Below are 144,179 nucleotides of genomic sequence, written 5' to 3'. Positions count from 1 at the left end.
TGCAGAGTGTTGCCAGCTTTTTCTGCGGCACATATCTCAGGTGTCTGTGAGTCAAGTGAGGTGACAAGCAACACAGATGTTTATGGTGACAGTAGCACGCAGTATTGTATATCCTGCTGATCTCACAGTTGCGAATTAATGGAAGCAATAGCTGAGTTGGTGCTGGCATGGCATCAGAGAACAATGGCAAACTGGAGCTTCTGACTGGAATTGCTGGGGGGAAAAGCACAAGCAACATGAGGGCTTAGCATGTCTTTTTCTGCAAGAAAAAAACTTATCAACAACTTTAGAAAGCAATTTAACATGTGGAATCCTTGCTGATCTGGCAATTAATTGTATGAAGCAGGGGAAAAGTTTAACAAACAAATCTACTGTCAAATTTCTTTAAAGGGACTATATCTCAGTTGTTCTATTTTGTAAAGTGCAAACAGTGACCTATATTTACAGTTTTACTAACCAAGCTAGCCAGAACATTAGACTGGAAATGCTGAAAGTCAATTAAAGGTTAAGGCATAGATAACAGAACTAGAGATTATAATTCAAACTCCCTGCTTGAAGAAAGCTGCCCTATCTAGACTGATAATGAAAAGGAAGATTTACTTTGCTCTGTCCAAGGCAGTTTAGTTATTTATATTAATGTATTTTATTATTTTTCCTAGAACACCTTGCCCAGAGTTTTTTATGTTTAAAGTAATGAATGTAAAGCCTAGTACCATCCATGGCTTGCTCAGAAACAAGCCTCAGTGACATTAATGACATGTCTTCCAAGATTGCACAGAATTATGATCTTAATATCCTTTCATGATGTTGTTGCATCACACCAGCTTTCTTGTGTGTGTGTTATATAAGATGTACACTACTGATCAAGTCGAGGTGCCACAAATCTTTGAAGGGTTTTACTGAACTCATTAGCTGACAATTGTGATCTATGTACAGTACCATTTTTTTAAATTCAAGGCTACCTCTTCACACAGAACACACTAATGCTCACTGCAGTCACTATTTTACACCATGTTTTTTATCACATTTATATGCTAGGGATAATATAATCTATGAGAGCAATGGCATTATGTCTTGGATTGGTCTCACACACTATACAAAAGAGGCACTATGTAACTCAATATTGTCAACTCTGATAGTGAATTGCATCCAATGCAGAAATGCAGAATCCACTTGATGCATAAAGGGGAAACTACTGCACTTAATTCCGTTCCCTATACAGCCCAAAAACTTTGTCAGAAGAACTAGGAAACCCTCCGGAGTGATTTTTCCCCTGGCTGCTATGAGAGAAAGGGGGAAGGGAAACAGTTTCTCTCCAGCTGGTGCTGCAGCATCATATTGGATTTAGGCCAGTCACTTTCCAAGAGCCAAGCCAGGAATCTTTTCCAGCAATACTCTCCTCTTCTTCTTCTTCTTCTTAAGTTAGCAAGAATTAAGCATAGATTCTGCACTACTGACATATGGTATTACAGTGGACCCTTGTTATACACTGGGGTTTGGTTCCAAGATTCCCCATGGATAACAAAATCCATGGATGCTCAAGTCCCATTAAATATAATGACATAGCAAAATGGTGTCCCCTATAAAAAATGGAAAATCAAGGTTTGATGTTTGAAATTTATACTTTTTTTTTTAACATTTTCAAACCATGGATGCTTGAATCCGTGTATAAAAAACTATGTATAAGAAGGGCCGACTGTACAATGATTAGATGTGCCTGATTCCGTCCGAGTTTCATTAACTGCATTTTCCTAATGAATTGTATTATAACACTTATCATGTACTATAAACTTCATTTCTTTTTCCTCATGCACTAAGATTTTCTAGGCCATCTCTGCTCCAGTCCTTGTTTCCATATAGTCCAACATTTCCCAGAAACATACTACCTCTTCTCAATAAGCTTTATAGACTAGTGCCTTTTTAAATTGTTAAGAAATCCTTTTACTGGCAACATCTACCCATTCCTCTCCCTGCATAAAAACAGCCAACATGTTAGACAAATCTACTCAATGTTCTTTTTGGGGGAAATGGCAACATCCAGCTACTAGTTTTAATTTGTTTTCAATCAGCTCTAGTGCTGAACTGTTCATCTAGCAAATGTATATTATGATTTTTTTAAAGACACACAGAAGGTGTATTCAGTAGTCCTATTTTAATTTTTTGCACTATATTAGACATGTGAGGCATTTTACTATTGAACATAACAGAGGCAATTTGCTTCCTTACAAAATATTCAGGCTATATCCTACTACAGGGGTAGGCAACCTTTTTGAGCCGGGGGCCGGGTTGCTGTCCCTCAGACAACTGGGGGGGCCGAAGCCAAAAAATAATTAATTAATTAATTAATTAATTAATATATAAATAAACCAGGACAAATGTAGGACAAAATTTTCAAATGGAAGACACTTTTTTTAAAAAAATGGAGGACATGCGAAAAATTTGCTGATTTTTAAAAAAATGTTAATATAAATGCATGTTTCTGAGGCTTCTATAGACAATTGCCCTCCAAAGGCCCCAGCAGCAATCGGCGGCAGGACTGGGCTGGGGCCGGTCCCAAGGCCTCGCCGGGCCGCATTCGGCCCGCGGGCCGCAGGTTGCCTACCCCTGTCCTACTACCACCAGCTATGTATTTCTAGCCTTAATATCAATGCCTGGAAGAAGGAATTCAGCCTGGTTCAGACCAAGCATCAACAGCTGTCCAGACTTAGCATCCCCCTACTTCTTTAGCCACTCTGACTTCATCCCGATTTTCTTTGCCCACCAGTTGCTTTTCACATTAAGGAGCAGATGCCCTATGGCTAACTGCCAAGAGAAGTCTTTCTGAAGGCCAAGAGCTTAAAGATGTCTTGTTCACTGTGGCCAATAGCCCCTACAGGTGAGCATGTAAGTCATACACAACGAGGAGAATACTCATATTAGACCATGAAGTTCCTCCTCTAACAAGCATACATTTTCTTACTGGTAATGCTGGTCAACGTTCATGATCACTTACTAAAGGCATTAAAAGAGTATCTCATTTAGCTAGCAAAGCAGACTCACTAAAATAAACCATGCAAATGAAGATCCAGTAAGCATCTGTAGATTTGCCTGAATATTTATTTAGGAGAGTCACCTACATGTTTGTATACTGTTTACTATAAACTATTTCAAACTGATTAGTAAAACAACTGAGAATGCTCTACATTTTTAAGAAAACATCTTTATGGACTAAAGAGAGACTACAGGACAGTTAATCTGTTCTGTTTTAAACATAGATACAATCTTCCAATAGAAATTTCTGAAACCTGATTTAGGAGAACTATTGTGCATATTACAGATTTTTATAGTACTATTCATACTATTTTTGTTTTTTTAAGAAAAATCCACACCATTACTACATTACAGTAATGTATCCTAAATGCTAAGAACATTTGTAACGAAGTACACAGACCATTAGCTCATTTGTACAACATAACATCCTGAACAAATTTGATTTAACTTATTCTAGAAAGAACACAACTATATTTATGTCTTTGTTGTCCTTTAAATCTGAAGCCCACCTTGATAAAATTCAAATTCCAGCCAAGCCTGTTAATGCAGATTATGAATTAAGAAGATAGGAGGTCACACATTCATAAGTAGCACATTTACTATGTCATTATATAAGTAACATTTACTTGGTACACACCCTCATTAACCCACTGCCCACCCCTAAATTTCTATTTCTCATAAAATAGGAGTACAAAAGGTACATACCAATCCTCCTGGGCCCAGGACACACACACATTCTCCTGTCACAACAAGAAGCCGCCAACATCCACAAAGCAGTAGCCCAGGAAAAGCAAGGCAGAGAGTTTATTAAAAGAGGAGGAAGAGGTCTCCAACATTGAAGGGGGACAGAAAAAGAGACAGAAAGAGAAGCAGTTTGTTTGTAGTGACAAGCATTTAGGAAGCAGCAACTACAGCACAGCCATCTCTCAGAAGCGTTGTTTAATACTACTGCAACCCTGACTCACTACTTTCCATCCCTCTTGCTGCACAATAAAACACCTAGATCATGCAAGATTCATTTACTGACAGCCAGACTTGAACAACAACAAGAACACCTTTTTAAAGGAGGGCTGGAGTGATAGAGCCTTGCTGCCTTTAAAACAGTGAGTGAGTGAGTGTGTGTGTGTGTCTGCTTTGTGCCTTCAAGCCATTTCCGACTTATGGCGACCCTAAAGCAAACATATCATGGGGTTTTCTGAGCAAGATTTGTTCAGAGGAGGTTTGCCACTGCCTTCCCCTGAGGCTGAGAGCATGTGAGTTCCTCAAGGTCACCCACTGGGTTTCATGGCCAGCAGGAATCAAACCCTGGCCTCCAGAGTCATGGTCCAATGCTCAAACCACTATGCCACAATGGCTCTCTGGACATACATGCATGAGTGATATCTAGAAACTACAATAACACCCTCAATACATTTCTATCATTAAGAGAGAGATGATGGAACATCCTAAATCAACAGCACTTCACTACTAATCTTCCCCTCTGCAAACTGGGCTCCTTGGGAATGTCTTGCTTCTCATGTTACTCCAACCAATTTATTTTTTATGGAGCAAGTACAAAATATTTTTGTCACAGTACCTTTGGTATTCAAACCATGCATCACACAATACAGAAGTAATCCAGTTTGAGACCGCTTTAACTGTCCTGGCTCAGTGTTAGGGAACCATAGGAATTGTAGTTTATTGTGGCACCAGAGCTCTCTGACAGAGGCGGCTAAATGTCTCACAAAACTACAGTTCCCAGAATTCACCAGCACTGAGCCAGGGCAGTTATGGCAGTCTCAAATTGGATTATTTCTGCAGTGTGTTTTGGACCTGTGATTCCTGAAGTTCTCACACAGAGAGAGAGCCAGTACAATTATGAGAAGTGTATTCCACCCTGCTCCAAGTGCCTATGCTGGTCCACTAACAGTTCAAGAGGCAGATGAAGACAAGTACATTCCCATCAACTATTCAACCTGCAAGAATGGCTTTCTTCTTTCAGCACATGAGTTACCCTGAGAAGGAACTAAAAGTCTTTTCCCAGAGCCACTAGCTATGCTTTCAACCATGTACTACAATGCAGAAGCTCGCCATCATTTAGGTCCTTTGTGGCCCAGTTCTCATATCTCTCTTTAGGCAGAAAAAGAACTTAACCATGCTATGATTAGGACCACAATGATTTAATGCAAAAATGGTTTGATCAAAGGTTGCTGGATGGCCCTAGTGGTCTCTTCCAACTCTACGATTCTATGATTCTATGAAACTGCTAGTATACTAACTGACAGTGGAAAAGCTTTTGATTTTTTTTTTATCCTAGACATTTTCCTTAGAACTGAAAAATCAAGAAGTATTTGAAGAGACATTCACTCAAAAAGGGAAAAAAATGCCTCTTAGGATTGTGCCAGTTATCACCAAAATCCAAATACAAAAGGCCTGCAAATATGCTACTGCAAGGTCTGTTGCATCTGTGGGCATGCATTTTTAAAGTCAATCTAAAAAAAATAATCAATTGTTTTTTGCTTGTGCAAACCACAGTACAAGATGTTCTGCAATGCAACCAATTAGACTTGCCTCTGTGCAGTACTGCCTGTTGAACAGATTCAGAGCAACTCCACTTGCACAAAAATATAATTGTAGAGTTGAAAGGACACCAAACTTCATCTAGTCCACCACCCTCTCAATGAAAGAAATCTATAGCTAAAGCATCCCTAGCAGATGGCCATCCAAACTGTTTAAAAACCTTCAAAAATGTAGAGTGCATACCACTGTGAAAGCTCTTTGCTGTTGTTGGTTTGTGCCTTCAAGTAGTCTCTAACTTATGGTGACCCAAATGAATGAATGAATGAAATTTTATTTCTAGACCGCTATTCCTTGCAGATCACAGCGGTTTACAAAAACACCATCAAAACCAATACATAGCCCAACAATACAAAAACCCACCCATACCATTTAAAAACAAAGGCAAACCTGTCCCAGAGTTTTGTTGACAAGGTTTGTTCAGAGGTGATTTGCCACTGCCTTTCTCTGAGGCTGAGAGAGGGTGACTTGCTCAAGGTTATGCAGTGGCCTCCCAGGGCTGTGAGTCCTAGTTCAACACTCAAACCACTACATCATGCTGGCTCCTTGAAGCAGGTTTTATTGTCAATAAATTCTTCTTAATATTTACTCAAAACCTTTTCTTGTAATTTGAATCCACTGTTTTACGCCCTGGAACATTTGAAAACAATCCTGCTCTATCTTTCACATGAAAACCTTGCCAATTTTTAAAGAGGATAATCCTATCACCTTATATCACCTCTCTTCTCCAGATGAACTAACTCCCTCACCCATTTGTCAAGGGCTTGGTTTTCAGATCTTCCACCATCTTGGCTGCCCTCCTCTGAATACATTCCAGTTTGTCAAAATCCTTCTTAAACTGTGGTTTAATACGTGGACATAAGACATGAGGTCTGGCCATCACAGGTCTGTTACTGCAACTTAGTACTGCATGTGTATGTGTTCGCTATTACAGTCACCCCTCCATTTTTGGAGGGGATCTGTTCCGGACCCCACCCACATCGCGAAAATGGAAAATCGCTGAATCAAGCTCCATTGGCTTGAATGGCAGCACACAGCCCATTTTGCCCTCCTCCGTTTGCTGCCCACAAATGGGCAAGGGATGCAGATTTTAAGTCCACAAAAACAGAAGGGCAACTGTACATCACACTGTTGATTCAGATCAAGAGAATCACAGAATAATAGAGTTGGAAGGGACCACAAGGGCCATGCAGTCCAACCCCCTTTCATGAAGGAAGTCTCAATCAAAGCACCCTCAATAGATGTCCATCAAGCCATTGGGATGCCTCGTGTTTCAAAAGAAACAATGAAAAAGGACCTAGTTTTTTGTGGGATTTTCGGGAGATGTGGCCATGTTCTAGCAGAGTTTCTTTCTGACGTTTCGCCAGCATCTGAAGAAACTGCTAGAACATGGACACATAGCTCAAAAAACCCACAAAAAACTATGGATGCTGGCCATGAAAGCCTTCGACTTTACAAAAAAGGACCTCTGGTTTCCAAATGATAATTCTTTAAGCTATTAATTATACAGTTGGCCCCCCATATTGATGGATTTTTTTATTGACGGATTCAAGCATCCATGGCTTCAAAATATTCAAAAATAGTATAAATTCCTAATAACAAACCTTGATTTTTCCATTTTATATAAGGGACACCATTTTGCTATGCCACTGTATTTAATGGGACTTAAGCATTCACAGATTCTGGTATTCACGGGGGGGGGGGGGGTCGTCCAAGAACCAAACCCCAGCGGAGATACCAAGGACCCACTGTATTCATACATCTACAAAAAAAGTTAGACTGCTGGTTCAGCTGGTACTGCATATACTGAAAGGCAGCAACTCTGTGGCTGCACCCACACTGCAAAAATAATCCAAGTTGACACCACTTTAACTGCCAGGGCTCAATGCTATGAAATTCTAGGAACTATGGTTTTGTGAGATTTTGAGCCTTCTCTGTCAGAGAGCTCTGTTGCCACAACCAACTACAATTCCCAGAATTCCACAGCACTGAGTCATGGCAGTTAAAATTGTGTCAACTAGATTATTTCTGCAGTGCAGATGCAGCCAGTGTCTGTTTCCCATCCTAACTTTAAGATGGCAAAGTGTGCACCTGGGAATTTCTGTGTGTGTGTGTGGCTTGGTACTTTAACACAGAATCCTTCCTCCTGTTCCCTCTGCATCCCACAAATGCTGCTCCCACCTCTTTCAGGGCTTTCTGGGTCCTGAAATGCAGACATACCCCTTATTGCCCCCTCGGCTCATTAAAGACCCTAAACTCACTAACTGATGGGCAAAAATAGGGCCTGGATTATGCACCCACAGGAGGTAAGACAAAAGGAGCCAGCATGGGGTAGTGGTTTGAGCACTGGACTAGGACTGGAAACCAAGGTTCGAATCTGGCTGAGCCATGGAAACCCTCTGGGTGACCATGGGCAAGTCACTCTCTCTCAGCCATGGCAAATTCACTCTGAAAATACTTGCCAAGAAAATCCTGTAATAGGGTTGCCTTAGGGTCGCCAGAAGTCAGAAATGACTTGCAAGCACACAAGAAGGAGCTGAGATGAAGAGGAGCCAGCGTGGGGTAGGGTTCTGATGTTGGACTAAGACTCTGGAGGCCAGGCTTCGAATCTTAGGGTCACCATAAGTCAGAAATGACTTGATAGCACACAACAACAACAAGCCCACGCCTAATTTATTTATTCATTACCTTTTCATCCTAAATTTCTCCAAAGAGCTCCCTCATTTTATCCTCACAGCCAACCTAAGGCGAACCTGTTTGCCTTAGGGTCGCCATAAGTCAGAAATGATTTGAAGGCATGCAACACCAACAAGGAGCTGAAATGAAGAGGATGGGCATGGGGCAGGGGTTTGAAGACTCTAGAGACCAAGGTTCAAATCCTGGCTCTGCAATGGAAAACCCACTGGGCAAGTTACACACTCTTAACTGCTTTGTCACACCAAGGGGCAAACAGGATTTAAATGAGAGTTAAACAGGAAATGTTGTGTGATAAACCTCAGGCATTTCCTGTTTAACTCTCCTTTAACTCTTGTTTAAATCCTGTTTGCCCCCAGTGTGATAAAGCGGTTAGCCTCAGAGCGAGACATTACCAAATCCCTTCTGAACAAATCTTGCCATAGAAAAGCCTGTGACAAGCTTGCCTTAGGGTCACCATTAGTCAGAAATGACTTGAAAGCACACAACAAGAAGCTGATATAAAGAGGAGCCAGCATGGGGCAAGGGTTTGAGAGTTGGCCTAGCACTCTGGAGACCAAGGTTCAAATCGCAGTTCTGCCGTAAGAACCCACTGGGTTAGCTTGGGCAAGTCACACTCTCTCATCCTCAGAGGATGGAGCCGCTGCAGGGGTTTGAGCACTGGCCAGGACTCAAATCGTAGCTCTGCCATGAGAGCCCAGTAGGTGACAGCAACACACTCCTTCCGAAGCCCTTAAACAGAGGCTGGATGGCCATCTCTCCGGGCGCTTTGATTCTGTCTTCCTGCATGGACGGCCCCCGGGGTCTCTCCCCACTCTTCATCTCGCTCAGGGCGAGGGGAGGAGGAGGAGGAGAAGCAGCAGCAGCAGCAGAAGCAGCATTCCCCCGAGAAGCCTCGCCACCCGCTCAGCGGCCGGTCGTAACCTCAGCCCTGAAGGACAAGCCAGAGCGGAGGAGACATTCCCCAGCCTTTTTCACCGGGCGTCCTCCTTTTCCAGGACCCATCCTACATCTCCCACCCATTTTGAGCAGGACTCAGGGAGACCAGACTTGTCCTCCTTTTCCAGGACGCGTCCTACATTCCTACCTTCAGCCCGGGAGGAATTACAAAGCCTCCTCCATTTTGAGCAGGACAAAGAACGACGGGCTGACATTCCTAGGAGTGGGGTCTTTCGGAGAGGCCTTTATTTGGCCACCCTCCCTTTCCTCTGCCATGCTGACTGACACCGATCGCACAAAGCCATGCCCCTCCAAGACACGGACGCCGCCGCCGCCGCCTCGGCCCTCGCTAACACCAACCTGGTCAGAATTGGATGACTGTTTCCCCGCGTGGACGGCGGGCTTGCCTCCCTTGCCCTTCCCTCTCAGAGCCCGCCGTCGGTGGGAGGCGAAGAAAAAGGGCCCTTCATCCGCTTCCCCGGCCCGGCCCCGCCCCTTCCCGCCCGCTACCCCGCCGCCGCCGCCGCCGCCGCCGCCGCCGCCGCGCCTGCTTCCTTGCTTGTCCCTATTCCCCTGACGACTAGCAGGACCGCTGCCCTGTGGCGCTGTGGGCGGTTTCTGTGACGCGCCCTGACTTATAAAGTCTCCGCCCGGCCCCCATTGGCTGAGAGCAAAGAGGGAGAGGCACGTGACATACAGCACTACTTAATTCATCTCCACCTCCGCGCCGTCTTTTCTTCACCCCCCTCCAACGGTTTTCAGCGGAAGGATCCGACTTTATTGTCCTCCGCCCCTCTCTATTATAAGAGAGAGAGAGAGAGAGAGAGTGCGCATGCGCACACCTCTATATTATATTATATTGAGGGACAAGTGTATATTGTTCCTGTATATTCGCTAGGGTTAGGGCACGAGTCCAAGTAGACCACAAGTTGAACATGAGTCAACAGTGCAATGCGGCAGCTAACAAGGCCAATGCGATTCTAGGCTACATCAATAGAAATATAGTGTCTAGATCAAGGGAAGTAATAGTGCCACTCTATTCTGCTCTGGTCAAGCCCCACCTGGAATATTGTGTCCAGTTCTGGGAGCCACAATCCAAAAAGGACATTGAGAAACTGGAGCGTGTCCAGAGGAGGGTGACTAAAATGGTGAAAGGTCTGGAAACCATGCCCTATGAGGAATGACTCAGGGAGCTGGGGATGTTTAGCCTGGAGAAAAGAAGGTTAAGAGGTGATATGATAGCCCTGTTTAAATACTTGAAGGGATGTCATATTGAGAAGGGAGCAAGCTTGTTTTCTGCTGCTCCAGAGACTAGGACCCAGAGCAATGGATGCAAGCTGCAGGAAAAGAGATTCCACCTCAACATTAGGAGGAACTTCCTGACAGTAAGGGCTGTTCAACAGTGGAACAAACTCCCTGGGAGCGTAGTGGAGTCTCCCTCCTTGGAGGTCTTCAAGCAGAGGCTAGATTGCCATATGCTGGGGATGCTTTGATTCAGATTTCCTGCATGGCAGGTGGTTGGACTGGATGGCCCTTGCGGTCTCTTCCAACTCTATGATGCTATGAATATGAAAAACCTGCTGCAAATAACAAAAACACCATGTTTTTACCTGAAAGGACACCTCTCTAGGAATTTCTAGGTCCTCCACTGCAACTCTGTGCTTGACGTCCGACAGACACTGACCATAGAGTTGCACTGGAAGAGCTACAAGTGCCTAGTGGAGTGTTCTCTCTAGGAATCTCTAGGTCCTTTCAGTGCAACTTCTAGTTAAAGTTGACCATAGAGTTGCACTGGAGGACCTAGATATTCCTAGAGAGGACATATTAAATGTGTGAATAATCAAATCCGCAAATATCAAAGCTGCAAATATAGAGGGATGAGTATCACTTACTCTGTCATCGCCTCAGTAATAATCCAGTTTGATGCCCCTTTTAACCAACCTGGCTTAGTTGGTAGGGAATCCTGGGAACTGTAGTTTATCGTGGTCCAATAAGTACTGCAGAAATAATCCAGTTTGGGACTGCTTTAACTGCCCTGGCTCAATGCTAGGGAATTCTGGGAACTGTAACAAATGTGTATTTAAAAAATAAATAAATAAATAAATACCTGCCATTTGTCCATGTGTGAGCTATAAAATACATGTGCATGAGTAGCTGAAGAAGTGAAATCTTCTGGCCACAGAACAATAGATGGATAATGTTTATATTTCAGGTTTCTTGGCAAGGGTAAGAGTATGAGGGAAACCAACTGGCTGCTGATTGGATTGCCTCAAATTTCAGCAGCTACAAATGCGACCAAGAAAATCTTATCTGAATAGTTTTTTGTGGGTTTTTCAACGTCAGGAAGAAAATCTTCTAGAACATGGCTTCATAGCCCGAAAAACCCACAAAAAACTATGGATGCCGGCCATGAGACTTATCTGAATAGTTAGCCCTGCAAAATGCCAAGCTGCAAAAGTCATGGAGGGTACTATTTTTAAAAAATCTGACCCATGCTGGTTGCTAGCCAGGTCAGAATAGATGAGGCTGGAAAAAGACAGTGAGTTTTAAGTTTCAGCTTGGTTGGCACAGCCTGAGCAATTCACACACTGACCTACACCAAGTAGTATCTCTTGTATTTAAATGATGTGGGTGCTTTACACTGAAGTTGCAAAATACAGGTTGAAGGATATTATCAGTGAAGTAATATGTTTGTGAAATCAGAAGCAAGTTTCACTGAGTTGAATGGAATTTATTGCCAACTAGGGATGCTTGAAGAATCTGATGATCCTTACAACCCAGTATGAACTGACTCTGTTCTGTATCTCTTCAGCAAACCAGATAATAAATACACTTTGATTTTGCACCTTATCAAATGTTGCAATAAGGTTTTTAGCTCTATGGAGTTCTGAGCTATATGGAGGAAAGGCAGGATACCAGTATCTTCAAAAAGAATGTAAGCTGCTTACGTAGAAATTCTTCAAGCTATATTCTGAATCTACAGGGGGAAAGGGCCCTATCTTTTGGATGTCATAAGTAGCAAGTAGCATAATTTTGCTGAAGCTATGCTTAAATTCCAATTTCTATGTATTTCCAGTTTCCATGTATGGTTGTGAAAGCTGGACAGTGAAGAAAGCTGAAAGGAAAAAAGTCAACTAATTTGAAATATACAGGAGAAGAGTTCTAAGGATACCATGGACTGATAAAAAGACATATATATCTTTAAATTAGATAGAATCATAGAGTTGGAAGAGACCACAAAGGCCACCCAGTCCAACCCCCTGCCATGCAGGAACTCACAATTAAAGCACCCCCAAGAGATGGCCATCCATTCTCTGTTTAATAACCTCCAAGGAAGGAGACTCCACCATTTTCCAAGGGAGTGTGTTCCACTGTTGAACAGCTCTTACTGTCAGGAAATTCCTTCTGATGTTTGGATGGAATCTCTTTTCCTGTAGTTTGAATCCATTGCTCCCTGTCCTATTCTATGGAGCAGCAGAAAATTAGGTTGCTCCATTCTCAACATGACATCCCTTCAAATATTTAAACAAGCTATCATATCACCTCTTAGAGAAAACCAGGAACAGATAGCACACCAATAGAGCTGCTTCACACTACATAGACAGAATCTACTCTAGTTCTAACTAAAATCTGTCAAATATGGAAAGCAAAACAATGACCCACAGATTGTAAACACTTGATATACATTCCAATCCCCAGGAAAGGAGACACCAGGGATTGCAATAACCACAGGTCTATTGCATTAATTTCCCATTCAAGCAAAGAGATGCTCACAATTCTTCAACAAAGACTTCTACTTTATATGGAGCAGGAAATGTCAGATGTCCAAGCTTGGTTCAGGAAAGGAAGAATTACTAAGGAATCATATTGCAGTCATGTATTGGATAATGGAACATACTCAAATATTTCAAAGAACGTCAGCCTATGCTTTATAGATGATAGCAAAGCCTTTGATTGTGTAGATCATTAAAAACTATGGCTCACTTTTACAGAAATGGGAGTTCCACAATATTTGAATGTCCTGATGTGTAACCTGTACACAGGACAAGTGGCTACCAACAGGACAGAATATGGAGGAACAGAATGGTTTCCAATTGGCAAGGGGTTAGGCAAAGTTGTATTTTATCATCCTTTCATTGTAACTTGTGCACTGAACAGATCATACATAAAGCAGGATTAGACTTGGAGGTTTTGAGGCATGAAAATTGGAGGAAGGGACACCACCAATTTAAGATATGCAAATAATACCATACTACTAGAAGAAAATAGCAAGGGCCTGGACTGATTACTGAAGAAAGTCAAAGAAGAAATTGCAAAGGCAGGCTTACAGCTGAACAGTAAAAAAAATGACTACAGATAATTTAGTGTACTTAAATAGTTCAAGATTTTTTCATACCTTGCTCAGTTATTAAGTCAGAATGGAGACTGCAGTCAAGAAGTCAGAAGAAGACTAGGACTTGGAAGGTTAGCTATGAAAGAACTAGAGAAGATTCTGAAGTGTAATGATTTATTTGAATATTAAAATTAGGATTGTCCATGCCATCGTATTTTCAGTTTCTATGTATGGTTGTGAAAGCTGGCCAATGAAGAAAGCTGATAGGAAGAAAATCAACTCATTTGAACTGCTGGAGAACAGTTGTAAGGAGACTATGTACTGCTAAAAAGAAAAATAAATGGATACTGGAACAAACCAGGAATCAGGAACAGGTGGCAAACATGAATTTTCCCTAGAAGCCAAGATGACTAAACTGAGGCTGTTATATTTTGGCCATATCATAAGAAGAAATGGCTTACTAGAAAAGATGCTAATGCTTGGTAAAGTAGAAGGCAAGATCCAGTGTGGAACTAGGACTTTGGAGATTGGGGGTTGATGCCCTGCTCAAAACCTGATAGGGTGATCTTGGGAGAGTCACACACTCCTAGCCCCAGAAAATCCCATGCTAGGTTCACCTTAGCATCACCAGACGTTAGAAAAAACTTGAAAGCACACAACAACAAAAAGCAGAGGCAGGGGCGTCATTGGGGGAGGCAGGGATGTGGCCTGCATCAGATGACACTTTAAGGGGCGTGACACCACTGTTCCCTAAATGTCTGCCTTTTGGCAGAAATAGACTAAAGTGTTCAGCAACATCCCTTTAAACTCTGGATCACAGTGGAAGAGTAAGAGTGGAGCGAGGCTCAGTGGGCAAAGAAAGCAGAGGCCTCAGAGTTTTAATCTGATTTTAATCTTTTAGTGAAAAAAAATCTTACCAAATTTTAACTTTAATCACATGAAACTATGCAAATATAAACACGTTTAGGCTGGGCTTATAGTATTGTAATGTAAAGGTATATTTTGATTTTGCTAGTTGTTTATGTCACAACTACTGCCATTACATTCAGTGTTATATGGAAATTATGATTTATGAGTAATATTTGTACAAAAATCATTACTAAGGATTCTGTATGGTGTGATATCAGAGAAAGTCAATGGAGGGGTGACGCCATGAGTTACTACACTGGATGACACCAACCCTAGTGATGCCACTGCCTGACATGGAGGGGTGAAAACAATCTTGGCCTTTTAGCCACTGAATGGGCATGAAGAATTCATTTCTCTTGTTCCTTTCTTTCTAGTAGTATACACTCAGGAAGCTGAAATTCTCACTGTCAGATCCTCTTGTAGAAGCAAATGAAATCTGCATATTTTCTAAAATCCAAAATTCCATTCTAGTATATATCACCAAGCATTACCACTTAAATGCCTCAGCAGTTCGCCATATAAGATTGTAAAATTAGGAGCTCTCAATTGTTTTTTTAAGATGATGGGAATAGACAGCCAAACCTGTTGTATTTGAAGATGTAAATCATTTGGCATGTGATCTGATCTTGAACTATTAAAGATCATTTCATTGTGCAGTGGATTCCTGGCCCAGATCAAGAGGAAAGTGCATTGTGGTTATTTGTAATGCTGCACTTCCTCACAAGCAGAATTCATATTGAATCAGCACATTTTACAGAAGCTGAATCACATTGCTGAAGGAGAACTATATAAAATACCAGATTGCAGCCCAAACCACTTTAATCAAAAGATTAATGTGAACCTCCTTTTCTAGTTTCTGTTTCTGTGAATGGAAGAAATTCAGCAGATTAAACACTGCATCAGGATACAAATTTTCCTGATGAGTTTATGTTGCAATGCAACATTTAATGGTGCAGCAGTCATGGAGGGGACCAGACTGCTGGAGCAAAAACATCTGAAGGCTGAAATCTAAAACATAACTTAACTCTCATTAACATAAATGCATTTTCTTTCCAAGCAAACAAATGTAAGTCTTATCTATCTTCTTAGGATTTCACAATGTTCAAATAAGAATAGAATGAGATTCCCTACTGAGGTCTGGTTGCCTGGAGAAATGGAACATAAGTACAAAAGTACTTAGCTTTTCCTTTTGCCTAGAGGTGAGCCCACAGAAATTGGAAAAGTTTATCTCCTATGTCTCATACCTGGAGATGGCCCATGAAAAGTGAAGAGTCTGGCAACCAATACAGTGGGCCCTTGGTATCTGCTGGCATTTGGTTCCAGGACCACCGATGGATACCAAAATCTATGGATACTTAAGTCTCATTAAACACAATGGCAGAGTAAGGTAGTGTCCCTTGTATAAAATGACGAAATCAAGTTTTGCTTTTTGGCATTTATATATATTTTAAAATGTTTTCAAAGAGAGAATGCTTGAATCGATGAATAAAAAAATCCATGGATAAAAAAACCATGGCTATGGAAAACTGAGTGTATTTGGTTCACACATTGGCTAATCAGTTGCTAATAGAAAAGCAACCAGCAACTAGTAGGATGTTAATGCAGTTGCACCGTCCCTCTTGTGCTTATTTGTTATGAGTTATGTTCAGTAAATACGAAGAAGGCACGCTGGATGGTAGGCAAGAGAGCCTGGATCCCTGTCTATCTTGGAGAAGTCAAGCCTTGTATCCTGCCCATCTTACTGATAAGGAAATAGTCTAATTTATTGTTCAGAAAAGCAGTTAGTGCTTAACTGTCTTATTTACCTCCACTAAATGGAGACCCTGGCAAACTGTCTCAGACTGGTAACCCCTGCCCCCATTGTAGGTATTGTGCAGTTTCCAGAAATGTTGGCCAATCCTATCAGGAATTGAAAGAGGGGTAAGTGTCTATGCTTAATTGGATTTGTCTCATGCATGCAACTCCATTGTTTTCAACTCTCCAGACCATCTAAGAGTAACTATCAGTGTCTGGAGGGCACATTCACATCTGCCTTCCACACATAAGGCATAAGCTTTGCACTCATCAGTTTAAGCACATGGTTTTGTTTCTGAACCCTCCATAGAACAACACTGAGGTCATGCATTGCTCTACCAAGAGGTATTCCCTTCACTCTAGGTGACAGCCCCCAAGTTCGGAAAACGTTAAATATAGGGAAAGGGGCAAAGCCACATATACAGATAAGGAGAAAGACGGTTTCCAGAGAGTTTTCTTCTTTTGGAATCCTTTGCACAGCCTCCTTCACCTTGCTGCTGCTCTGATCTCCAGCCATCCAGCTTACCTAGACTCTTCTTCACATTGGAAGATGAGAAAATCTAGGTAGTCCTGTGGTATTCAAACTTTTTACCCTTGGGTTCTCCATTTACATGGGGGTATTGCACACACACACCTCGACATAGTGTGTGTGTGTGTGTGTGTGTGTGTGTGTGTGTATAATTTTGCTTATTTAGTATATGTATTTTCATTCTCACATTCATGTATATTAATATATTAATATTTTATAAGGAAATAATTAAAATTAGAAGTTTTATTTAAGTAAATTCAATATTTAACTCAATGCACGTGTAAACTTTACACATAAAAAAGTTTGAGAGGAGGAAGGGGGATCAGGCCCTCCCTAAGTCTTATCCCCACTGTAAGCAACTCTTAGGTTCCCCTGGGGGTCCCATTCTACACTTTGAGAATCACTGGTGTAGTCCCTTAAGCTTAGCTACACCCCTTTAGCTCCTTTACATTGGTCAGGAGTAGTGTTTAGCACCCATGGTATTCCCCCCCCCCCTTTTAACTTTGAGAAATACCTTGCATTGAATATAGCTTGTTCTGCTATCTTTTAAATAAATGTTTTTGCTGCAAAATCAGCTTGTCCTCAGCATGATTTCTTGTCTTCTAACTCATTCTCACTTGGAGTCACTCTGTTTGTGTTTTTTAAAACCTCTAGCTTTTATGGTCCTGCAGCGAGTAGTGCCTGGAGGAGCTTTTCACCAGTAAATCCAGTGCACTGCTCTTAACATCCTAACAAATGATAGATAGAGGCACACTGGTGAGATCCTGAGTAATATCCATTAATCTACTATGAATTTGTCCAATTCATTTTAAAAGTTATTTAAGTTTCATCTTGTGCTAGAGAATTTCACACTGTTACTGTGTGAGGTGTGAAATTGTACTTCCTTTTATTTTTCCTGATTTTCCCACCATTTTGCTTCAGTGGATGATCCCAAGTTCTATTATTATGAGAGAATGGAAAAGCTTCTCTTACCTGCTTTTTTCACATCTTGTAATTCCTTTGTTGTTTTCCTAGATTTCAAATTAAGCCAAGGAAGGCGGAAATGCACTCTACTTCCCTCCAACTCCATTCTTCCCTGTTTTTGCAGCTCAACTACAAACACAAGCTCTTTTTGTATTTGTCAACCATGACCCACTTAGCTGTTCAAAATTTTAAATGCACTCAATAAACGTGTACTGTCTCGCTCCAAAAAATAAGGCAGAGAGAAGGGGGTCAGAGACAAGACGAGGCAAGTTTGCCTTCTTCAGTTATCACTCTCCATCCCCTGTTTGTGTTTCCTTACTCCTGTCTAAATAAAAGGAATCCTGTATGCGAAAATCGAGTCCCCAGCATAAATAATATGCTCATTCTGGAACTTCCAACTCAAATAAGCTGTGGTGAATGTAGAGGGGAGCCCCAGTGCAGATGGCATCTATCCATACTGCATTTCTTTGTATTGTATTATTTATAACTTGCCTTTTTACAGAGCTGGGATTCGAAGTAGTTTATAAGATAAAAAGAATACAAATAAAAACATACACAAACATAGAAAAAGTTGAAGTGTGATTTAAAAAAAACAAAATCCCTGTAAGCAGCCCCCGTTAACAATCTGGCTGCAGATGTGTGGACTCATTAGTTTTGGAAACAAGTCTCATTTACAATGTGTTACAGAATGGGTTGTAATTAAGGCATGTGTCACCATGGACATATCAAACATGTAGGAATGAATGCACTCGGCACACTTAGTTTTTATTGTGCAAATGCACTACTGGCTCCTGCTGAAACGTGGGCATCCAGGACACCTTTAACTTTACACAATCCTGTGGTTTGCAGTTTAGGGAGGGGTATTTAAAATTCTCTTACAGACAGCTATGGTGCCTCATCTAAATACAAACTGTAAGACTACATGGCATGCATCCATTGTGGTTAAAGTGTATGATACAGCTACAATTACATAGCTTGAAAGGACCCTAGGGTCAGGGCTGAATCCAGGAGTACACCAAATTTGCAATTCTTGGGGAGTGTAACTTTCAGGATTCACAGGTGGTTATGACTCCAACTGAATCTCTCACTGAAACTTAGCTGGAATTGTGTTCACACTGGCTTTAAGGTCAGTGATTGCAGCCCCTCTACTTGAAGCATCATCAGTCTTAAGTAGCTCTCCTATATCAAGGAAACAGGGCTTAGGGCACTTTTTTCCAATTCACTGTCCTTGAGGACTGTTAGGCTTCTAGTACTATTGATCCCAATCAGCATGGCCAATCTTGTCTGAAAATGGCAACAGTCAGAGTTCAATACATCTGGAGGGCAATATTGTGGACAATGCTACCTGCCATTTTGGATCCTATGCTAGGAGAAAGGTGGGATATTACACACACACACACACACACAGAGAGAGAGAGAGAGAGAGAGAGAGAGAGAGAGAGAGAGAGAGAGAGAGAGAGAGAGAGAGAGAGATGATCCTTGGAACTTGCGGGAGATCCATTCTGGGCCCCCCATGAGTTCCAAATACCGTGCATATTTAAACCCCATAGGCTTGAATGGGGCTTGTGCCCTGTTGCCATTAATGATGGTCGTCCCTCTGTGGATTTCTAAGTCCACAGATCTCAAGTCCACAGACTTGGAGGGGCGACTGAGGGTGGGCACCCCTGAGGAATGTGGGGAAATTATTTTTATTCTCCTCTCTCACACACAAACTGGCAGGGGACAATGGTTGCACATTCACATTGCCCTTGTGCTACAGCAGAGACCAGCATACTGGTACAAATGGGGAAGCAACTCTGAATTTAAAAGGGTGAGGATTTGGGTCTGGGTGTCCTTATGAAAGTCAGCATGATATAGTGGTTCAGTGTTGAAGTAACACCTGGGAGACTAAGGCTCAAATCCCTATTCAACCATGGAAACTCACTGGGTGATCTTGAGCAAGTTACACACTTTCAGCCTCAGAGGAAGGCAACAGAAAACCCTCGCTAAACAAATCTTGTCAAGAAAACCCTGATAGGTTCCCTTTAGGGTTGTCATACAATGTGTCCTTAGATATTCTCATTTTAAAGGTTCTGGATGAGAGGACATACGTCAAGGAGTGGACAATCTATGGTCTTGGAGATATTGAATTGCAACTCCCATTGACCTTACCTTGCATAGATAATGAGGAATTATGGGAGCTGCAACCAACATTATGAGGGCACAAGTTACTCAACTTTGGGTTACATAGCATTCTCTGTAGAATGGCCTCCTCTCCAAATGGCAGCCTCTTGTTTTGTAGAACTTTGATCAAACATTTTAGTGGTCTGGTGTTCTATCAACCTTTTCATATTTGACAATAACCCTTCACATGGGAGAAGTAACACTTAACATTCCAGATGCTTTGTGTCTGGAAATAACTGCCCAAGCCTATTTCCCATTATCTTATTTATATTTCTCTGTCCAGACAAAACATATTTGGTCTGGCAGGATATTACAAGCAGCACCTGAGATAACAGATATAAGTAAACCTTAAGTAAATAAGTAAATATTATGAAATATATTCTTGGCTCAAAGGAAGAAATTTTAGATGAAAGGAAAAGTAAGAAGATCTGTAAAAAATGGGTCACTGTGACTTTACTCTGAATGTAAAACAGATAGTGAAGCAACTCATTTATGGATGGAGGGATGGGTATGAAACCTTTTATTATAATCAAGGCTCATTGTATGCTCCCCCTTTTTGACTAGCAGAATATGCTGGATCACTTTCCGTAAACACAAACACATATTTTCAGTATCTTTATTTAAACAAATACAGAAAATGTACAGCAACTTACAAAAGAGCATTTACAGTATTGAAAACCCTAATCTCAAATTATACTTTTTCCTTCTAAATTCAACTAATGATGACCATTTATTCCAAAATGTCTCTAGAATGTTGTCTGCCCAGTAAAGATTGTAATTAAAGAAATTCTGTAAATTTAAGATATTCCTGGTTTTTGATGCTTTATTCAAATTATCCTTTTAAGGGAGGAGCGATAAGGTCATTTCTTTCTTTTTTGCACTCAGCATATTATTATTATTATTATTATTATTATTATTATTATTATTATTATTATTATTATTATATTTATTTATTTATTTATTTATTTATTTATAAAGTGCTGTAAATTTACACAGTGCTGTACATACAATCTTTTTAATAAGAAGGTTCCCTGCCCTCAGGCTTACAATCTAAAAGACATGACACAAAAGGAGAAGGGAGTGGTGGTGGGAAAGGGGATGAGGTCCAGCAGTTCTTCTCTACCTCCAAGGCCTGGACCAAGGCAGATGGACTAGAGGGAGGACTTGGCTTCTTGGACCTAGCCTGCCTCTCTCTCCCTTAAGATGGTGGATGCAGGGAGGGCTTTTCTTCTTCCAGGCAAGCCTGGTGGAGCTGTCCCTATTTTGGATGAAAGCAGTGAATGATGTTGTTTGCAGATCATGGAAAATTTGGCTAGATAAAGTGGAAGTTGTAGTCCAAATGCAACATTTCCAAGTCCTATGCTTTTGCATTAAGGACATCCATAGCTGGACAAGAATCAGGCACAGTTGATTTTGCAAAAAGATGCTGGTAAGCATACTTTATACCGATTAAATTCCACTCTTAACTCAGCAGCAATTAGTTTAAATAAGCATGGTTAGTACTGATTTGCACAAAGTGATTTTCTTAGTAGAAGTGTCTTACAGCTATCTTTTATTACCTTTCATTTTACGGCAATATTTGACATCTAGCGGGAATTTCTCATCTCCTGTGTTGACACCTTTCCCGCTAACATGAAACAGAATTATTTCTTTATCCTATCAGTATTCAGCTGTCAACCATTCTGATGAGATTTTTGTGAAGTCCCTGGGAGGAAATTAGCTCGTTTCCTTTTTATTTTCATCAGATGGTAGCCTGCATTCTCATTTTAAGCTTGTGGATATAGATAACTGGATGAGGGTGAAGAGGCTTGCAAGCTAATCAGTCCTATGTTATATGAGATACACATGCAATTCATTTTCACAATAAGTTTTGCTTATTCCACAGTTGCAGTGTATATGAATCTAGACAGCATGAGCATAGGGACTGGTGATCCTTGGAATCCACAGTAATAAAATACATCTCTGATACATCTCCTACAGCCAGCTAGTTTTAGAAATGAGGTATTTTGTAAGATCCAGTCTCACACTTCTGTCAGGTAATGATGGGAATTCAGAATGCCTTTTATGAGCTGCAGCCCCCTTGTAACTACCATCCTCTCATAACTACAGATTATTGCAGTGTGCTTTACAGGGAGTGCTTGGAATGTTGGCTGGTGCTGAATTTGGAAACCTACCTTCTGACTGGCATGGGCTGCAAAAATCACACAAGGCTTATTTTTAAACAACTACATCATGCATCTTCTATGTGCACTTCAAAGTGTTGGTTCTGACCTTTAATGTTCAGATACACATACTGTAAAGTTCAATGAACTTTCCTGGGGCAACCTAGGATTTGAAAGGCAAGTACTGAATCAAATCTACAAGAGTTATAACTTTACCATTTAGAGATGATAGTTTGTCAGAAGCAGTTAATGAGAAATTTAGTGACTTAATCTGAATGACTTTATTATTTTATTGTGGTGTAGCCCTCCTCTCTTGGTTGCATTTTTAATTTTATCATGTGGATTTTTTTTAAATACAGGAGAGAGAAGAAGAAGAAGAAGAAAAGGAAACAATATATTTGATACTTGCCAGAATATTTATAGGACTTTGACAGTCTGAAGTCGAAGGCTTTCATGGCTGGCATCCATAGTTTTTTGTGGGTTTTTCTGGCTAGAACATGGCCACATAGCCCGAAAAACCCACAAAAAACTTTGACAGTCCTTTGATGATCCTATATATTTCACTCATACCTATTTTTAAATAACAAAAGATAATTATAGAAGACATACAACATATTGGTTAAGAACAGCTTACGTCAAGCCTTCAGCATTTATTAATGTGATAGTATTTGCCAGACATATGCCATTGCTCCAGAATCTAGGGCCAGAAGTCATGGAATTCTGCATTTAATGATCTTGATGACTTGCACAGTGGAATGCCCAAGAACTCTGCTGCAGCGGGAGAACTCATTTTCTCAATTAGTCATACATAAATGTGAATACATAAAGTGAATGCGACGGTCAAGAACACCTGTCATCAGCTTCGGCTGATTCGCCAGCTGCGCCCATACCTGGCCCAGAGGGACCTAGAAACGGTTGTACATGCTCTGGTAACTTCGAGATTGGATTTCTGCAATGTACTCTACATGGGGCAACCCTTATACCAAACTCGGAAGCTGCAAATGGTGCAGAACATGGCAGCCCGGCTGGTCATTGGTGCTCCCAGGACCAGCCATATAACACCGGTTTTAAAAGATCTCCATTGGCTGCCCATTCGCTTCCGAGCTCAATATAAGGTGTTGGTAATTACCTATAAAGCCCTAAATGGCTTGGGCCCAGGATACCTAAAGGACCGCCTCTCCTCGTACATTCCGCCTCGCACCCTCAGAACGTCTGGGCAGCAGCTGCTGAAGGTGCCTGGGGCTAGGTTGGCCTCCACCACTCGGAGGACGTTCTCCATAGCTGCCCCAGCCCTTTGGAATGCGCTGCCCACAGAGCTCCGCTCGTCTACTACCCTGGCCCAATTTAGGAAGGATCTTAAAACCTTCCTATTCCAACAGGCATTCCCCGAATAAATATCCTGTGGGCCTCCCTCCTCTTCCGTGGCCAAGAGGTTGGGCTATGGGCTTTTTTTTTTTTGCTTGTTGCTTGATTTTAATTATGTATTGTGTATTTTTGTATATTTTAAATTGTTGTAAGCCGCCCTGATCGTAGGAAGGGCGGCATATAAATAAAATTTTTATTATTATTTTATTATTATAAAATATATTTGAAGCCCAGCCTAGTCAACATGTCAGGAATGTGACAACATTATACTGAACACAGAGAAAAACAAGCCTCAGTTCTAACAACAACAATAATTTTTTTAAAAAACAGCTCACACATGTATGATGTGGCTCTTGCTTGAAATGCAATAGATTGGTGATTTCTTGTGTGAAGTAGCTGCTAGATAGCACAAATCAACCTGAAATAATTTTATTTTAAAATCCATATTATGGTAATATTTCTATTAAACAACCTCCAAAATCAAAAGATAGTGTGCAAGCTATGAGTTCTTCAGGAGTATTCATCAGGTGTAAAGCAAAAGGGGATGGGGAAGAGAAATCACCTTATAATCAGGGAGTCCTGGTTATATGTAAAACTATCACAGTTTTATGCAAAACGATCACAGCATTTGGTAGAGCCTAAATGGAATGTTTGCAGCCTGCCTGCATGTATCACCTTATGCCAACATATAACTCCATTATTTCAACATCAGATTTCTTTCTCTGCACTCCCGTTTTGCTTTGTTTACTACCTAGCCTGATGATGAGTTCTGGAGAATTTGAAAGCCTACACACTGCTTTATGAACTGTGGGGTTCCTTAAAAAAGGTTTTACTCTAATATGGATTTTAGAATATTTCCAGTGCAGTGGTCAACATTACTACTTTGTTTTCAGCGTAATGTTATTTTGTTTCATATAAAGTTTGTGGAATTCAGAGCGGTCTATACATGGTCCCCCTCAAGAAAAAAAGTAGGCTAAATTTTGCCCCAAATAAACCCTGTTCTGTCATCAGGACAGATAGTGCTAATTGTACATAAATCTGCTTTTTGTTCAAGGAAGTCTGAAATATCTGGAAAATTGAAACGTGGACTGTTACACAGATTTTTGCCTTAGCACAGAAATCCTAAACCCAGTACTCCTTAAATCTAGGTGGAATCTTTACTTTTAGCAGTCTTCCAGTGATGCTCTAGATCAGAGATTGGGGACAGGTAGGTCTCCAGATGTTGTTGCACTTCAGCCCTTATCACCCTCATTCACTATGTGGCTTCGAAATATTGGTAGGTACAGCAATTAAAGCTGGAGGGCTTGTGCTGTCCTCTCCTCCTCCATATAATGGGTTTACTTCCCATATTATGAACACCCATAAAGGTTAATAAAGCAGGGAGGGGCCAATATAAGCTAAACTGATTTATGGGTAATTTCAGTTGATTACATTTAAAAAAGGTCTCCCTGAGCCAGAGTACACTGGGGACCTTTTCACGTGGAAGATGTTTTCTACACAGAAACAGTCATGGGTCAGCAGATTCTAGCAAACTAAATTTGTTTTGTGAATGTTTCAACATGACCAGGATTACAAGTTGTAGCATTTGGATAAATCTTTGGAAAGCAAACTGAAACTGGATTGTGGAAGCTCATGTGCAGTGAAGCATTAGGCTCTATGGTATAAGACAAAACCTGTCTAGCTCATAATCTAGCATTTTGGATTACAAGATGCTTCCTCTGCTGTTTTTCCCTGTTGTTAATGTGTGCCTTCAAGCAATTTCTGACTTATGGCAACCCTAAGGTGAACTTACCATGTATTGTTTTACTTTTTACAAGATTGTTCAGAGGGGATTTGCCCTTGTCTTCCTATGATGGTGAGAGAGTGTAACTTGCTCAAGTCCATCCAGTGGGTTTCTATAGCAGAGCAGGGATTCTAGTCTAGAACTCAAACCACTACATCACACTGGCTCTTATGTTTGTCCCTAGCACTAGTTCTTATGTTTGGATATAAGTTGGTTCGGTATATAAGGGCAAGGCTAATGGCAGAGTCAGCATCACTGAACATTTACCAAGGCTGACACCATAACAGGACAGACCCAGCAACATCAGGGACTGCCAGAAGGAAGAGACCCCTCCCTCTTTAACTGTCATCTTGGCCTCAGAGGGAGCAATCAGGCAGACCCAGCAACATCAGGGACTGCCTGAAGGAAGAGGCTCCTCCCTCCTCAACTGTCATCTTGGCCTCAGAGGGAGCGATCAGGCAGACCCAGCAACATCAGGGACTGCCTGAAGGAAGAGGCCCCTCCCTCCCCAACTGTCATCTTGGCCTCAGAGGGAGCGATCAGGCAGACCCAGCAACATCAGGGACTGCCTGAAGGAAGAGGCCCCTCCCTCCCCAACTGTCATCTTGGCCTCAGAGGGAGCGATCAGGCAGACCCAGCAACATCAGGGACTGCCTGAAGGAAGAGGCTCCTCCCTCCCCAACTGTCATCTTGGCCTCAGAGGGAGCGATCAGGCAGACCCAGCAACATCAGGGACTGCCTGAAGGAAGAGGCCCCTCCCTCCCCAACTGTCATCTTGGCCTCAGAGGGAGCGATCAGGCAGACCCAGCAACATCAGGGTCTGCCTGGAGGAGGACGCCCCTCCCTCTTTAACAGGACGCCGCCCGCCCACCTACCACCTGGGCAGGAGCGGCCCAGAGGACTCTGCCTTGCCGCCGGAGCGGCGTTTTTCCAAGGGGAGGGGCCGGTGAGAGCGGCCTCTATAAATCCGGCTCGCCGGCTCCCCTGCAGAGGATGCCACCCACCCACCTACCATCTGGGCATGAGCGGCCAGAGAACTCTGTCTTGCCGCCGGAGTAGCGTTTTTCGAAGGGGAGGGGCCGGTGGGAGCGGCTTTTTTTTAACCCGGCTCGCCGGTTTCCCTGCAGAGGACGCCACTCACGTCCCTATACCATCAGGGAGGAGTGCCAAGGACAGTTGTCTGGTGCCGCCGTTGCGGATTCTCAGGAGGGAGGGAGACTGAGGAAAGGGTGTGTAGCTAGTATTGTCAGGAGATTGTTGTCCTGATTGTTTTTTCTCCTGTGTATTGTGTATCGTATTTTTAGACTGTTTTATTGATTTTGATTGGATTTAACGACGGATTTTAGTGATGTATAATAGTGTATGGTTTTATATGAGGGATTTTTTTGCTGTTAATTCTTATTTATAATCTGTAACTTGTCCTGTAATGTATTTCTACTATTGTTTTGTAAACCGCCGTGATCGCAGGAATGGCGGTATATAAATAAAATTTCAATCAATCAAACTCCAGAGCTCTCTGGCCTTCTTGATTTACTCCTGTGGCATACGGAACACCTGACTGACCAATCAAACGGCAGCTAGAGACCAGTCAATAGAATGCGGGCTGGGATTTTTAAACATTCCATGTTTCCGTTGATGTTGGCAGTTGGAATGTTGACAGTTGGAAGGGTGACAGTTAAAAACTTCAGATAGGGTTCTGTTGAGTCCAGGGAGTGGACACAGTTCTAGGAGTTCCAGAGGGGGACTGAGGTTTGAGTCTAGAGTGAGAGGCTTATAACCTGACCTATTTTGATAAGTCCAGAAAGGGACTATAGCTAGAAAGAGTCTAAAGGTAAGAGACTCGGAGTTAACCAAGCTCTAGGAAAGGGGTTTGGGGTTCTTATGATCCTAAGGGATTGCATAGCCTGAGTGGTTTGCTTTGAGTTAATAGTGAGAGGAAGTTATAGGGAAAAATCTGTAACCACTTTGCCAAGTAAAGATACCATAACACCTGTACATAAAAGATATTTAATATACTTCTGTTATTTCAATAAACTTATCTTTGTTTTAAAACCTGCTTGGCCTGAGTGAATAACACAAACACATGCTACTATAGGAGAAAGACCACCATAAGAAAGGGTTGTGTCACATAGTTTTGGTGGCAGCCCCAATAGGAAAGCATTGTGATTGTTACAGCCCCTTTGTTGTTGCTGTCCATTTACTTGTCTTTGAGTATGCAAGCACCAACAAATGAGAAAAGGAGCAGCATTCTCTGCTTGCCTTGCACTCTCCCTCTGGTTGTGTATATGTGAAGAAGGCAAGCAAATAGACATTGCTGTTGGAACAAGGAGGTCAACAGTCAATCTGCGATCTTGAAGGAAATTACAGATCTGCAGAAGAGTAACATGGGCTCTAGGACAAAGTCATCCGAAGTTATGCTGCAAACTACAATGAAAGATAATAAGGATATAATCGCAGAGCTGCTAACTGCGATCTTGAAGGAAATTAATAATAATAATAATAATAATAATAATAAATTTTATTTATATTGTCCCTCCTCTCCCGATGGATCGAGGCGGGATTACAACAGAATTATAAAAACACAATGATACTAATAACAGTTATTTAAAATCACAATATAAAACATATCTCATCTAAAAACAATTGGTACAATATAAAAATTTATCACAGCCTGAGGTAGACTCCTAATCAGGAGGTAGCGAATTTGTTGAATCTATAAAAGATCAGGAGGGTATGCTTGCTGGAAGAGGTATGTTTTCAGCGCCTTTTTGAAGGCGTCCAAGGTGGGAATGAGTCGAAGCTCTTCCGGAAGATTGTTCCAAATCGTTGGGGCCCTAGCCAAGAATGCTCTCTGGTGAGTAGATGTTAATCTTGTCAGGGATGATGGGAGTTGTAGCTCTTCACCTCTGGCTCTAACTCACCACCTTGTTATGCAGCGGAGCTGACCAGCTTTGGTCAGTGGTTAGTGCTTTCCTTCCAAAGCAGCAGAGTTTCAGAGAATAGGCTGAAGACCCTGACAAACTCTCCAAGCCTTCTCACTCTTCTTCCTCAGAAGTCTTCAAACTTCTCCAGGATCCTGCTGGCTCTTGTATCTTCACTCAAGACACCAGACAACTCAGTAGTCTTATATAAAAGATCTACTTTATTCTACTATATACAAAATACTATATGCCCTACAAATCACAATCTCTACAATCTCCAAAACACTCCAACTACCCACAAAATACATTGGCAAACATAGCAATTATTATAGCCATTGTCAAACACCACCCACTAGTCAGTTTCCACCCAGTGGGCGTGTACATTCATTTTGATTGGCTCTCATAGTTCCACCCAAACTTAAGGATTTCATCATTTCACCTTGTACACTTAATGAGTCTCAGGTGCTTCCAATTGATCACTCTACAATTCTGTCCTTGACATTCAGGACTTCTAAATTACATTAGCATTTTCACCTGTGTGGCTTCTTAATTGCTTTTGCTTAGTCACTGTGACTTTCACATACATGTTTTATTTCTTCTACTGTATGTCCCATGTTGCATTTTCCTTAACAAATCTCACCTTGGGGTGTTCAAGCAGGTTCTTCCCAGATGTTCTGAGAGTGTGGGGCGGATTATGTCGGGAGAGGCGTTCCCTTAAGTAACTCGGGCCCAAGCCATATAGGGCTTTAAAGGTGATCACCAACACTTTGTATTGCTCCCGGAAGCTAATTGGCAGCCAGTGTAAGGATTTTAGTACAGGTGTTATGTGGTCTGACCTTGAGGTAGCAGTGACCAATCTGGCTGCGGCATTTTGGACTAGCTGAAGCTTCCGAACTTGATACAAAGGTAGCCCCATGTAGAGCGCATTACAGTAATCTAAACGAGAGGTTACCAGTGCGTGTACTACAGTTTCAAGGTCCTTTCGGTCCAGACAGGGGCGCACTTGGCGTATCAGCTGAAGCTGGTACCAAGCACTCCTGGCCATCGCATCTACTTGAGATGATAACTGTAGGGATGAGTCCAGGAGTCTTCCCAAACTGTAAACTTTGTCCTTTAGGGGAAGTGTGACCCCGTCCAGGACTGGGTGGCAAATTTCCCTGTCTGGACTTGGGGTGCCTATCACAAGTACCTCCGTTTTTTCTGGATTCAGCTTGAGTTTGTTTCTCCTCATCCAGCCCATTACAGACTCAAGGCAGGCATTCAGAGGAGAGATGCCATCCCTAGTCACTGCAGCAGTCGGAGACATAGAGAAGTGAATTTGGGTGTCATCGGCATATTGATAACACCGCACCCCATATCTCCGGATGATCTCTCCCAGCAGCTTCATGTAAATGTTAAAAAGCATGGGGGACAGAATAGCGCCCTGAGGGACACCAGATGTCAGTTCCCTTTTGCGAGAACAACTGTCCCCCAGCATCACCATTTGGAATCTGCCCAAGAGATAGGAACGGAACCACTGGAGCACAGTGCCCCCAATACCTAGCTCCCTCAGGCGCTCCAGAGGGATACCATGGTCAATGGTATCGAATGCTGCTGAGATGTCTAAGAGCACCAACAGGACCACACTTCCCCTGTTGATGTCCAGACGGAGATCATCGACTAGGGCGACCATGGCAGTTTCATCTCCATATCCCGCCCTAAAGCCAGTTTGAAATGAGTCCAGATAATCGGCTTCATCCAAGACAGCCTGGAGTTGGAAGGCGACTGCCCTCTCAATCACTTTGCCCAAAAATGGTAGTAAAGAGACCGGCCTATAGTTGTTCCTTATCAGGGGATCTAGAGAGGGTTTCTTTAAAAGTGGCTTAACCACTGCATGCTTAAGTGCTGATGGAAATTTCCCCTCTCTAAGGGATGCATTTATTATAGTCTAAAGCAGTGATATTACAGCATCTCCTCCCTGAACGGTCAGCCAAGATGGTAAGGGATCGAGGGGGCAAGTTGTCCTCCTTACACATCCAAGGAGCTTGTCCACTTCATCGGTACTCACAAGCTCAAAACGATCCAGTCTAACGCAGTCCGTGGAGTCACTGGATACCTTTCTCATAGTCTCTGTTTTAATGCTGCCATCCAGATCGACCCTTATCTGAGAGATCTTATCGGCAAAGAAGTCATTGAATGCATCACAGCAGGCCGTTGTTGGTTCTAGTAATACATTCGGGGTGGGAGACAGTTGGATTAGCTCTCTGACCACTCTGAATAGCTCTGCTGGACGAGACTCTGCAGATGCAATACGTGCAGCATAGAACAAGTTCTTTGCTGCATCGATTGCTACTCTGTAGGAAACTAAAAGGTTTCCTAGGAGCGTCTTGTCAGATAAGCGTCGGTGTTTCTGCCAGCGGCGCTCTAGTCGTCGCACGGCTTGCTTCATTTTCCGAAGATCTTGAGTGTACCATGGTTTTTTATTTGAAGCAAGCTGGAGAGGATGCTCGGGAGCGATGCTGTCTATAGCCCTCGTTAGGTCTTTATTCCAGGTATCAACCAGGGTGTCGACAGAATCGCCGTAATTTCCAACCATAAAACCCTCTAGGGCTTCCTGGAACCTTTTGGGTTCCATCAGCCTTCAAGGGCGGATCAGTTTTATGGATCCTACACCCCCGAGGGGGGTGTGGGTAGTGGCTTTTAGGCCAACCTTGACCAGGAAATGGTCTGTCCATGACAGTGCAGTGGTGTTGATAACTTCTGCCCATGGGCTTTCCTGTTCCGTACAGAAGACCACATCCAGTGTGTTACCCGCACAATGTGTTGGACCTGAGACTAACTGGGACAGGCCCATGGCTGTTACAGATTTTTTTTTTTTTTACAGATCTGCAGAAGAGTAACATGGGCTCTGGGACAAAGTCATCCGAAGTTATGCTGCAAACTACAATGAAATATCATAAGGATATAATCGCAGAGCTGCTAACTGCGATCTTGAAGGAAATTACAGATCTGCAGAAGAGTAACGTGGGCTCTGGGACAAAGTCATCCGAAGTTATGCTGCAAACTATAATGAAAGATCATAAGGATATAATCGCAGAGCTGCTAACTGCGATCTTGAAGGAAATTTTTCCTTCTTTTCTGGATCTATTGCGTCTGCAAACTCTCGTCCGGCAGAGCTTTTCAAGGTGGTTAAGAAGTTAACTCAGACTCCTTTCACCTTGAATCCGTTACTCCAACCTACAGAGGCCTGCTGTGATCTTTCAATGACTTTTTTGCAGATAAAATCTCTCGGATAAGGGCTGACTTAGACACCAGCCTTAATACAGAAACGACAAGAGGTATCTAGCGACTCCGTTAAGGAGGTTCATTTGGATCAATTTCAGTCTCTGAATACCGATGATGTAGACAAGCTGCTTGGAAAGGTTAAAAAGACTACTTGCCCTCTCGACTCCTGCCCTTCATGGCTAGCCATTCAGGGAGGGGAGGCAACTAGGATTCTTTTAAGAGCTATAATCAATGCTTCCCTCAGAGAAGGCTGTTTTCCAGCCAGTTTGAAACTGGCTGTTGTTAAACCAATTCTTAAAAAGACTTCCCTCGATCCCCTAGAGAGACCCAATTATCGGCCGGTATATGTGATGTTTTCTAAGTCTTACTTTATTTGGCTATAAAGATACAACATGTTGGTCTGTGGGATAGTTATTATTTCAGATACGTAATTGATATTTGATAACTGGCTGTTGTTTTGTTGCCAGGGGAGAGTTGGGGATGGTTGTTACATTATTATGCCATGCTATGTTACGTTTTTACTATTATTATGCCATGTTATGCATTTCTTTTTGTACTTTATATTCTTCATGATGTAGTCTGTATTTTTTTTTGTGTGTGTTATTATTCTATTGTTATATTAGTGTGCTGTAATTGGGGGTATATTTTTGTAGTTTTCCTGTTGCCTTTACTTATAATCCGCCTTGATTCCATAAGGAAAAGGCGGAATATAAATAAATATTATCATTATCATTATCATTATTATTATTTTACTACACCCAAGTACTCCTAGGATATGTCTACAAGCATTTTCATTTTAGGCGTTTAGGTCAGTTTGTACAGATAGTGCTTGTTACTGACCTTGACTTATGTGATGGAGGCTTGTTTGTCTCCCAGGCTATATCTGCCTTGTTTAATTAGATCAGCACATTTTTACAGCTGTCAGCATTTTTATTTCTCTGGAAGGCTAAACCCCCTTACTCTTTTACCTAACAAATCAGCAAAATTGTCAGCTACAATACCCAAATTCCAGAATCCTTTTGTTGATGAAACATGAAACAGAGTAGCTAAACAAATGACATGCTTGTTTATAGCCTGTAGGCGATGGTAGCTAGCTTGACATGTATATCTAAAATGTATTTTCCCCCACTGAAAAACTGCTTTTAAATAGTCTTTTGGTATGTGGTCATTTAGGCACTACAATCAAATATGGTGCTAGGAGATGCACTACATATAATGAATGTCCTATTTGGAAAGTGGCTAATATCTGAAATGTTATGGAAGTCCTTCATTTTTCATTTCAGCGTCAGATTAGGGACGTTTTCTCAGACTCTATGAAATCACATCTACCTGTTAAACTTTCCACATCTTCAATGGCTCTTGCCCTCAGAATAGAAAACTCGTTAGATGTAACTACCTGCTTTCTGCACTTGGATAATTTTCTCCCTAATATATCCAACTCTATATATGCAACTCTTACACTCCTACATTGTTCCAAATTCACAATCCACAAAATTCTAAAACCAAATACAAATATGCTTAGCATAATAATGACTGAGACACACTAGGCATATAATATATCCCAAATAAATGCATGGTTTTAGTTTTGTAACATTCAAAGTGACACTTTGCTGTAACTTAATATCCCTTTAAGGCATGTGATTAATCAGATATTATAAATACAAAAGTACCAAAGTCATCCAAAATATTGGTTTTGTAGCATACAAAATGAAAGAATAATACTATACATTAATATTTACATAGTACTACAAATGAATTTGTCTTTTGTGCAAACATTTCATGGCCCAATTGGTTCCTAGCTAGATTTTTTTCCCCTTTTCATTTATATAAGAAATCGTTCATCCACTAGAGTTTTGGATGCCAAATTCTTCTGTCCAACTGAATTCCGAATGAATCTAAAAATCTGAACAAAAAAAACCACAATTTCAAATGTTATGGCACAAATTGTACAAAATATTGTCTGAGTAACAGGAAATGCTTAAACGACAGGCTGTTAGATAAAGATGCTTTTAACAACAACAACAACAACAACAACAACAACAACTTATATCCCATCTTTCTCTTGATAATAGATCTCAAGGTAGTTAAGAATATATTACAACAATACAAAAGCATTAATACAAGTATAAATACAATATTTAAAATTTCATACATTGGAACTTACTACTAGTATCAGAATCTTTTCCACTGCCTTCTCTAAACATCCTTCATATTGGAATACCTTTATTATGACTGTCCAGTTAACATTTCAACAGAGGTGTGCGAGAGAAAAGGGGGCAAATGTATGTGTGGATACTTACATTGATAAATTACTCTGGAAATTTGGAAGAGATTTCAAAAGCAAAATTCTAGCTTAAGAATTTAACCCTATAAGCTACTGGACAATATACAGTGCTCCAATGTCAAAAGGAATCAGTCATATTGTAATCTGACTATAATCTCATCATAGGCATAGAACCAGAAGCCACAAGCCACCACTGACGTGCCTTGACAGCAAATATTCTGGTTCCCTTGAGATTGCATGTAGCTACTATGCAAGGGCTTTCCAAAGCTGGAATAGGGTCTAATACCAACAGTACTCTTGTACTAAAACTGGGTTTTACAATCTTATGAACTGTTATCCCTAGATTAGATTACAGGGCTGATCTTATCCTCTTTTAATCTGAGAGACTAAGGGGCAAAACAGACTGCCCCGATAGTGGCTCCATGCCGCCCCTGGGAGTACCAGATCAGGCCCGCAACAACCACATGCTATGGCCCCAATCCAGTGCTTTGCCAGCCCAAAAATAGCCGGCCAAATGCCGCCCTTGTTGCCGCTGCAGTTTTTAGGAGTTTCTTTGGCACAGTGCATCTACAAGCTGCACCAAAGACACGCCCTTTCACTGTCTGCCGTGTGGTCAGGTTGATAGCATGATGTAAAACATTAAACACCATTCTGTTTAGCCCCTTAGCCTTCTTGAAAACTGTAGTAGCAATGCGGTGAAGCATCCTAAGAGTTAATTACTATTGCAGTCAAATTGCCTCTATTCTTTGATTAAGGCAGTTTTTATTGGGGCATAGGGCAGTATCAGGTAGTTCTGTACTCTTTGCTGAACAAAGAATGCTGTTTGCAAGAGCCAAACTGAACTCATACAGTCAACTTGCCCACTGTCTGAGTAAAATAATGAAAGTACAAGTTTCTATAACTATCCCTCCCTTTGGAAGATAAGCCAGTTTGGGCACAAATACTACTTTAATATTTTGATAGGCATAAATACTACATTAATATTTGGAAGAGAAACTCCAACAGATTCTGAAATAATTATTTTCCTTTCCAATGTATTTTTCTGCAGTAACCACCTGTTATTCTATAGGATCTAGCAATTTTAGGGAATTACAGCAATGAAGTTGTTTTCTCTCTGTACTAATAAATCTTGTGGCTAAATAAGAATACACGTAGGCTTCAAACACAGAAACACAAAAAGTACTTTTGGTGCCATTCCACTAAGGATATTTACCTCTTGTTGTAAATATGTAAGAATAGCAGCCAAAACGAAACTTTGGGTAGACATATCCACAATCGTGAAAAACAGCATATCAAAGATGAGAAGTGTAGATTCATTGCCATAAAAAAGAACATCACTGAAAGAATGTCCTTCATCTGCAAGAAAGAAAACGACCTTCTGAGAAACCTGTATAAAAATGAGAAGACTACTAGAAAATGGATAAAAATGACTACAAATATGTAATGTGCCACAGACATATGCATCACAGTAAATAAATGAAATTATTTATAAAATGCCTCCGTAAAATATGAACTTTTTAATTGCATACAACTGAAGTAGCCAATAAGGCAAAATGCCATATTGCCTTCTCTATCTGCTGGGTGCACCACTAAATTGAGAATAGGCCCCTCCTTCTCTTAGAGGCTGTGGGAATGAACCGCCCCAGGAGCAGAGGAGGAAACTAACGATCATGATCACCCCCTTCAATTATGATCACCTCCTACTTTAAATACACATATTACCAGCTTACTATATTAATGATCTATTGCTATTTCTATTGGCATTACTTAAACCACTTTGGAAGCAGGATGAAAATATTTAACATAATAATAAAATTAAAGGCACTAGGGTATTTAATGCTCTGTAACCAGTCATGTATTTAATAACTTGCCTTGTTAGCATAGGCAACTAGAAATCCCATGCAAGCAAGAAAATAGGCATCTTTCCAATCCTTGTCTATCAGCTCACTTGCTTTTTATGGTGACTGTGGAGAAGCTAGCTAGCAATGGGATTGCTATAAAACGGTGGATGCAGAATGGACTACTTAATTCCATCTCTGCCTGTCCCCTGGGTAGGAGCTAAATTTTTGCATCATGCTCCTAAGAGGCTAACAGCCTATGTTTCCAGGTTGGCTATGGAAGATGGGTTTTCCCCCTCTTAACAGGCTACTGACATTGCTTGCAGGCTAGTAAGGCCCGGTACATATAGGCAGGAAGGGGCGGTGAGACTCCGCCCCTTTCTGCCCTGGATGGAGGCTGCAGCAGACAAACGCTGCAGCCTCTGTCAGGCCTAAAAAGAACCCGCTCCTGGCGGATTCTTTTTGCGCCAGGTGCCATTGGCACAGCTCGCGCACGATGACATCCACACGGATGAGGATGGGGGCGAACAATTATGGCGCCTGGGCAGCGCGGGGAGGGTTGTAAGAGTGGGGATGCTCAGCCCTCACCCCACCCACAGACCAGTGCTTTTCGCCTGCTTGTACTGGTCTTAAGTTTTTAGGACTCACTCACAAAGCTGAATCAAACCTAACTACTTCATAGATAAGCTTTAGCTGTACTAGCACATTAACTGATGCTAAAGACTGGTCATATGCTTGGTCATCTTATTTGATTATTCCTGCCAAATGCCGTTCATCTAGTTTCACAAACTTTAAGATGAAACAGAACAAGCACTTTGAGGAAGGATAATTTATTTCCTCTGATCTGAAAGAGCAGTTTGACACTGTTGAGAGAGAAGACTTTGAAGGAAGAGCAGTTTCTTAAAGTTTTGAGATTACAGAAATTACAGTGGGAAAGCTAAATCAATCTAAAAGGAGCTACTAGCCAGGACAATATATGCAGGTCAAGATTTACTTATGCAGATGGGTACTGATAATCTTCCCTATTTGAGGTACATCTTAACTTTCTATTACTGTGTGATTTATTAGTCCCAAAGAAATTCTTTCTTTCTAAGTATGTGGATAAAGAGATTGCAGAGTTTCAACTCTATATTGTTCTCTTTGTATTCTTATGCATATTCTTTACACTTGTTCTCTCAAAGAAGATACTGAAGCTCAAACAGGAATAAACTATTAAGGAGTCAGTTGTTTGTAAAAATAAAAATCTAAAATCAAGTTTGATAATACCATTGTAAAAGATGCTTTTATCCATTGGTTCCATAAACTCCATTCCTAGGATTCGCTCTAACAACAATTTATCCCTTACAATGTAATCCATTTCCTTATGAACCTATAAAAGGGGAAAACACAACAATAACCCATCAGAAAACTAAAGAATCTTTGCTGTACAAAACTACTTACAAAACAGAAAGGACAAATACTATTTATTTAGGGACTTGTGGCCTTTCTTTTCACTTCAGAATGAAGACACAAGTCACAGAGACCAAAGTCTTGCTGAAACAAAAAGTTTTTCAAAAGGCAATCTAAAATCAACAATAGGGAGTGACATGGATTCAACACAGCAGGTAGTTTTATATCCTGGCCATCAGAATGGAGAACACCTTGCACAAATTGCATAAAGAAAGCATTTTCGAAAGGAAATTGTTTTGGTGTTGACTGCAAGGCAGTGAATCCAATCCTGCAAAGAAATACAATGTAGTCTAGTAAGAGGTGTATAGTCTCACATAAAAGAAATCACAGTCTTCCATAACAACAACAACAAAATAAATCACTATTCCATTTTTTAATTAAATGTCAGTTGTAATACATACGTGATCAATAAATGAGCCTAGGAATTTATTCATGGTATGGTATGCCTTAGTGCTTTGTTCAAATGTAGTTGCAGAGGAATTCAATAGCCTAACGGGGCCGTGTTTCTGAGAGGGACAAAATGAAAAAAAAAGAAAAAAGAAAAAAAAAGAATTTAAACTTGCATATTTCGTTTCATTTTTGGCATAGAAGATATTCAAAATAGTTTGGAAATATCTGGTGCTCCCTGCTTGAGACACTGATGGCTTGCAATGGAATATTTGATTTTTCTCTTTTTAATTTTTTTTTTAAAAAATACATCCAGCCCCCACTTCCTCTCCTCCATGACTTTTCTGATCAGGAAAATGAAACTAGCTCCTGACCGAACTATGTAGCTCATGGACTGCTCCTCAATCTACACAGCTCAATTAGGAAATGCATGAAGTTATCTCCAAACTCAGGTATCTAGGAACAGATGACACTGGGACTATGATGCCCCCCCCCCCCATTCATATTCTAGGTCTCATAACTTAACTTCAGTTTTTTTGGATTTCAGGTTTCTGTGAAAAAAGTACTTAAACAATGTGGATACAAAATGATACTCCATAAAAGTCTCTGCTATTCAAGATGATTACAACTTACAAGGAATCAAGACACCATGCTGATGTCCATCTGTACAGCCTAATTAGGTCCTAGGAAAAACATGTGAATGATCTGGGCATACAATGAATTAACTGCCTGCCTAAAAACATAAATGAGAAAAATATCTACAAAACCCTGGATATCTCTCAACTAGATCCTTAAACAACTTTGATTTTTTTGGTAATCCTCCTTTAATTCCAAGAAAGGTTTAAAAAAATTGGATAAAAACAACAATTTAAATATATAGGACAGCAAAGAGTCTTCTAATACACATACCCTTGTTAATGTTTCATGAATCCTGTCATAATGCTGTCTCATCTGGCTTGAAATGGAAATCTGAAATGTTTGGCCATCTGTATTTGGTAACAAACCTCTTTGACCACATAGGTTTTCCTGAGGAAGTGATACAAAGTAAAATAGTTGGATCAACACAAACAAAAGGATAAAGCTGAGAAGGTATTATCTATGTCACTCTAAATATAGCAGTAATTGTGTAAGCTCTGTTTATTTCTCATTCGTACTATGGAGAATCATGATAACTGAAATTAAAAATTATCTACACTCTTACATAAACCATAATGTGTTATGGAAGATAATATTCAATTATAAATATTTAACAGCAACACATGAAAAGGTCATTTCCAACTAAAGCCAAACTTTATATGTGAAGTTAGGTTTAAAGAGTTGTGCATGTTCAGGTTGGAGATGAAAAGATGGAGAAGTCATATTCTTTAAATGCTTGAAGGGATGGCATGTAGGAAAGAGAGCAATCTTGTTTTCTATTGTTTCAGAGACCGAGGCTGCATCCACACTGCGGAAATAATTCATTTTGACACCACTTTTAACTGCAATGGCTCAATGCTATGGAATTCTGGGAACTGTAGTTTCGTGAGACATTTAGCCTTCTCTGTCAGAGAGCTGTGGTATCTCAACTACAGTTCCCAGAATTCAATAGTACTGTATTGAGCCATGACAGCTAAAGTGGTATCAAACTGGATTACTGGGTCACTTCTGGGAGAAAGGCGGCATACAAATGAAATAAATCAATAAAATTTCTGCAGTGTGGATGCAGCCTAGCACACAAACCAATGGATTCAAATTACAATTAAAAAAAAGAGAGAGATTAAACAAAATAGGAAAGAGAACTTCTTGACAGTAATAGCTGCTCAACAGTAACTTAATAGATTGTTTCAGTGGGTAGTATGGAGGTCTTTAAACAGGTTCAATGGCTGTCTTTCAGGAGTACATTACTTGTTTATTTGTGCAAGGCAGGGTGGTGGTGGTGGTGGATTAGAAGGCCGTCAAGGTATATAATCCTATTAGTTTATAGCTGACAGTCTGCTGCAAGTACAGTTGCTATAGTCATGAAATGAAGCTGTTGCAGCCTTCAGGCTCAAGCAGACCAACAGCTTGGAGCGGTCTTCCTTCACTCTTCATTCAAAAATATAGTCCTATGGGGCTAGCATAGAAGTTGTCTTGGTTCTTACCACTTATTGCTCTTGGTCATGATGGTATACTCAGGACAGTTCTAAACCATTGGAGGTTAATGGAAATAATTAGGCTAGTGGACAAGAACTTATGGAAGGAGTAACACGAGCTCTGGCAAAAGGCTCAAGAAGAGAGGCTGGAATCAATGAAGGCAGGAATTACAGGAAAAAGAGAAGAAGAGTCCAGAGGTTGTCCTCTAATAGGATATGCTATGACTCAAGCATCAATAAGCCTTCAGGTGATGGCAACCAAGTGACTACTTTGCTGAATCTCTGCTGTTCCTGTCCAAAAAGACTTCAGGATAAACTGAAGAACGTTGGCCAAGAAAATATTGCTCCCTCCAAGATGAGCTCTACTCTGAGAGAGCTGTTTAAATAGCTTATCCTTCCTGTGAGCTCCTAACCAGAGGGAGAACTTCAGGTCTAGTCTTTCTGAGTCATTCATCAGGGAGAACAAACTTGGATGGAGGTAGGAAGTATAACTGGCAGCCAGGTTTTTAGTTAAGGAAGTGGACTCAGATAAGGTATACCAGTTACTAACCAGAATCAGTTTAAATAAAGAACTAAAGAAGTCTTAAATATTATTAAACTTCATTTTATATATGTGTGTGTGTGTGTGTTGGTGTGTGTACTCAGGGACTGAATAATTACAGTTGGCCCTTCTTATACACTGATTTTTTTATACACGGATTCAAGCATCCACAGTTTGAAAATGTTCAAAAATGTATAAATTTCAAATCTCAAACCTTGATTTTCCATTTTTTATAAGGGATACCATTTTGCTATGTCATTATATTTAAAGGGACTTGAGCATCCACGGATTTTGTTATACACGGGGATCTTGGAACCAAACCCCAGCATATAACAAGGGTCCACTGTATAAACATTTATTTTAATTTAAAATAAATCCCGAAGTTTGTTCAGTCCAAGCTTATGCCCTAAATGGCTTGGGCCCAGGGTACTTGGAGGACCGTCTCTCCCCATATAATCCACCCCGCACACTCAGAACATCCGGGACTAAATTGTTGAAGGTCCCTAGGTCTAACCTTACTCGGACCTCACAGAGGGCTTTTACTACTGCTGCCCCTTTACTTTGGAATAAGCTCCCTGCAGAGCTTCGCTCCGCCGCCTCATTAGCTGCTTTTAAAAAACAGCTAAAAACATATCTATTCCGGCTGGCCTTCCCACCTTAATTTGTTTGTCTATTCTTCCTGCCCCCTTTTTTTCCCTTTGACCCTGGACCGATGGACCTTTTTTGCATTTTTCTCTTGCCCCTGATATATGTATTTTTTATTTTACTGTTCCTGTTCCGGTTTTTTGTTCTTTGTAGTAATGGTTTTAATTGTTATATTGAATTTTTAATCCTGTACTGTAATGTTTTATAAATTTTGTAAGCCGCCCTGATCATTTCCATGGAAGGGCGGGGTATAAATAAAATTTATTATTATTATTATTATTATGACCCTTCTACTGTGTAATAGATGGCATGTTCAGAATGCAGTTCTATTAAATGCTTATTGGGGATTGTGAAAATAAAAGGGGCAAATAATCAAGGTATATTTATATTACATACTGTATATTTTGGGAGAAAGACAGGATATAAATTCAGTAAGTAAATAAAGATCATATGAAAGTTGGAATACTAGCCATAAAGCCATCACATGTTACTGAAAAAAATATGATTGTATTATTAATGGAATTATAAGAATCTCTAACACCATCCTTAATAGGTATGATGGCAGAATGGAATATAATTACTGAAACCTTGATGAGTTAATATATAATTATTGCATAGCTATTTCCACAAGAAACACTGACTGATTACAGTTAAAGAAAGGGGAAATGGATTTTTAAAAATATGTTATGGAATTAAAGAACAAATTCTGGAAGCAAAAATAGAATTCTATTTCTGAGAAGTGATATACAGTCTGAAAATAGATGCTCATATGACCCACAGAGTTTCTCTTTATATGCTATCAGCATCAGGACTTTACTCTGACATTTTATTGCTATGGTGATAATTTATTATAGTCCCTGGTATATCTGGCTATTTTACTGTCTATTGTCTTAACTGTCATTGCAATTTTTAGGAGAGTCAACATGGTTTGTGGATTAAGCACTGGAGTACGACTGTGGAGACTAGGGTCTGAATCACTGCTTAGTTATGGCAACCTACTGGGTGACCTTAGGCAAGTCACACTTTCTCAGCCTCAGAACGAGGCAAAGGCAAACCACCTTCAGTACAAATCTTGTCAAGAAAACTAACAACTAATCATTTTTAGACTTTAGATGTTTAAGAGTCGGTTTCGCTAAAAGTTATATGTTTTTCCCCTCCTGAATGTGGCCATGGTCCTTAACATAAAGTAATAAAAACGTAAACTATCCAAGGGTAGCTGTGCTGGCCATTTAACAAATACAAACAAAAATCCATCAGTGAAACCCTAAACTATTGATACCAAGAAATATAACAAAATGACTGGCATACACAATTCTTTAGATCCTGGCCAGCACACATAATTACAGAATTCATTTCTCTTAATAGCCGTTCTGTTTATGTACATACAAATAAACTTAAATGCTATCAATTGCCACATGATGGAGAAGTTCAATAGTATTTAAATGCAATATGGGACCAAATCAATATTTTTCCTAATGTTTACTGCATTAAATTTCAAGTTTGATTTTCTGTTATAAGAAAGTAAAGCAAAACACTGTATTTAACATTACTGTGAAGTAACACAGTGAAGTAAAATAAAATAAGCTACGAATATCTTGCTGCATGCTAAAGAGAAAGTAAAAATTTTGTGGCAAGAGTAAAATATTATCTTCAATAATGCAAAGGACAGAATGTGAGCCTATGCTACACGTATATTTCTAAAGGATACTTTCAAACATGATGAAGAAAGATTCTTGTTTCTAGCAATCCCTTGAAGCCACTAAACACAAAACATACTTAAGACAACTGGGTTTTTCCCTTACAGAATTGCCTCTTTTTGTATAGTTCTGTATATTCAGGTGTAGGTTGTAGTCCAGCATTCAATTATTCATGTACAAGTCTGAATTGATTTGCATAAAACATGGTACAAAATTCAGTTTTACATGGCCTATAGATATATAAATCCATCTGTCTATCTGTCAAGGATAACTGAATCATAATTACAAAACTAAACACACAAATTCAAATCCATATTTGAAGAAGCAGAAAAATTCTAACATCAACTTTTTCAACAGAACATACAACCAGATTTTATTTTAAGCATTTTTGTCCTTTTTCTTTTTTTATTACATAATACAGCTCTTGTTCATTAACCTGATACATAGTTTAAATAAGATGAGTCTATGAATTCCCCTTTCCTAGTTCTACATACTGCTTCTCTCTTCAGGTTCATATTCATCTCTTCCATATTGGTATCTGAATGGCCATGCACTGATCGACCATGAATATAATATCCAAAGCATCTGTGTGACAACAGAAAGACTGAAATCTACAATGGGAGGAAAAGAAAATTCAGTATCTTAGCAAATTAAAACTCAAATAATAATATCAACTTTACAGTCCTTCCTTTCATTAAGAATCTGAAGGATCGTAACATGAGAAAGCACAATTCTGGTCCACTAATTTTTGCAAAGGTACTATTTATTAATCATCCTCACCATGCTGGACCTAGAAAGCAACAACACACTTCAAAAGGATAGGTTGCATACCTTTAACTGCAGTTCTTCAAGTGGTCATCTGTGCATTCACACAAATGGGTTAGCCTTCACCTGCACAGAGTACTGTTCAGAAGCTTCTCAAATGTTACGTAAGCATTTTGACAGAACTTGGAAGTTTTGCCTTGGTGTTTTTTTGGTCTGCCCAGACTTGTACTTCAGCATAGAGGTGGCCTGCTTCTGTCCAGAAGGTGGCAGTGGGAAGATGCAGCAGTATCGGTATCTCAGTGGAGTGTTTGCTCTTGTAGGGGTCATACTGTATAGGTACCAGGAATATCTGGGTCACAAAGCCATCTTGGCCAAATGGTTAAAGCCATATTTCTTCACTGTCGACTTCATTTTTTGAATGTGTTCCAACATGATGTCCCTTTCAGTGCTGAAATGTCCACTGTTATCAAATGGCAGGTCCTCAATCACTGACCAAGCTTGCTTGGAAAGCCTCAAGGAGCATAGCCATGCATGCCTCTGAAGTGCCACTACTCCGGTCATCCACTTGCCACCACGATCTGCAATATATCTCAGAGTCATGATTTGATGGCTAGCCAAATGGTGTGCCTCAGACTGAATAATGGAACTCACTCTTTTGTCTTCATCACTCATCTTGTCAATAATGGGGAATGTTTTTACCACTACAACTGATGGTAGACGCCCATACAGGCCAGATAGTTGGAGACCTTGCAGAGCAAGGCAGAGGAGAAATAGAATTTTCTGCCCATGGTTGAGCTTTTTTACTTGTTTGTCAGCTGGCATTGAATGGATCGATGAACGCCTCATCTTCATCACTCTGCAACAGTCCATCTGAATGAAAAATTGTCCAGGGCACTGTGAGCGAGTGGAGGAGACTTCAGAGCAGGAACGGTGACTGAATAGGAGTCTGAACCTGTATACAAAGTACCACTGGCCAAGATGGACTGTTGCAGAAGCTGGGTAGAGGCATCAGGATCATAATATTGTTGACTTTGTCAAAACAGCAGACTTGCTGTGCTCTAGAGGAGGCTGGATCCTGTGGTTTCACCAGAGATCTCTCCTGTACAGTATGTACAGAACTCTGAATGGTTTGAGTGGTAGGTGAACCAGTCATAGCATGTTCACAATGGGTGTGTCACGGGCATCTATGAGTCATATAATAGTGACGCCTCATCTTCATAATAGTAGGCATAGGCCCACCAATATCAACTGTAGCAAGCGGCAGAGCTGCTATGCACAGAGTAGCAGACTTCCAAGGATCATGCTCAAGGATGTCCAGTGCCATGGTATCTGCAGTGCCTTTGAGAGCCAATGACTTCATCAATGACAATGATAATCTCTGGAGCAGGATCTGCAGATTAAACAGATACCAGAGTTCATGTGACCTCAAGGTCAATCAAGATGAGGATCAATCGTACTGATAAGAGGAAGACTGGTGTGTGTTCATGATGGACACAGTGGTTCAGGCAAAGGCCTAGAAGCTGTAGGCTCCTTTTGCCTTGAAGGAGCAGATGAAACTATCACCCTTATAAATGGTGAGAATTTTGAGAACTCACCTTCAGAAATGTTGCTGTTGTAGTGGACAACTACTACCAAAGTTCCACAACTTGAGTGGGTGAGCCTTTATGGGAATCCTCCAGAGGAGGTGGAGCATTCAAGGCACAAAAAGCCACTTTGTATTTAGTAGTGTCAGACTGCGTTGGAGCAGATTGTTCAGCTCATGGTGGAGACTGATAAAGCTCCTTGTCCCTCAAATGCTTCTTCTTCTTTTTTGCCAATTCCAGTTCCAAAGATTTCCCTGGATTCACGGGATGTGCACAGGCCACCTGAGTATTGGAGCTCACACAGGTAACCTTGGATGCAGCAGAAGTGGTGTGAGTCAATGGCAGGATCGTGCAGATGGGATTGAAACAGACTTCAAAAATCTTTCAGTCTTTACACCAATTGCTGTTGATGTCGATTAAGTTTTTCAGCAATATCCATCCTGGTAGAGGTGGATGGCTGCATTGGGAGGCAGAGGTCAAAAGGCCTGCTCATAGAGGAGCGCCTTTAACTGCAACTCCCCATTCTTCCTTGCCTATAGTGTGAAGATGGTACAGGGGCTGCAAGCAGAAACCTCATGCATCTCCCCAAACAGCTTAGGCACTTTGAATGTCCATCCCGGTTGGGAAGCTTGGCACCACAACAGATGCACTTCTTAAACAACACCAGAAAGAAGTCCGAGCCCTGAGGTTGAGTGTAGCTTTGACAGACAAACAGTAGATGGTATGAGAAATCAATCTCAGCAAAGCCAGTATCCAAGCAGCCAATTGGCAAAAGCAAAAGAAACAAAAAGTGGTTCCTCATGATGCTTTTGCTGCAGTCAACAAAAAGAAATTAGTTTTGGCAGGAAATCCCTTATATAGGCTTGCTGGAGTTGAGCAAGGCTACCATAACATTCAAGAAGGTTTCAAATGGTGCTTTGCGCAGGTGCAGGATAACCTATTTGTATGAGGCACAGACACCATGGAAAAGAACTGGAGATTATCTTTATTCTTGTGGAATCTGTGAAATGGTGCATAGGACAAAGAGGGCATCTTCGTGTGTTTGAACCCCTCACACAACACTAGAACTGCTGGAGTGAGGGCAGGAGAGCTGGAACTGGAGAGTGGTAGTAAAACTGATAGATAGTCAAAGTTTTCCCAAATATAAATGTTTGTGTCATTTCTGTTACTTAACAAGAGATTTTAAAACAGCTAAAAAAAGTGTGTTAAATATTAAAATCATATATACCAACAACTTTATATTCTTATATCCAGTAATATTCACTTTCTGGATATAAAGCCTTAATTTAAGCACACTAGGGTATAATACTCCCAGCAACTACAAAATTTTCATAATACTGCAGGGAGTTCCTTGAGTCTATTGTACTACAGACTGGCTAGTCTTTTCCAGGTTCCCTATCACAGAAGGAAGCAAGAAATCAGAACTGATAAGATATAAAGAAGAGTATTGAAATAAGAACTGATAAGATATAAAGAAGAGTATTGTTGGTTATCAATGACTACTGGTTGCTTATTTTTGTTGTTGCGTCCCTTTAAGTAATCTCTGACTAGTGGTAACCCTAAGGAGAACCTATCATGGGGTTTTCTTGGCAAGATTTGTTCAGCAAGGGTTTGTCTTTGCCTTCCTCTGCAGATGAGAGAGTGTGACTTGCCAAAGTCACTATTTATGGTGACTGTTAAAAGAAAAATGAACTACATAATTACTATTTTTGAAAATGTGGTAGACAACTTCAAGAACATGGGGAGGAGGCTCCATTGAATTCCCCAGAACTAAAAGTTCTATCTGGGTTCAAAACACTCCAGGTCTAAAATGGATTGGAGAAGGCATGGCAAAAATGCCCCCAGTGCCATCCAGAGGGCAGTAGAGGGATTTTTTAAAGTAAAGTAATTGTGGGTATCAGTGAGTTCACTGGAGCCTGACGGGATGCACTTTGCCTGTGTTTTGAGGTATCAGTAGCCTTTATGAAGAAAGCTATTAACTCCAGGTTTAGGATGAAGTACTTACGTTGCTCATACAGCACAAGTCAACAAATTGCCTTATCTTATCTTCGACAAATCTTTCATAAAATACAGAAAAGTATGTCATCTGTAACAAATCAAATTTTAAATGAATTCATTAAATATGCTTTTCATTTCTCTGTTTTAGGTGAGTCAGTTTTAACACAGGGATAGTCACAATAGTATAAGACACCAGCTATCTATTCTGTTTCTGCTTTGCAAAGGCGAAGACGGTCTACCCCTTCCTGAAGAAGATGAGGACAGTTTCAAAATTAGGTGAGATTCTCAATTACTTCAATATGAAATCCTGAGTCAAGTGCACTGCATCTGCCTTGCCCTTCCCCGTTTATTGACTAATGAGCTAGACATGAGAAAGGACAGGTTACACTATAGAATAAGCAGGTTTGCTGCTTGTCCCCTCTTCTCCCTGGGTGACATATAACGATACGAGCAGAGGTACATGGTTTATTTTAACCTAAAATGTATTTAGCAGTTTTCTGTTTTAGGTGCCCAAACCCGCAGATTCTAAGTGTGTTCTTTCCAACGTATTCATTTATTTTTAATGTAATTTAATTTGCATGCTTTGATTTTAGTTGGCCCAAATCCTGCACCAAATCAAAATTTGAATCAGGCTGGATAAATCTCTTGGACTTATCTATTTCCAATCTGTTAGGATCTATTCCCTCAGAAGGGGCTATTATATTTTCAAAATTTATGCATTTGTATGAAAAGCAAAAACACAATGGCCATTTTAATTCTGCCATGCAAATCAAAGGCCAGTACAAATACTGAGATTTCAATATGAATTTCATTCTGAATTTCAATTTCAAACTGGATGAAATCAAAATCATAATTGAATCTGAACTGGGCTCTGAACAGTACTGATGGGTCCTTGCACAACCCAATAATAAATTGCTTTGTGACATATAAATCTACTGATTGCATTCTAAAACATGCAAATCCATTTTACACTTGAAAAAAGGCTCAGTTCGATTAGAGCAGATTGCTCTAATTTTGAAGAACCTCTGCGCTAATAGTTGATAGCTATTCACTTCCTATTTTCTTCCACAAGGAAATAAATGTTCAAATAGCTACTTCCAAAGAAAACTTGGAAAACCACAAATCAATAGTCAGGTATGCGTCTTGACTTAAAAGCAATAAAATAATTGGTTAATGGATATAATTTGAAGGGACAGTTAACTATGCAGTGCTGATGAAAAGCTGTACAGTCATGGCAATGAAAAACTATACCTGAATTATGGCAATGACCAGCCAAAGTGCTGCAGAGACACCATATCTAAGAATGCGACTAGAGGGAGCTATGTAACTCTCAGGGCTTCTAGTAAGACTGGAAGAGGAATCCATTATGGCCAGATTTGAAAATCCTACAACCTGAAAGAATAATTTTAATAACATTTGTAGATTACTTCACTCGTTGCTGTCCTAGCAAATATTCTTTAAATTACATGGATTACCACCTCCAGTTGTTTTAGTGTATATATTAGAGTTCAAAATACCAAGTAAAACTTTGTTAATTTCCAATTTTATGCAAATAAATGTAATACTCTGAGCAGTTATTGTAGAGAAAGATTGCAATTATGATGCAAACATAACTAATTTTGTTAAATAACTCAGAAGATAATTTGAAACTGTCAGAATAAAATGGTTTCATTAACTTTGCAATTGTTTTATTACATTATCTTGGAAAAATCAGATGAATCAGTTTTGATCAATTTACATCAATATGGCACAATGTTAGTACTGGAACTTAAAGATTTGGCTATTCTGATGAATAAACACTGACTGCAATCTTGGTTAATGATGTAAAGTAGTAAACAGAACAGCCTGGTTTACTTTTTCCTTCATAAATACTACTTGGCCGTCAAGACACAAAGCTGCAAAGTATTATTATTTACAGTAACCCTAATCCAAAGTGAATGGAACACTGACAATAGCTCCAAAGTTAATGAAGAAGAAGCTTTAACACATAACCGTGTTGCTTATTAATGACAGATATATGACACAATCTTTACCTGTCTCACACAGCATGCTAAAGATACAGCATCAATTAATCATTTTATTCAGCGTGAACACACACACACACACACACACACACACACACACACGAACATATATATAAAATCTTTACTTGATGTCACATCTTTGACAGATTATAAAAGACTGATGCCTACTTGTCTTATGTAAATTGTTTTAATATGCAACATCTTGTGTGTATGAATTGCATGAATATAACATGAACACAGATAACTGAACTTAACTATAATACAATTATTAATTAAAATAATACATCCACAGAGCATGCAACTCACAGTGTTAACACCACCATTGTCTCAGCCAAATAAGATGGAATGCTACACACATGTCAACACCAAATAAATGATCACGAAATCCGAAAATCACCTCTAAAAAGAAGAGAACTGCAAATACTTGGAAGACAGGATTTATTTTCCTGATGGTTTGAATTTCATTCCATTCATTTGCTATGAAATATGTTCTCCATATGCTGACTGGTGCAGAAATACTTCTTATGCCACTTTCTCCTATGGAGAAAGAACTTTAGTTTTCAAAAGGTCCATGACACAAAAACTTTACCCATTTTTAGTGGAACATGTGGTCAAACAAAACATTTCTTATGAATGCAGTTTTCAGGAAATGCATCGTACTGTAGAAGGTATGGGAGGAGGAGAAGGTTTAGTTGTGTTGGTGGTCTGGTATCATGGGATGTTGGTTTTAGGCAACAATTAACCAGTGCTTTTGGACTCAATGGAATTTAAGAGATGCTTAAGATTGTCTGTACAGCAACATAAGACTTGACAGCATATTGGTTTCTGCTGTCTGCTGTAATACAGTTAAGACACAAAACTGGCCATTTTCCTTATTCATGTTTGCGTTATTCACAGACAGGTGTCCCTGTATGCATAAACATAACTGCTTTTGCTTCTTGAAATATCACCTACTAATTGCACCTAGAATCCGACAAGTTGGCTTTATCCACTATCATGTCTTCATTATTTTATTTTAAAATCTGTATTGGAATCTGTCTCAAGATTGTGGTAAACTGGAATAAATATAATCTTTTTCTATTTATATTTTAATTCTCCTTTTTAGAAAAATATCATCTTCTACATCAACTCTCATAAATTAAAGGGGAGGGGGGAATTTGTAACCCTTACTGCAGGGATGAAGACAAAATACAGAATAGAAAAGGGAAGGAATAGAGGGAGAAGGTAGTGATCAGCTTGACAATGCCAGAACCAAATAGTACCGTAAATGATAAATAAGCACCTGGAATGAACTGGATGTGAGTTGATCTTCCATTACTGGTGGTCTGGTTTGGATAAAAGGAGGCTGTAACTGATACAGTAGCCCTTGCTCGCCTGATCAGTTGCAGGGGCCAGAGTGTGCCTCTCTTCACTTTTGCAATCCCAGTGCAACTTGCACTTAGAGCAAGGTGCATTATATGGTGCCTGGGATACCTGGAAACTGATCTTCCTCTTGTAATGGTGATTTTCATGGAAAATAGAATCAACCCATAAGCCAATGGGAGAAGCAACAATATGCTTTGCAATAGTAAAAAAATTAAGTACAATCAGCCCTCCATATCCAGATTCTTTATCCCAGATTCAACCATCTACAGCTTGAATTTTTTTTAAAAAAAATTCCAAACAGCAAACTTTGATTTTGCCATTTTATATAAGGACACAATTTTACTTTCATTGTAATTACAGGGACTTGAATATCCATGGATTTTGTTATCCACAGAGGATTCTAGAATCAAACCCCAGTGGATACCAAGGGCCCACTGTACCAGTAATCGCTCAGTAATATATCTCTCTAGGTAGAAGGCTGATTAATAAATGTAAATGAACAAATTAATAAATGAACATACACTGTGGCATTTTTGCCAACTGTCATTTATATCTGTCTTTTCAATTAGGTCTTACATAGTACAAGGAGCAACTCATAAAGGTACCGCTCCGCATAGAGTGTTGGCCTTCTGTTCAAAATTTGCCTTTGGCAAACACATTCCAGAATCAAAAGTATTCTATCTAAGTGTTTTACCCTTTACTGAAGGATAGGGCTTGGGCACAAAACTACATTTGTCATTCCTTAACTTCTATTCTGCAATCCACAGAGGACTGTATTGCTACTTGAGTAAAATACACAAGTAGAGACTTCACAATTTTAGAAGGGGTCATGTAGAACTACAGTATCTGTGAGGAAAAAAAGTAAAGCAAGGGGTATCCAAGCAGTAGTAACAACACAGTAGCAGAAGTATCCATCATTCTGTTTTATGGAGGAGAGATCATGGACACCTGTCATCAGACATAACTATATGGTGACTACAATAAGTACTCTAGTAATGCATGAAATGGTTGGTTTTAAATACCTTCAATTGCTTTAAGAACTTTTCCTCTAGGACGCTCCCAGTCAATGAAAAATATATCAATAGTAAGCTGGGAAAAAAGCAGATGCAAAAATTGCAGTGCCTAAGGAAATCATTTTGTGGAAAAAAAATGAACTTAAATTAGATCTTGGGAAAGGAAGACCATTAATTGAAACAGGCAAGCATAATTCAGAATTAAATACATATAATCCCTTTTACTGCATGCAATACAGTAGAGGTGGCTGCAGACATGGTGAAAATATGCAAAACAAACAAACAAACAAACAATTAATTAATTAAAAACTGTTTTTTTTATTTTTTTTTTAACGAGACAAACGTAATAAATTATTTTAATTAAATTTTAATGCAAACAATACAAGTATATACAGTCCGACAAACATACACAAACATGGCATCCACCCCTACCCTTCCCCTCCCAAGTCATTTATTCTACGTATTCCTCACCCCCCTTTCCCTCCCCCGACCCCCTATACCTACTAACGAGAATAAAAAAAAAGAAAGAAAAGAAAAGAAAAAGGAACTCAATTTACCCTCTTATCATCTACTATCGCCTAATTACCTCTGTTTATTTTTTCAGAAAAAGGAGAACTTGCCAAGCTAGTGCTAATCTTTTAAAATTTAAGTACAGAGAAATAATCTTACACTGAAAAACAAGCATAGTTGCAGTACCAAAATGATAACTTGCCTTCAGAGTAAATGCACATCCAAGATAAGAAACAAAATTATCTTCTTGACTTGGCAGAGGTAGGAGAACAGAAACAAACTGTTGTGCCTGAAGAATGAAAGGCCTCTATTAAAACAGACTGTAGCTAAACACATTTCATCATATTACACCATCTTACACCAACTCCTGCATCTGGCTATAAAAAATAGTAGGTGCTCTTACAAAAATTGCCAAAGCTTGAAGAAAAGTAGGATTTGGAGCATTTAAACTAGCTCTTTTTACTAATGCAAGCACATTTAGAGTCAAAGAAGGACGTGAATAGAGAAAAAAAGGACAAACACACAGTATATTTTACTAAATGAAACTTGCCTCTATACTCTGATGAGAATAGCCAAAAGGGAAAATAAAACATAAAAACATTTAGGTGTCATATACTCATTCATAATTGTCTTTCTTGCAAAAATGTGAAGAAAACAGAGAAACTTACTTTGAAGAATACAAGCCAATAAATCCCTGTTCCCACTGAGATGACGAAGAAAACATTTGCAAGGTCTCCAGCATAGAACAGCAAGAACTTCAGAACTGTCTACAACACCAGATTATAAATTTATTATACACAACAGGGGACAAACTGTTCCAACAGAGATATACAGAGATGTTGCTTTCACTCAAGGCTGCCCTGACACAGGCATTTTTGATATCCAGTAGTTCTACATTTCAGAAAAGATGTATGTGGAGGTGGATGGGAACATGTATAGCACTTGCATTTGGAACTGCATGGAGATAACAATTCTTCACAATTTCTTAAGGGTGAATCTGCACAAATGAACACATCTTATACAGTATATGATTATAGTACTACTATGACTACATGATTATTTTATCATTTTCCTTCACTGAACTTTTTTTTAAATTTTAACTGAAAACATATATGGCAGGGGCAGGCTGCTTTTAAAAAGTTGTTTGGACATTTTCTTTCATAAAAGGGGATTTAGGCATCAATCCTATAGGAACTTAGCTGGGAGCAAGTCCCACTGAAAACAATAGGTTGGATCCAGACCTGCTTTCCTGTCAATGACATTTCTTGCTGGAGGAAGGGAAAACAACAATATTTTCCCTTTATTTTGCCTTCTTCCGTCAGGTGACAGTGCTACTTCCATAATGTTCCAGAAGGTGCTTCAAGCACAGGTCCCCAGAACAGCATGGGATGTGGCGCTGGAGGGCTGTGGCAGTGGGAGGTGCTAGAAAAACTGCTGCTCAGCTTCTTTTTTTAGGGCCAGCAAAACTTCAATGAGTCGAAGTCTAGATCTAGTGTACAGAATTGCACAGTTCAATTACTGATGCTTTACTTCACCACCAGATAATAAATATTTTTTAAAAATAGAAAGGCAAGGCTATAACAGCAGACACTTTCAAATACATTTAGTTCTGTTAAGAACAGAAAGAGTATTCAAAACTAAAGAAATAAGCAATTTAGGCACAGCAAAAAAACAAAACAAAATCCCTTCACTGTGCCATAGGTAGAAGCAGGGAATATACAGTGAAGGGAAGCTAAAGAGGATGGTTTCTATGCGAAAGGTTACCTTGGATCACATGAATCCTTGCAACCACACATGGTAAAGAGGATCAATCCAGTCTGACACAATTTTACCTCAGATTTTTAGATACAACCAATTTTATTTTTAAAAAGCACTTAGAAAATGAAAGAATGACTATGTAAGTTTATGGTCTTATAATGAAAATGTTTTTAAATAAAAGAGGAACAGATAATGAAAATTAAATACCCCTCTTCATTCATTTCAAATTTCAGTTATGATCTGCAACCATAGTCACATAGTTATAAGAGAAGTCAGCATTTCTTCTTGGCATGTCAGCCATATATGTATATACATCTTGAACAGGCACCTTGGACTGACTACACAGCAATATCTTTCAGTGAGCCAGCAGTACATTCAGGTCTTTGTCAGTAGAAGATCCAGTCCCCCCACCTCCAAAGATCTGTCTGGGCACTCCTACCTCTCTCACAGTGGTAAAAGTATCAAAATTAGCTTCAGTTCTATGATTGAAGAACTGAATTCTATCGTATGCCTTTCAGTGTTTCTACCCTCTCTTGGCAAGGTCATTACAAGATGGTCTACCGCTCCTACCACCACAAGATGATCTACCACCACTAGCTCTCTCATGTTTCATTTACTATGATGGAATTATCTTTCTGATTCATAATCTTTACTCCTGTTGACAGCATTTACATTTTTCTTACTGATTTTCCTTCCTTGTTTTTCTCAGGATTTGAGATTGCATAGTTGGCCATGATCCTGCAAATATTTTTAGGGGATTGATACTTGATAATGTCATAGGGTGTATCCATACAGCAGTTTGACACCATTTTAATTGCCATGACTCTGTTCTATAGAATCTTGAGATTCTGACAGATCAATCTCACCAAATACAAATCCCAATGAACACTAGAGGTGTAGTGTGCTTAATGTCAAGGAGTCTGTATTGCATGACAATTAAGATTTGCCGCTATTCATACCTGCAAATCAATCAACGGGCTCCCTATACGCCTCTTCCAGCCAGCAGTCCTGAGAAGAGACCACAGAACTGCCAAGCCACCCAGAACACCAAGGGCTATCTAAAGTAAAAAGATAAATAAGTTAACAGTGCAATCCTACACATGGCCACTGGGAAGTAAGTCCTATTTTGATCAATGGATCTTACTCTCCAGTAGGTTTAGAGACACAGCAGAGGAATTCTAAAGAAATGATAATCTAAAACGGGCAGAGAACTTACATCAGTTTGAATACGAGCCTCTGACTGGTTCATTTCATAATCAACTGAAAAAGAAACCTGAATAGAAAAAAAATTATTTTAACACATTAATCAAATTAAACTTACCTGAATGTTACATTGCATGCTGCACTAAATTACGGTATGCAGAATACAAGAATGTGAAATTAAATGTAAATGATGGATTGCTCAAATAATACAAAGAACTTCAGTTCCACAGAGACAGACTATTTTCCATAAAAAAGCAGACTCTCTTGAGAACTTATGATGCCTGTTGACGATGAATTTGGTACTTATTTCCTCTAGCAAGTTCATGGTTGCTTTGAAGAGCCATGCTGCCATAGATTTTTGTTTCTGTTCTCATCCTGCTCTTCATGTTCCTGTGCCATCTAATTCTTGTACTGAAACTTTAAAAAGTGCTCAGCACAATCACACAAGAGAGTAGAAAAAAATGTTAGCTGATGTCTACGGTCTGAAACTCACAGGCCAAAAGTGCCAGCTTTGGGCTGATCCGGGGTTGTGGCTTACAGATGATGCACACCCCTGGATCACACCAAAGCTGCACCAGGGCTGCTGGCAAAAGGAGCACAAAAAAGTGCTCCTTGCTGGTGGCCTAATCAGGACCGCAGTGTCTGGTCACCACAGACCCACATTGAATAGGAAGCTACCTGGGCTGCAGCAGCCAGAGGCTACGCCAAGCTACTGGTCTGCTTGATCCCTACGATCCACATACAGGATCTGGAATATGTACTGTTTCAGCACACAGCATCTGTGCCACAGATTCAGGGCCAAAATGCTGAATTGGATCTGGAATATCTTCATGATACCTACACCTGATTTGGGGCTCCTTCCCCCTAACCTTCATTTAAATAACTCACAATTTGCTGTGGGTTTTCAGCAACAACAGCAGCTGCCTTTTCACTTGCGGTCCAGGTTCATAGCCCAGTGATGCTGCTGTGAGTGCGAGTCACTATGAGGTCAGAATGAGGCACCCAGTGTTAATATCTGGGTGCACTGTTCTGACTTTAGCAGTGCCACCAGGCAATGAATGGGGACCATGTGGGAAAGTAGCAGCCTGTTGTCATTGGGAAAAACTAACAAGGGAAGGGGCAAATTCAGGGAGAATTTGTATCCAGAATACACTGGGGGCAGCCTGCAATATTTTGGCAAGTATACGAGCCCTAAATATGAAGCTTTCATCTACAAATCATCTACAGACACCACCCATTCATAAGATGGATGTGACAGCAACCCACCTCACAGACTGCAAGAACAAATATATTATGTTATATAAATTATTGTTCATGATAATCCTAAATTTGTGTGCAAAAAATGTTTGGAAGCCTTAACCAGCAGCCTGAAAGAAAGAAGAGATTAAAAACTGAGTAAACAAGTGAAGAGAGAAAACCTGTTCTTGAGAGCATGCTCTTTTTTTTTTTAAAAAAAAAAACCTCTTTCATCTCCTTTTTTTCTTTCAAAGCAGTGCTTAATTGAGAATTGCCAGAATTCAAAGCATCTGGAAGGCATACACTATGACAAATGGCTTGTGACATGTTCTTGGCAATCTGGAAGCCATAGGCTTTGATAAGTCCCTGCATTATTACTAAAAACCAAGAAAATAAGGCAATACACAGCATTTACACACGCATCTTAAGAGGCCAGTAGCTGCACCAAAGTTGCACTCCAGTCTTTAGGACTGGAGCATGGCTTTGGCACGGCTTCCAGTTTCTTAGGATGCATGCATCATTTAAACAGCATACCTCCAAAGTGCCCCAAAGCAGCTTTATTTTGGCCTGTCTGTTCCGGCCCTAACTTGCTGTTAAATAAAATGCAGAAAATTCAGTTCAATGTAGCAGTTAGATCTCACCAGCACACTCTCTGTATTGGGATTTTGGACCAGAACATCACTGTAGGCAATTATAATCAAAGGGGGATAGATGGCTCCTCTTTGAGTGTTAGGCACAAGACGAATGCTGCAAAATATACAGGACAAAATGCAACCTTAGAAATAAAAGGAAATCAGAAGAAGAGAGTCTAAAAAATCCAAATTCAATAAAATCAGTCAATAAAAATGGATATATTTACTGCTATATACAGCAAGTGAAATATGAACTCAGTTTTAGTCTGACTTTCAGTACAAGTAATGTTGGTTTCTTACAATGAATCACTTGGATACAGAGAACTTCTCCAGATTTTGTCTCTCTGTCTCAGAAAGTCAAGCTACTGAATAGTTTTAAAAACAGCTAAATCTGTTGTAGTGGTTTGAGCACTGGATTATGACTCTGGAGACCAGGGTTCAACACCCCGCCCAGCCATGGAAACCCATTGGATGACCTTGGGTGAGTCACAGTTTCAGTCCAAGAAACCCCATGTTAGCGACACCTTAGAGTCACCTTAAGTCAGAAATAATTTGAATGCACACAACAACCCTCTCCAGGAGAAAGAGCTTCTACAGATTAAATTTTAGGAAGTTTTACCTGTACAGCTGGTGTTTTTACTTACAAGAGCATTTCTTATTTAAATCAAGGACCTTATCTGCATTATTTCACACACTTTTAGGCTCCAATTCTACACACCCTTACTTGGCAATAAGTTCAATTAAATTCAGTGGATCTTACTACCATGAAGTCATCACAGAACTGTATTGTTAGCAAGAATAGTGCCTTCCCTTAAGTTTTGTCTTTCTTACTAACAAATTGTAGAATCGAAATTTATATAGGTTGCATTTCCCTTATCAAAAATGCTTGGGACCAGAAGTGTTGGGAGATTTTGGATTACCTGTATTTGTATATACACACATAAGGTATCTTGGAGATGGGACACAAATCTAAAGAATTCATTTATGTTTCATATTCAACTTATACATATAGTCTGAAGATAATTTTCTAGAATAATTTAAATATTTTTGTGCATGAAACAAAGTTTTGTACACTGAACCATCAGAAAGCAAAGCTGCCACTCTCAGCCACTCATGAAAAAAAGTTTTGGTTTCTGGAGTATTTTGGATAAGGGAGATTTATAAACTAAAGCTGAAGTAGTCCTTTCTCCAATTTTCATGTAAGCTCACCTTATAGTTATTTCACTAGCAATTCGGATTATTCTTGGTTGGTTTCCCAGGTCATTCTCTTGCCCACTTAAAGTATCCACCAAAAACATCCGACGTGTCAAAAGCCAGTTGTTCATATTGCTACCTTTGAAAAACAAATTGTAAAATTACACAGCCTGAAAAACTCACAAAAAACCTATGTAAAATTACAATATGTAAAGAAAATATTTAATATGGAAATAGAATTTAAAAAAATAAAGAGATGTGCATTCTATTGTCACTGATATATTACAATGAGGCCGATTAAACAAAACAGTCTGTGTTTTGAGAGAAATGTCAATTTTTTGCTTTTGTTAAGATACATGTTTCTCAAAGAAGATGGAGGATTACCTCCAGAAGATGAACTGAAATTTTGGATGGAATATAAGGATGGAAATGGCTCCGGGGAAGGGGAGCACTGAGGGGTATATAAAAATGTGTTAAAATGTAATAGTATGTAATAGAATGTAGGAAGATATTTGTTTATGGAAATATTATAAAAAATTAAATAAAAAAAGATACATGTTTCTAAATATATAGGGGGCAATATATAGGCAACTACAATAAAAACTAGGGCTGTGCATGCACTTCAGCCAAAGCCTGAATTCTGTAGCAGATAGTCTGATTTGTTAATCCAATTAGGACTGTATTGGGCCAAATGAGTTCTGGTTTACTAAGGAATAACAGTAACTCTACATAATGGAATAAACAACTCAAGGCATGTGCTTTCTTCCCCTGTGCTTAACTATGCTTAATTAAAACAAAAGCATTCTGTCTCCTTGGATTTACACTGGAGGGAAGGGGACATGTAGGACTCTACATTACCATACGTCCCATTCTCCTCTGTTGTGAAAGCTAGCTATTCTATTTCTTTGCACTGAGAACTGTGAAATCAATACAACATTCTTACCTTTATTTATAAACACTTCATTATATTGAAGATTTAAGTTTAAGACTGGCACTGCCCAAAGGTATTGTTGTTTATCTTCTTCATCATAATATTCAAGGAACACATCATAAAACACTGGATTAGAATAATCCTTTAAAATCTTGGAAACTGAAATTTTACACTGGAAAAAAAAGTTAACATTAAAATGGAAGAATTAAACACACATTATGAATATTCTGACAAAATTTCTGATAAACCTAAAAGTTGCATATTCCTTCTTTGAAATTATTCATGGTTTATCATAGTTTAGCAGTATTTAAAATGTGGTTAACAGAAACATATAAAACCATTTCAGGAGGTGCTCACTTTTTGTTGGTAAGTTGTCCCAAAGGTGTAAGCAGCATTCAGTCTGGTCAATGTATCTGGGCAAAGCTGCATTCCAAAACAAAACAAAAGAGGAAATACTTGACATTCTTTGGCAAAATCTTCAAAATAAAAAAAAAAAGAAATAAAAACCTATTTCTAAATTAATAAGCAAGAATACAATGAATGAGATTCAATGCATTTTTCTAGATCTGGAGCTGTTTCTGTCAATGAACCAGGAAGGTCTTTATACCCACTTCCTCTTGCAACCTGCTTCAGTGGATGGGGGTAAGTAGAAAAATAAAGTTTAGTTGGGTGTAAAGGCAGAAAAAGCATTGTACAAATAAAGTTTCATTTGATTGATATGGAGTTCTGTCTTTGAGTTCTGTTCTTTTGAGAGCAGCAGGACCATCACACATGCCAAAATGGTTTGCAGAGCCCCAATCTTCATAAAATCAAATAACTTTTTGAACATTTCAGATGGCCGCCACCAGGATAGTAAAGATATGTGACCAAATTATCTGAATTCCTTCTGTTAACCTCATGTATAAATGATGAGGAAATCTGCAGAGAGGAAACAAATCGTCTTTCATCTAGTGATCCCTCAAAACACATAGGGGCTCTAATGCATACTCCAAACTGCGTAAGCAAGGACTGCTTCATCCACTTCCATATCAAGAAAAATTACCACACTTCCCCCACTACATGTTTAAGTAAACAGGCCCAACCCAGCATGTGTGGATTCTGGCATATTCACAGCCATGAACAGGACTAGATTGAGACATTTTTTCCTCTTTTGGACCAGGAATTACAAACAGTGAAGCTACAGCAAGAACTCAAACCATTTTTGCACTCCTGATTATTTTCGGCAAAAAACACTTGAGAAAGTCCACAATGTCAATCACTGTTCCTGTAGACTTTGAGATCAGCTCAAAATATTCACAACTATCAACATGCTAACAAACCAAGAAGTGTCCCTTAGTTCAGATTTTTGGATAAAAATGGAGCAGTGTGGCATGCCATACTTGCCAGGCAAAAGATTGACCTGACACAGTTGTCATTCCCTGATTTACAGTACAGCTCCAGGTTGCTAATGTTTAGAAATCATATTCATGGGACAGCAAAAGTCATGTTTCCAAATTAACACTAGGTTGTGTTAATTCCTTTGAAGATGACATGACCCCACAAATCTACTTTAGCCTGTATAGATAAAGTACACTAATTACATAAGTCTATCTTACCTGTAAAATACCACCTTCTAAATATTGCCATTGAAGAAAATTTCCCTCTGGATCATATGAAGCTGCAATAAATTGCAATTTTATATTCTAGGAACATAAAATAATGTGGCATTAAGAACTGATATTTTTGTTTTTATACATACATACAACATTAAAAACAAGAATGTTATTAGTATCATACTTGTTTCACTGCAGTTTGATAAAACAAACTTAGCAAAGGAATTCATATATCAAAATGTAAATCCCACTTACTGTTAAGCTCGCTATAAATAAGCATCACCACTGAAATGTGAAAACTTAATTTGCTATTTCAAAATGTGGTGGAACATGACGACCATTATTTTAAGAGAAAAAGAAAAATAATGAAATGAAATGAAAGGAGAATGCTACATAATAAATCAGGACTCAACAAAGGTAAAATATAGAACTGCTTCATCAAAACAGATAATAGAGGAAAACACATACAAGTATCTAGGTTTTGCAAAAATTAAGTCATCTGACAGTTTACATCATACTAGTGATAAACATGTGCATATCATTAATCTTTCTACAACCCCGCTAGCAATATGCTGAGCTGTTGTGGTGTGTGCAAAAACTTAACAATGGAGTGCTGAAACACAATTTAACTTCTGTGAGGGAACTGAGAAGTAAGGTTGGCTGGGAAGACTGGGAAGGACATGCAAAGAACTGCTGGACCTGATCCCCTTCCTCACCACCATTCCCATCTCCGTTTGTGTTGTGTCTTTTTATATTGTGAGCCTGAGGGCAGGGAACTGTCTAATTAAAAATAATAATAATTGTAAGCTGCTCTGAGAGCCTTTAGGGCTGAAGGGTGGGTTATAAATACAGTAAATAAAATAAAATAAATTACAGCCCACAGTATAGCATGCTGGTTATAGTATCAAACTAGATTGTCCAGCTGTTTCAAAACATTAAAGGGGGCATTTTGGACACTTCTCAATTACATTTAAAACACCTGAAATATAATTGTGCAATAAAGTTGCCTATGTTACCATTTTAACGGTAAACACTTATCCCTCCACATTTGTGGCTTTGGCTTTTGCGGATTTGATTATTTGCGGCTGTTATTAATATGTCCTCTCTAGGAATATCGAGGTCCTCCAGCGCAACTTTATGGTCAACTTTAACCAAAAGTTGCACTGAAGGACCTAGAGATTGCTAGAGAGAACACTCCACTAGCCATCTGTAGCTCTTCCAGCACAATTCTATGGTCAATGTCTGGTAGATGTTGACCACAGAGTTGCACTGGAGGACCTAGAGATTCCCAGATAGATGTTCTCTCAGGTAAAAACATAGTATTTTTGTTATCTGCAATTTTCCACATTCACAGGAGTCCTGTGCCCCTAACCCCAACGAATGTGAAGGGACAAGTGTATATTCAATCTTAGTTTATATTATAATAACTGACATCCCCCCCGGGGAACAAAATGCATTAAAATGTTATGGTGGCTCCCTGTGCAACTCCATTGAAATCGGAATCACAGTAAAAGTAAGCCTGGAAACCTACCTTGTTTGTTCCTTTAAAAGTGAAACTAGTTGGAAATTGGGTTGTATCAAGGACCTGTGATGCTAATCCTGGCTGGTCACCATAGTATAGCCATGGAAGATTCTGCCTCCTGCAAGTAATTATACAATAGTTATTGCAGCTTACTTTTGTGATCAATTTTGGTAAAATATGCAACACAAGTTTTAAAAAAAAAAGAATAGCAGAGGCCACTTACCAAAATGATATTGAATTAACATTACCAAGCCCAGCAGTATTTGCATAGACATATTGAAACAGGCCACATGCATCATTGCTACCAGAACTTAAACTATTCATGTTCATCACGCACATATTTCCAAGCGCTTGGCAAGATGTCAGGTTGGAGTACAACTGCAAGGAGATAAAACAAATATAATTAATGACAAATTGTGGGAATATTTTAACACAAAGTAAATGTGTAAGCCTATTTTATAGATTTATTTAATGTAATTATATTTCTCCCAAATGGGACCCAAGAGAAAACCTTCCCCTAAAGATCTTAGGGTTCTGGAAGATTTATATGAGGAGATCCATATAAACCAGACTTCTGTGATCTGTGAAGTCTGTGATCCAGACTTCTCATGAGCAACAATTCTGAAGGAAGTAGGGTATGGTTTTCATTAATCCTCTTCCCCCTCCTGTGGACTTGCACAACCATGGTTGGGTGGGGTGGGGGTAACTGCCTCCCTACTTTTGTCTAATGTTAGCTTGCAGAAGTTCCTTCTGTTTGTAAACGGGCATATCTAGACCTAATCAATATCATTAGCAAATGTTATTGTTGTCTTAAATTTAGTGTATAAGTGAAAGATACCAATCTATTCTTGAGATAAAGATCAAATTCATAAACTATTCAATAATTGTGTCTAAATTAAATTTAAAGATGAAGAAACAATGAAAACACAGTCCAGGCAAAATTAATCACTTCACTATCACATTCATTTAATGGAAGAGACTGAAGTGGCCACTTAAAATCCCTCCCACAAGCAAGAGGGCTCTGAAATGTACTTAGCTTTGACTATAGTGTTTCTTAAACATCAAGCAGAGGTGGTGAACCTAGATGTTGTTACTGGCCATGCTAATGGTAAGCTAAAGAATCAAATGGGAGGGGATGATACACCACTTTGTACAGAGAAGCTGAAACCAGACTTTTACACACAAATGGTCTGTAGAACATGTAAACAGAGATTATTAAAATTAAACAGTTATTATGTGCATTACAGTATTTACTAGCAATTTTAACCAAAAAGAAAATCCTTATCAGAAAACTTACCCAGCAAGCAGCTGCTGCTGCTTGCAAATTTTTTGAAAACCAGGCTGATATCAAGGTGATGCCCTATAAATTAAGAAAGAAAGAATCAAACTATTGAAGCTGTCTTGGTGAAATTACAGTTGAGCCTCCGTATCTGTGGACTTACCATCTGTGAATTTCAGCATTCGTGGACAGCAAGCTCCTGTTGTCCCTAATGGCAGTGCGTATACACAGCCCTGCTGGCACGTGCCGTGCCACCATTAGGGGAAATGGGACTTGAGGTCCCACATTTTTTGTATCCCCCATGGATACCAAGGTCCGACTGTATCTAAAGGCCTACACAGAAGCAAGTACTGCTGTGATCAGTAGAAATTACTCAGAGTAAAGTATGTATGACAGCCTTTCTCAAGTTTCTTACCCTGGCGGAACTGCTGAAATACTTTTCAGGTCTCAGGGAACCCCTAATAAAAATAATTGTATCTATAGCTTAATCATGTTCCTAAAAATTAGTAAAAATAACAATCATGATCTCTAATTGAATCTCTACTTACTTTTCAAGGAATCCTAGGGTTCCAGGGAACTGTGGATGAGAAACTCTGATGCATGGGTTCTCTTTCTTTGTGTCCTTTTTCTCTCTGTCAACTGTATTTTGTGCACTTTTACACATTAGTTATTTTAAATTCTCTGTCATTTAGAATGTTATTCTGCTTTCAGAGTAAACTGCAGTTAGCAAGTAAAAGGCAGGGTTTGAAGGCTTCCTTATATTGTTTCTAACCGCATACATTGAGGACCGAGTAAGTGATAAAATTAACTCATAAAATTAATTCAGGGTTTGGATCTTTAGGAGTAAAAGGGAAGAGTGCTGGAAAAACAGTAAATAATCCAGTAAATAAAGCTTGAGCAGGGAATGGGGGGGATTCTGCTCTAGTTGATTTTACTGTAACTGGGGATGCTGGCCTACAACAAGAAAGATACACAGCTGCCTTTAGATTCCATTGCCCAGCATGAATGAACAGCAAAACAGAGAGAAAAAGGAAGAATAAGAAAGTCTAGATCACCAGCTATTCCCAACCATAGGTGTATAAATCTGACCACCACAATCTATATCACAAGGAAAGTGGAGGCTAGTGACAGAAAATGGCATCCCTAGATACATTTCAAAAGAAGCCTTCAAGTGTAGACAGTTTAAAATGTTTTTGTTTACTTATGCCAGGCTTACCTGACCTAATGTTTCATTTCACCTGTGTATATTGTTAGTTTTGAATAAAATATCTTTCATCCAGTTTTGGGGAAAGAGCAGAATACAAATACATATAACAACAACAACAACCAACTGGCATCCACTATGCTGCTCTCTTTCTGTAAGAAACAAACTCTGTTTGTTTCAGCTTGAGAACGGACTGTGTCTATTTGTTGTTTTTTAATGGTTTGTTTTTAAATTGTTTTAATTTTTTATAGTATATCTTTGATAGAGAGGCAGGATACAAAGAAAAAAATTTATTTTACACTTGTAACATTTGTATGGTGTGGATATTTAGCTAGGTTTGTTTAAACTGGTGCAAGCCATCTTGAGTCCCAAACTGGGAAAATGCAGGATATCACAGAATCATAGAATCATAGAGTTGGAAGAGACCATGCATAACAATGATAATGATACAAATAGTAATAATTATTTCAGTATTATTTTTGCTTCTGGTCCCAACATTTCTGTTAAAGAAGTAATGCTCAGGAACACATCTACTTTGTTAACTGAAGTACAATTATACTCTACAGTATACTCTTCATGACAGGGTATTTTTAACTTGCTGAGATTTTTACGTTTATGTACAGACTTATTTTACTTTTTGTGAACTATCCTCAGTATTGTTTTGCAAAAAAAAACAGCATACAAATAAATTGACCATGACTTACTAGTTTTCCAAACCGTACAGTTGCAGTTCCTTTTGGAGGAAAACTTCCAGTACTCCTGAAACATAAACCCCCTACCTGCAAAGAAAAATTAAAATAAGATTCAAATTAAAGGACCAAGGCTGAATCCAGAGTATTCCCACTTTTGGAAAGGCTCCTGTTCATGGAAAGGTTGCAGATTTAAGGCAGTAGGTGCAGAGGTTGTGCAGCTTTCCAGATGTTGTCAGGATGCAACTTAAGCTAACTAGCAAGCATAGCCAATGGTGAAGAATACTAGGAGTTCCAGTCCAACAATATCTGGAGGCTGAATGATTCCCATCCCTGCAATAAAGTCTGCAGCTCATGAAGAAGGAAGTTCCCCCTTGTCCTAGAGACCAACTGTACTACTTCCATTCTGGAACATCTTTCTGAGGGGGAGGGAATCATTCTCCCTTTCCTGTTTCAGTGTGGACTCCACAGAGAAGTATCTGGATTAAATCTCTAGATTTAACCCACAGTGCTGAATCCAGATTTATACAAAGAAATGTCTATTTGGCATGTGACCCATGAAAAAGCTTCATGTAATATCAGTAATAGTCTAGAAATTTGAAATGGGAAAAAAACTTATTAAACTGTGTGAACATTGAAAAACTGAAGCTTCCAGTATGAGATACAGAGTAACATTTCTCTTACATGATTTCTTGTTGTTGCACTTACTAAAATATTTGGCTCAGAACAGGTACATGACTTGTTTACACTGATGAAAGTTGGTTCACATCTTATACACCTACCAAACAGAAAATGAAATACATAACATGTCAGAAAACTACTGTAGAGAGTAAACAAATAGATTTGGGTTTAATACAGTTATGAAGCTTTCTATTTTATGGTGTAAAATAGTTTTTATAACAAGCGCAATAGCCACTGTGACAACACGTTAGCTGAATGTTTCACAAAGCACTAGTATCACTATGTGCTGCATAGTATTAGAGTTATTAAATGCTGCAATGTCAGAAATAGCCACAACTAGTAGTAATGTAGGGTCCATACAGACAGGCCAAAATAAAGCTGCTTTGGGTCACTTTGAAGGTATGCTATTTAAATGATGCATGCGTCATTAGGACTGGAGCATGGCTTTGGCGTGGCTTAGGGCCTCTTAGGACGCATGCAGCATTTAAATAGCATACCTCCAAAGTGACCCAAAGCAGCTTTATTTTGGCCTGTCTGTATGGGCCCATAGTTACTGAAAGTATGCTGTTGCATGACCCAGTACTGGCTAAGAGAAAATCCAGCAAAACTAGAGAGGAATCATATACTAAACATCTTAAAATATTTCAGCTACTACTGGAGAGGGCAAAGGTTTTTCTTGGCCAGGCCTCTAGATTCTGGAATGAGGGAAAAAGAAGACAGATCATCACTGTGATGTCTAGGTCTCTGCCACACTATATGAACTAATATGAAGAATCTGCATAGCTAGATACTTTCAATGGCTCTGTGCCAGAGTATACCATGAAAATCCTAGGATCATGTCAGTTCCTCCAAGACAAAGATAGGTTGTTTCTGGGCAGTAAAAGTAAGTTGTGGAATAATCTTTTTTTCCTGACCCACCATCAACCAACACAGAACAATATTTGATTGTCATGAAAGACAAAATATAGAGCAGGAAGAGGTTCTGGATGTATATAATGAGAAGAGAAAAGGTTCAGTTCTTCTTCGCAGAACTTCACATGGTTTAAGTGTTCTATTCCACATACAAGTATCACTTTGTACAGCTCTGACTGATCTCCATTATTTCTAAAAAGCACCTCTGTCCAATCAGAATTTCTCCAATGTTATACTTTTGTTTACTGAGAGCTTTGAATAAATCTTCTTTTCTAATTAATTCCATTTTTAAGAAAAGTTGTGATGAGGCTAGAACTTCTCTATTTAATTTTGCATTTTTCTTCTATTTCTTCCTGGATTAATTTTTGAATTTTAATTTTTCCAAGATGCTGCCCTATACCTTGCATCCTGAGTCAACCACCACCTAGGTCCTCTAAAACCTGTTTTCAGGAATAGGTATAAATTTTGTCATCCTCCATCTTTAGGCCAACCCAGTGTACAGAACAACACACAGTAAGTTTTAAGTACTGTGGAAGAACTTCTTGACAGTAAGGGCTGCTCAATAGTGGAACACACTCCCTCGGAGTGTGGTGGAGTCTCCTTCTTTGGAGGTCTTTAAGCAGAGGCTGGATGGTCATCTGTCGGGGATGCTTTGATTTAGATTTAGACAAGCCCTCCCTTTAGCCACCATCTTGAGGGAGAGAGAGGCAGGCTAGCTCCACCTGGCCTGCCTGGAAGAAGACAAGCCCTCCCTTCATCCACCATCTTGAGGGAGTGGAAGGCAGGCTAGCTCCACCAGGCCTGCCTGGAAGAAGACAAGCCCTCCCTTCAACCACCATCTTGAGGGAGCAGAAGGCAGGCTAGCTCCAAGAAGCCAAGCCCTCCCTCCAGTCCATCTGCCTTGGTCCAGGCCTCGAAGGTAGAGAAGAACTGCTGGACCTCATCCCCTTCCCCACCACCACTCCCTTCTCCTTTTGTGTCATGCCTTTTTACATTGTAAGCCTGAGGGCAGGGAACCGTCTAATTAAAAAGATTGTATGTACAGCGCTGTGTAAATTTACAGCGCTTTATAAATAAAGGTTAATAATAATAATAATAATAATAATAATTTCCTGCATGGCAGGGGGTTAGACTGGATGGCCCTTGCAATTCTATGATTCTAAGTAGAGGGCTGGACTATAGCCAATTTTGTATGAGGTACGACTTATAAGAACCAACTTTGTATTATACTTTAATCAAAGTAGCTCTACACTACAAATTTAGTTTAATCATCATACTGCTGATTTTCTGAAAATTATTAATTTTCTTCTAATTTTTTGTATATTTTCCTTTCTCATAGATCAGTTTTCATGTTTACCTGTTGAGATTTAAATAAATCTTTCACATTCACCTTTGGATGAACTTAGATCAAATAATGTTATACCTTAAAAACTGGGGGAACTAGAGAATCTCATTTTCAATCACTGTACAATTTAAGATATTGAGACACAGATCCCATACCACATTTTTGGCTAAAGTTGGAACCTGTGTCTGAGACTGTGTCTGAAACATTAAAAACTAGTGATGGGCAAGAGGAAGAATGGCCCATGTCCTACATGTGGCCCCATTAAAATTATTTTTCTAGCATCCCCAAACCTCTCTGATCTCCCCATAGCCCTGATATCCCAATGGGGGTGAGGTTAAAAAGAATTACCCCAGAAAGTGAAATTAAGGGCAATCCCTTATTTTGCAGTCCTGAAGGTGTAGCCAAACATCTATAAAACCACAGAAACCCCTCAAACTCTTTCAAAACAATATCAACTGCTTAAAAGGGGCAACCAGATGTGACTTCTGATGCAATTAGCTGCAGGTTTTTTTGCCTGAAAATTGTTGGGTGCAGCCTCCTGTGGGTCAGATGGTGCAACTCCCAGTTGCCCATGCCAGGACTACTAGTCTGAAAAGATCAGAAATGTAGTGCCTAAACCATCAAGCAATGGCACTGTATGAGCCTGATACACCCTCAACAGCTAAATAAATAATGGTTTTCCAAGGGAAAAAAAATTTTTTAACAACCCCAGTAAACTTTTCAACACAGCAGTAGTACTATGCAAAATTTAAAACTGTTGCCATAACATTTTGAATACATTTTGAGTACAGGGCCACCATAGTGTAGTGGTTAAGATTCTGGGGACCAGTGCTCAAACCCACTGGGAAACCACTGGGTGATCTTGGGCAAGTCATACTTTCTCACCATCAGAGGAAGGCAAAGATAACCCCCTCTGAACAAATCTTGCCAAGAAAACCCTATGTTAGATTTGCCTTACATATCAGAATCAAAACAAATCTGTCATAAATTGTGTGTATGCATTGTGTTAATTTGTTATATTGGTTAATATCGAATTATAAGAGTATTAGAGTGTATAACTTAGGTTGCTGAGGAATGATAGGTGGCATAGTGCTGATGTAAACACTTAGTAGTGGTTCAAAAGGAAGATTGTTGCCTGGCACAAGAATGTGCAGCTGTCTGGGGGAGGTTTTCTTTCATCAGGACTTTCTCATGGGAAATGGAAAGCAGTGACAAGACTGAAAGTGTATGATGGGCCAGGCAGATTGGGCAGGCATGGCTGGAAGGACAGGTATGTTTTAATTTGTAAACAAATCAAAGAAAAGACTGTGAAATTGTTAGGGTGGGACTGTGTTAATTTTATGCCATTGTTTCTGGATGGTGACAGTTCTAACTGCAAGCATCTTCCTACTGACGCTTTAAATTATTGGAATAATGTTTTTGCTCTTTGAAACACCAACGGCTGATTCACTGAGTGCAGTCTTGACAGCTTACCCTAAATCAGAAATGACTTGAAGGCACATAACAACATCAACTATTCTTACTTCCAGTTTCATACATTTTATAGGGAATGCATAAGAAATGTTAATCATTTTACCATGTCTAGTGCTACACAATAATCCTCCAAACACCCTTACCTGTTACTTAATGGTTTTGGAGCAGCAAATGACGGTTCCATTCCATCACACTGAACACATAATGCAGTTTTCAACAAGGCACCATTAGTGTTTCTTTCCACTGTTAAAAAAATATGAAAAAACACCAACATGCACTTCTGTATCACATTACATTTGTGCAGAAATAGGTATGTACAAACACAGTACTTCAGAAGAACAGATCTAGAGAATCCAGTTTTTGCTGAATAATACTTGAAAAGAACCATTCAAGACTGGCTATGCATTATAGATTATAGCAAAGCATCTGACCGTATAGATCATGAAGAACTATGGATCAATCTTAAAGAAATGAATGTGCCACAACATTTGATTGGCTTGATGCATAACCTATACTTAGGTTAAGAGGCCTAAGAAACCATTGGAAACCATTTTTCTCTATGTTCTTTCCTATCTCCCTATCTGTTTAATTTGTATGCTGAACAAATAATACGTAAAGCAGGATTAGAGTCAGAGGAAGGAGACCTGAAAACTGGAGGCAGGACCACCAACAAAATACAAATGACATTATACTACAAGCAGAAAATAGCAAAGACTTGGAACAATTACTGAAAAAAGTCGAGGAGGAAATAGATGAACATTAAGAAAACAAAAATAATGACCACAGAGGACTTCCACAGCTTTAAAGCAGACAAAGAAGACATTGGTCTGAAACAGACAGGCAGATGGGGGCCGCTTTCAGATGCTCTCGGGCATGGTGTTTAGATGTCACATGCCCCCAAACCATGCTGAAGCCATACCAGGACCATCTTAGGCAGCCCAAAAAGGAGCAGATGTTTTCCGCTTCTTTCCATGGTCCTTAGGGACAGCTGCAGTGGACGCTCTTGGGACTGCAGTCTGTGGTTGTTGCTGTCCTGGGGCAATCGGATCAGGAGAGGCTTCTGGCCACTCCTTCCTGCCTATTTCACCCCACTGAAATAATTCAAGATTTTCCATACTTTGCTCAGCCATTAATCATAATATAACCTGTAGTCAAGAAATCAGAAAAAGACTAGGACTAAGAAAGGCAGCAATCAAAGAACTAGACCAGATCCTGAAGTGTAAAGATATATCATTGAATATATCTTGAGGGGAGAGAGGCAGGCAAGCTCCAACTGCCTGCCTGGAAGAAGAAAAGCCCTCCCTTCTTCCACCATCTTGAGGGGAGAGAGGCAGGCAAGCTCCAACTGCCTGCCTGGAAGAAGACAAGCCCTCCCTTCAGCCACCATCTTGAGGGGAGAGAGGCAGGCAAGCTCCAACTGCCTGCCTGGAAGAAGAAAAGCCCTCCCTTCTTCCACCATCTTGAGGGGAGAGAGGCAGGCAAGCTCCAACTGCCTGCCTGGAAGAAGACAAGCCCTCCCTTCAGCCACCATCTTGAGGGGAGAGAGCAGGCAAGCTCCAACTGCCTGCCTGGAAGAAGAAAAGCCCTCCCTTCTTCCACCATCTTGAGGGGAGAGAGGCAGGCAAGCTCCAACTGCCTGCCTGGAAGAAGACAAGCCCTCCCTTCAGCCACCATCTTGAGGGGAGAGAGGCAGGCAAGCTCCAACTGCCTGCCTGGAAGAAGAAAAGCCCTCCCTTCTTCCACCATCTTGAGGGGAGAGAGGCAGGCAAGCTCCAACTGCCTGCCTGGAAGAAGACAAGCCCTCCCTTCAGCCACCATCTTGAGGGGAGAGAGGCAGGCAAGCTCCAACTGCCTGCCTGGAAGAAGAAAAGCCCTCCCTTCTTCCACCATCTTGAGGGGAGAGAGGCAGGCAAGCTCCAACTGCCTGCCTGGAAGAAGACAAGCCCTCCCTTCAGCCACCATCTTGAGGGGAGAGAGGCAGGCAAGCTCCAACTGCCTGCCTGGAAGAAGAAAAGCCCTCCCTTCTTCCACCATCTTGAGGGGAGAGAGGCAGGCAAGCTCCAACTGCCTGCCTGGAAGAAGAAAAGCCCTCCCTTCTTCCACCATCTTGAGGGGAGAGAGGCAGGCAAGCTCCAACTGCCTGCCTGGAAGAAGACAAGCCCTCCCTTCAGCCACCATCTTGAGGGGAGAGAGGCAGGCAAGCTCCAACTGCCTGCCTGGAAGAAGACAAGCCCTCCCTTCAGCCACCATCTTGAGGGGAGAGAGGCAGGCAAGCTCCAACTGCCTGCCTGGAAGAAGAAAAGCCCTCCCTTCTTCCACCATCTTGAGGGGAGAGAGGCAGGCAAGCTCCAACTGCCTGCCTGGAAGAAGACAAGCCCTCCCTTCAGCCACCATCTTGAGGGGAGAGAGGCAGGCAAGCTCCAACTGCCTGCCTGGAAGAAGACAAGCCCTCCCTTCAGCCACCATCTTGAGGGGAGAGAGGCAGGCAAGCTCCAACTGCCTGCCTGGAAGAAGAAAAGCCCTCCCTTCTTCCACCATCTTGAGGGGAGAGAGGCAGGCAAGCTCCAACTGCCTGCCTGGAAGAAGACAAGCCCTCCCTTCAGCCACCATCTTGAGGGGAGAGAGGCAGGCAAGCTCCAACTGCCTGCCTGGAAGAAGAAAAGCCCTCCCTTCTTCCACCATCTTGAGGGGAGAGAGGCAGGCAAGCTCCAACTGCCTGCCTGGAAGAAGAAAAGCCCTCCCTTCTTCCACCATCTTGAGGGGAGAGAGGCAGGCAAGCTCCAACTGCCTGCCTGGAAGAAGACAAGCCCTCCCTTCAGCCACCATCTTGAGGGGAGAGAGGCAGGCAAGCTCCAACTGCCTGCCTGGAAGAAGACAAGCCCTCCCTTCAGCCACCATCTTGAGGGGAGAGAGGCAGGCAAGCTCCAACTGCCTGCCTGGAAGAAGAAAAGCCCTCCCTTCTTCCACCATCTTGAGGGGAGAGAGGCAGGCAAGCTCCAACTGCCTGCCTGGAAGAAGACAAGCCCTCCCTTCAGCCACCATCTTGAGGGGAGAGAGGCAGGCAAGCTCCAACTGCCTGTCTGGAAGAAGAAAAGCCCTCCCTTCTTCCACCATCTTGAGGGGAGAGAGGCAGGCAAGCTCCAACTGCCTGCCTGGAAGAAGACAAGCCCTCCCTTCAGCCACCATCTTGAGGGGAGAGAGGCAGGCAAGCTCCAACTGCCTGCCTGGAAGAAGAAAAGCCCTCCCTTCTTCCACCATCTTGAGGGGAGAGAGGCAGGCAAGCTCCAACTGCCTGCCTGGAAGAAGACAAGCCCTCCCTTCAGCCACCATCTTGAGGGGAGAGAGGCAGGCAAGCTCCAACTGCCTGCCTGGAAGAAGAAAAGCCCTCCCTTCTTCCACCATCTTGAGGGGAGAGAGGCAGGCAAGCTCCAACTGCCTGCCTGGAAGAAGACAAGCCCTCCCTTCAGCCACCATCTTGAGGGGAGAGAGGCAGGCAAGCTCCAACTGCCTGCCTGGAAGAAGACAAGCCCTCCCTTCAGCCACCATCTTGAGGGGAGAGAGGCAGGCAAGCTCCAACTGCCTGCCTGGAAGAAGAAAAGCCCTCCCTTCTTCCACCATCTTGAGGGGAGAGAGGCAGGCAAGCTCCAACTGCCTGCCTGGAAGAAGAAAAGCCCTCCCTTCTTCCACCATCTTGAGGGGAGAGAGGCAGGCAAGCTCCAACTGCCTGCCTGGAAGAAGACAAGCCCTCCCTTCAGCCACCATCTTGAGGGGAGAGAGGCAGGCAAGCTCCAACTGCCTGCCTGGAAGAAGAAAAGCCCTCCCTTCTTCCACCATCTTGAGGGGAGAGAGGCAGGCAAGCTCCAACTGCCTGCCTGGAAGAAGACAAGCCCTCCCTTCAGCCACCATCTTGAGGGGAGAGAGGCAGGCAAGCTCCAACTGCCTGCCTGGAAGAAGAAAAGCCCTCCCTTCTTCCACCATCTTGAGGGGAGAGAGGCAGGCAAGCTCCAACTGCCTGCCTGGAAGAAGACAAGCCCTCCCTTCAGCCACCATCTTGAGGGGAGAGAGGCAGGCAAGCTCCAACTGCCTGCCTGGAAGAAGAAAAGCCCTCCCTTCTTCCACCATCTTGAGGGGAGAGAGGCAGGCAAGCTCCAACTGCCTGCCTGGAAGAAGAAAAGCCCTCCCTTCTTCCACCATCTTGAGGGGAGAGAGGCAGGCAAGCTCCAACTGCCTGCCTGGAAGAAGACAAGCCCTCCCTTCAGCCACCATCTTGAGGGGAGAGAGGCAGGCAAGCTCCAACTGCCTGCCTGGAAGAAGACAAGCCCTCCCTTCAGCCACCATCTTGAGGGGAGAGAGGCAGGCAAGCTCCAACTGCCTGCCTGGAAGAAGAAAAGCCCTCCCTTCTTCCACCATCTTGAGGGGAGAGAGGCAGGCAAGCTCCAACTGCCTGCCTGGAAGAAGACAAGCCCTCCCTTCAGCCACCATCTTGAGGGGAGAGAGGCAGGCAAGCTCCAACTGCCTGTCTGGAAGAAGAAAAGCCCTCCCTTCTTCCACCATCTTGAGGGGAGAGAGGCAGGCAAGCTCCAACTGCCTGCCTGGAAGAAGACAAGCCCTCCCTTCAGCCACCATCTTGAGGGGAGAGAGGCAGGCAAGCTCCAACTGCCTGCCTGGAAGAAGAAAAGCCCTCCCTTCTTCCACCATCTTGAGGGGAGAGAGGCAGGCAAGCTCCAACTGCCTGCCTGGAAGAAGACAAGCCCTCCCTTCAGCCACCATCTTGAGGGGAGAGAGGCAGGCAAGCTCCAACTGCCTGCCTGGAAGAAGAAAAGCCCTCCCTTCTTCCACCATCTTGAGGGGAGAGAGGCAGGCAAGCTCCAACTGCCTGCCTGGAAGAAGACAAGCCCTCCCTTCAGCCACCATCTTGAGGGGAGAGAGGCAGGCAAGCTCCAACTGCCTGCCTGGAAGAAGACAAGCCCTCCCTTCAGCCACCATCTTGAGGGGAGAGAGGCAGGCAAGCTCCAACTGCCTGCCTGGAAGAAGAAAAGCCCTCCCTTCTTCCACCATCTTGAGGGGAGAGAGGCAGGCAAGCTCCAACTGCCTGCCTGGAAGAAGACAAGCCCTCCCTTCAGCCACCATCTTGAGGGGAGAGAGGCAGGCAAGCTCCAACTGCCTGCCTGGAAGAAGACAAGCCCTCCCTTCAGCCACCATCTTGAGGGGAGAGAGGCAGGCAAACTCCAACTGCCTGCCTGGAAGAAGAAAAGCCCTCCCTTCTTCCACCATCTTGAGGGGAGAGAGGCAGGCAAGCTCCAACTGCCTGCCTGGAAGAAGACAAGCCCTCCCTTCAGCCACCATCTTGAGGGGAGAGAGGCAGGCAAGCTCCAACTGCCTGCCTGGAAGAAGAAAAGCCCTCCCTTCTTCCACCATCTTGAGGGGAGAGAGGCAGGCAAGCTCCAACTGCCTGCCTGGAAGAAGACAAGCCCTCCCTTCAGCCACCATCTTGAGGGGAGAGAGGCAGGCAAGCTCCAACTGCCTGCCTGGAAGAAGAAAAGCCCTCCCTTCTTCCACCATCTTGAGGGGAGAGAGGCAGGCAAGCTCCAACTGCCTGCCTGGAAGAAGACAAGCCCTCCCTTCAGCCACCATCTTGAGGGGAGAGAGGCAGGCAAGCTCCAACTGCCTGCCTGGAAGAAGAAAAGCCCTCCCTTCTTCCACCATCTTGAGGGGAGAGAGGCAGGCAAGCTCCAACTGCCTGCCTGGAAGAAGAAAAGCCCTCCCTTCTTCCACCATCTTGAGGGGAGAGAGGCAGGCAAGCTCCAACTGCCTGCCTGGAAGAAGACAAGCCCTCCCTTCAGCCACCATCTTGAGGGGAGAGAGGCAGGCAAGCTCCAACTGCCTGCCTGGAAGAAGACAAGCCCTCCCTTCAGCCACCATCTTGAGGGGAGAGAGGCAGGCAAGCTCCAACTGCCTGCCTGGAAGAAGAAAAGCCCTCCCTTCTTCCACCATCTTGAGGGGAGAGAGGCAGGCAAGCTCCAACTGCCTGCCTGGAAGAAGACAAGCCCTCCCTTCAGCCACCATCTTGAGGGGAGAGAGGCAGGCAAGCTCCAACTGCCTGTCTGGAAGAAGAAAAGCCCTCCCTTCTTCCACCATCTTGAGGGGAGAGAGGCAGGCAAGCTCCAACTGCCTGCCTGGAAGAAGACAAGCCCTCCCTTCAGCCACCATCTTGAGGGGAGAGAGGCAGGCAAGCTCCAACTGCCTGCCTGGAAGAAGAAAAGCCCTCCCTTCTTCCACCATCTTGAGGGGAGAGAGGCAGGCAAGCTCCAACTGCCTGCCTGGAAGAAGACAAGCCCTCCCTTCAGCCACCATCTTGAGGGGAGAGAGGCAGGCAAGCTCCAACTGCCTGCCTGGAAGAAGAAAAGCCCTCCCTTCTTCCACCATCTTGAGGGGAGAGAGGCAGGCAAGCTCCAACTGCCTGCCTGGAAGAAGACAAGCCCTCCCTTCAGCCACCATCTTGAGGGGAGAGAGGCAGGCAAGCTCCAACTGCCTGCCTGGAAGAAGACAAGCCCTCCCTTCAGCCACCATCTTGAGGGGAGAGAGGCAGGCAAGCTCCAACTGCCTGCCTGGAAGAAGAAAAGCCCTCCCTTCTTCCACCATCTTGAGGGGAGAGAGGCAGGCAAGCTCCAACTGCCTGCCTGGAAGAAGACAAGCCCTCCCTTCAGCCACCATCTTGAGGGGAGAGAGGCAGGCAAGCTCCAACTGCCTGCCTGGAAGAAGAAAAGCCCTCCTTCCGACCACCATCTTGAGGAGAGAGAGGCCTGGCCTGAAAGACTAAGAGCCCTCTTCCGACCACCATCTTGAGGGGGAGAGAGGCCTGTTATGTTTGTTTGTTTGTTTGTTTTACTTTGTATTGTACTTCCTGTTGTACACCGCTTTGATTTAATTTGGAAAAGCGGTATATAAATAAACATCATCATCATCATCATCATCATTATTATTATTATTATTAATACTAGGGTTAGTATTGTTCATGCCATCATATTTCACATTTCTATGTATGGCTGTGAAAGCTGGACAGTGATGAAAGCAGATAGCAACAGAGGGGCTGTACCATGCAGCCGCCTCTTTACTGCCCAGACTGTGGCTATGGCAACTGCACACTGCGACCCTGATCTGGCCTCCAGAGAGCGCAAAAAGGAAGCACAAAAAAGCAGTTGCTTTTTGCACTCTCCAAGTGGTGCCATTGTGTAGATGCAGCGCTGGAGTCGCATCATCATGGCATGCACTGTGTAGACCAGCATGCGCCAAATGGTGCCCTGGGGGCAGGGCTAGGGCATCCAGCATGCGGACTCTGTGCCCTGGCTTCACCCACACTTTGTGCCAGCCTGTATAGGCTTATTTGAGATGGGTTGCTAGAAGAAGTTTGTGGATACTGTGGACTGCTAAAACAACAAATAAATGGGTCCTTGAGCAAATCAAACTTGAGCTCTCCCAAGAGGCCATGATGACTAAGCTGAGGTTGTTGCATTTTTGCCATAATATCATGAGAAGACATGACTCACTAGAAAAGAAAATGATGCAACTTTTCATTCTACCTGAATGATAGCCAATGGCAGAATAGTTACAGACATTATACTCCTCAAATTCAGCAAGGTAACGTACATATTTGTTACATTTCTTATACACAGATCCAACATATATGATTACATGTAATGACGGAGGGACCTCTTCTATGTGTATAACTCTCCTGTGAACTGAAAATTGGAAAGAACTCACATAATATGTTCAATAGACTTCTCTTTTGGAAAAAATCAGATTTTATCCAAATAAGTGGCTTCACCAAACACTTACCTAAAATCTCATTAAGGGGGCATTTACATTTTCCTTCAGCAGTTAATTCATAAGGGCAAGCAATGCAGTCCCATCCATCTTGAGTAACTCCGCTCTAAACAAAAAATTAAAACATTGAAAAATTCGCTACAATAAGTGGGAAAAGGCAATATTAATCTGCTTGTAGCTGAAACTATTTGTAATTATTAGCCACAGGACAGTTACCGCATTGTCTGGACATTTTTCACAAGTAATAGATCCACCATTATCAGAAATGATCCTGAATCCTGGTTGACATTCACAAGATGTATCTGAAAAGAACAGAAGAACTTGTATCAACAGATACACATTAAACCCAAGTTTGTTCCAACAATACTGTTTCTTTGATGCATTCCCAATGTAGAAATTAAGCAGTTTGACACCACTTTAACTGTTGTGGCTCAATGCTAGGAATTTATGGGAACTGTTGTTTGTTGTGGCACCAGAGCTCTCTGACAGTTGACTAAATGTCTCACAAAACTACATGTCCCAGAATCCCATAGCATGGAGCCATGTCAGTTAAAGTGGTGTCAAGATGGATTAGTTCAGCAGTGTGGATGCAGATAGTATGATAGTAGTCTTAAAAGACCTTCTGTGTATTGATTCTCACAGTTGTTCAAAGAACCTCCAAATTTCTTATCATCCCTGTCATTTAAGCAGTTGGTGATGAATGAGTGAACAGGACTGAAAGGGAGTGTATAAGGTTGTCGGAGGAAAGGTAGATTTGTTTCAAAAAGTGATTATGATAAAAAGGAATAATTAAGCTTATTACTGTTGAAGGCAGCCCTCAGAAACACCCTCCTTCTCTCCTGCCAACATTTTAGTCTGATGAATTGTTGCTCCGCAGCACTGAAAACAGAAGCTGAAAAGGCAACCCTGTGAAAGGTAAAGTTCTGAGTGTGATGGCAGGGCCAGTTCTAGGTTTGGCAAGGCTTTTGGCAACACGCCTTGGATAGTGTCTCCATTGTCTTTCCTTCTTACTGTGCTTTCAATCCAGGTATCACCTATTCTGTATTTGTGCATTTCATTTTTTCCTGTCTAGACACTGCGCCTTACATTTTTCTCTGTTGACACACATTTTGATAGTTTTAGCCCAGCTCTCCAGTTTGTCCAGGTCATTCTGCATCCTGATCCTGTTCTCTGGGCTCCTTCCATTCGGTGTCATCTGCAAATGGGATAAATACTACTTCCATTCCATCATCTATGGTCCAAAACGTAGATATATTCCGGTTCAAGACCACTTTAACTGGGAAAAGGTGGGATATAAACAAAGTTGATTTTGACGACGGTGGCTGGAATGAGCAATCACACTGCAGACATAATCCAGTTTGAGACCGTTTTAACTGTCCTGGCTCAATGCCAGGGAATTCTGGGAACTGTAGTTTTGTGAGACGTTTAGCCTTCTCTGCCAGAGAGAGCTCTGGGGCCACAAAAAACTACAATGATTCCCAGCATTCCCTTGCACTGAGCCAGGACAGTTAAAGCGGACTCAAAGTGGATTATTTCTGCAGTGTGGTTTTGGGCTGTGGTTTCCTTACTCCAGCCATCATCACCAAAACCAACGTTATTCATATCCCACCTTTTCCCAGTTAAAGCGGTCTCAAACTGGATTATTTCCAGAGCAAAGAGCCAGACAAAGAGTTAAAGCGCTTCCAAACCGGGTTATTTCTCCAGTGTGGATGCAGCCTCCTCTATGGCTTCCTCCTCCTCCTGCTCACCCTGCCTGCTTTTCCTCTGGGAAGCCCCGCACTCTCCGCAGGAGAGGCTTCCGATATCGAAGTACTGGGTCGGGCCGCAGCCCCGAGGCTGCCGGAGGGGAAGGAGGAAGCCTGGGCCGCCCGAAGGCCCAGCGGCGCGGCTCGAAGGGAGCAGGAGCAAGGCCAGGCCCAGCATCCAGCGCCTCCGCGTCGCCATGGCTACCGAGGCCACGCCCACCCGGCTCTCGGCGGAGCGTGAAATGGCGGGCTGCTCTGAAGCTGAGGACTCCTACGGGGCGCCGCGAGGGTCATAAAAGTGACGCTTGAAACGCGCGCTGGAAATCCGTCTCTCGTCCAATGGAGAAGATGGCTGCCGTCTTACTGTGTCCCAAACCCCAGAGACGCCTGGGAAAGGGACTTCTGCGTTGGGCGAAATAAATTGATCCCTCCCAGAGAGGACTCTGTTTTCTACTCTGTTCAGGGTGACACAGGGGAAGGCACACTCTCTCAGCCTCAGAGGACGGCGCTGGAGGGACCTGCCCAGAAAAGCAGAAGGCGGAAACGGCTGGAAGGCCCGAAACAGCAACAGCGCTCTGTCTGTGGCCGAACGACGTGGCAGCCTCTGCAATGAGCTTGCGGAGCGCTCCTGTAGCGCCTTTGAGCATGGGACGTCAAGGAAGTGGAATGAAGAAAGAAGTGGGCAGCATGGGCTTCCCCAGAGTCCAGTCAGCTTCCTCAGATGCAAACAGAAACCCATCAGTGATACCTTTATCGGCCAACAGAAATGCACAACATACTTGCTGCAAGCTTTCGAAGAAGCTCCGTGGGCTTCTTCTTCATCGGGCAAGACGTTACAAACCAACAGAAGGGAGAAAGCAACTGGGGCTGTGAGGCAGATGCCTGCCTGTTGTTCCAGCCCTTAGTAAAGATGCTTTGAGGATTGAGGAGGAGGATGCCTTTTGCAGGCAGGCTCAGGTATCCTCCCTCGCATAGCTTTTTCACTACGGACTGAAACAACAGCCAGGCACCTGGCTCACAGCCCCAATTGTTTTCCTTCCCATTTGGCTTGTAGCATCTTGCCCGATGAAGAAGCCCACGGAGCTCTGGAAGCTTGCAACAAGTACATTGCGCATTTCGGTTGGCCGATAAAGGTACCACTGATGGGTTCCTGTTTGCATTTGTCAAATGGCCGACCCCTGGCTATACAATGTGGATCAGTGGCCCCCAAACTGTGCCCCTCAAAAGATTTGTTTGGGCTTAATCTCCCAGCAAAGCCTCAGCCATGTTGGCCAAGAGGAGGGCCCTATCGCTTAAAAGGGCACAGTTTGGGGACTAGTCTTGCAGATGCGCTGATGTACAGTTCCTTTTCTCTCTGCGCATGCGCCCATGCTACCAGAAGTTCCAATAGATTAAATGGGGAGTCTTAACTTCCGGTCTCTCTCTCTCAGCCTTCCCCTGCTCTTCCGGCCGTCACTGGAGGGTCGTCCTTGTGCGCATGCGCGGCCTCGAAGTCGAGGGGGCAGCCTCGGGGATCCGGAGGGGAGCGAGGCGGCCATTTTCTGACCCTCGGCCGTTGCTGCCGCTGAGAAGAAAGGAAGCGGCGGACCCTGATGGTGGCATCCGCAGGAATAGCGACCTAGAGAGGACCCCCCGGCCGCTCCTCCCTCTCCCTCTTCGGCCGAGGAGCAGCCCCTGAGCGGCGGGGCTCCGCGGAGGCCCGGTTAGTCTGGGGGAGGCTGGCGAGGGCGGCCGGAGGAGTGCGGCCGGGGCTCTTTCGGGAGGGAGGCGGGGAGGGTCCCGCGGGCGTGAGCCAGGCTTGGTCCGAGGAGGAGGAGGAGGAGGAGGAGGGCCCTTGGGCGCCTGGATCGTGGAAGCGGGACTCTTCGGGGGAGCTGCCCAGGAAGAGGAGGCGGGACTGAGGCCGAGCATCTCTTCGGGTTCCGCCAGCGAGGTTTCCCTGCTCCTGGAGCCCTTCGCTGGGAAGGAAGAGGTCTCTGCTCCGCTCTGGACCCAAGGACCCCTGCCTTCGTGGGAAAGGAGCAGAGGAGGCCCCGCTTTAGGAGGAACGGAGCCCGGGGAGGGGAACCTCTTTTCCTCTAGTTTGAACCCATGGCTCCATTGGGTCCTAGTCTCTGGAGCAGCAGAAAAGAAGCTTGCTCCCTCCTCAATATGACACCCCTTCAATTACTGAACAGCGCTTTCCTATCAGCTCTTAACCGTCTCTTCTCCAGGCTAAACAGCCCCAGCTTCTCCTCCTGAAGCCTATTTTGGCCATAGAGTTGGAAGAGCCCGCAGAGGCCCCAGTCTGCCTCTGGCTGTGCTCCAGCTTCTCAAGAGCCTCCTTGAATTGCGGAGCCCAGAACTAGGAGGCTGCGTTTCAGGCGAGGCCTGGCTGGCCCTTGTCATCCGCTGGGGCTTGGTTTCAGGACTCTCGGTGGAGAGCAAAATCCGCGGATGCTCAAGTCCCATTCAAGACAGGAGCACTGCAAAATGTTTATATAAAATGGGGAAATGGAGGTTTGCTATTTGGGATTTATACCTTTTTGGAATATTTTAAAACTGTGGCTGTTTGAATCTGTGGATAAGGAGGGCTGACTGTACTGTGACACTGTTACTCCCCTTGACCAAACTAAAACAGCACTTGAAACTCTAAGAAGGGACTGGAGGAGAAAACCGGGGGGGGGGGGGGATCTGCTTGTTATTTTGCCCAGTCCTGATGATGGATGTTCTTTGAGAATAGGAAGGACTACATCCCCAGAAGAGGGATTCCCAGAGACAAAGAGGAAGCAAACGCTGAGACTCCTGTCCCAAGGGGCGAATGAAGGCAGGAAGCAATGCATGCCCAGAGCAGCGATTCCAAACGCTTGCCAGCCCTGAATCCTCCTCAGAAAGAGGCCTCTGTTCCGAGGGGCGAAGGGCCCATTCCATCTCAACATTAGGAAAAATTTATTGACAGTAAGAGCCATTCGATAGTGGAACACACTCCCTCAGAAAGTGGTGGAGTCTCCTTCTTTGGAGGTTTTTAAACAGAGGCTGGATGGCTATCTGTTGGGGGTACTTTGATTATGAGTTCCTGCATGGCAGAATGGGGTTCGACTTGGGGTCTCTTCCAACTCTATGGCACGGTACATACCACCAACAAGCGGCGTACCAGTGCTGATTCTAGGGTGAGGGACCACATGGTACATAACCCTAGTACAGGTGGGTGGCATAACAATGGCACCACCCTGTGTACACGTGCGCCACCATTGTTACGTAAGTGCCGTGTGGCACTTATGTAACGAGTGCGGCAGTGGTGCACTTGTTACGCCGCCCCTGCGGCACAAAAACCCTGTTTTTCCTCCGGAGGAAATTAGGCCGCCTGCAGGCCGCCCTTTTCGGGCAATCTGCCCCACAACTATGATTCTATTCTATGTCGACTCACAAGTCCTGTTGAGTTCAATGAGACTTACTTCCAAGTATGTGGGTATAGGATTCCAGCTTCGTCAACTCGTTTGATGTTTCACGTTTTTACCACTGATGGCTAATCTTGTATCTTGCTGTTTTTGGTCTCAAAAGGGATACAAACAACAACAACAAAGATCTAAAAACATTGCCTCGTATGCATGCTATGGGCGTAACTCCTTTGGAGGCACTAGTTGGAACTGAAAGATGTGATACAGCTTTTCAATAAGGAAAATGAAATAGTTGTATCCTGAACGATGTGTTTTTTATCAGTGGCGTTTGTAGAAAATCTCAGTTGACCCAGAGCATTTAGAATAGTTGTAATTAGTTTTGTAGTGTTTGTTGTTACAAGTTTGTATAATGTTAAGTTTAGAAATGATAACATTGTTGCATTGAATTTGTGAATAATCAGTTGTTGTCTGTTTTTTGTATAAACACCAGTAGGAATATTGCCACTTATTTTTGTGTGATATAGATTGGGCTCCTCGAAAACAAATAGATTACACATTTTAAATTATGGAAGGCTTTGAGAAAACATCCACAGTGTTATTGTATAGTGTCTTATCTGTGGTTACAAGTAGGTTTTTCAGTTTGTCAAAACGGTAGTGTTTGAAGTGACAAGGCTCACAGTCTGGCTTTCTTAGTCTTGTTCATCAGCCACAGATGACTTGGAGAAACAAACTTATCTTAGCAGAACATATAAATTGAAATAATCCTTTACAAAGTATTAGAGGACAGATGATTTTGATGAGCTCCAGTGAACTCAGTGGGATTTATTTCCAGGTAAACTTGCACATAATTCATCTGCAGTTCTCTATTATGTTCTGATTTACATATTTCTTGAAGCTTGTGGAATGACTGACTTTATGAGAACACAGAAATATTTTCCTAGTGTTGTCAGTACATTGGGTATTTTGTTTTGTGATATGCTTCAGTTCTGAATTACAAGGATATTGTAAGATTGTGCTGAATTCTTCTGGATTCATGGTGTGATGACAACCATTTGTGAGGGAAATTGAATGGACATTATCAGCATTTTCTCCTAGGATTTTTGGTTTAGGGATTTATTTTTCTTACAACTTGATCATCTTTGCAAGGCACAATTCAGTGTTGGCGAACCATGTTCCACTGTCTTTGAAAGGAAAAGGAGAAGAACTGGAGACTTCGTCTTTAAAGGATTATAAATACTCAGGTTTTATTTATTTATTTTGGCATTATAGCAACACTTAGATCTGTTGATGAATAATCTGAAATTATTTTCAATTCTTTCTGCAGTCATTTCTAACAGAAGAACATAATATCTTCCACATTTGGTAGGCTAAGATGCCGTCCAGCTGAAACTCATTGTTTCTCACTTTTTGTGTACTTTTCTGCATTGGGAGTGGATTCTAGCATAAAACCACCAATTTGTATTTCTCACGTGTTTGTTAATGCCGACCATGGTTAAGGATGCTCTACAGCGATGATGCATAAGATGTAAACTTGCTTCTCAGCAATTAATTATGTTTCATTTTCTTTCCACAGTTAAGTTGATTTCACAGACTTTATCAGACTTCCAAGAAGAAACAGGTAAGCTTCTAGATGCTTCATGCTTCTGTTGTCTGAGATGATGGCTTTTTCAACCAAATTTGTGGCAAGAAAGGATGAGGTACAGTTAGAGAAAGGATAAACCATGAGGAAAGGATGGCTAAACTTGCCTCATGATGAGGTGGGTTGGTCTGCTCATAGAGCGAGATGTCTTTAAATCTAATAGGCAACAATGTTGCTGGAGGTATGAGATATTTTTTCCTGTTACAAATATTTCTAAGCTTTTGATATCAGATGCCAAAAGCACAGAAGAGGAGCTAACTTCTGGTTTAATCTCCTTGTAGAATCTCTGATGGACTATAACATGTGCTGTGAACACTCATTTATTTTGTCGTAGATAGAGTGACTGATATTGTTGCTTTAATGATTGGGAAGACTGGTAGTACAGTCCAGTGCTTTTGACTGAGTTGTTAATTGTTAGCAAGTTTACAGATTAAATAGGCTTCTTGTGATTCCATATGAAGGAGTTATTGTTCCATTTTCTATACTTTAATGAAGGTAGGAGCTGTATTTTAAATGGTATAGCTTGGATGTGTAGCACTTTTCCAGTATACTTAAGGCTTGTTGTCATATATACCTTTTTGTTCACAGGTGATTTTTGCTGTGGGTTGAAATCAGAATGGCTGTAGTCATCCGTTTACAGGGGCTCCCTGTTGTTGCGAGTTCTTCAGATATTCGGCGTTTCTTCACAGGACTGAATATTCCTTATGGAGGTGTACATATCATTGGAGGAGAAAAGGGAGAAGCTTTTATTATATTTGCAACAGATGAAGATGCACGACAAGCAATGAGTTATTCAGGAGGATATATTAAAGATTCACGTATTGAGTTCTTTCTCAGCAGCAAGACAGAAATGCAGAACATAATAGAAAGTGGTAGGAAGAGAGCTGATCACAAAGGAAGAGAAAGAGCTGCATCTAAGTGGACAGATTCTAGAATTGGTATATCTAGCTATGAAGACAGTTTTCATTCAAATGATTCTCGAAATAGGAATGATCTTCCAAACTCAAGGTATGATCATCCCAGGGAAGAGTCCTTTGAGCCAGATAACTTGTACTTATTATTACGTGGTATGCCCTACTCTGCAACAGAAGATGATATACTCACTTTCTTTGCTGGCTTGCAAGTGGATGGGGTGATTATATTCAAAACCAAGGGACTAAACAATGGACTTGGTATAGTAAAATTCGCTACACCGAATGATGCAACAAAAGGGTTGCAGCGTAATAGGGAGTATATGGGTAAAAGATTTATAGAAATACATCGTGCTAATGAAGCAACATGGATTAAGAATGGTGGAAGAGTAGAGGAAAAAGTGGATCACCCTTTCAGTAATGAACACTTTGCTCATGATCTGAATAATACAAGTTTTTATTCAAGCAGAGAAAATACAAGAGGAGACTCAGACTACTTATCAAGAAGGCATACCCATTCAAGGTCTCCTCCAAGGAGAGTTGTGACACATACTGATTCATTATCTCCTCCAAGGAGGATTGTGGCACGTACCAGTTCAAGGTCTCCACCAAGCATTGGTATTTCACGTCATCATTCGAGATCTCCTCCAAGGAGAATTATGACTCGTACTCATTCAAGATCTCCAAGGAGGATTGTCTCACATACCAGTTCAAGGTCTCCACCAATGGGAGTTATGGCAAGTACCCGTTCAAGGTCTCCTCCAAGGAGGACGGTGGCCCATTCCAGTTCGAGGTCTCCTCTGAGGAGAATTAGGGCACACACTCAATCAATATCTCCTCCAAGGAGAAATATGACACATACTCGTTCAAGATCTCCTACAAGGAGGATTGTGCCACATACCAGTTCAAGGTCTCCTGTGAGGAGGATCATGCCACGGACCCGTTCAAGGTCACCTCCAAGGAGAGTTATGACACACAGCCATTCAAGGTCTCCACCAAGGAGGGTTACATCACGCTCTCATTCACCTTACTCTAAATCAACCCACTCTCAATCACCTCATAACAAGGACTATTTTATACATGTAAAAAACCTGCCACTTCATGTTGAGAAGAGAGATTTGAGAGCATTCTTTGAAGGGTCAGATGTACCTAGCAGTCAGATAACATTCCTGAAGTCATACGAAAATGAAACAAACAAGGATGCGATTGTGATGTTCAGCTCAGTGCGAGAGTATAATTGTGCACTAGGCTATCACAAGCATGATCTTCATGGACGACAAATTTTACTTTACCCCATTTCCAAAACAGCAGTATTGCAGCTTCCTGGATTTTCTGAATCCAATAGATCCCCAGAAAGAGATCACCATGTCAAGGAGAAAAGTGATTGGGATGGATATTCTGGCCCAAAAACATGTATATATGTAAGGAAGTTGCCATATGATGTGACAAAAGCTGAAGTGCAGAAGTTTTTTGCAGGATTTAATATTTATGAGAATGGTATTCATTTGCTTTATGATGAGAAAGGAATTGGACTGGGAGAAGCATTGGTTAAATTTAGAAGTGAAGGTGAAGCCCGGAAGGCAGAAAGCTTAAATCTTCAGCATTTTTGGGGTACAGAGGTATTCCTGAGATCTATATCTGAGGCGCAAATGCAAGAGTTTGGAGTTAATGTTTCATCAGTGTCGGATGAAAAAATGCAGAACCATCGCCATACATACCAAAAAGGTCAACATGTTTACCAGGGTGGTTCACAAGGGCTATCTGTCCAAGGGAAACTAAAGCATCCATCTAATTCTAGACACATGTCTGGTGATTTTATCTCTTCACCTGATCGTTTTAGAGACCTTGCCCCCTTTACAGAGTTTGATGAAGATATTCGTGGACATTTTCCACATGGACGTTTTATGCCAGACTCTAATTTCAGTGGTGGGACAGATCGGGCCACATTGATTAAATTAAAGAATCTACCATTTCGAGCATCACCTAATGAAATTCTGGATTTTTTCCATGGCTACAAGATTATACCGGAATCTCTTTCTTTCCAACACAACAAATATGGAATGTCTTCTGGTGAAGCTGTTGTTGCCCTGGTAAATTACAGTGAAGCCATGGCAGCTATTAAGGAACTGAACGACAGGCCAATTGGCCCACGCAAAATTAGGTTAAGCTTGCTATAGCTGAGAAGATGCCTATGAGGCATATTGAAGAAACCTATAATGTCAACATAGAAAAATGAGATTCCTCTATGGGAAGAAGTATACTGTTTGTAAATATTTTTGATTGATTTTAAAATTTAGGGGATTTTTGGGTGGGGTTGGACTAGTGCTTTATGGACAACATTGGATCACCTTGGCAGTTCATAAAAATATGACTTTTGTTTTTCATACCATAGCTGCATGTATACTTTTAACTTGTCTGTGTTGATTTAGTACAACTGAACTTTCAAAGGTAGGAGTTGTGTCCTCCTGTATATATTAACAAGACCCACAATTTCCTTGGATTCTTGCCCATTGTTATGATCAGTAGTACTCTGAATACTTTCTTCATGTCAGCTTAGCATTTCTTTTAAAATAAAAGTACATAAAGTGAAATATGAGTATTTATGCGTTGCTTGTTTTTAGCTGGTACTGTCTGAAATCTCAAGAACCAGGGTTCCTTTTTGACACTCAGTTTATCCCATATTTGCCCCTGTAGTGCTTACATAATATACCCCACAAAAGCAGAAATGCATTGGAAGATAGCATAAGAGGAATTATTTTTTGCTCCGTGTACATTTATTTTGTGGAATTCAAACACTCAGGTTAGCGTATGACCAGAAACATCATTCCAAAATGTAGTTGCTTTGAGAAATCAAATTGAGTGTTTTTATCAACTAGCATAGAATAAACTATTAAGAACTATACAGAAAGGATTAATGGAGATGGAAGTACCAGGAGAAGAATTTTAGTAGTGTGTGAAAGTATATAAAAGACTTGGGAGCTATGCAACAGGAATTTGAATTTTTCCCCCAATCGTATTTTTAAGCACCTGATTGGTACAGTATTCTTACTGGCAGAAAATAGACAAGACTTGGAACGATTACTGAAGAAAGTCAAGGAAGAAAATGCAAAGTCATCTCTACAGTTGAACCATGCTTTGCTCAGGCCTCACCAGGAATACTGTGTCCAATTCGGGGCACCACAATTCAAAAAGGATGTTGACAAGCTGGAGCATGTCCTGAGGAGGGTGACTAAAATGGTGAATGGTCTGGAAACCATGCCTTATGAGGAGGAACGTAGAGAACTGGATATGTTTAGCCTGGAGAAGAGAAAGTTAAGAGGTGATAAGATATCCCTGTTTAAGTGTCTGAAAGAGTGTCATATTGAGGAGGGAGCAAGCTTGTTTTCTGCTGCTCCAGAGACTAGGACACAGAGCAATGGATGCAAGCTAAAGAAAAAGAAATTCCACCTAAACATTAGGGAAAAAATTCCTGATAGTAAGCTGTTTGACAGTGGAACACACTCCCTTGGAAAATAGTGGAGTCTCTTTGGAGGTTTTTAAACAGAGGCTGGATGGCCGTCGGGGATGCTTTGATTTAGATTTCCTGCATGGCAGGGGGTTGGACTGGATGGCCCTTGTAGTCTCTTCTAAGTCTATGATTAAGGAAACAAAAATAATTTCCACAGATGACATACATAACTTTAAAGCAGACAATGAAGACATTGAAATAATTCAAGATTTTCCATGCCACTCATTGATAAGAATACAGCCTGAAGTCAAGAAATGAGAAGAAGGCTAGGACTAGGAAGGGCAGCTATGAAAGAATGAAACAGGATCCAGAGGTGTAAAGATATATTCTTGAATTCTAAAGTTAGGATTGTTCATGCCATCATATTTCCCATTTCTATGTATGATGATGAAAGCTGGACAGTAAAGAAAACAGATATGAAGAGAATAAATATATTTCAGATGGGGTGCTGGAGGAAAGTTCAGCGGATACAGTGGACTGCTAAAAAGACAAACAAATGGTTCCTAGAGAAAATCAAAGCTGAGGTTTCCCAAGAAGTCATGATGACTAAGTTGAGGCTTTTATATTTTGGCCATAATATCGTGGGAAGACTTGACTCATGAGAAAAGACAATAATGATTGGTAAAGTGTAAACAGTAGCTCTATAAGATTAAGGACACATGCCAGATGGATTGACTCAATCAAGGAAGCCACAGTCTGCAAGTTCTGAGCAGGGCGATTGATGATACGATAATTTGGAGGTCTCTCGTTCATGGTGTTGCCATGAATCAATGCTGACAGCAATTAACAACAACCAATTCAGGTTTCTGTGCATTCATTGGTTTTCCTTCATTGCCATCCTTCTCACCACAGTCTCTTGTGGATATTGGAAACACGGCTAGAGGTTAGCAACTGTCTGCAGTGATACGTGGCATGAAGAGCTGCAAATGGAATGGGAAACAGGTGGCTGCCCATGCAACCATGGGAGTGCAGTGCTCACATGGATGGTGTTCTTAATTCCAGCACTTATGCTACACAAATATGCTAAAAATTGAAAGGCTACTTTTAATTGTATAACAACGGAAGTTGTGCTGTCTCTTTTAACACTGCAGGCTGTATTTGGAACAAAAGTATCATAGCATGATTTGTGTGGAGGGAATATAGTTGGGACACAGGAAATTTCCTTTGTGTGAAGAAGATCCTACAGTTGAATCACAGACATTTTCTGGGTTGTTGGCAGCTTGGTGCTTTGGACTACAACTCACAGGATCTTTGTCTGTACTGCTTGGGGCTTACAGGAATTATACTCCAAACCTTATGGGGGACACCAGGTTCAATTGTCCTTACTGACTGACTTCAGAAGGCAAGGAAAGACTTCAACCTAAAACACTGAACAGTATTCCAATCAGATTATACCTTGTTGAACTAGACAGGCCAAGTGATTAGACTGTAAAACAACGTAACAGTTCTGTTCAGACACAACATTATGGGGGACACCAGATTTGGTTGCTCTGATTTAATTGACTTCAGAGGGCAAGGAAAGGCTACAGCCACCATGTTGAAGTAGACAGGCCAAGTGATTAGACATTGTAAAAACATAACGGTTGTGTTTGGACACAATAAGTGAACTGTGGACAACACTAGAGATGCAGTGGTGTGCACAGTGAATGAGTGATTGATTGTTGCTATACCCAGTAAAGGCCTATCAGTTGTCTGCATATTGTCTGGCAGTCTGGCTTGTCTCTCCCCTGATAAGCCAGAATGTCAGGTTTGGACCAAACAAGAAGGAAGCAATGAATGAAAGGTCGGTGACTTTCTTAGCCATTGCTGGGAGTACTGACTCCTGAGAGGCCAGGCTTATTGTTAGGAGTAAACATGCAGGTTCTGCCAAGACTGTCATTTTTGTCTGTTACTGTGTTTTTGTTACTGATTTCATGATGCAGTTGTTTATTCTACTTGAATGAGACGCAATGGCAGAATAGCTACAGACATTATACTCCTCAGTTTCAGCAAGGTACATATTTATTGCATTTCTTATACATAGATCAGATATATTGGATTGCGTCTAATCTTATGTCCCATTATGGAGGGACCTCTTCTATGTGTACAACTCTCCTATGAATGGAGCCTCTAGTGTCTATTGGATGACAACCACATTCTCTTAGTCTAATGCACTGCATAGGGTAGCTCTGAGGGTCAAGTATGCATGTATGAATGAGTGAACATGACTGAAGGGGGTTGTATAAACTGGGTGGAAATAAGGTAGATTATTATTTTTGGGAAAAGTGATGATAAAAAGGAATAATTAAACTTAGTGTTATTATTGTTGAAGACAGTCCTCAGAAACATCCTCCTTCTTTCCTGCCAACATTTTAGTATGATGAATGGTTGCTCCACAGCATTGTAAAAAGTCAGGAGCTGAGAAACAACCCTATGAAAGGTAAAGTTGATTGGGATGGCAGGGCCAATTCTAGGTTTTGCGAGGCTTTTGGCAGCTTGCCTTGGATGGGATCTCCACTGTCTTTCCCCCTTGCTCTCCTCAGCAGACTAAATCCTCACCACAAAGGTACCTAGAAAAAGAGCACAAATGAGAGACCATAGATAGTGTCTGCCACTTGCAGCAGAAGAGACTACAGTGAGCAACCGTTGCCTACACTGGTTTGCCTTTATTTTTTGCATATGCAGCAGCAGCTGGAACTGTTTGCTCACAGCACTTCTGTGACTTTCAACTGTCCAGCAAGAAAACATGTGCAGACATGCCACCTCTGCTTTTACTTACCTAGATCTCTCAGGCACATGGCACTCAGGATTGAGCACCAGTCCTATTCCTTAGTGTTGGATTGCTCAGGCAAGCTAACAGTGACTGGCTTTTAGTTGGCATCTTTGCTTGCTTGGAAAGGAGCCAAATCTACCAGCTCTCTCCCTTCTCAGGCTTGTTACAAGAAGGCACAGAACTGCACAGTGGGGCAGTGCAGGTACGCAAGAAGAGTTTGTAGGCAGTGTTCACTTGTTTTATTGGTCAGGCTGCTGTGTTTATTGGGAGAAGACAGCTAAGCAAAGTACAGGATGAGTTCCCCTTATCTGCAACTCCAAAATTCAAAACATTCCAAAAATAAAAACATTTTTCATGAGTGGCTGAGATAGTGACACTTTTGATTTCTGATGTTCCAAGGTACACAAACTGTTGCATGCATAAAGGTATTAATAACATTTGATAGAATTACTTTCAGGCTATGTATATAAGGTTTATATGAAACAAGTGAATTTTCCAGTGGATAAGGGGCTGAACAACCTGTACTTTGAGTTGTGCTCCTCCTTCCCACTTCAGAAAGGCAAGAAAAACAAAGACCTTTCAGTTTCCTCTCATGGGGGAGCTAACCCTAAAAGGCCAGTCTTTTTCCTGTCTACCACTCAGATAGAACATTTTGCTTTTGATTTGCTTGGTTGCTTGCAGCTTCAGTCCTTACCATATATTCCATTGTGCTGGTTCCTTTTCTTTTTTGCTTTCCTCTCTCTCTCTCTCTCTCTCTCTCTCTTTTTTTAACCCCCTCCAACCTTTGAACTTTCTGCTTCCTTTCCACTTCTGCTTCTCCAATGCATCCCCATTTTTCTGGGACTGTGAAAGGAACGTGAAATCACAGACACAATGAGCCAACCACAAACAAACGGAAGAGATAGTCCCTGGCTGGTGACCTTCCTTCTCTTCAAATCAGTCCCTAGCAGGGGAGAGGCCAGGACTCCACTTTGGAGGGTTCACAACATGGAACTGTGGGGCCAGACCTGTGAGGGAGAATCTCTCCAAGCTGCTGTATCCATGCACTGCCACCACCAAGCTCAATATCAGGGTAGGTCTTGTGGAGGCAAATGATGTGGAAGAAATCAGGGGTGAGTACTTCCCCTGTCCCTGCATGGCTAGAAAGCAACCACCAATCCCCCTTCCTATTTAGCCACCTGGTTCCAGGAGATGATTGTCCAGGAAGCCACTGCTAAGACAGCCCAATGCGATAGATAAGGGAAGGGTAAGTGAGTACATTCCCTCTCTTTCCCATAGCTCACCAGTGCACAGTACCACGAAGTGTGGAGGAAGCTACTGGGGGCATGTGGCTTGTATGTTCAGGAGTGCCCAGACCCATTTTAAACTCCCCATGTGGAAGAAATGTGAGGGAGGCAGAAGACTTTCTGGGCTGAGAACCGCCATCTTGACCACATGTTTGGGAAGAGCCAAATGGGGACTGTCAGAGGTGGAATTGGAGGCTGTGGCCCCAGTTCCAACAGTGCCTTGAGGCTCAGGTGGAGCTGCCAGCTAAGAAACCTCATTACACCTTTGTGATGAATAGCATGGATTTTGCCTTGCATTCTGGGGAGGAGTAAAGGGGCAAGAATTATTCTGAACACTTCCCTAGAGGCTGAGGAGAAAGCTCTCTTGAGGAGACAAATATTGTATTCCCTACTTTGCTAGCCAGTCCTCAGATGGAGGGTTTTGCGTTACTCCTGAGATTGACAGTCACTTCACTGGGCCCCTACCTCCCTTAGCAACTTCCACCCCATAGCACCCGGATATTTTTTAGGAGAGTGGAGGATTCTTTTCTCCCAGCAACCTCAGCGGGAAAGCTCAGTGGCAGAATGCCTGCTTTCACATAGAACATTCCAGGTTAAGTTCTCTGCATCTCTGTTTCAAAAGACTAAATAGCAATTAATATGAGACATTTTTTCTTGAGATGCTGGATCTGTCTCCCATTGAAGATCCTCCAGCTGGGGCCTCAGGTTTCCCTCAAAAAAGCAGCTTTCCTGAGGCTGTCCCCCATTTTACTGGATGAGCCATTTCCAACTGACATGGATGTAGTGTGTGGCCTTCTTATGAACATCATGGTAAACTATACCATGTGCAGCTACCTAATCATGAATAGGAGCAGTTCCCACATATTTGTAACCCAGGAGCAATCTTTCAGCTGCCTGGGGTAAGCTGTTTCACAAGTAGCCTCCCTTAGTCATGCGAGTAGACAAGGAGAAGCACCCCTTCAGCAGTGGGGCTCAGATTCAGAAGAGGTGCCTGTTAGCCTTTTTCTCATGTGCCATGGGTACATTGAAATGACATTTCCAGCACAGGTTTAAATAATTGTCATTGTTATTCCACAATGATAACTCACTTCTTCTGCTTGTCTTCTCCTTGGCTTAATCCAGAGTTGAGGAGACTCTTGGAAGTTTACCCAACAGGAGAAGAGGCTGATCTTAAAAACCACACAAGGCTTCTTCTCTCTAAGGGCTTTCATTGCTGTCCCTGTTATAGTTAACAGATTTTTTTTCCCAGGGCCCAAAGGAGGTGCCCATCAGCAGAACCAGTCTAGGTCCCAGGATCAACAATTGGCTGCAGACCTTCCCTCTGTTGCAGGGCTAGAACATAGGCCACAGCAACACAAATTAATTTAACATGTAATTGGCAAGGAAACGGGTTGGACTTAGCAAGGAGAGGAACGTTCCCCTTCTTCAGTCATGACTCAGGTGTTCTGCAGTGTTTACACACATTTGGGGATCTCGAAGAAAATCACCTGACAGATTTATATCGGCGCATAATGGGTTAACGGTACCAGTCCTGCCCTTGAGGGTGGAAAGGGCAGCCAAGTTCCAGGCAGGTAATACAGGGAGTATTGCCAGTAGGCTACTCCTCAGAAGGCAATTAACTCTCTGCTCTGTTGCCTAGTCTAGGGGAGTAAATATACAGAATCTTTCTGCTGAGTAAAGGTTCTCAGAAATAGAAGTGAATATGTATCAAAGAGCCCCCTCCCAGCCCAGGAGGTCTCTTTAACCTCTTTCCTTTTCTGAACTCACAATAGTAGTAAGAAGATGGGATGACAGGGTGGTCCCTCTTGTGGTCACTTCCAACTGTATGAGTCTGATACTGTTAAGGAATCTCCTCCAAATACCCTGTGAAGCCTTGATTGCATCTACCAAAGAAAAGAGCAGAACTACGTACTAACTGGTCTACTTGGCTTTCTGGGTCCAGTGCTTTGGGTAAATTTAAGAGGGCTTGATTGTCCAGTTTTCTGAAAGTTAACTAGATTTTGTCCCTTTTTTATAAGATGGGAAAATGTTCTTCTCCAGGAACACAAAGAACTTGCAAAATATCCTTTTAAAATTAAGTTTCTTTTAAAAAAAGTTAAATAGTGCAGAAGGATGAGCAAACTAAAAGATGAAATTATTACTTCTGAAGCTTCCAGGAAATGCAATTCACTTAAATTTTTTTTTTTTGCCAGGAAAAGAGCTGCTTGGAGGGGTGATGGGGACTGCAAACGGGTTTGTACAGCCAAATTCACTCCTGTAATAATAAGATGCCAATAATAATAAAATGTCTCTGCTTGGGGGAGAGGGGAAAATGGCAAACAGAATAGTTGTTTGGTAAATAAGAAATAATGGCAATTTTAAAGTTGTAAAATACTCTGGGATTTTTATTGCGGACTGGCTGGCATATGATTTCTGACAATAATTGAAACATTCCTCCTCTTGCCAGCAACCACAATGGCAAAAGCTTAATGAAAGGCCCAGTAGTTCTCTAAGGGTTTCAGCTACATTGTGGCACTTCACACAGAAGGGTAGAAAGACACAATTAAATTTTAAGTACAAAGAAAATATGTCTAAAAGGCTGGAGATCAAAACACAAACTACTAATATATGAGGCAGACAACAAAGTTTCCTCGATTTCAGACTAAATGGAAGTAGCCCTCTTACGCTGGATATTTTTTTCTGTTAGATGCTCCTGGATATAACAAGCCTATTATTTTACAAAATGGTTTGCAACCAGCTCACCTACCAACCCCTCTTCCTTTTCCTATCACAGGCCATCAAACATATTGATTGTGTTTGCCTCCCCTCCTATCACAGGGCCTACTACCAGTCACTGTGTATAAATGTAAGTACAAACACCAGTGCTGAAGAAAATCAGTGTTCTTTACTGCAACAACACCTCTTAACTGCTTCCTGTGTTCATTGTACCTGTTCGTCTATGGCCCGAGGGCAAGGGTTGTGCGCTTATAGACATATTGGACTGCAACTGCCATCAGCCTTGCCTGCATGGCTTTGAAATAATTATTGCTGTATGATTATCTTCTGTATGATTATGTAGTTTAAATGGTATTATTGCTGTATTATATAAAGCTGTGAAAGGTCATTGCCGTTTTGGATACATTATGAGTTAATTAGTAGTAAATATATGCAATTTATAAGTTTGGCAAAGTTTATAGCTTTATTTGCAATAAAGTTTGCAATTTATAAGTTTGGCAAAGTTTATAGCTTTATTTGCAATAAAGTTTGCAATTTATAAGTTTGCATTATTTACTAAAAGTTACATGAGCATTCATTACTACCACACTTGCCTTGTTAAATAGTGATCCCGCCACATTCACTGGCATTAGGGGTGAAGGACCCCCATGAAAGTGGAAAAATCACAAATAAAAGAACACTATTTTTTTCCCTGAGAGATCACCTCTCTAGGAATCTCCAGGTCCTCCAATGCAACTCTGTGGTCAACATCTGCCAGAAGTTGATCATAGAATCATGCTGGAGGACCTACAAATGTCTAGAGAAGTGGTTTCTCTAGGAACTTGTAGGTTATCCAGCACAACACTATGGTCAAATTCTGGCAGAATTGGACCGGAGCACCTAGAGAGAACATATTAATTAAAACAGTAAATAATGAAATCCACAAAAGTCAAAGCCGCAAATCTGGAGGGCCAACTGTACATGGTTTAGAGATCTTGTGTGTGTAAGGGTCCACTGCCCAAAGTTTTCTTTTTTTTTGAAGTGCAAATACAACCAACCCTTGCAGCACCGCAAATGGTGAGGAATATGCAATCCAAAATGTTTTGAAAGGGCACAGGATTTCCACCCGTGCCCTGGGACAAACCCTTTCTCCTGTGGACAATAATACTTAAGTGTATATTGATACCATGCAAGTGTATTTTAACCCCATTACATTTTTGTTTTCTTTCTACCTACTTTGGGAGTTGGGCAAGGCTGCAGTTGTATGTACACATACACAAACACTACCTGGACAGAAGAGACACCAAATACAATAAATAAGGTCCATATACACGCATCCCTCCACATTCACTGGGTTTAGGGGCACAGGACCCCTGTGAATGTGGATAAACCGCAAGTAACAAAAGCAGTTATGTTTTTACCTCAGAGAACACCTCTCTAGGGATCTCTAGGTCCTCCAGTGCAACTCTGTGGTCAACACCTGCCAGACATTGACCAGTCAGGGGCTTTCCCAGCTGATAATGATCACCAATTAGCAGACGCTAATCCTCTGCATATCCTGGATGGCCATCTGTTGGGTATGCTTTGATGGTGAGTTCCTGCATGGCAGGGGGTTGGACTGGATGGCCCTTGTGGTCTCTTCCAACTCCATCATCCTCCCACTCTGGGGCTCTGCCATCAACAACAGCAATCCACAGATTAACATGGGATTCCTCCAGACCCAGGGTCACACAGTATATATATCTGGCTCTCTTCTAGATGCCAGCCACAGATACTGGCAAAACATTGGGAATAAACTCTTGTAGAACATGGCCACACAGCCTGAAAAACTCACAGAAAGCTATTGGCCACAGAGTTGCACTGGAGGAACCACAAAGGCCTAGTTGTGGAGTCTCCTCTCTAGGAATCTAAGCCCTCAACATCTGCCAGACATTAACCACAGAATTGCTCTGGAGAAGCTGCAAAGGCATAGTTTAGGATCCCAACCTTTGATCCTCCAGTTGTTTTGGACTTCAGCGCCCAGAAGCCTTTGCCAGCATGGCCAATGATGAGGGAATCTGGAAGATGAAGTGAAAAACAGGTTGAGACCCACATGGCGTTTGGTTAAAGTTGACGCCCCACAACAAACTCCAACTCCCAGAATTCCATAGCAAAGAGCCAGACAAAGAGTTAAAGCGGTGCCAAACCGGGTTATTTCTCCAGTGTGGGTACAGCCTCCAAGAGACAAACATTTCCCCTCTTATCTCCCTCTGCGCATGCGTCCATGCTACCGGAAGCCCCAACTGATTGACTGGCCAGGCAGTGAACTTCCGGTCTAGCTCCCCCTTCTTCCCCTCTGTGCTCTCAAGTCTTTTTAGTCTTGTTCATCAGTCACAGGCGAGTTGGGTTCTTACTTTGCAGTAATCTCCTTTTAGGTCCAAAATCACACTGCAGAAGTAATCCAGTTTGAGACCGCTTTAACTGCCCTGGCTCAGTGCTAGGGAATCCTGGGAATTGTAGTTCATTGTGGCACCAGGGTTCTCTAAAAGGGAAGGCTAAATGTCTCACAAAACTACAGTTCCCAGGATTCCCCAACTCTGAGCCAGGGCAGTTAAAGCGGTCTCAAACTGGATTATTTCTGCAGTGCGAGTAGAACACTTAAATTGACATAGTCTTCTGCAAAGCATTAGAGGACAGATGGTTTTGAGGAGCTCCAGTGAACTCAGTGGGATTTATTTCCAGGTAAACCTGCACATAATTCATCTGCAGTCCTCTATTATGGTCTCTTTTAAATATTTCTTGAAGCTTGTGGAATGACTGGCTTGATGAGAACACAGAAATAGTTTCCTAGTGTTGTCAGTACATTGCGTACTTTGTTTTGTGGTATGCTTTAGTTCTGAACTACAGAACTTTTCAAGGTATAAAAAGAGAACTTGTGCATGTTTCTAAGAGGGCTTGTTCTTCTCAGTGTATTACTGTTTCAGTATCATTCTGAGATGACTGGTTATCTTGGTTTGTAAGATATCCCATGCATTATTACCTCTGGATATTGCAGAATTTGTGGAAGTCACAGGCTGTTGAATTTGTGCTGTTTAAATCAGACTATTCATCTTTTTGTTTGTTTATTTGTTTGAAGAAGTCTTAACTGCCACAGCATTAAAAATACAGTAAAATACCACAGCATTGATAAGATTCCAGTGGAGTTTGGTTTCCATTTATCTGAACAGAAAACCTTGTGGCCACTTCAGTTACACTTTTAGATATCCAAAGCTACCGATTTAATATAAAATTACAAAGTCCTATGCTGCCTGAATCTTCAGAACTTCCTTCATGCAATTACACAGACTGCCTGAAAACCAGCTCCGGTGGGTATTCTCTCTAGAACCTGTTCTTGGAAAGGTGTACAATGCCACTTGTGATTCTGTTCTACTTTGCTCTTAAAATGATGTAGCTGATGAAGTGGGTTAGTCTTAGGTCTGAAGCAGATGGCCCAAAATTGTGGCAACTGGATGGTTTGCTCACGAAGCGGGATGCCAGCAGGAGCGGATCCACTCCTTTTGCCAATGGCTTCTGGCCACTTTGGGGGCATGTGTCGTCTAAATGTCCCACCTCCGAATCAGCTGTATTTGGCCTGTCTGTTTTGGGCCTTAGGTTGCATCCACACTGGAGAAATAACCCGGTGTGGCACCACTTTAACTCTTTGTCTGTCTCAAGGCTATGGAATTCTGGGAGTTGGAGTTTGTTGTGGGGCCCAGAGCGGAGCGCTCAGCTCTGGGCCCACAGCAAACTCCAACTCCCAGAATTCCATAGCCTTGAGACAGACAAGTTAAAGTGGCGCCACACCGGATTATTTCTCCAGTGTGGATGCACAGCCTTAGTCACCACAAAAGTTTTAATTGCTTTTGCTGTAGCAGATTGACAGGGCTGCTGCCTGGACTCTTCAAAACTACTTTAAATGGGCAAACTGTCTAAAGGAATAAGAAATGAAAACACCAACCAATATAAACAAGACTGGGAAGAAATAATAATCTATCTCCAAAAGAACTGGGGGGAAATAACTATGGGACTAGATTTAGATTAAAGTATAATCAAGTACTTAAGCTTAAAAAATTAAAAAAACAATTTGTGTAATTAAAGTGTATCTAAAGGTATCAAAGATTTTTTTTTCTTTTAAGTTTAATAAAACATGGGGTTTTATTTCTAGAAAGGAAGGAAGAAATATCCAATTTGCTTAAATAATAGATATTTTGATAAGACTGCTTAAAAATATCTCCAAGTCTTAAGTAGAGAAGTAATGAATGTGAATTTATGGGAGTGGGTGAATTAGTAATTTTTGTACTGGTTATTATCTGTACAATTTGTATCTGTACTTGTATTTGTTTCTGTCTTTTTTGTATGAGTGAAATTGCTATAAATGTAATTTTTATACCATGTTTTTTAAAACTAATAAAAACTAAAATTTAAACAAAACTACTTTAAATGTGTTGCTTTTATAATACTTGTACCGCTAATATCTATTTCTTTTATGTGTATCGTGGCTTTGAAGGGCTTAAATACCTGAAAGATTCTAGATCCTATTTGATCTTGGTTAGTACAGTCTGCCCTCCACATATGCGGGGGATCTGTTCCAGACCCCCCCTCCCCGGGCGTATGGGGAAATGAGCACGTGCTCAAGCCCCATAGAAAATAATGGGGCGTGTGCTCATAGCGGCACACAGTGTGAGTACACACCCCATTATTTCTGACAGGGCTTGGCATCCATGTAAGCTCAAAGACATGGAAGGCAAGCCTGCCTATAAGGAGGACCGACTGTACTTGGATGGGAGACAGCTAGAGAATACTAATGTTGTAGGCTATATTTCAGAAGAAGGAACTGGCAAAACCACCTGTGAGTATTCCTTGCCTAAGAAAATCCTATGCAATTCATGGTGTCACCATGAGGTAACAGGCAACTTGAAAGTTCATACACACAATGTTTTTTAAATACTTCCCATCTTGATTTCAATTTAAATCTCCCTATTCCTGCATAGTGAGGATGTGGTTGTAGCCATCACTGCATGCAGCCTTTAAGACTTTTAAGGATATTTCCACCCTGGATTACAGTTTTATGAAAGCTGATAATTGAACTGTAAAATACAGTACTCTTGGCAGCAATAACTTTCTCTTCCACTAGAAGACCATTAGCTCATAAAGGTAATGCCCATAAGACTAATAATAAAGATACTAGTGTGAACTTGCTTTGGTTTGTTGTTCTGCAGACTGCCACATTACATTATGTTGTAGCCACAAAGGGCATGGATGCATAGAATAAATGGGTGGGGGGAGAATTCGTTTGGATGATAGACTGATACTACAATGTTTGTTGTTCTTGGGTTTTGTTTTCCCCTTCTCCTGATTATTCAGTACAGTTCCATCCAAGGTGACTGTTACGTTAGCCGCTGGTAAAGGCTAAACAGTGGAAATGTCCCATAATATAGATCTCACAGTACAAACAACAACATTCAGAAAGACTATGGTCTTTATAATACTGATAATACAAAGTTAATGCAGATATTCTGATACACAGAGAAAATTAAAAATATCTCCATACTGTCACTATATGTATTGGTAATAACAGAAATTCTGTAAGGCCAAAGCCACATTCACAAAGCATACAGCTGTTAAATCCAGTCCATTTTTCTGCTGCTAATCATGTCATACTCATACAGCTCTGCCAGTAATAAAATTGAGAAGCAGGAAATAAAGTAAGTTGGGGTGGATCAGAATCCATTCTCCACTGGGCACATATCCTTAAGAATTAAGATGGGAATGGTTTTCGACCCATATTTTTAGATTTCTGACTTTTAGGCTAATGGACTGCTTACAGATCAAAGCAGATTGCATTATTTTAAGGCACATATTCCTCCAGATGTCAGACTAATTTCCAGTATTTCTCACAACTGGCTAAATTAGTCTGGGCTGTTGGGACCTGTGGTCCAGCATCATCGGTAGGGCCACATAATTCCCACCCCTGGTCCATTCATAAAGCCAAACCTGCTAACTTGCCTAATACAGATTTATATACAATCATTAATACAGCTTTCATTTCCCGCCTAAGGGAATAATCCCATTTTTAGTAGACCTTTAAATATCAAGACAGCAAGATATTGCAAGGTGATGAAGTACAAATGTCTTTCTTAAAGTAGTCAGCAATTTTAATGTAAATTAAATTGGTGGACTATGATCTCTTGAGTAACAAGCATCAACACAATAATAAGATAGAAGAAGCATTTTCTAGTGAAAAATACTATCTGTCCTCCTTCGTTGTTTCTAGTTCATCATCTTCATCCTCCTCATCATCGTCCTCATCATCATCTTCTTCCTCTTCTTCCTTTTTCAATTGATTCCTGGAAATCTGCTATCATAAAATATAACAAATTGGAGCTTTTGGGTAATTAGATTATAGAAAAAATAGAATTAAGCTTCAAAAAAGCAGTTACTTTTGCATTATGAAAAGCTAGTATGTTATATTTAAAACAGGATTTTTGTCTAAAGAGGAGGAGATGCATTGTTGGCAAGTACAGTCGGCCCTCCACATTTGTGGGGTGCAGGACCCCCAAGAGAACCGGTGCCAACTATATCCCAACGCTGGTTACTCTTGCTACTTTTCAGTAGCCTGGTCTTTCATCCTCCTTTTCTCCCTAGTTAAGCAGGCTGGACTCTGCGTGCCTGAATCTAGATAGGGTTGCTGGATTGCTTTTTGGTAATCTGCCTCCATGGTCCCTCTCCCCTGATATAAGGTGATTGCTCTCAATGGTATTCCAGGGAGCCTGAGCTGCACTGTGGAGAGAGGGCAGGTGAAAAAGACCAACCCACAGAGCAGCCAGCTTTAGACGGTGGCTGACAGCCGATGTTATGTTTGCTAGTATTCCTCCCTTTTGACGCCTGAGGCTGTTGTGTGAACATGCATGTGGTGGCATCAGGCTTTTAGTTGCTGGCAAATCCACAAATAAATCTTCAGATCTCAAACCTGCAAGTGGGGTGTGTGTGAGACTAATCATATAAAGGACTGGAGAGCCTGTGAAAAACATAGAGACAGTGTTTGAATTTCCTGTGGCCCACACCATCCTTACTCAAGCAAGTAAAGAGCAGCCCCTGCTCCAAGGGGAAAAGCATTAAAAGAATGCTTTGAAAGTGATGATCCAGAAAGCTCTCGGCTTTTTCAACTCATCTGAGGAATGGGAAGAAAACAGGCATCAAAAAGAAAGAGATGGCCTACTTTCTTTGGCTCTTTGGCCTTGTTGGGTTACCGTCTCTGAATGGGTGGGAACCCTTTCCCATCCCTGATATAAGGGCATATTCACACAACACTTTTTATTTCTGATTGTGCCTCTATTCCTGTATAATACACATTCAGCAATTAGTGTTCTATCCTACCTGAACAATTCCAGCACAAGGTTTGGATGAACTAGTCCTCTGAAGGGGAGACTTTGAATTTGCAAGAACTATGTCCAAACGAGACTGATGGTCTGGTGGATAAAGTGAACTCCGAAACACCTGTTAAAAAAGCTTGCATTCAGAACATGCATTAAACAAATGGTTTTTCGTATAGTATATATTACATGAGCCATTTCTTTATCACTTTGCTTCCCAAGGTACCCATACATGTATTTATGTCCAGTTGGCCCTTCTTATACACAAATTTTTTTATACATGGATTCAAGCACCCATGGTTTGAAACTGTTCAAAAAAAGTATAAATTTCAAATACGAAACCTTGATTTTCCATTTTTTTTTATAAGGGACACCATTTTGCTATGTCATTATATTTAATGGGACTTGAGCATCCACGGATTTTGTTATCTATGGGGGATCTTGGAACCAAACCCCAGTGTATAACAAGAGTCCACTGTATATCATGCTTATATTTAAAGCTGTTTTTAAAATCTAAATTTTCCTATCACTTCTGAATCTTCCGTTAATGGACAGATGCTATATTTTATTTTTATTTTTTTATTTCTACACAGTGTATCCAGTGGGCCAATGAAACAGCTACTGTCAGGAGGATGGGTTCTGGAGTATTGAGCAACCCTCCAGATCAAATTTGGACTAGGGTAGGAAAGATTTGGAGGAACTACTTCTCTGTTATATGAGCAAAGATCTTCTGGTGCTGTTGTTAATCTTTGGTCTGCTTTAAAATACTGTCCTTGTTTTAAGCAATCTGACTATAGTCACTGAAAGACTGTACAGGCATTTTCAAATAAGTTCACTGAACATTAGGCCAATGGTGTGTGAGCTAGATATGCTACAGAAAAATGCCATGAATTAAATATTGTGTAAAATCATGCATGAAACCCACAGCTGTCTGGGTAACAGTCAGATGTTTCATAAAAATCTATTGTACAACCCTGCATGTAATTCAACAGCTCTCTTACCTCCAAGTCTTCATTCTCATCAATATTTAGTATACTTTGGTAGGCAGCAGTGTAAATCTCCAAGGCTTTTCCATGGAATAGCATTTCAATAGTTATAAATTCTGAAAATATGTTCTAAAAACAGAATAACAGATTTTAAGGTACAAAGTGTAACATGTCATCTTTTCCTCTAGTTATTAATGACAATCTATACATGAATTAACACTATGTATAAAACTAGTAGACTGATTCACTGTATACTAAAAGAAGATATGAACACATGGTTTATATAGCAGCCCCTGTGTAGTTAGAACCAATGCCTTTCCTATAGGCAGCCATTTCTCTTGTATATGCCTGTATGAAATCAAAACTTATTCCTTCACTGAGCCAGGAATGTCATCTTTCTCAGATGACAAACCCTACTATAATATCTGCCCAGCCCCTAGAATGATTTCCCATAGAATTATGGATTTATTTCCTGGCCAGGTTGTTTGACTTAATTGGAGGCCATCATGAAAAGGGCTAGTTTTCCCAACCCTGGCCTACCTGAAGCTATAAATCTTGACCAACTGTTCCTCCCCAGTTTGCCCACGTATTAGCTCCACTGTAAGAATGGCAATGCCTGTAATTCATGCTGAATGGGGATGTTGGGAACTTGTGAGCCAACCCATCTGTAAGGCATCAGTTGGGGAAGACTGCATTAGCTCCTTCTATTCAGCATCAAATCGACAACTCAGATTTTATCTATAAACTGCAAGAAACTGGGAACAGCATTCCTCTGAGGGTGTACACAGGAACTTGCCTTCAACGAACATTCAGGACTCATAGATCCTTCCCCACCCATCTTTTAGAACTGCATGTTGCCTGTGCATTACTCTAATGGTCTGTTAGGTGCTCATGAGAAGAGCTCTGTGCATAGGGTGAATAGATGTCCTAACCGCAAAGTAGGACAAAGCACCGAAAAATGTAGGGCCTTCAGGACAAATATAGGGCAGTCAATTAAAACGTAGAACATTAACAAATAAAAGCTAAAAACATTTAAAATGCATGCTTCTTGGTTATGTTCAAAATGGATGACATTTTGAAATTCCTCCTGGACATAAGGTTGAAATGTAGGACATGTCCTGGAAAAGAAGGACTTCTGGTCATCCTGAGCTTATGGATGCATATGCATAGAGGGATCTCCTACATGTGTATCCTAGCAAATTTGACTGCATATACTTCAAATTTGGAGAATTTCCTCTGAAAACTCAAATCTACTTTCACCAAATAAACGATCTAAATAATGTGTCCTTCAGCTGTTTTAAGGTTGCTGCTTTATATTCAAACTCATTACCAACCTTTATGTCTTTTATTTTTTGTTTTTCAAAGTTGTCAATGGTTTCTTCCAACTGTCGAGTTGTTCGAGTAGCATCAAGTGAAGCTCTCTGTAATTCACTTTCAGCCTTAAAATGTAAATAAAGATAAATTAGCTCTAAACTTCATGTTCTAACTTTTATTTATAATTTATTATACTGTGCCAAAATGGAAATTACAACAATTGCATTTTCCAAACATATACTATTAATCTACTGAAACCTGTGTTTCCAAGATTTCGAAAACACAGCAGGCCTTTTGAAATGTATTGAAAACTATAGATACACTAATGAAGTTTTGTTCCTATTTTAAGTTAACTGTGAATGTATAGTAGTAGACTGGGGGATGCTATAGGGAAAAGGCTAATGAGAACTTTTTTGTGCAACAGATTTACATGAGATGTCTTAAAAGATCATACATTTTTTCTGGGTTAATACACTGAGAAATGTGGCCATTTCTGAAATGTAATCTATTGAGTTTTCTATGTATAGATTTGCCCATATGTGAACATTACCAGAAATAGGAATCATCCATCCCCAATTGTCTGAAGTATAGGATGTGAGAATGTGTTTAAAATTCATTTTTCTCTGTTAAGTGATTTTAAAGTTGAAAATGGATGGAGCATAAGTGCACACACAAAGCCCTGGACAGATCACAACTGTCATATACAGGATTACTTTAATTCGCAAATTCAAGCTTTAGTAGCAAACCAGAAAACTTTATTCAGAAACCCAGGATGTTTCTTGCAGACCCTTGTTGTCATCACTGAGAAACCACTGTTAATACAGTGTAATTATAGCATCTGGTAATTCAGATTTTGAGTGGACTGACACCCCATTCATCCATCAAATCAAACAAGCTCACTTTTCCTGTGTGAAGTTGAAGTAACTTTTTCCTTTCCCATGACTGCATCTTTTTACCCCATACCATCCTTTGTCATGAGACTGACTTTGAAACTCCCTGCAGTCTCTCCTCACTTTCCCAACTGCTTGTTAACCACCCAAGGATTGTGATCAACAGCCTTAACAATTAACTCATGACCATATTCAACCAGTATTCGTTCCATATAATACGTTGTAAGCAATCCCAGCTATGGCAGGCAAACCTGACCCCTATTAACCACGGCAAGCTCCTGACAATGAACTGTCAGGAACTGTCTTAGACAGTGGAAGCAAGATTAAAAATGTGATACAAAGTTGGTTTCATAAGTATCAAGGCTGCTGCAGGGGGAAACCATTAAAAGGAGCACAAAGAACAGAAGATTGACAGAACTATAGCATAGTACGGAAGAAACAGGAAAAAGTGATGAAAGAATTATTATTAGGAATATACAAAGGGAGCCCAAAAGGCTTCATACTTATGTTTAGGGAAATGTTAGAAACTAATGTCGAAAGCAGCTATTGGTACAAAAAAATTAGTATAAAAATGGCTGATATGATAGTGAACTAAGGGAAAGACAATCTTTTAGAAGGAATTTTTCAGAGAAGTAAGAGGAAACATGAATAATAAGGAACTGTAGCATATAGACGACATTATCATTGCATGCATGAAGGTGTGAAAACGATCAATAGTTGGTATTACATAAACAATATAAGACTAGAATTATTTTCATTTCCTACTTTTTCAAGTCTACTTACACTGGAAAAATACAGATTTAGCAGTACTGAATTCTTAATTAACAGCAGCTGATGACATTTCTCTGCAATACAACACCTAATTATAATAAAGACACAGCTGGTGTACTGTCCACTCAGAAGGGTGCAAAGAAATAAAGTAAGTAGAATTATCAGTACTAAACTTTATGTTTTCTCAAATAGAAGACCCACCTGAGACTGTAATCAGCATTGAAGGGAAAAGTACTAAATTAAGGAAAATGTTTTTGAAATATTTAAAGTAGATAAAGTCATCTATACATAATGTAATTCACAGAAACTGAGCCCTATTAGGCACTCATAGCAATCATTGCTGGTTTTATTTTTAGAAAATCATGAATTTTTAACAGAATAATGAGCAAGGATCAAGTGCATCAATGGCAGATAGAGCCTTCTGAATCCAGTTGATTTGTCAACCCAGCTGCCAATCAAATACAGAATATTGTAAGAGATTGGAAAGGGATAACATCTATACATACAGACACACATTTCTGCAAATGTATTTACAGTATGTGATTAAAAACAATCTACTGAAGTGATACTACTTAGCTGTATGCAAAAGATACAATAATGTGCCGATCTGATGGATTTCGCTGGCGTGTTCTTTCAAGTTGAGATAACTGTTTTGCTTCTCGATTCTTTGCTGTTAATGTTGCTTTGAGATCCTCCTGCAATTATATTTATAAGATATGTTACGGGTTATAACAGAGACTTTCAGAGGCTGAGTTCTTGATAACTAATCTTAACTAAACAATACTTTTCCAAACAGTAAGCGTTCAATTTTGTCTAATAAAATGGCATATGCTTAGACTATTGATCAAAACTAGATTATATACTGCAGTCAAATATTACTGTTTCCAAATTAAACATTTCTAATAAAACAAGCGTATATTGAATACCAATTCATATGATTTATACATATAGAAAAAAATGCTTGTTTGAAACAGATAAGGTGTGAACATCACATCTCCAATTTCTACTCTTAATGGCAAATTAAGAAAACAAGGACAAAGTTATACCATAAAATATCCTAAAGACATTGAAGTTGGTGTTTAAATTGCTGGTAGCTTTCTAATTCAGGGTTGCTTCTATTTTGAGATCATACATACTATCCCAGTCATGAAGGATGGATACATCAGTGACTCTTAGTCATAATGGCAGTTTCCAAATTCAGGGGCAGTCCCCTTATTTTACTAATTCTTACCAAATTATTTTCTTTCCTGAAGCCCATCAGCTATAGTTGTAGAAATGTAAATGTTTTCAGTTGAAAATATATTTTCTGTGGATTAAAATGCCAGCTACATTTCAAGAGTTTACTAGCACTGTCAACTATAAGAGATAACAGGGGTCACTCCACATCCGCGAATTTCGCATTTGCAAATTTGGTTATTCGTGGGCTCTCTCCTGGCCACTTCCATGCTTGAGATAGGTGTCCCAGGCATCGGAGGGGAGATGGGAACGGCTCATCTTATTCACGGATTTTCCACATTCATGAGGGTCTTGTTCCCCTAACCCCAGTGAATGTGGAGGGCCAACTGTATTTTGAACCAAACAGGTAAAGTGTTATGGAAATCGCAGGAAACCAGGACTTTCTCTCACAAAGCCAAGGTACTGACGAAGCAGAATGACAGAGGACCCAGAAGTCTAAGAATTCAAAATTTATTTCCAGTTGTCGAGAAAGGAAAAACGTTCTTGGTGGAAATCTATGTTCCAAAAAACCCAAGACCCCGAACAGTCCAAAATGGTTTATTTTTATAGTGAATTACACAAAGAGCTTCTTCAATGCATCTTATTGGCTAATTTACAGTTCAAACATACAGCTTTCTTGCAATCAGGGCAAAGACACATGCATACATTAGGATTGCATTCCATTCATTGTTCTCCCCCTCGGCTACTCTGCCCCCCGCAACCTTCAGCAGCCTCCTTATCTTGAATGACTTATGACTCCCAAAGTTTGTTCCTGGCTCTAGGCCTTCACTTAGGTCAGCTTGTGCCTTAAATGCCTCTGCTCCAATCCTTGTTTATATTTCTTGGGGGCCTTACTCTAAAAATGCTATTTCTCTTGACCATGGTGACTCCATCTTTCTATAAATCTATTATAGCAGAAAATTCACCCATCACAAAGTTGTCTTAAGAACATAAGAAAATATGCTATGTACTGATGCCTTTGAAGGTGGCTTTGAAGATGGGCTGGAAATGGCAGTTAATTTAGAATGCAGCTGCTAGATTGGCAAAAGGCTCTCAGTATTTTGAATGTACAGCACTTGCACTGTCCCAGGGACACTAACTCCCAGTGTTTTCAAGTTCAATTTGAAGAGCTGATTTTGAGATATAAAGCCCTTCACAGCTTCTTAGATTGTCTGAAGAAGCACCAGTCTCTCAATTTACCTTCCTTTATTTAAAGATTCTCAGAGGGATCTGAGGTATTCTTGCCACAAGAGATGAAGGCTTTATTGTTGTGTTTTTACTGTTGTTATGTTGATTCATGAACTGATCCTTTAAGATAAATTTTTAACTGATTTTTAAATCTGTAAACTAAGAATGTTGTGAAAGATGATTTAGAATAAATACTTACTATGAAGAAGCATCCTGCATGAGCATACAAAATGTCTGTCTCAAGCAGCATCCTCTTTCCCACACCAGCCAAACAATGCCCCTGGGTTGTTTACAAGCACCACATGAAAGCAATAGCCCTTTACTTTTGGTGTTCTCCAGCAACTAGTATTCAGAAGCATGCTGCCTCTCATCTTGGAAGTACGATAAGGCTATCAAGATTAGTAATCTCTGACAGACTTCTATATATTTGTCAGATCCCTTTTTATAGCAATCAAGGCTAGTGAAATGTTTTGTCTCTATGTAGCCCCATTTATCCTTTTATTACAATATCCTTTTTTAAAGCAAATAATACAGAAAGTCTCAGCCACAACTTTGTTTAAATAAGAAAGCAACAGTTATCACAAGGATATTAAACTATGGTGTGAAGTTAGTTTAATATTTTGATGTGCTGCAATGCTGGTAATTATTGATAGTTTCCCAGTTTGGATGATATAGGAAGCTGGTTAATTATGAGGCTTTTGGATTAATTTACGTGTACTTAATGGTCTGTTTAGCCCATTTCTTATTATTAAGACAAGATAAAGTAATCCAAGCATGGTCATTGTGTAAAAGGAGTTTTGCCTGTTTTGAATTCTTTGCCATTCTGTTTCTGTGGATGAAACATTCATGTCTAAAATAATTAAATACTGTTTTTGTAGACAGAAAGATCTGATTATATGATGTTATTAGATTTAGAACCAATATTTAGATGCTTAGAGATCTGTCTTTTTGGAAAAGGAACTCTCTTAAACATACAAAGGAAATAAAATCTATCACCTACTTACTCTTTTAAGTTTTATGATTGTCCCATAACATTTCAGAGGTTCAACTACTTTGGCTTCAAGTCTTTCTACCTATAAGAAGTAATTAAGAATAATTTTAACACATTATCTTGATTTTCAAACTTAAAATGTGAGATCAGAGAAATTCAAAAAGCAATTAATGAAGGGTCAAGAATACTTCAGGTTCTGAATACAGAAATCTAAACTAGGTCTCAGTATTTATTACACATATAAAAACTGCCTTTTGCCTTATTTAAAATACATCTTGTTAATCTTTTAAATGATTGATTAAACTGAAAACAACTGATATGTCACCACAGGAACCTTTGGATATGCCAAAGAAATATATGTTAATTTCATACACAAAAGTAATATGTAAAAGGAAAACTAATATTTTCTCTCTCATTTATTTTACTATTAATTCAGCAGTACCAAACGAGAAGGACCTTGCAAAGCAAACATATATACCATATATACATCATCAATATACTTCATCAGCTGCACCAGATAATTTTTCAGTATCAAAATATGGTTTGTGTGAATGCTGAAAAAATACCCTGTTGTAGAATAAAAAGTAATTGCTATATCTAAAGAATTTATTCTTTTTGCTTTTTAATAGATTCTGTAGTTTCTTTGGGTTGGGTCCAGATTAACACAGTTACTTGGGTACCACTGAAATCAACAGTAAAAGCTAGTCATTACTAACTTGCCCAGAAGTGTGTCCATATCATAATGGACATGCATCAACCAGTAAGTCTGGCAGTTTTTTGTACATATGCTGCAAGTATCTGGACCCCTTCCCACTCCACCATCTCATCTGGTAAAGATTGAGTCGGGGTAACATGGGCAATTTTTAGAGGGACCAGAAAGTTTCATTGCACAAGTGGAAATATTTTTGTGCAATGCTGAATGTAGCAGTTAACCTGTTGTTTCCACCTGTTCAATCTTAAATGCATAAAGGTATACAGTCGCTCCTCCTATTTTGTGGGGGATCCGTTCCAAACCCCCTTGTGAAAATGGAGTTTCACCTATATTCAAGACCCACTGGCTTGAATATAGGCACGGGCAAGCAGGGGCACACAGGCGCACATCACAGGAACATGTCCCATTCATTCTCCCTCCATTTGTCCCTCATGCATAAACGAGGGACGCAAGTTCAAAGACCACAAGAATGGAGGGAGGACTGTACACACAAATAATAGCCAATAACTTAAGATATTAATATTCTACAACAAAGTGTGCAAATTAAATTGTATACCTCTGCCTGGCGATAATCTTGAAGTTTGGAAAACTCATTTGCAAAATTTTTCAGTCCGAGTTTTAAATTTGGTGTCTCTGTAGCTGCATAGGCATGAATCTCATTTACCAGAAGGTCTGCTTTGTCTCGTAGTCTGGCAGTTTTTCGAACATATCCTGCAAATATCTGACACAGTTCACCAAAATGTTTTTCCACATTTGTAACAGCTTCCCGTACTTGTTTTGTCTGACTGTCCCTGGACAGAAAAAGGAGTTAAAAGAGAATGGTCGCAAACACTGACATCAGACGACAAACAAAGTTGACAACACCTGCAGTTACTGTATTTTCATTTTAGCTTGTTTAAGGACATGAAGGAAAGTAACAACAGATACCTAGATATAAAGCATACTATATTAACAAGAGGTCTAGCTGGACAACATCCTCTTATGAACCCAAAATGTTAAACATGAAGTATTAGCTAAACTGCTCTTGCAAGTAATGTTTAGGTCTTTATTTGTATTATATGTATTCCCTTGTCTACAAGTCCTGAAAGTACTTTGATTTTGTCCTATTAGGCTTCTATGGAAAGATAGGTTGGAAGTCTTGAAGCTAAGAGAGGATCAGCCTGCTCTATTTCCAGAACTGGATCTACTAGCTCTTAAATAGACTTGTGTCTGTAATTCAGTTGAAATATGTACATAGGCTAGATTGAAAATCGTCTTTCTTCTGCAATCTGTCAGTATTCCTAAACAACACATTTCAGACTGAAAGGCACAGGCTTTGAGTGCCACAGAGTTGAAATGCTTCAGTCTACCCTGCCCGTGTGTATAGTTACAAACAACGTAGTATTAAACACCTGACTACAACATACTACTCAACATACGGTCTGAGTCCGGGGCATCACTGGGGAGCAGCATTGGTCCCCAAACACCTGCCTTTTGGCAGAAGCATCCCAGAATCACCAACCCTCGCAATGAATGGGATCCAAGGGTCAAGTTAAGCGGCAGTGTGTCCAAAGGAGGGCGACTAAAATGGAGAAGGGCCTGGAAACCAAGAGGCCCAATGAGGAAGGGAGCCTGGAGAAGAGAAGGTTAGGAGGTGATCCATAGCCCTGTCACGCTGAGGAGGGAGCAGCTTGCTTCCTCAAGTCCGACTTCTCTGAAAGGGCACCAGGAGCGGAGGCGGGGGCTGGCTTTGCGGGCTCCGAGGGCTGCCTCCTTCTCGCTCCCAGCCCAGCCCAGGCCTCCTCCTCCTCCTCCTCCTCCTCCTCCATGTGGCCCCGTCTCCGCCCCGAAGGGCCCTTGGGGCTTAGAAGGGCGCTTACCTGGCCTCCAGCCCCCGGCCCAGCATCAACATGGCGGAGGCAGCAGCGCTGGCTGAGCGAGGCTTTGGCAAAGGCAGCTCTGAGGAGGAAGGGCGGCGCTCTCTCGCTCCCTGATTGGCTGGATGGGCTTCCAGGCCGTTGCCATAGAAACCGAGCATGGAGACGGGGCCTACTCGGCCCTCCAGACCCTCTTTCACTGCTTGGGACAGAGCAGGGGATGAGGAGCCAGTCCAGTGCCCTCCTTGGAACTGCGTCCTCCTTCCCCAGGACATGCCCTCCATGCCAGTCCCACCTTCGGTCCAGAAGAGGCGTTTCAGAGAGATTTCCCAGGATTCCCTAGCGCTGAGCCAGGCGCAGTTAAAGCCATCTCTAACTGGGTTATTTCTGCGGCGTGTTTTGGGCCACACTGCAGAAATAAATCTACTCTGAGGCCGCTTTAAGTGTGCCCTGGCTTGGGAACCCTGTTTATTATCGTTTATCACGGCGCTGGACTTCTCTCTGACAGAGGAGGACAAACGTCTCACGAAACTACAGTTCCCAGAATTCCCTAGCACTGAGCCAGGGCAGTTCAAGCGGTCTCAAACTGGGTTATTTTTGCAGTGTGTTTTGGACCCAAGAAGCATGAATGTATGTTATGTTTCTCTCTGAAGATGCCAGCCACAGATGCAGGCGAGATATCAGGAATAAACTCTTCTAGATCATGGCCACAGAGCCCCAAAAAACAACAAAAGACTATGAATTTATGTGTTTTTAGCTTTTGTAGGGCAACGTCCTACATTTTTCTGGAAGGTCCGGGAGGAATTTCAGAATGTCCTCCGTTTTCAGCATGACTAAGAAGCATGAACGGACATCTTTAAACGGTTTTAGCTTTTGTTTCGTCACGTCCTACATTTTTCTGGATGGTCCTGCATTTTGCGGTGCCTTGTCCTCTGAAGGAGAGTCCGTCACCTTCTGAGGCCGTCTGTTCCGCGGCTGAACGGCTCTTATAGTAAAAAACAATGTTCTTCCAAATGTTTAGGTGGAATATGTTTTCTTGTCATTTTAATCCATTGGTTTGTGCTTTAATCTCTGGAGCAGCAGAAAACAAACTTGCTCCATCTTCTACATGCCATCCCTTCAGCTATTTAATGATAGTTATCATGTCACCTTGTCTCTCAAGGATAGTCACTTCTCTTTTAGGTCCAGTCCATCAAAGACAAGCAAGTGACGTTTCTTGTGGGTTTTTCAGGCAATGTGGCCATATTCTGGAAGAGTTTATTCCTGACGTTTCACCAGCATTAGATACAAATCCTCCTTGCATATCCTCCCACCCTGAGGTCTTGCCATTCAGCAACAGACCAACATGTAAATCGCATGCTCTCAGTCAAGGATCACACAGTATATATGCCAGCAACCTCTGAAGATGCCAGCCATGGATGCTGGTGAAACGTCAGGAATAAACTCCTCCAGAACAAGGCCCAAGAAACCACCAAAAAGTATGGATTCCAGACATGAGACCCCTTGACTTTACATTGTTGTTATTATTATTATACTCACTATAAACGCTCTCCATGCAAAACAAACAAAATCACAGCGTGGAAGAGCCAAGGGTTTGGCACCCACATGTTCTGTTTCATCTTCAAAACAGTTGCAAAGAACAATGTGTGGCTGTAATAATAATATTTGTTTCTTACCCACTCTCCCCACGGACTGAGGCTGGGAGCAACAGACAAACAACATCAGTTAAAATGCATCAGTTAAAAACACAAATCAGTTCAAAAGTGGGTTTAGTTGTGCTTTTAACTTTTGTCTGTTTTGGGTCCTTTTACATTGCTGCAGATGATTTTAATTCTTTGTGAGTTTTACTGAGATGTTTAAAAATGTTTTATCTGTGAGCCACCTTGGGCCCCTCCTGGGAGAAAGGCGGCCTACAAAGTGATTAAATAAATAATAAGCTTAAAAGGCCAAACAGATGCCGATGTATGTAGATGAGACGAGGGTTGTCAAGGGTGGAAACCAAAGAAAGAGAAAGGCCCTGAGGTGGATTCCTCAGGAGATGCAGGGCTGAGAGACCTCAAAGGTGGGTGACAAAAATGGTGAAGGGTCTGGAAACCATGTCCTATCAGGAACGACTTATGCAGCTGGGGATGTTTAGCCTGGAGAAGAGAAGGTTTGAAGGGGGAGGGTAGCAAGCCCTCCCAACCTATGCCAGAAGGGTCCTTGGAGAACCCAGCAACAAAGAGAGTCAAGAGTCTGAACTGTGGTCCAAAATAAGCACACCTTTATTTTCCGTACGGGGTGACAGCCGCCTATATGGCAATTTTCAAGACTGTCACACACAATTGTCTTTCTTCAACCCTTTTATACATTCCAAAAATGCAAGCATAGCTTTAAGCAACATCTCTTTTTGGGTTAGTTTTTAACATTTCTTAATAATTCCCCAGAACCAGTTTATTGGCTCATTCCTGTCTTCCTGCCTTCCTGGCAAGTTTCCACAGTTCTGGTTAATCTTTCACAATCCCCATTGTTCCTCCTATCTCTAGTTTGGATTGCTTGGCCATGTTGTAATCATTAAGCTGCTTAATCGTTCTGTGGCCATTGCAGGTGGCTGTCCCTCTCAGGTTAAGAGGTGATATGATAGCCCTGTTTAAATATTTGAAGGGATGTCATATTGAGCAAAGAGCAAGCTTGTTTTCTGCTGCTCCAGAGGCTAGGACCCGAAGCAATGGATGCAAGCTACAGGAAAAGAGATTCCACCTCAACATTAGGAGGAACTTCCTGACAGTAAGGGCTGTTCAACAGTGGAACAAACTCCCTGGGAGCGTAGTGGAGTCTCCTTCCTTGGAGGTCTTTAAGCAGAGGCTGGATGGCCATCTGCTGGGGATGCTTTGATGGAGAGTTCCTGCATGGCAGAATGGGGTTGGACTGGATGCCCCTTTGCGGTCTCTTCCAACACTGATTCTATGAAAAGAGCCAACGAACTGCCACCCTTTCTCTGTCAAGCATTTTCCTTCTCCCTTCCTCCCTCCCTTTGCGCATGCGCCCCATTGTACCCGGAGCCACAGCAGATTGATCTCCGAGGCAGTGAGCTTCCGGTTTATCTCCGCCTTCTCCTGGTGCTTCCTGGAGGACGGAGCGGTGCTTGTGCGCACGCGCGGCCTCTAGGAGCGTGAGGGGGGCTCTCGTTATGCCTGTCTCGCGGGAGACGAGGCCCATAGAGTGGAGCGCGGCGGCCATCTTGTTCCCCGCCGGCTGAGCAGAAACGCTGGCGGAACCTCGGGGCTCGCGAGCTGCAGGCCCGGTTAGTCTGGGGGAGGCTGGCGAGGGCGGCCGGAGGAGTGCGGCCGGGGCTCCTTCGGGAGGGAGGCTGGGCGGGTCCCGCGGGCGTGAGCCAGGCTTGGTCCGAGGAGGAGGAGGAGGAGGAGGAGGGCCCTTGGGCGCCTGGATCGTGGAAGCGGGACTCTTCGGGGGAGCTGCCCAGGAAGAGGAGGCGGGACTGAGGCCGAGCATCTCTTCGGGTTCCACCAGCGAGGCTTCCCTGCTCCTGGAGCCCTTCGCTGGGAAGGAAGAGGTCTCTGCTCCGCTCTGGACCCAAGGACCCCTGCCTTCGTGGGAAAGGAGCAGAGGAGGCCCCGCTTTAGGAGGAACGGAGCCCGGGGATTCCAGGGGATGGAATGGGCCCTTCGCCCCTCGGAACAGGGGCCTCTTTCCGAGGAGGATTCAGGGCTGAAGGGCTGGCAAGCGTCCCTTAACGGGAGGAACTCTTCTGGGGATGTCTTACTGTAATCATAGGATTCTCCTGCTTTCCAGCGCCATCAATCCTCGGCAGAAAGAGCTGGGTAAAAGAAGAGGCAGAATTCGTAGCTTCATTCCCTCCGCAGCCCTTCTTCCTCAAGGCTCCCAAGAGCCTTTCTCTCTCCTCACAAGGAAGCCCCCTGAACTGAAGGAGGTCTGTCTCCAAGTCCATCGCTTTCAGGTCTCAGCCTAAACGTCTCGTTTGAAGTTGCATCTCTCTTAAGAAACTGCTAATATGGCCTCTCAGTGGTTTTGGTCTGGCAAGGACACTAACGCTTGGCTTTGTCTGTCAGCTGTGGATTTAGCTGCTTGCAGGTAACAATTTGAACCAAAGACATGACAGCTTTTTCAGCAAGGAAGAGCAAACATTTCTTCCATGCTGAATGGTGTGCTTTGATCATTGGTGTTTGTGGGAAATCTCTGGTGGCCAGGAGCATTCGGAATAGCTAGTTCTGTCGCATTTGTTGCCATACTTTTGTATAGCGTAACATTGCTGCTGCATTGAGTTTGTGAGTAACCAGTCCTTGGACATCTCTCTTAAGATCACTGGAAATGTTGCCAATGACTTCTCTGCGATGTAGATTGAACTCCTTGAAAACCAATGGATCAGACATGTCAAACTAGGCGAGAAAGAGATCCAGACTGGCATTGTACAACAAGCATTTGACGTGGCAAGGCTCACAGTCTTTGGCTTTTTGGGTCTTGTTCATCAGCCGCAGGTGGCTTCTGTTCTTGTAGTAATCTTCTGTTAGTAGAAGATTTAAGCTGAAATAGGCCTTTGTGAAGTATTAGAGGGCAGTTGATTTCGATAAGCTCCAGTGAACTCAGTGGGACTTACTTCTAGGTGAACTTGCATAGCATTCAGCCGCACTGTTTTATTGTGGTCTCTTTTACTCATTCCTTAAATCTTTTCTCAGTTTTGTAGTACGTTGTGTACTTGGTTTTGTGGCATGTCCTTGTTCTAAGCTACAGAGGTGTTGTAAGATTATGTTGTATTCTTCCGAATTCATGGCTTAATGACAAACGTTTGTGAGAGAACTGAAATGAACATTATCAGTACATTTTCCTTGGATTTCTGCTTTTGGGATTTGTTTATTGGGAAAAGCTTTTAGTAAACAGAAACATTTTTTATGCAACTAAAACATACGAAGAAAAACAAACCAAACAAACGCTAACAATTACCATAAACTGAAGCTACTGAACTAAAACTATTACTGCCTTCCCCTGCCTAACTAATGGATACATTTATTGTATGCCTTCAAGTTGTTTCTGACTTGGGGTGACCCTAATGCGACAAGTCATGAGGTTTTTCTGGGGCTGAGAGCATGTGGCTGCCCAGGATCACTCAGTGCTTTTCCATGGATGAGTGGGGCATCGAATCCTGGTCTCCAGGGTTGTGGCCCAACGCTCAAACCCCTACACCATGATGGCTCTCAATGGATATATACCACTTATACTTCCCTCGTATGATATTATATTTATGTGTTCAGAATATACAAAACTTCACTTATTTAATAAAGCTTTTAATTGGTTCATATCCCAAATTTAAGTACAAATAAACAATACAATTTTAACAATTTCTTTAAATTATTCAAAGTTTTCTCTTTGATCAACATTGCCAATTTGTGCATCGGCCAATTCAGTTGCCTTCATCACCCAGTCTCTTTGTGTAGGAATAGCAGTAGTTTTCCAGATTTCAGCATATATTGTTCTTGCAGTAATGTCCTTTAATACTTCTCAATTTGGTTCTCCAGTAAGAATAACTGGCTTACTGTATCTTCACTTTCAAATTATCTTCCACCACACAGTGAATCCGAGTGCAATATTTCTTTGTTTCATCACAGCTCCACTGCATATGAAAAAGGCCACCTCATTACATCTCCCGCATTTGAGATGTTTGTATATATTTTAGATAACCTATGCCATCTATACTTCATTTTATAAAAAATCTCTCTTAGGCTATAAAACAATGAAAACTTCAAATTCTTTCTTCACATCTTTTCTCATTGCTTCATCTGAATTGGAGAGCTACTATTTTGAGCCCCATTTTAACCATACATTTTTATATGTTCCTCTTCTGTTTCAGATGTCAACAACATTTTTATACATTTTAGCAGTTAAATAATAGAATCATAGAGTTGGAAGAGACCATAAGAGCTGTCCAGTTCAACCCTCTGCCATGCAGGAACACATAATCAAAGCACCACTGACAGATAGCCATCCAGCTTCTGTTTACACACCTCCAAAGAAGGAGACTCCACCGCACCATGGGAGTGTGCTCCACTATTGAACAGCTCTTACTGTCAGACATTGTTTCCCAGCGGAGAAGGTTCAATCCTCCTTAGAATTGGGTTGCTCCTCCCATGAGCTCCTAGAGGCAGGGACATAATGATAATAACAAAAGGACCCCCTGACCCCTCATGGGAGGGGCGACCCAGGAAGTCCAGTTTTTTTCCCTGCCTTGCTCCTAGCAGGACGTGGACTTTCTTCGTTCCTCAGAACAACTTCAACTTTTTTTTTAAAAAAAAATTCCTTTGGGATTCCCCTTTTTCGCCATGAAGAAACCTTCTGCAGCTCAGGGCTCCTCGCCCCTGCCACTCGCTCCGACTCTAGCGGATGCACAGCTGGCTTCTCAACCGGGGTTGGAGGAGCCCAAGGGAGCTCGGCCAGAGGAGGGATCTTCCCTCTCAGCTGCCAAGGCTCTGCGCCCCTGCCCGGCCCATCTTGGGTTGGAGTCCGGCGAGGCGCACCAAGATGATTCCACACGGGCCCCTCCAGCTGCCGTGAGTGCTGGGGCCCCTTCTCCCTCTCCCCAGGCAGGATCTCATCTCCCACCGAAGTGGGCTGCCGCTCTTAGAGCCTTCCTGGCTCGGGAGGTCCCCCATGTCTATGACCACCGGGGGACTCTCCAAGGAGGGTGGAAGGATCCAGAGGGCCCCTGGAGCCCTGTGACCACACTGGAGGGGGGAGACCCAGGAGACCATTGTTATGCTCTCCTTGCTGATGGCCTTGGAGACTCACAGGGCCAGGCCAACCAAGACAGGGCCCCCGCTCAGCCACTGCAGTCTGAGCCGCCCCGCATGCAGAGCCTCTCCCCCCCTCCCAGGTGCGCCCCAGAGCCCTAGACCTATGGGGCCTCCAGGAGGGCCGCTGCTTCTTCGCAACCCATGTGGTTGCAGACTGACCTCAGGGCTATGCTGAGGCAGCGCGCCGGCTCAAGTCCCAAGGCGGTGCGCGCCTCCCCGACCACGTGGACGGCAGGCGCCATCTTGCCTGGGCTGATGGCAGGCGCCATTTTGAAGGCCACGGGGGGGGGGACTCCCTGATCATGTGCAGGGGGTCCGCAATCTTGAATGCCTGGATGGGGTAGCCATTTTGAATTGCTGCAGCATAGTGGTGACTGCTGCGGCTATGCCGGCACCTGCCGGCAGCTTCAGCAGGGGGGCGGCTGCCCCTCACACTGCCACCAGAGCGAGTCCTTATGCAGCCTGGCCCAGGGGGGCCACTACACCCCCCCACACACAGTCAGGAGTGCCCCAACCTCCCCTGACAGCAGACCCACCTCAGCAGCCGCTAGCCAGGCAACCACCCAAAGCCCCCCCATGCACCTGGGAGAGATCCTGTCTCGGACAGATCTGGCCACACCCGCCACCGCCAACACCAAGACGGCCTGGTTAGTATCTGGAGCAGCAGCAAACAGGCTTGCTTCATCTTCAACATGACATCCCTTCAAATACTTCAACAGGGCTATCATTTGACCTCTTAACCTTCTCTTCTCCAGGCTAAACCTACCCAGCTCCCTAAGTCAATCCTCATAGGGCATGGTTTCCAGGATACAGTACATCATCAGTACATGGTTGGACTTCAAACTCTGATCTAGTTGTTTAAAACTGTTGCATTTTTATACCCATTTAAAATTTTTTATTTAATTGTCTGTTTAAAAAGCTTATTTAATACATCTCCTTCAGCTCCTCTCTTTGTTTTCAATCTACATTGGTTATTTTCTATTATCAACAAATCCTTCAATCCATCAATCTGAGTTTCAGCTTTTGTATACTGACTTTGTTCATCTTGAAAAATCAGTTGTGCTGTATATCTGTAATTTACATAGATTACAACCCCTTTCTCCCCCCCCCCCCCCCCGAGAGTGTTGAAATACCTAGTTTAGGATTTTTCAAAAGTATTTCATCTTTTTGATGGATACATATCGCTTGCAAGCAAATGACATCATATCTTAATTTCTTCAAGTAATGTCTGTCTTCTTTTGCAGGGAATGTGTACCAGACACATTCTGGTGTTTTCCATCTGCAGTCTTACTGTTTCTGAGATAATGCCCTTTTCCTCACCTAACCCTTCAGGGCCACCATCATCATTTGATTCTGCCCAAACTTTTGCTTCTTTGGGAATTACATCTTCCTCCTTCTTGATATTCTTTTTATATTTCTTCAAAAACTCCCTTGCTTTCTGCACACCACTCAACCTAATTCTTCTTCATCTAAACAAAAGTGATACATCTTCTGGTTTGTCTCAATTCAATGCAATATCCATTGCTCTATCTGTCAAGAAGGTATATTCTTTTTCTTCTCCCCCTTCAAAATTCTTGGGGGAACATCTTCAAAAAGCATTTATTTCCTTGTCATCAATATTAAATTTTTTGTATCTCGAATGAGATTTTCAACTGGAATATACAGATAACTAGGCAATGATTAAATCATTATTGTACATACGTCTTCATTATGTTTTTCAGGTAGCCCTCTTACTTTTATACATTTTTCCCTCCCTCCCCCCAGATCTAGAGAGATAACATCTAATCAAACTTCCCTTTCTTCTTTTCAGTCATCTTCTCCAGTTTCTCAAGCTTTTGTTTCAAATGATTCAGGCCTCTGGTAAATATTTCTAAAGGATTTCCTATATCCTTCAAATTAGAGTAAAACTCTCTTTTCATTTCTTTAAATGCTTCCACCGGTTCAGTGATTTGGACAACATCCTTGCAGATTGGTCCACCAATGTTCTTCCTCCTCCTCTGCTTGTCATGACTGTGGTTTTATCCAACTTTTTAATGCTTTTTTAAAAAACACCCTGATATTTAGCAATGCAACAACAATTTTCAGCTATTTGTTTTAAAGGATGTAATGAATCCTTTTGCTTTTGAGGTGGCACTGTTTAACACAGTTCACTCCAATTCTTGCTCATGTCTGTCTCTGGATTCCAGGAAGGGAGAGTAGAATGTCCAAAGTTCACTTTAAGTTCACTTCCTCTCAGAATGCCTTGTGAGAAGATGTCATGTTATGGCTGTATATTAAGGTAAACAACATTAACATTTCTGTTTACTTTGAATAATTAAAATCTAATACTCTTTTTCAGTTTTACTCCCTTCTTAACTGACTTATTCACTTTTAATTGGGGTTATTCCACCCATCTTCCCCATGGATTATTATTTAAATTATCACAATTTTCCCACCATGGGTTTACTGTATTTCCTCTCAATTCTTTTATTCATCAATTACTCACAGGTTTTCTTCCCATAGAATCAGATTCCTTTGGAAGTTGTGTTTTCCATTGGTTAGGCAGCTCTTAAACACAGCACTTAGTTTCTCGCACTCTTTTGAAAAGGTCCGTTTTGGGGGGAAGGCTTTCTCTCGGTCCCACCACCATCCCAGGCTCACTTGGTGAGGACACGAGAGAGAGAGAGAGAGAGAGAGAGAGAGAGAGAGAGAGAGAGAGAGAGCCTTCTCAGTGGCTGCTCTCACCCTCTGGCACTCCTTTCCACAGGAGGCTAGATTGGCCCTCTCCCTGCTTGCCTTTTGACAGCAGGCCAAGACGTTTTTATTTAAGCCAGCATTTAAAATACAAGCATGCCACAGGGATTTTTATAGTAAACATATGTATTGACTTTTAACTTATATTTTTAATGTAATTTTATATTGTTTATATTATTAACTGTTTTAAATTTTTATTGTAATGTTTTTAAACCTGTGAGCCACCTTGGGTCCCTTTGGGGAGAAAGGCAGCATATAAATGAAATAAATAAATAAGGAGCCAGTAGTGGTGGTTCTTCCTATTCCAGGTCATCTCTGTTACTCCATGCCCCACTGGATCTCTTTCCAGCCAGACACCTGGCGTAGGCAATGGACTCCTGTGAGCTTGCCTCCAAGCCCTTGATAGGTGAGGTACAATTTCTGCCATTCTGAAGGTATTGGACTGGCAATCTCTTCCACTGGTGGGTGTTGCCTCAGCGCTTCACCTCATCCAGCATGACTGCTATTCTGACCAGAGCTCCCTGGGATTTATTTTTCTTAAAACATAATCATCTTTGCAAGGCACAATTCAGTGATGTTGAACAATGTTCCACTGTCTTTGGAAAGAAAATGACTTGGAGAACCGGAGGAATCTATAATTTTATATGCGGCTCTTTCAAAGATGAATACGGTTTCCTTCCATTTCAACAATGCTTCACTCGCTTCAGGAATAAACTGAAATTATTTTCATTTCTTTCTGGTGCTGGCCATGTGCCATAATACATTCATTCATTTCTTTCTTTTTACAGTCATTTCTAAATTGTTGCTGTTAAATTCCCTTTGACAGAAGAATATAATGCTTTCCAAAATGGATACTTAGGCCATGATGCGGTTAAACTGAAACTCATTCTCTCTCATTTTTAAATACACCTCTCTAAATTGGGAATTCATTCTAGCATAAAGCCACCACATTTTCTTTCTCACATGTTTGTTAATGCTGACCATGGTTAAGGATGCTCCACAGTAATGATGTATAAGATGTAAACCTGCTTCTTAGCAATTAATTATGTTTCATTTTCTTTCCACAGTTAAGTTGATTTCACAGACTTTATCAGGCCTTCCAGAAAGAAACAGGTAAGCTTATAAAAGGTTAATAGTTCTGTTGTCTGAAATGATGGCCTTTTCTTCCAGACTTGTGGCAGGAAAGGAAGAGATATAGTTGGGTATCATAATCACAGGAAAAAGGATAAACCATGGGGAAAGGATGGCTAAACTTGATTCATGATGACAGGTGGGCTGGTCTGCTGGTAGAGTGTGATGTCCTTAAATCTAATAGGCAACAATGTTACTTGGAAATGATGAGACGTTTCTTCCTGTTGCAAATTTTGTAAGTGTTTGATATCAGATGGCAAAGACATAGAATAGGAGTTATCTTCTGGTTTAATCTCTAGTATCTCTGTTGGATTATTATGTGTTGTGAAAGCTTTCATATATTTTGTTGTAGATAGTTACAATGACTAACCTTGTTGCTTTAATGATTGGGAATGCTGGAAGAACAGTTCAGCACTTTAGACAGAGCTGTTAGTTGTTAGCAAGTTTACAGATTAAATAAGCTTCTTGTGATTCCATATGAAGGAGTTACTGTTCTATTTTGTATAATTTAATGAAGGTAGGATTTTTATTTTAAATGGTACAACTTGAAGTATAGCATGTTTCCAGTGTACTTAAGGCTTGTTGTCATGTATACCTTTTTGTTTGCAGGTGGTTTTTGCTGTGGGTTGAAATCAGAATGGCTGTAGTCATCCGTTTACAGGGTCTCCCTGTTGTTGCGGGTTCTTCAGATATTCGCCGTTTCTTCTCAGGATTGAATATTCCTGATGGAGGTGTACATATTATTGGAGGAGAAAAGGGAGAAGCTTTTATTATATTTGCAACAGATGAAGATGCACGACGAGCAATGAGTTATTCAGGAAGATATATTAAAGATTCACGTATTGAGTTCTTTCTCAGCAGTAAGACAGAAATGCAGAACATAATAGAAAGCAATATGAAAAGAGTTGGTCGCAGTGGAAGAGAAAGAGCTGCATCTATGTGGACAGGTTCTAGTAACTCTGCAGTTGGCAACCTTTCACATTTAGGTGCACCCATAAACAAAAGAGATGGCATATCTACATATGATTCTATGGATCCGTTACAGGACAGATTTCATTCAAATGGCTCTGAAAGCAGCAATACAGATCTTTCAAAATCAAGCTATCAACCCAGGGAAGAGAAATTTATGTCAGATAATTTGTACTTATATATACAAGGTGTGCCTTACTCTGCAACAGAAGATGATGTAATCACTTTCTTTGCTGGTTTACAAGTGGATGGGATAATTATGTTCAAAACCAATGGACGAAACAATGGATCTGGTGTTGTAAAATTTGCTACGCCGAGTGATGCCATGAAAGGGTTGCAGCGTGATAGAGAGTATATCGGTAACAGATTCATAGAAATACGTCGCTCTACAGAAGGAACATGGATTAAGAATGGTGGAAGAGTAGAAGAAAAAATGGATTGCTCTTTCAGTAATGAACAGTTTGCTTATGACTTGAATAAAGAAAGCTATTTTCCAAGCAGAGAATATAGAAGAGGTGATCCAGACTACTCATCCGTAAAAAGGCATACCCATTCAAGATCTCCACCAAGAGTTATGACACGTACCCATTCAAGATCTCCTCCAAGCAGGGTTGAGACACATATTGGTTTAAGGTCTCCACCAAGGAGGGTCATGGTACGGAGCCATTCAAAGTCGCCTCCAAGTAGGGTTATGAAAAACAGGCATTCAAGGTCACCTTCACAAAGGATTGTGGCACATACAAGATCAAGGTCGCCTCCGAGGAGGGTCATGGCACGCACCCATTCAAGGTCTCCACCAAGGAGGGTTACAGCACGCTCTCGTTCACCTTTATCTGGTTCAACCCGTTCTCATTCACCTCATAACAAGGAGTATTATATACATGTAAAAAATTTGCCACTTGGTATTGAGAAAAGAGACTTGAGAGCATTCTTTGGAGGGTCAGATATACCTAGCAGTCATATTACATTCCTGAAATTATATGATAATAAAACAAACCAGGAAGCAGTTGTGATGTTCAGATCAATGCGAGAGTACTGTTCTGCACTAGGGTATCATAAGCATGAGCTTCATGGACGACAAATTTTGCTTTTTGCCATTTCCAAAACAGCAGTGTCGCAGCTTGCTGGATTTTCTGAAAGTAAAAGCTCCCCAGAAAGGGATCACTATGTCAAGGAGAAAAATGACTGGGATGGATATTGTGCCTCAAATACATGTGTATATGCAAGAAACTTTCAGTATGATGTGACAAAAGCTGAAGTCCAGAAGTTTTTTGCAGGGTTTGATATTTGTGATAATGATATTCATTTGCTTTATGATGACAAGGGAATTGGACTGGGAGAAGCATTGGTGAAATTCAGAAGTGACGATGAAGCCCGGAAAGCTGAAAGCTTAAATCACCGGCTTTTTTTGGGTACAGAGGTACTCCTGAGATGTATATCTGAGAAACAAATGCAGGAGTTTGGTATTAATATTTCCTCAGTGTCAGAAGAAAAGGTGCAGGATCATCTGCATGGATATGAAAGAGATAAAAATGTTTATCCTGGAGATTCACAAGAAATGTCCATCAAAGGGAACCTGAATCATGCATCTGATTATAGACATTCCTCTAATGATTTTGTTTCTTCATATGATCATTTTAGAGGTCCTGCCCCATTTACAGAGCACCAAAGTGAAGGCATCCGTGGGCATTTTCCAGATGGACGCTTTATTCCAGTCTCTAATTTCAGTTGCGGTCCAGATCGCATCACACTGATTAAATTACAAAATATACCACTTCGAGCATCAGCTGTTGAAATTTTGGACTTTTTCCATGGTTACAAGATTATACCAGAATCTCTTTCTATTCAGCACAATAAATATGGAATGTCTTCTGGTGAAGCTGTTATTGCCCTGGCAAATTATAATGAGGCCATGGCAGTTATTAATGAATTGAATGATAGGCCAATTGGTCCACGCAAAGTTAGGTTAAGCCTGGTATAGATGAGAAGATGCCTATGAGGCATGTTGGAAGAAATTTACATTTCTAATGTAGAGAAATGAGATTCCCACATAGAAAGAAGTATACTGTTTGTAAATATTTCTGACTGATTTTAAAATATAGGGCATTTTTGGGTGGGGTTTAACCAGTGTTTTTTTAGGCAGCATTGGATCACCTTGGCAGTTTGTGAAAACATGACTTTGCACGTACTTTGTTTTTTATCCCATAGCTGTATGTATACTTGTAACTTGTCTGTGTTTATTCAATACAGCTGTTCCTTCAGATTGTGTTCTCCTGTATATATTGACAAGAAGATCCACAATTTCCTTGGATTCTGGTCCATTGTTATGTTCAGCAGTACTTGGAATTCTTTTTTCATGTCAGCTCAACTTTTCTTTTAAAATAAAAATACATAAACTGAAATTGTGTAGTTACTTGTGTATGGCTTGTTCTTATCAATTGTCTGAAATCTCAGCAACCATGGCTCCTTTTTGACACTGAATTTATTCCATATTTGCACTTGTGACACTTACAGAATGTACCCTACAAAAGCGGAAATGCATTGGAAGATAGCATAAGAGGATAATTTTTTATCCCATGTAGTTATTCTGTAGAATTTAAGGGCCTAGAGTAGCAGATGACCAGAAACATGTTTCCAGAATGTTGTTGCGTTGAGAAGCGAATTGTTTTTAAAAACTCATGTGGAATAAACTGTTAAAAAGAAAGGATTTATGGAGATGGGAGTGCTAGGAGAGAAATTTTACTAGTTTGTAAAAGTACATAAAAGACTTGGGAGTTTTGTAAGGGAATCTGAATTTTATTCCTATAGATTCAATATCACAATATCTTTGTATTGTTAAGCACCTGATTGATCTGTAATAAGAGTAGATTGAACATGTCCTGCATCATCCTTCTCTGCCCAACATGTCTGTTCAAAATGGTGCTGTTTTATGTATTTTTTTACCAAGGGTACTAGGATTATGGGGAAAATGGAACAATCCAGTGTAGCTTTCCTAGGAAATATGAAAACTTCAGAACAGGTGCATAAGATTGAGGTGGATTATTTTCAGTGTATTTATAGTTACAGTATCATTCTAAGATGATTATTTTGGTTAATTTGTGAGATGTCCCTGCATATTTATATGTATTTATCTGAGGACATTCCAGAATGTGTGGACATCAGTTTGTTGAATTTGTGCTATTTAAATCAGATTATTCATTTTATGTTTGTTTAAAGAAGTTTTAACTGCCACAATATTAAAAATAGAGCAAAATACCACAGCATTGATATGATTCCAGTGGGGTTTTCTTTTCATTTAACAAAATTGGATCCCAAAAATTCGTATCCTTGTGGTCACTTCACTTGCACTTTTAGATATCTATAGTTACTGATCTAATTTAAAATCCCAAAGTCATGTGCTGGCTGAACATTTAAAATCTCCTTTATGCAGATACACAGGCTGTCTGAAAACCAACTCCAGGGGTATTCCCTCCAGAATCTGTTTTGAAAATGTGTGCAATGCTGCTGTGTGTAAGAGGAAACACTTCCTCCTGATTCTGTTTGATCCTGCTGTTAAATGGTGTATGTGATGAAGTTGGCTGCTATCTACAAACATTTGTAATAACATGGTTAGTCTAAGTTGCCACAAAAGTTTTCATTGCTTTTGCTGCAGCAGATTGACAGGGGTGTGTCCTGTACTCTTCAACACTGTACTTTAAGTCTCTTGCTTTTTAAATACTTGTACCACTACTATCTGTTTTATGAGTATAATGTCTTTGAAGGGCCTAAATACCCTAAAGCAGTGGTCCCCAACCTTTTTCAGGCTATTGCCCCCTTTTCTCTTGGGTGACAACCCCAGCACCCCCCAGGCCTTTTTCTTGATATTAGGTCTACTGTTCTACAAATTCAAAACAACCAATCTAGCACTTTAAAGTTAAATTCATCTAATTAACTTAAAATTAACATTATCTTAGCATAATTTTACTTGCTATTAAATTGAAGTGGTTTGGGCATTGCACTGTGACTCCGGAGAACAGGCTTCGAATCCTTGCTCAGCTACAGAAACCCACTTTGGCAAGTAGTCACTCTTAGCCTCAGAGGATGGTAGTGGCAATTGCAAGACAAATTGTGCTGTTCTTCGCATGTTGCATAATGCCCCCACAGTATTTTCTGCCATTTCATCTATTCTTAACCCAAGGCTAGTAGAGAGAGAGAGGTGTAGGAGGGCAGATTGCAAGGAGGAAAAGAGCCCAATAGCGATGAAATTTAATACCTTGTCTTCTTTCCAGCTCCCTCCCCACAGCAGTCTTAACCTGAGGCTAGCACTGAAAGAGGTGGGAGGGGAAAAGTAAGGAAGGAGGAAATAATCAGAAAAGCAGCAGTTAAGTGTCTTCTTGTCTTCTTCCCATCTCCCCACCATCACCAGTCTTATGCAAGTCTGGAAGAGAGAGAGAGAAGTGGGAGGGGCAGAGTGGGGAAGGAGGAAGAGATTGCAGTTGCAGCAACAAGAAGCTTCAAGTTGCCTCCCCCCCCCAACATAAGCCCCCATCACATAAGATCTTCCAGTACCTCTGCTCTGTGGCTTCAATGAGGGAAATTAAGAGTTCCAGCACACCTCCAGGTCCTGGCAAAGTTCTCATATTAAACGGGATCCTGAATTTCAAAGTTCCTTTTTCCTCCTGCTGCTTTTCTCCCAATGCCATGTGTTTCTTTTTCCAATCAATGGGCCCATACAGATAGGCCAAATAAAGCTGCTTTGGGTCTCTGGAGGAATGCTGTTTAAATGATGCATGCATCCTAAGAGGCTGGAAGCCACGCTAAAGCCATGCTTCAGTCCTAAGGACTGGATTGTAGCTTTGGCGTAGCTTCTGGCCTCTTACGATGCGTGTGTCATTTAAACAGCATTCCTCCAAAGAGACCCGAAGCTGCTTTATTTTGGCCTGTCTGTACCGGCCCAATCTGTCCCAGAATGGAGCTGAATATACATTTTAGGCATCCCTCATCCCTACAATTTCCTGTTGGTCCCCCTTTCCCTCAACACCCCCCTGCTGCTCTTCCCCCCCTCCTCATTGCCCCCTAGCAGTTTCCAACAGCCCCAGGAGGGTGCTACTTTGGGAATCACTGCTCTAAAGGCTCCAGATCCTGTCTGATCTTAGAAACTAAGCAGGTTCAGCCCTGATTAGTACTTGGATGGGAGACTGTCAGGGAATACCAAGTGCTGTAGGCCATATTTCAGAGGAAGGAACTGGCAATACCATCTGGGAGTATTCCTTGCCTAAGAAAAATGTATTAAATTTACAGGGTTGCTGTAAATCAACAGGCAACTGGAAGGGACACAATTGGCTAAGTTAGCTAGAGCTATTGGGACTTGTGGTCCAACTTCTCTAGGGCTACACAATTTCCACCCCAGTCCATTTATAAACCCAGATGTGATAGTTTGCCTAATCCAGATTTATTACATAGTCATTAATACAATTTTCATGTCATGCTTAAGGGAATAATCCATTTATAATAATAATAACAATAATAATAATAGGATGTATTTATATCCTGACCAATAACTGGGAATCCAGGTGGCTTACAACAGTAGGGAATACAAAGCAATAGCAATAAACAATAACAATAAACATAAAATAATAAACAAATGTAACATAGCAATACATAGCAAAAAACATAATAGTAATATCGTAACAATTCAATAATGACAAAAGCCTAACACTGATGATTACATTCAAATCAATAATTATCAAAAAGAAATCCCCATTTCCAACCGCTCATTCCAAAAAATAACAAGCAGATGCCAATAAACAATGAAATAATAAAGGAAATACAGCACAAGTTACAACATTACCATTAAGGAATTACAATAAAAGATTACAATCGAACACCCTGAAGAAGGGGGAGACTAATAATAACAATAACAATTATTATTATTATTGATCCTCTTATTGTTCATCATTGTCTTCCTTTTTCAGTCAGTTCCTGGAAGTTTCTATTATAGAATGTAACAAACCAAGAGGTTTTTTTTTTTTGTATAATTAGATTATAGAAAAAAATAAAATTAAATTAAGCTTCAAACAGTCTAGATTGTGTAAAGTTGGTATGTTATGTTTAAAACAAGATTTTTGTACAAAGGAGAGAAATATGCATTGTTGGAAGGTAATCATAAAGGGCTGGAGAGCCTTTGGAGAACATGCAGCTTATGCCTGAATTTCTTGTGGTCAGCACCATTCTTGCTCAACCAGATATAGAACAGCCCTCACCTGAGAGAAGGCAAAATACTTTGTAAGCGAAGATCCAGATAGTTCTTAATTTTCTCAAGGCATGTTGGGAATGGGAAGAAAGTGGATGGCAAAAAGAAAGAGAAATGGCCTATTTATCTTTGGCTCTAACCACCACAGGGGAAGTCCACATTGAGTTACCATCTCTGAATGTGGGGTGATTTTAGTGGATCCCTGATAACGGGGCATATTCAAGTGTTTGCATGCACTAACCTTGATTTTCTGTACATTAACTATTACTGCAGTTGCCACTGGGTGGTGCAGTTGTATAAGAGCTCTCAGTGCCCGTTTTTCAGCTGAGCAAATATTCAACGTGGTTGTTCGGTGGTTCGAAGGAGGAGTCTTGGCTCCTGATCAGAACAAAGTTTGAGGAACAGCTGCATGCCAGTGTTGCTGTCAGCCTGAGTTTTCTGCATACTTTGTTAGATTCTTTGTTGTTCCAGCTTTCTATATCTCTTTAAGCAGCATGTCACACTTGCAGTAGCCTCACCAATCTCAGCATCACAGCTGTATCCTCAATTTACTAGTTGCAAGCCTACAACAGGTGCTACTGGCCCAAATGTTTAAAATACAAGCCTGTTTCTTGGATGCAATATTTGTAATAGCATGTGTCTTTTCTTCTTTTTCTTTTTTAAAAATCATGCCACTTCTGATTTTCTGTTAATACAAAATGAAATTGTGAATATTTATCCTAATTCCGTAGGGATATTAACAGAAACCAGAGTTTGGACAAGTGACTTTTCAAACTACTCCCCTCAAATGTTTAAACTACAAGTACTTTGGGTGGATTTTGGGAGTTGGAATCCAAAGGGAAATGGTTCTAAACTCGAGGAGAAACACCCCTTTTCATATATAAATTGGTTTCCTATTGGTGCACTGTTCTAGTGGTTGCACTTTTTCAAGGGTTACTCAATGGTGCCAAGGGAAATCAGACAATTTCAGCTGGTTTCAAGCATCTTGTTTCTCCTGTGTGTTACTTCTTTCACAAGTGTTGTGCTTGTAGCCTTTACCCTCTTGCTGCCGCCACCTTCACTGCAACCAACAGGATTCCAGCCATGATGCATAAGCTTTTACATATCTAGAAATGGAGCCAAAATAAACGGCAAGACAAAGGAGGTTTCTCTGCATGGAAAATAATCTGTAAAGATGAGTAAACATTCAGGATTTGCTATACTGTGAGCTGGAGATGCATTGCTGTGGGGGCTGTGCAGCATTCCAGGACTGACTGGACAAGCTAGGAGCCCAGGGTGCTTTGCTTGAGCCACATACACTACTCCATTCCCATGCTAGTTTCCACTCCCTCCCTTTCCTCCTTTCTCTCATGCCCCTTTCCCTGCATTTGTTATTTTCCTCAGAGGAGTACAAGGGAAACCTCATTTTCAGGCTGCCCATTCTGAAGTCTTATTTCATTGCCATTGAAAAGGTTTCACTCCAGGGTCCTAGGTACCCATTTGGCTTCCCCATCCTCAGTATCAACCAGTGGCTTTTGTCCTTTTGTGGACACACACAGGTTGAGAATGGGAACACTGCCTTGTTTTGAATATGTCCAATAGCCTATAGACCATTGGAGGATAGCCTCTGTAATGTCCTTTGCAAGTTTCCAGGTATCCACAATCAACCATGAAATTGCCCAAAATGCAACAACATGAACAATGAATGTTGTCGTCTTCACCCATCTGAATCTCTGGGATACATTCTTAGGGATCACTCCCTCCTGCTGCCTTTTTCTTTTCTGGCTGCTCCAAACATAACACAGCCCTTCTCTTCCTCTTCTGCCTCGTGAGAACTTTCCTATTTTTAAGGGGCTTCCTATAATAACATGCTACTCTGTTTTCTACAGCCGCAGGTGCCAGTGCTCCTGAGTCGTAAGAGCCAGCTGCTGCAGACACTCGCTCTCTCCGCCAGAAGTGGAGACCTTTGGAGTTCCCTTATTCTGGATCCAAGGCATTATACCTCGCCATCTGTTTACTTTTCTGGTATTTCGTTATTGAGATCCTTCTGGACCTATTCATTCTGGTCCCTGTGTATCCACGGGCTGCTTCCACATTGGAAAAATAACCCGGTTTGGCACTGCTTTGACTATTATCTGGCTGAAGGCTATGGAATTCTGGGAGGTGGAGTTTGTTGTGGGGCCCAGAACAAACTCCAGCTCCCAGAATTCCGTTGCCTTCAGCCAGACAAAGACGCCCTCTGCCCTGAAAGGAGCCGACGGTGAGTAATATTCAGCCTCCAGGAGTTGGACGCAAACGTTTCCTTTTTCTTTTCCTTTCGGTTCTGCGCATGCGCCAGTTCTACCGGAAGACGGAAGTCCGAACACAATTGGTTAGTGAGGACTGGTTTAGCTCCCCTATCGGCGCTGGCCGTTGCTGGAGGAATTCTCTGTGCGCATGCGCGGCCTCCAGGAGAGTAGAGTGTAGCGGCCATTTTATCCCCGCAGAGCGGCGGCGGCGGCGGCCCTGGAGGCTTCGGAGAGAGGCTGGCCGCTCCTCCCTCCCTCTTCGGCCGAGGAGCAGCCCCTGAGCGGCGGGGCTCCGCGGAGGCCCGGTTAGTCTGGGGGAGGCTGGCGAGGGCGGCCGGAGGAGTGCGGCCGGGGCTCCTTCGGGAGGGAGGCTGGGCGGGTCCCGCGGGCGTGAGCCAGGCTTGGTCCGAGGAGGAGGAGGAGGAGGAGGAGGGCCCTTGGGCGCCTGGATCGTGGAAGCGGGACTCTTCGGGGGAGCTGCCCAGGAAGAGGAGGCGGGACTGAGGCCGAGCATCTCTTCGGGTTCCGCCAGCGAGGTTTCCCTGCTCCTGGAGCCCTTCGCTGGGAAGGAAGAGGTCTCTGCTCCGCTCTGGACCCAAGGACCCCTGCCTTCGTGGGAAAGGAGCAGAGGAGGCCCCGCTTTAGGAGGAACGGAGCCCGGGGATTCCAGGGGATGGAATGGGCCCTTCGCCCCTCGGAACAGGGGCCTCTTTCCGAGGAGGATTCAGGGCTGAAGGGCTGGCAAGCGTTTGGAATCGCTGCTCTGGGGATGCATTGCTTCCTGCCTTCATTCGCCCCTTGGAACAGGAGTCTCAGCGTTTGCTTCCTCTTCGTAAAGTCTCTCTGGGAATGAATCCCTCTTCTGGGGAGGCATTGCTTCCTACTTTCCAACTACATCCATCACCAGAACTTCATGAAATAACCGGCAGAATGTTTCTGTTTCCTTTTCCTCCCGCAGCCCTTCCTCAAGACCTTCAGAAGATGTTTAAGGTTTGCAATCCTGCTTCTGTCTGCTCACAAGGAAGCCCTGTTCGATCAAATGAGGCTTGCGCCCAAGTAGATCAGCCCAGACGTCTCATTTGATGTTGTGCATCTTTGGCATTGTTACTCATTTAATAAATTGCTAATATGGCATCTCACTGGTTTTGGTCTTTCAAGGAGTCTAAAACCTTCAAACTGAAAGACGTGTGAAGATACGATACAACTTTTCAGCAAGGAAGAGTAAACATTTCTTCCATGCTGAATGGTGTGCTTTGATCATTGGTGTTTGTGGGAAATCTCTGGTGGCCAGGAGCATTCGGAATAGCTAGTTCTGTCGCATTTGTTGCCATACTTTTGTATAGCGTAACATTGCTGCTGCATTGAGTTTGTGAGTAACCAGTCCTTGGACATCTCTCTTAAGATCACTGGAAATGTTGCCAATGACTTCTCTGCGATGTAGATTGAACTCCTTGAAAACCAATGGATCAGACATGTCAAACTAGGCGAGAAAGAGATCCAGACTGGCATTGTATGAGGTTTTTGGCTGGCTGCAGATTGGTTTGTTCTTCCTGCCAGCACTGAACTAATCGAAGTGACAAGGCTCACAGTCTTCATTGTTGTTGTTGTTCTTGTTAGTCACAGATAACCTGGCTTCTTGAAATAATCTTGTATTAGTAGAATGTTTAAATTGAAATACTCCTTTGAGAGAAGCCATGGTTGTGTAGTAGTTTAAGCATTGGGCTATGACTCCGGAAAGCATGGTTCGAATCCCTGTTCAGCAATGGAAATCCACTGTGTCCGCTTGGGCAAGTCACACTCTCTCGCCCTCAGAGGATGGCAGTGGCAAACCTCTCTGAAAAAACCTGCCAGTAAAACCCCATGATAGGTTCGTAGGGTCGCCATATGTTTGAAATGACTTGAAGGGACACAGCAACAAAGTCCTTTGAGAAGGATTAGAGGACAAATGAATCTTGAGTCCAGTATTTCTTTGCATCATCACAGGTCTACAACATATGGGAAAAGCCCCTCTTTCCTGATTACATTACCAACATTTGAACTGTTATACCTATCGGGCATTAGATACCTCTATACATCATTTTATCAAAATTATCCTTTAGATTGTAACTCAGTGTAAGTGTCAAACTCTTTGCCCACATCTTTCCCCATTGCTTCATCTGAATAGTAGATCCACTGTTTTGAGCCTTTTGTTTTTTCATGAAAACAAATAATTATGTAATTCTGAATTCAGATTTGAACTCTGATTGTATCAACCTTTCATTTGTCATGTTTACCCATTCTTTCAGCCATACCATACCACACCACATGAAAATAACGTATTTTTAATAGACTGCGATGTCCTTTGCTTTTAGAGTATCTGATTGAAAGGAATATTTTCTTCTTTTTTTTCAAAATTCCTGGGGTGACATCTTTGAAAAGTATTAATTCCTTGTCCTCAATATTAAATTTGGAAGTTTGATGTTCACATCCCTTGGTAACAACTTATGTGAAGTCACAAAGAGTCCGATCTGTAAACTTTATCTGTTTCGCAAATGAGATCTTCAACTGGTATATCCAAACAGTTATCCAATGCTGTTATCATTATTGCATGTATGTCTTCATTTTGTTTTTCAGGTAGCCTTCTTACTTTCATACATTTCCCACTTTCTTTCAGATCAACTAACGATATCATCTAATAAAACTTCCCTTTCATCTTCTCAGTGATCTTCTCCAATATCTGTTTTTTATTCTTCTTCTAAACATTCAAGCTGATTTAGGTCTCCAATCGATTTTGCTAAAGAATTTCTTATATCCTTCAGATAAGAAGAAAACTCCCTTCTCATATTTCTTTAAATGCTTCCCTAGTTAAGCTGTTGGGACAACTGCCTTGCAGATTCACCAGTCTTCTTCCTCTGCTCATTTTGACTGTGGTTTGCATCCAACTTTGTTTTCCCTTTAAAAAAAAAACACCCTAATTTTTAGCAGTCTAATAACAGCTTTTAGCTATTAGCTTGAAAGGACTAAAAAGTTCCATGTAATCAATCCTTTTGCGTATGAGATGGCACTGTTTAACATAGGTCCAAAACGCTGCAGAAATAATCCCATTTGAGAGCATTTTAACTGTCCTGGTTCAGTGCTAGGGAATTCTGGGAACTGTAGCTTTGAGAGACATTTAGGCCCTTCTCTTTTAAAGAGCTCTGGTGCCACAGTAAACTATAATTCCCAAAATTCCCTATCATTGAGCCACGACATTTAAAGCAGTCTCAAACTGGATTATTTCTGTAATGTGTTTTGGACAACTGTTCATTCCAACTCTTGTTCTTGCCTGTCTCTGGATTCCAGGAAAGGACAGTACAAAGTCTAAAAATCATTTTAAGTTCACGTTCTCACAAGCTACCTCATGGGAAGATGCCTTATAGCTACATCTTAAGTAAACAGTATTAACTCTTTCGTTGCGTACTTTGACTATTTAAAGTTTAATATTCTTTTCAGTTTGTTGTTGTTGTTAATTGTCCTCGAGTTGATCTCGACTTATGGCAACCCTGTGGACGAGACATTTCCAAGACCCTCCACTGCTCTGCTTAATTCATGTAACCCCATAAAACCATAATTTCCTTAATAGAGTCAATCCATCTGGCATGTGGTTTTTCTCTCTTTCTACTTCCCTCCATCTTTCCCAGCATTATTGTCTTCACCAATGAGTTCTTGCTTCTCATGATGTGTCCAAAGTACGACAGTCTCATTTTGGTCATCTTGGCTTCCTGGGAGGTCTCTGGCTTGATCTGCTCTAGGACCCATTTGTTTGTCCTTTTGGCTAGGATCCTCAGCACTCTTCTCCAGCACCAGATCTCAAATGAATGGATTTTCCTTCTATCATCTTTCTTAACTGTTCAGCTCTCACATCCATACATGCTGATAGGGAATACGATGACTTGTATGATTCTAACTTTTGTGCTCAGTTGTACTTCTCCGCATTTTAGAATCTTTTCTAGTTGTTTCATAGCCACCCTCCTCATTCTTAATCATTACTGCATTCCCCATTTCTATCAATGTTTCATTCCAGATATGGGAATTCTTTGGTGGTCCTTGGTGGTCATTATTTTTGTTTTCTTTATGTTCAACATTAGGCCTGCCTTTGCACTCGGCCAAAGCTAACAAAATGAAATTCAACACGGAGAAATGTAAGGTATTGCACTTAGGGCGGAAAAATAAAATGCACAAATATAGGATTGGGGACACCTGGCTGAATGAAACTACGTGTGAAAGGGATCTAGGAGTCCAAGTAGACCACAAGTTGAACATGAGTGAACAGTGTGATGCGGCAGCTAAAAAGGCCAATGCAATTTTAGGCTGCATCAATAGAAGTATAGTGTCTAGATCAAGAGAAGTAATAGTGCCACTGTATTCTGCTTTGGTCAGGCCCCACCTAGAATATTGTGTCCAGTTCTGGGTGCCACAATTCAGAAAGGACATTGAGAAACTGGAGCGTGTCCAAAGGAGGGCGACAAAAATGGTGAAGGGTCTGGAAACCATGCCCTATGAGGAAGGACTTAGGGAGCTGGGGATGTTTAGCCTGGAGAAAAGAAGGTTAAGAGGTGATATGATAGCCCTATTTAAATATTTGAAGGGATGTCATATTGAGGAGGGAGCAAGCTTGTTTTCTGCTGCTCCAGAGACTAGGACCCGAAGCAATGGATGCAAACTGCAGGAAAAGAGATTCCACCTCAACATTAGGAGAAACTTCCTGACAGTAAGGGCTGTTCGACAGTGGAATGCACTCCCTCAGAGGGTGATAGTGTCTCCTTCCTTGGAGGTCTTTAAACAGAGGCTAGATGGCCATCTGTCAGGGATGCTTTGATTTGAATTTCCTGGATGGCAGGGGGTTGGACTGGATGGCCCTAGTGGTCTCTTCCAACTCTATGATTCTTTGATCTTCCTTAGTAGATGTTCCAGGTCTGTGAGGTTTTCTACTAGTACTATGGTGCCATCTGCTTATCTTAGATAGTTGATATTCCTTCCTCATATTTTCGCTCCTCCTCCTTCTGTTTCCAAGCCTGCTTTTCTGATAAGGTTAATAATAATAATAATCATAATAATAATCTGTTCAGCATACAAGTTGAACAGATAGGGTGAAAGGATACAGAGTTGTCTGACCCCTTTGCCAATTGAGAACCATTCTGTTTCTCCATGTTCTGTTCTGACATTTTCACTTTTAATTGGCGTTATTCCTGCCTTCTTCCCCATAGATTATAATTGAAATTCTCACAATTTTCCCACCATGGTTTTACTTTATTTTTTTCCATTCATTAATTACTCCTAGATTTTCTTTCCGTAGAAACAGGTTCCATTGGAAGTTGTGCTTTCCATTGGTTAGGTTGCTCTTAAACTTCACTTAATTTCTTTCACTCTTCCACAAAGGTCAGTTTTGGCACTTGTACCTATAAAAGAGTGCTAGTAGTGGCGGGTCTCCCTGGTCCCCTCTATTACTCCATCTCTTTCCAGCCAGATAGCTGGGGTAGGCAATGGAGTCCTGTTAGCTGCTTCCAAGCCCTTGATAGCTGAGGGACCATTTCTGCTATTCTAAAGATATCACCAGACCGGCAGTCTCTTCCACTGGTGGGTGTTGCCTCGGCTCTTCGCTTCATCCAGCATGACTACCATTCTGACCAGAAGTCCCTGAGATTTATTTTTCGTACAAGATGATCATCTTTGCAAGGCACAATTCAGTGCTGGTGAACAATTTTCCTCTGTCTTTGGAAGGAAAAGGACTTGGAAGAACTTGGAGGAATCTAATTTTATATGAGACTTCATCTTTCAAGGATTATGAATACTGAAGGGGACTTTGGCATTTCAACAGTGCTTGGATCTCTTGAAGAACAATCTGAAATTATTGTCATTTCCTTTTTTCTACAGTAATTTTAATAGAAAAATATAAAGTTTTCCAAAATGAATACATAGGTTAAGGTGCTTCTCAGTTGATACTTCTTATTTTTCATTTTTATGTACCTCTTTGGATTGGCAATGGATTCTAGCATAGAACCAACAATTTTTATTTCTCACTGGTTTGTTAATGCTGACCATGGTTAAGGATATTCCACACTAATGACACTTAACATGTAAACCTGCTTTTTGGCAATTAATTACTGTTTCATTTTCTTTCCACAGTTAAGTTGATTTCACAGACTTTATCAGGCCTTCCAAGAAGAAACAGGTAAGCTTCTAGATATTTAATGCTTTTATTGTCTGAGATTATGGCTTTTTCTCCCAGACTTGTTGCAGGAAAAGAAGAGGTACAGTTGAGGTGGGCTGGTCTACTGGTATAGTGTAATGTTTGTAAATCTAATAGGCTTCAATGTTGTTTGGCTGTGATGAGACATTTTTTTCTGTTACAAATTTCTCGTTTTTGCTACCAGGTGGCAAAGAGAACAGAAGTTATTTCTTGGTTTAATCTTTGTGTAGAATATCTGATGGACTATTATGTGTTGTGAAAGCTCTATATACTTTGTCATATATAGTTGGAGTGACATTGTTGCCTTAATGATTGGGAATGCTGGAAGAACAGTCCAACACTGATCTGTGAATTGTTAGCAAGCTTACATGTTAAACAGGCTTCTTGTGATTCATATGAAGGAGTTACTGTTCCATTTTGTATACTTAAAAGAAGGTGGGAGTTTTGTTTAAAATGCTATAGCTTGAAGTATAGCACTTTTCCAGTGTACTTAAGACTTGTTGTCATGTATACCTTTTTGTTCACAGGTGGTTTTTGCTGTGGGTTGAAATCAGAATGGCTGTAGTCATCCGTTTACAGGGGCTCCCTGTTGTTGCGGGTTCTTCAGATATTCGCCATTTCTTCTCAGGATTGAATATTCCTGATGGAGGTGTACATATTATTGGAGGAGAAAAGGGAGACGCTTTTATTATATTTGCAACAGATGAAGATGCACGACGAGCAATGAGTTATTCAGGAAGATATATTAAAGATTCACGTACTGAGTTATTTCTCAGCAGCAAGACAGAAATGCAGAACACATTAGAAAGCAGTAGGAAAAGAGTTGATCGCAATAGAAGAGAAAGAGCTGCAACTAGGTGGACAGGTTCTAGTAACTCTGGAGGTGGCAGCATGTCAAATTTAGGTGCACCTGTAAACAGAGGATTTGGCATATCTACCTATGATTCTATGCATCTGTTAGAGGACAGATTTCATCCAAATGGCTCTCAAAACACTAATACAGATCTTTCCAAATCAAGCTATAATCAATCCAGGAAAGAGTCACTTAAGTCAGATAACCGGTACTTATATATAAGTGGTATGCCTTACTCTGCAACAGAAGATGACGTAATCACTTTCTTTGGTGGTTTACAAGTGGATGGGGTAATCATGTTCCAAACCAATGGACAAAACAATGGAGCTGGTGTGGTAAAATTTGCTACACCGAGTGATGCCTTGAAGGGGTTGCAGCATGATAAAGAATATATGGGTAAAAGATTTATAAAAGTATGTAGCTCTCAAGAAGAAACATGGGTTCAGAATGGAGGAAGAGTAGAGGAAACAGATCACCCTTTCAGTAATGAACAGTTCGTTCATGACATGAATAAAAAAAGTTATTTTTCAAGCAAAGAGTCTACAAGAAGAGACCTAAACTACTCATCCTCAAGAAGGCGTACCCATTCCAGATCTTCATCAAGAATTATGACACATACTGGTTCAAAATCGCCACCAAGGAGGACTAAGGCACATACCAGTTCAAGATCTCCGAGGAGGGTCATGGTACGGACCCGTTCAAGGTCACCTCCAAGTAGGGTTATGAAACACAGGCATTCGAGGTCACCTTCACAGAGGATTGTGGCACATACAAGATCAAGGTCTCCTCCGAGGAGGGTCATGGCACGCACCCATTCAAGGTCTCCACCAAGGAGGGTTACAGCACGCTCTCGTTCACCTTTATCTGGTTCAACCCGTTCTCATTCACCTCATAACAAGGAGTATTATATACATGTAAAAAATTTGCCACTTGGTATTGGGAAAAGAGATTTGAGAGCATTCTTTGGAGGGTCAGATATACCTAGCAGTCAGATTACATTCCTGAAGTCATATGATAATAAAACATTTCAGGATGCAATTGTGATGTTCAGATCAACACGAGAGTATTGTTCTGCACTAGGGTATCACAAGCATGATCTTCATGGACAGCAAATTTTACTTTACACCATTTCTAAAACAGCAGCGTCACAGCTTGCTGGATTTTCTGAAACTAAAAGCTCTCCAGAAAGTCATCACCATGTCAAGGAGAAAAGTGACCGGGATGGATATTCTGGCCAAAATACATGTGTATATGCAAGGAACTTTCAATATGATGTGACAAAAGTTGAAGTCCAGAAGTTTTTTGCAGGATTTCATATTTGTGATGATGATATTCAGTTGCTTTATGATGACAAGGGGATTGGACTGGGAGAAGCATTGGTGAAATTCAGAAGTGAAGATGAAGCCCAGAAAGCTGAAAGCTTAAATCACCGACGTTTTTTGGGCACAGAGGTACTCCTGAGATGTATATCTGAGAAGCAAATGCGAGATATTGGTATTGTTTCATCAGCGTCGGAAGAACAGATGCAGGATTGTCTCTATACATATAAAAGCGATCAAAATGTTTATCCAGTTGATTCACAAGGACTGTCCATCCAAGGGGACCTAAATCATCCATCTGATTATAGACATCCATCTAATGATTGTCTCTCTTTACCTGATCAGTTTAGACACCCTGCCTCATTTACAGAGTATCAAAGTAAAGGTATGCATGGACATTTTCCACATGGACTTTTTATGCCAGACTCTAATTTCAGTGGTGGGACAGATCGGGCCACACTGATTAAATTAAAGAATATACCATTTCGAGCATCACCTAATGAAATTCTGGATTTTTTCCATGGCTACAAGATTATACCAGAATCTCTTTCTTTCCAACACAATGAATATGGAATGTCTTCTGGTGAAGCTGTTGTTGCCCTGGTAAATTACAGTGAAGCCATGGCAGCTATTAATGAACTGAATAACAGGCCAATTGGCCCACGCAAAATTAGATTAAACTTGGTATAGATGAGAAGATGCCTATGAGGCATATTGAAGAAATGTACATTTCTAATGTAGAGAAATGATTCCCATAGAGAAAAAAATAGTTTGTAAATATTTTTGACTGATTTTAAAATATAGGAAATTTTGGGTGGGGCTGAACTAGTGTTTTTGGACAGCATTAGATTACTTTGGCAGTTCATGAAAATATGTCTTTGTAAGGACTTTGTTTTTGATCCCGTAGCTGCATGTATATTTATGAGTTTTCTGTGTTTATTCAGTATAGCTACACTTTAAGAGCTAGACATTGTGTCCTCCTGTATATATTAACAGGACCTACAATTTTCTTGGAAAATTGGCAGTTCTTCTGTTCATGGTTGTTTGAGTATTTTGTTCACGTCAGATCAACATTTTAAATAAAAATACATAATCTGAAATACGCAGTTACCTGTGTGGGGTTTTTTTTTTTTTTTTGGTACTTTATGAAATCTCAAGAACCAGGGCTATATTTTGATACAGAATTTATCCTTATATGCCCTTGCACTTATAGAATGTACCCTACAAAAGAGGAAATCCATTAGAAGATAGCATAAGAGGATTTTTTTTTTTGGCCTGTGTACAGTTCTGTGGAATTTTGGCAGACCAGAAACCTGCTTCTAAAGTGTTGTTGCTTTGAGAAGTTAATTGTTTTTTCCAAACTGGTGTAGAACAAACTGTTTAACATGGTACAGAAAGGATCAATGGAGATGTGAATACTTGGAAACACGTTTTGTTTGTGTGTAAAGGTAAATAAAAGACTTGGGACCTGTGCAAAGGGAATTTGAATTTTCTTCCAATATCTTCAGTGTCACACTATCTTTCAGAAGAGCAGATTGAACAGTTTCTGTACAATCCTCCCTGCCCAACATGTCTGTTCAAAATGGTACTGTTGTCTGGATAGTACAGAGTAAAATTCCTCATGTAACCTCACTTGATAAGAATATGCACCTTTTATCAAGGCTACTAGGAATTGGGGGGGGATGCAACTGTGCTATGTAGCTTTTCAAGATAAAAACAAAACTTGTGAACAGGTGTATAATGTTGAGAGGGCTTATTTTTCTCAGTGTACTTGTTGTTTCAGTATCATTCTAAGACGACTGGTTATTTTGTAATATATCCATACATATTCTTATGTATTTTTCTATGGACATTCTAGAATTTGTGCTGTTTAAATCAAATTACAGTTATCCCTCCATATTTGCGGCTTTGATATTTGCGGATTTGATTATTCACGGATTTGATTAATATGTTCTCTCTAGGAATATCTAGATCCTCCAGTGCAGCTCTGTGGGCAACTTTAACTAAAAGTTGCACTGAAGGATCTTTACTAGGCCTTTGTAGCTCCTCCAGCACCGTTCTATGGTCAGTGTAGGTTGGACATTGACCACAGAGTTGCACTCGAGGACCAGAGACTCCTAGAGAGGCGTCCTCTCAGGTAAAAACATGGTGTTTTTGTTATTTGCGGTTTTTCCATATTCATGGGGGTCTTGTGCCCCTAACCCTAGCGAATATGGAGGGATGACTGTACTCATTTTTTTTGTTTGTTTGAAGTCTTAACTGCCACAATATTTAAAAAATACAGTAAAATACCACAGTATTGATAGGATTCCAATGGAGTGTACTTTTCATTTAACAAAAGTGGATCCCAAAAATTCATATCCTTGTGATCACTTCAGTTGCACATTTAGATATGCATAGTTACTGATCTAATTTAAAATTCCAAAGTCCTGTGTTGGCTGAACCTTTAAAACGTCCATTATGCAGGTACATAGACTGTCTGAAAAACAACTCAAGGGATATTCCCTCCAGAACCTATTCTTGGAACGGTGTACAATGTTGCTGTGTGTAAGAGGAGCCACTGGTTCAGTTCTACCATACACTTAAATGATGTATGTGATGAAGTATGCTGCTGTCTGCAAACATGTACAGTATATGAAATAAATGGTTAGTCTTAAGTTGCCACAAAAGTTTTCATTGCTTTTGCTGCAGCAGATTGACTGGGCTGCTTCCTGTACTGTTAAAAACTGTACTTCAAACCTGTTGTTTTTATAATATTTGTACTACTAATATCTATTTTATGCATGTGATGTCTTTGAAAGGCCTAAATATTCTAAAGGCACTAGATCCTGTCTGATCTTGGAAGCTAAGCAAGTTCAGCCCTCATTGGTACTTGGATGGGAGACTGCCAGGGAATACAAAGTGCTATCCGTTCTATTTCAGAGTGAGGACTGGCAAAACCACCTTTGAATATTTCTTGCCTAAGGAAACCTGTGCAGTTTACGGTATCAACAGACAACTGGAAGGCCCATACACAAACATGGTTTTTGAAATACTTACTATCCTAATTTCAGTTATATCATTCTTGAACATGAAGATAGGGGTATTTATGTATATATATGGGCATAGCCATCACTGCATGCAACCTTTAAGACAAAGTAATTTCCATCCTGAGTTAGTGTTCTGAAAGCTGGTCATTGTACTATAAATAACAACATTCTTGGTAACATAATTTTAAAATGTCTTCTCTACAGCTAGAGGACTGTTAACATTTGTACTTTTTTACTTTTGTAAAACTGTTAATTAAGATATGAGTTTGGACTTGCTTTGGCTTGCTGTTCTTCAGACTGCCATGTTACATTATGTTAT

The 144,179-nt window shown here is 41.3% G+C and overlaps 6 protein-coding genes across 18 annotated transcripts in view; 3 read left to right on the top strand and 3 right to left on the bottom strand.

Annotated features, from left to right (window-relative positions):
• LOC149317496 (pyruvate dehydrogenase [acetyl-transferring]-phosphatase 1, mitochondrial) overlaps positions 1-9,690 on the bottom strand; it is a 13,369-nt gene extending 3,679 nt beyond the window's left edge. The window contains exons 1-3 of one of the 3 annotated variants that reach the window (XM_089517630.1): positions 9,580-9,690; positions 3,736-3,770; positions 1-213 (exon numbers count right to left, since the gene is read on the bottom strand). The exon at positions 1-213 is cut by the window's left edge and continues 3,679 nt beyond it. In XM_089517630.1, the coding sequence (XP_089373756.1) occupies positions 1-213; positions 3,736-3,766 (244 nt within the window). In that variant the 5' untranslated portion in view covers positions 3,767-3,770; positions 9,580-9,690. Of the gene's footprint in view, positions 214-3,735; positions 4,257-9,579 lie in introns of those variants that run through there. The other 2 variants (XM_089517631.1, XM_089517629.1) reach the window with 2 other exon arrangements.
• A 20,884-nt stretch (positions 9,691-30,574) lies between these two features.
• Positions 30,575-79,034, bottom strand: TMEM67 (transmembrane protein 67). Of its 2 annotated transcripts, XM_089517627.1 has the most exons (28): positions 78,839-79,034; positions 77,307-77,392; positions 77,103-77,196; positions 69,410-69,509; positions 65,564-65,633; positions 64,871-64,945; positions 62,981-63,043; positions 61,907-62,061; positions 61,693-61,801; positions 60,165-60,251; positions 58,927-58,992; positions 58,582-58,741; positions 57,654-57,777; positions 56,454-56,559; positions 54,590-54,646; positions 54,333-54,431; positions 52,284-52,382; positions 51,818-51,904; positions 51,115-51,214; positions 49,125-49,264; positions 47,955-48,095; positions 46,711-46,791; positions 42,852-42,968; positions 38,273-38,389; positions 37,378-37,482; positions 36,794-36,896; positions 34,903-35,045; positions 30,575-33,308 (listed from the first exon to the last, which is right to left on the bottom strand). In XM_089517627.1, the coding sequence occupies exons 1-28, from the start codon at positions 79,032-79,034 to the stop codon at positions 33,228-33,230; spliced, it is 2,961 nt and encodes a 986-aa protein (XP_089373753.1). In that variant the 3' UTR covers positions 30,575-33,227. The 2 variants fall into 2 exon arrangements, with proteins under 2 accessions (XP_089373753.1, XP_089373754.1); XM_089517628.1 differs by lacking the exon at positions 42,852-42,968.
• A 1,269-nt stretch (positions 79,035-80,303) lies between these two features.
• Positions 80,304-87,353, top strand: LOC149317494 (RNA-binding protein 12B-like). Its single transcript, XM_089517612.1, has 3 exons — positions 80,304-80,537; positions 83,786-83,830; positions 84,440-87,353. The coding sequence occupies exon 3, from the start codon at positions 84,468-84,470 to the stop codon at positions 86,937-86,939; it is 2,472 nt and encodes an 823-aa protein (XP_089373738.1). The 5' UTR covers positions 80,304-80,537; positions 83,786-83,830; positions 84,440-84,467; the 3' UTR covers positions 86,940-87,353.
• Positions 80,522-126,338, top strand: LOC149317492 (RNA-binding protein 12B-B-like). Of its 6 annotated transcripts, none has more exons than XM_089517617.1 (3): positions 80,522-80,537; positions 122,920-122,965; positions 123,593-126,338. In XM_089517617.1, exon 3 carries the CDS (start codon positions 123,621-123,623, stop codon positions 125,931-125,933), a length of 2,313 nt encoding a protein of 770 aa, XP_089373743.1. In that variant the 5' UTR covers positions 80,522-80,537; positions 122,920-122,965; positions 123,593-123,620; the 3' UTR covers positions 125,934-126,338. The 6 variants fall into 6 exon arrangements, with proteins under 6 accessions (XP_089373743.1, XP_089373742.1, XP_089373745.1 ...); XM_089517616.1 differs by lacking the exon at positions 80,522-80,537 and adding an exon at positions 115,564-115,599; XM_089517619.1 differs by lacking the exon at positions 80,522-80,537 and adding an exon at positions 116,239-116,247.
• Positions 100,478-112,524, bottom strand: CIBAR1 (CBY1 interacting BAR domain containing 1). 2 transcript variants are annotated; one of them, XM_089517626.1, is made up of 8 exons: positions 112,320-112,524; positions 111,017-111,251; positions 109,762-109,830; positions 106,948-107,049; positions 104,714-104,818; positions 103,395-103,508; positions 102,398-102,517; positions 100,478-101,375 (listed from the first exon to the last, which is right to left on the bottom strand). In XM_089517626.1, exons 1-8 carry the CDS (start codon positions 112,475-112,477, stop codon positions 101,268-101,270), a joined length of 1,011 nt encoding a protein of 336 aa, XP_089373752.1. In that variant the 5' UTR covers positions 112,478-112,524; the 3' UTR covers positions 100,478-101,267. The 2 variants fall into 2 exon arrangements, with proteins under 2 accessions (XP_089373752.1, XP_089373750.1); XM_089517624.1 differs by having other exon boundaries at positions 100,478-101,378; positions 112,320-112,523.
• Positions 122,928-141,937, top strand: LOC149317491 (RNA-binding protein 12B-B-like). 4 transcript variants are annotated; one of them, XM_089517623.1, is made up of 3 exons: positions 132,664-132,756; positions 138,596-138,641; positions 139,187-141,937. In XM_089517623.1, exon 3 carries the CDS (start codon positions 139,215-139,217, stop codon positions 141,519-141,521), a length of 2,307 nt encoding a protein of 768 aa, XP_089373749.1. In that variant the 5' UTR covers positions 132,664-132,756; positions 138,596-138,641; positions 139,187-139,214; the 3' UTR covers positions 141,522-141,937. The 4 variants fall into 4 exon arrangements, with proteins under 4 accessions (XP_089373746.1, XP_089373749.1, XP_089373748.1 ...); XM_089517622.1 differs by lacking the exon at positions 132,664-132,756 and adding an exon at positions 132,875-133,441; XM_089517620.1 differs by lacking the exons at positions 132,664-132,756; positions 138,596-138,641 and adding an exon at positions 122,928-122,965.
• The last annotated feature ends 2,242 nt before the right edge of the window (positions 141,938-144,179 follow it).

Source organism: Sceloporus occidentalis, unplaced genomic scaffold (genome assembly GCF_023333645.1).
Source record: "Sceloporus occidentalis isolate IW3139 unplaced genomic scaffold, rSceOcc1.0.p SCAF_3, whole genome shotgun sequence".
Lineage (NCBI taxonomy): Eukaryota > Metazoa > Chordata > Lepidosauria > Squamata > Phrynosomatidae > Sceloporus > Sceloporus occidentalis.
The sequence above is the reverse complement of the archived record's forward strand: the minus strand, read 5'-3'. Positions and strand labels throughout refer to the sequence as shown.

Excerpts from the sequence above, each read along its gene's own strand:
- TMEM67 (XM_089517627.1), bottom strand. The coding sequence starts at position 79,034 with ATGGCGACGCGGAGGCGCTGGATGCTGGGCCTGGCCTTGCTCCTGCTC. Across the intron at positions 62,062-62,980 it reads CAGCAGCAGCTGCTTGCTGG|TTGTACTCCAACCTGACATC; the intron begins GTAAGTTTTCTG and ends ATCTCCTTGCAG. Across the intron at positions 37,483-38,272 it reads TTCATGAAACATTAACAAGG|AAACACGGCCCCGTTAGGCT; the intron begins GTATGTGTATTA and ends TGTCCCTCTCAG.
- LOC149317494 (XM_089517612.1), top strand. The coding sequence starts at position 84,468 with ATGGCTGTAGTCATCCGTTTACAGGGGCTCCCTGTTGTTGCGAGTTCT.
- CIBAR1 (XM_089517624.1), bottom strand. The coding sequence starts at position 112,477 with ATGCTCGGTTTCTATGGCAACGGCCTGGAAGCCCATCCAGCCAATCAG. Across the intron at positions 103,509-104,713 it reads AAAAAATAAAAGACATAAAG|AACATATTTTCAGAATTTAT; the intron begins GTTGGTAATGAG and ends TTCTGTTTTTAG. Across the intron at positions 101,379-102,397 it reads CTTGTGCTGGAATTGTTCAG|CAGATTTCCAGGAATCAATT; the intron begins GTAGGATAGAAC and ends ATTTTATGATAG.
- LOC149317492 (XM_089517617.1), top strand. The coding sequence starts at position 123,621 with ATGGCTGTAGTCATCCGTTTACAGGGTCTCCCTGTTGTTGCGGGTTCT.
- LOC149317491 (XM_089517620.1), top strand. The coding sequence starts at position 139,215 with ATGGCTGTAGTCATCCGTTTACAGGGGCTCCCTGTTGTTGCGGGTTCT.